This window comes from Nicotiana tomentosiformis, chromosome 8 (genome assembly GCF_000390325.3).
Source record: "Nicotiana tomentosiformis chromosome 8, ASM39032v3, whole genome shotgun sequence".
Classification (NCBI taxonomy): Eukaryota; Viridiplantae; Streptophyta; class Magnoliopsida; order Solanales; family Solanaceae; genus Nicotiana; species Nicotiana tomentosiformis.
Window position 1 is genome coordinate 111,842,249 of NC_090819.1, and position 124,645 is coordinate 111,966,893.

At 39.1% G+C, this 124,645-nt stretch overlaps 2 protein-coding genes, 1 long non-coding RNA gene and 1 pseudogene across 3 annotated transcripts; 2 read left to right on the plus strand and 2 right to left on the minus strand.

Annotated features, from left to right (window-relative positions):
- Positions 1-9,260: 9,260 nt before the first annotated feature.
- Positions 9,261-22,555, minus strand: LOC138896710 (uncharacterized). Its single transcript, XR_011410108.1, has 3 exons — positions 22,116-22,555; positions 10,179-10,548; positions 9,261-9,452 (listed from the first exon to the last, which is right to left on the minus strand). It is a non-coding gene; the product is annotated as an uncharacterized lncRNA (long non-coding RNA).
- An 8,003-nt stretch (positions 22,556-30,558) lies between these two features.
- On the minus strand, positions 30,559-106,536 carry LOC138897997 (phosphatidylglycerophosphate phosphatase PTPMT2-like; annotated as a pseudogene).
- An 11,511-nt stretch (positions 106,537-118,047) lies between these two features.
- LOC138897998 (uncharacterized) lies at positions 118,048-118,911 on the plus strand. The gene has a single exon (XM_070184029.1). The coding sequence runs from the start codon at positions 118,048-118,050 to the stop codon at positions 118,909-118,911; it is 864 nt and encodes a 287-aa protein (XP_070040130.1).
- A 1,489-nt stretch (positions 118,912-120,400) lies between these two features.
- LOC138897999 (uncharacterized) lies at positions 120,401-120,991 on the plus strand. The gene has a single exon (XM_070184030.1). The coding sequence runs from the start codon at positions 120,401-120,403 to the stop codon at positions 120,989-120,991; it is 591 nt and encodes a 196-aa protein (XP_070040131.1).
- The last annotated feature ends 3,654 nt before the right edge of the window (positions 120,992-124,645 follow it).

Here is a 124,645-nt window from a genome sequence, read left to right on the forward strand (position 1 = left end):
TCAAGAAGGCCATCCTGTTGCCTTCTTTAGTCAGAATTTATCCCCGAGAATGCAATTGGCTTCCACCTACAATAGAGAAATGTTTGCTATAACTCAAGCTGTCCAAAAATGGCGCCAATACCTTTTGGGACGCAGATTCATTATCATAACGGATCAACAACCGTTGAAGTCTCTTACCAGTCAAGTCATTCAAACTCCGGAACAACAAAGATGGCTTAGCAAATTGATCGGATATGATTTTGACATTTGCTATAGTCCAGGAAAGCTTAATGCCGCTGCTGATGCATTATCTCGAGCATCTACAATGTAGGCTTTGACGTTGGCAGTTACAGAGTTAGCTTTAATTGATCAATTGTGCAAACTAAACAAATCCGACTCTGAATTAGTTGCATTGCAAAAACAGTTACATGAGAATCCGAATCATTACCACAGTTTTCTTTCCAAGGGGGTCTTCTCTTATTCCGAAATCGTTTAGTGATTCCTCAGAATAGTCAACTTCACACTTTATTACTTGATGAATTTTACTCTTCTAAGCTCGGGGTCATGCTGGCATATCCCGTACATTTCATCGCCTTTCCTCCAATTTTTATTGGGCGGATATGCGTACTGATGTTAAGAAACATGTTATGGAGTGTCATATTTGTCAACAAATGAAAGACTCTTAACTTGAAACCTGCTGGTTTGCTTTCTCAATTGCCAATTCCTAATACCATATTTGAAGACATTTCCATGGATTTTATCACAGGTCTTCCTTCTTCTCATGGTAAAACTGTCATTTGGGTTATTGTGGACCGTCTATCCAAATACGGCCACTTTATTGCTTTGCCCACCCATTTCACCAGTCACAAGATTGCTGAAATATTTGTTAAGGAGTTCATTCGGCTTCATGGATTTCCTCTGACAATTGTTTCTGACCGTGACCCTCTCTTCTTATCTGAATTTTGGCATGAAATTCATCAACTTCAAGGTACACAATTGGCCTTAAGCTCTGCTTATCATCCTCAATCTGATGGTCAAACGGAGACCTTAAACAAATGCTTGGAGATGTACCTTCGTTGTTTTGCAACTGATACACTAGCGACTTGGTTTCCTCTTTTGCCATGGGCCGAATTTTGGTACAATACTTCATATCAGCACAACTCTAAAGTGACACTATTTGAAGTTGTGTATGGGCATCCCCCTCCAACGGTTGTTAGGTATGTCAGGGATAGTTCTACTAATCCTTGTGTGGCTGCATCTCTCATTCAGCGTGATGATACTTTAGTTGTTTTAAAGGCCAATCTGTTACAAGCTCAAACTCGTATGAAAGCTTCAGCGGACAAGCATCGGCGTGAAGTAACCTTTGAGGTGGGAGACTGGGTGTATGTTCGTCTCCGTCCATATGGCCAACTCTCACTGCTCTTACAACGCCACACCAAACTCAGTCGATGATTTTTTGGACTCTTTCGGATTGTTCAGCGCATTGGCGAGGTAGCTTACAAGCTGGAACTTCCTCCATCCTCTAAGATCCATCCGGTCTTTCATGTATCTGTGCTTCGCAAATGCTTGGGGGACCCTTCCCATCAGATCACTCCCATTGATCTTTTAGATAATTCCTCATCTATGAACCTACAACCAGAGGGCGTGTTACAGACACGAACAATTACTAGAGGTAGCCATCAAGTGCATCAGTGCCTTATCAAATGTACATGACTTCCTCATTCTGATGCAGCATGGGAACCTTGAGGACAAGGTTCGTCTTCACGGGGGCGGCATTGTAACAAAACAACTGCACACATACTGATGGCCTGAGGCGCAGTACCAGGGATAAGAATATGCCAAGACACCTGAACCAATACGTGGTCCCAAACTCCAAGACAAATACCATCTGCCAAGTTGTTAGAGAAAACGACACCAGCCCAGCTACACAAAAGGCATAAATAGACAGAAGGCTCACTTAGAAGAGCAGGAATGAACTTGTTATTTTTCTTTCATTAGCTATTTCAATAGCAATCTGGAACCTCCCTCTCCTTGTTTTTCATTTTTTGGCTTTGGTTTCCTTTTTTTTTTTTTGCCAAGGTTGAGAACTATCAGTTGTAAATTTGGAGCTTACTTGAATATCAGAACTATCATCTTTACAGGTTCTGATTTTCTTTATTTTCTTATAATAAGTGCACAGAATTAGTGATCAACGAGGAGATTTAGAAGATTGCGATAGGATATCATCAATTATTCTGACAAGATAATGTTAATCATTGATTCTACAGTTAAGAGATCCTGAAACAAAGATCCCAAGCTTTTTATATTAAACTAGTGAAATTTTTCGCGTTTCGCGCGGTTATAGCAAATAAATGGAATTGGATGCTATGTCAATCCCATATATGGAATTGATATTCACATATATCAAGATAATATTGTAGATTGATCTATAGATCCATATCAAATGCAGCCTCTATCTTTATTTTATTCCAGGGGGCGCAGCTTTATAACTACAATCTAACTAATAAATAGTATGGTAGAAAGAAATAGATGAATCTTTCTTTCTACCATACTATCTATCTATTAGAATACTGCCGATTCTAGTCCACTCATTTCATTTAAGACATGAAATTAGAATCTTTTTCATTTTATTTCGTCAATTTTGGCTAAGAACTCAGAAGTCAAGTTTCATTCAAATTAGTTAATAATTAATCGTTTTATATATATATATATAAAAAGATAATTCTACATATTTTGCGCGTTGTATCGAATTAAATCAAATGCTCCATCGCTTGTGCAGGCCCCCAATCACATATTTAGCATTTTAATTAGAATTGGATTTTAGGTAATTGCATTTTTTCCCCATTTTCTTTTAAAAACGAAATAAAAGAGAAAGGATTTTTTGAAAAAAGTGGGTCCTTTCTATCCCCCCCTGAGAGGGGATAGTCAGTGGTTCGTATTGGAATCAAAAGATGGTTGCTGAAACAGCAAACAAGGAATGGCCAGCCGCATCAATGGAAGGTTGCCTAACGGCTTTCTTTTTAGGTCTTGGGGGACAAGGATCGGCAAATATGTTTTGGTCCCTTCTTCGAGATCCAGTATGCTGGAAATTTACCTGCGTAGGATATTTTTTCCTGATTTCAATGGATTTTAGTTTCCTTCTCATATTCTTTATTCTAAGGGAAGGTGAGCGTTGGCGTAACTGGTAAAGTTGTTGCCATGTGACCAGGAGGTCACAGGTTCGAGCCGTGGAAACAGCCTCTTGCAGAAATGTAGGGTAAAGTCGCGTACAATAGACCCTTATGGTCCGGCCCTTCCCCGAACCCTTATGGTCCGGCCCTTCCCCGAACCCCGCGCATATTGAGAGCTTAGTGCACCAGAGTGTTCTTTATTCTTTATTCTTTATTCCAAGGAGAAGAGCGTACTTCACTTCACAATACTTGCTCCAATTATTTGTATTCTATCAACAAAACCAAAAACTTTATATATATATATATACACACACACTTACTTTCATCTTACAAATAATAAGCAATTCAATTCAAAGAAGAAAATCAAAACACAAATTTCGAAAAGAAATTATTACAATTTGAGAAGAATCAAACATATCCACTTTAGGGTACTTGTTATGATTATTTGTATCCTATTAGCAAAAGAGGTATTTTATTTTGTTGTACATATAATATACAATCCAATCCTACGAATAAAATGAAACACAAATTCACTACTTACATTATAAAAATCACAAATAGTAATGAAGCAGAAAATAATTTGTATTATAGAAGAAACAAACATGCAGAAGGCTCAACAGAGAAGAACCTGCGCCTGCTTCGTGACTCTTTGCTCCAACACTTTTTATTGACTACAATAAGAAGTGTTTCCAAAATATTCAATGATGCATTTTAATGTTTAAAATTTATTCCTTTTACGCAATGAGTTATTATTGGTTAGTAATTAGCAAACTTCCAACAAAGTTTAACTCATAAGTGACTAATTTGAGCCTAAACAAAAAAACAGACTTGTGACAATCGAAAATTCATATAAAACGAAAGAGAACACACGAGAAAGTAAATAGAGAAGAAAAAGATACACCTTAGGACAAGCCATAAGAAAATAACGGAAAAAGAAATGCAATCAATGCATAATTTTTCGAGCTCTTGCTGACACCCTCTCCCGCAAATGTAGAGCCTTCTTCCTCGGTGCAAACTAAAACATGAATCCAATACTGCAGTAAATATGATGACATTACTATTTTAGATAAAGAAATAAAAGGATAACCTTGGGTGGGGGTCTCATGAAACAAAGTTAAAAATTTATATAGGGAAAAATAAATAAATACCATAAGGTATCTTAATTTTTAAATTAAATGTTTGGGGGTTACGAATATGAAAAGCATGGGAGTTATGGATATTATTAAGAGTAGAAGTTAAGGTGGTATGAGTTATGAAAGTAATATTTTAAATTTTAAAGCAAACAAAGGACAACAATGACAAATGAAAATGGTATTCAAGTGCTAAAGCTAAGTGTGCTATGTTCTAGAAAACGGTTACATTATGTCCTTTATTACTCCATTATGTTAAATAGATTAAATGAGATGAAAGAAAAAATAATTAAAAAAAGATAAATTATCATAGAGTTACACATTAAACATTTGGGGGTTATGGATATGAAAGGGATGGGAGTTATCGAGATTATTAGAAAACCAAAACATTTCAAAATTTTTAGAAATATTTTTTCCCCATTCACAAAACTATAATATTTTTTCAAGTGAAAGGCATGTCCAAACATGATTCCAAATTTCAAAATAGTTTATTTTTCACCTCAACTCTAAGTACTATTTTTTAATAAAAAAGTTACAATTTTTATGTCCAAACGCCTACAACTTATATGTACAAACACGTTGCTGATCAGTGTGCATTATAGCAGGCACGTGCCTCCGTCAACTGCCTGGTAACAGGTCCATAACCACCTGATACTTTCAAGGTCGCCAAGAGGCAGGATAATCTCGCTATCATCGGCGTTGTCCTTGCTATTCGGGGCACACCGCACAATGACTAACTTGTATGGGTCAAAATCAGTCCTTATAATATTTGGAACAAGATAATTCTAAAAAAGAAATTCTTGAGTCGTCGTTAGTCGAGATGGGTCAAGAAGCAGCAAGATTCATAGTCGAAGAGTCGACGAGAGCCGTGGTCGAGATGCCAATAAGAGTCGAGGTCGAGCATTGTTGATACAACTGTAACGACTAGTTTATAAGATAGAATGTTAAAAGGGAATATTTTACTGGATATTTTATTGGATATTTCCTACGCTTGTACTGTTAGGGTTTCATAGGAACATGCCCCATATAAATAGAAAAGAAAGATAATGATAAGGGCATGTAATATTCATTTGTAAGAACACACTTTGACAAAAAGATTCTCTTTCTCTCTCTTGCTAAGATACAAATACCGCTTTTTTATTGAGATTCTTATCTATATTATTCCATATTTTTTCATCAAATCCGAGAATAACTCGAATATTCAAGGATTTGTCTGTCACTCATCATTGATGGGAGGAACAACCATCTAGTTTATCCTTTATTGGGTGAATCATTTCTCATATTTACTTAGTGCCATTTATTGTTATTCATTTTTATTAAATGCTACATTATTGCTCGTGCTTTTTGGAACAGTTATTGCATATTATTATCACTATTTGACCAAATCCATCTAAAGTTTATTGCACTCTTGAAAGCTACATCTATAAATATTATTGTTAACTATGTTTAATCCATAATTACATAAATTTAATTATTTTAACCAAGAGCCATAGTTTTGGTCAAACAATTTGGCGCCGTCTGTGGAGATTTCTTAGTTAAATTTTTAGTTTCCTCTAGATCTACGACTATCACGAGTCACTAACATTACAAAACCCAAGATCTCCTTTCTTTGTGCATACAAAACCCTACATGGCAGGTAACCGAGAAGAAAGGACGAGAATAGCAAGTGACCTCCCAACCAACCTCATGAACGTCATCAATGAAAGTTGTGAAACGGCGGGTGAGGACACGACACCCAGTGCATCCCCTAGGCGAGACGGGTCACCACCCCATACTGTAGCATAACGAAACCCCGTGGTAAAGGAGCCTCCATGTCTGTAGAGGAAGTGGTACCCCCAACTGTACAAAAACTCCTCGAGGCATGTCTGATCAACACGCTAACGAGCATCCTCAGCAAGCCTGCTCCAGGCACGACTGCAGAAACTGTAAGGACTTGCACGATATAACAAATAGATTAACAATGCAATCCACCTCTCCCTTCGACTACATGTATTACTCATAATGTCATTGACAATGCAGGTGAAAACGCCCTCACGACCATCCTAAAAAGGATGGAAGGCGCTCCGAGGTCAAATGAAAGAACACCAAGAAAGGGCCGACAAGTTACCAGGCACTCCTAAGCTGTTGCAGAAGAGGGATGTCGGCCGGTTCGCCGAGCAGCCCTACAGTGATGATGCAGCACCGTATGCTATACCAAAAACCTTCAAAATGCTGCCCTACCTCAGAGTATACGACAACTCACCGACCCCGAGGATCATGTGACTCATTACGTCACCGTCGTAAAAGGCAACGACCTTGCCAAAGAATAAGTCCCTTCCATTTTGTTGAAGAAGTTCGGCGAAACCCTCACTGGAGGGGCACTAACCTAGTATTCACAGCTACCGGCATGCTCCGTAGAACTTTTGAAGAAATGGAAGAGAATGTTCGTGATAGCTCATGACGAAGCCAAGAAGGCCGATGCGAGAGTGAACGACATATTTGCTATTAAACAGTCTCTGGGGGAGGCACTGAGGGATTTCCTTGCTCGGTTCAACCGAGTAAGGATGACATTGCCAAATGTATCCTAAGGGATGACGGTCGCGGCTTTTTAGAACCGTCTGAGTAGATATGGTTCAAGAGCAACTAGGAAACTATTGAGTCGGTTGATGAAGTACCCCCGACCACTTGGGACGAAATCCATAATGCTTATTGTGTCGAGGTCTGTGCAGATGAGGACTACCTCAACGGGTCGACTCACCGATTAACCTCGGTACAAGCCGAATCAAGAGAGGATCGAAAAGATAATGCCAGAAGAGATCATCCAGTTCTGCGACCTAATAGGGAACAACATCAACCATATATCAGGGCGGCCGCTGCCCCCTCCCCCCGCTATGAAGAAGGTCCATCCAGACCAAGGATGGGAACTCATCGGAGCGACAGAGGTATGCTCCCTATTATCTACTCACAATTTTTGTGTGTAACCTACAGAGATAGTCTATGCCCTGGAGAAGCTCGGGCCAAAAGTGAAGTGGACTCCAAAGATGAGATCGGATCCTAACACCAGAAAATTCGACGCTTTCTATGAGTTCCACCAGGAACGAGGGCACAAGACTGAAGATTGCATCGCCTTGAGGCAGGAAGTCGTGAATATGTTACGACAAGGACCACTTAAAGAGCTGCTAAGTGATAGGGGAGAAACCAATTTCTCCAGAGGACGCGAACATCAAGGGCCGCCTAAGCCACCCTCACCAGCTCGTATCGGCGGCGGCAATGATGCCTCTATCAACAATGTGAATTTCACCACTACCCACAAACTCATGTGATCTATCACCCGTGAATGATACGATGAACTCGAAGAAAGTATCATCTTCGACAGTCGGATGCCGACGGTTTGGCTTTTTCGCATAATGACTCACTCGTTATTACTCTGCGAATTTTAGATACTGATGTTAAACGCATTATGATAGATGACGGGAGCGGCGCGTGCATTATCTATCCCCGAGTACTTACCAAATGAAACTCGAGGATAAGATAGTACCACGCTACATCACGCTAACTGGTTTTAACAATGAAGTTGAACGGACATCCGGGGAAATCACACTCCCTGTTCTGGCCGGTGGCATGACTCTTCAAACCACATTCCACATCATGGACTAAGACACCGTGTACAACGCCATAGTGGAGCGACCATGGATACACCCCATGAAGGCCGTTCCCTCCAGCTTATACTAAGTCGTCAAATTCTACTACTAGAAAACAGACCTATTGTGACGGTTGCAAAATCGTTGCTATAGACAGCAAAACCATTGCGATAGACCTTTTGCAACGATTTAAGGACCATTTCACCAGATCGCGTGCCAATAGGTCTATTGCAACGGTTTATTGTAATGGTTCTACAACCATTGCGGTAGGATTTCTATTGCAAGGGTTTTGGACCGTTACAATAGGCTCATCTATTATAATGGTTATTTAGTCTAATAGGTCGGTTGAGTCACTACTAGAAATTTGGTAAAAACCGACAAAAAAATGGACCAACGTTGGTCGGTAAGGGCCAAAAACCGACCAAAACACAACCATTTATGTGTGGACGGTATTTTTGTGGTCGGAAAGGAATACCGACCAAAGTTGGTTGGAAATTACTGACCAACTTTGGTCGGTCAATTAAATTCAAAAAAAAAATATTGCAAAAAAAAAACCCGACCAAAGTTGGTCGGTATTTTAATTATGTAATAAAAATATTCACCATCTGGGAATCGAACCGGGGTCTGTACTGTGGCAGGATACTATTCTACCACTAGACCATTGGTACATTTTGTTTTAAGACTGTCTTTTATTTGATTTATACTCTTTAATTATATTTTCGCATGAAAATAACCGACCAAAGTTGGTCGGTTTTATTAAAAAGTAAAATTACCGATCAAAGTTGATTTGTTTTTTTAAATGATCTGCCGAATTAACCGACTAATTTTTGTCATTTTTTTTAATATTAATTTTTATTTATTTTAATTGAAAAACAGACCAAAGTTGGTCGATTTCTTGAAATATAAATTTCGCGGGACTCAAAAATAGTTTCCCGCATTTTTGCGCCAAAGAAAACCGGCCAAAGTTGGTCGGTTTCGTAAAAAAAAAAATTGAGGATATTGAAAATTTGACCAAAGTTGGTCGGTCGACCTTGGTCGATTTTTCCCGAATTTCTAGTAGTGGGTACCTGTTGCAATATCACTTCATACAACGGTTGTTGAGGATATTGCAACGGTTATTATGCATATAAAGCAACGGTTATTACGAGCTATTGCGACTGTTTGTTAAGACTATTGCAACAATTTGTAAGGCTATTGCAACGGTTTCCTAGTGTATTGCAACACTTTATTAAGTCCTTTACAACGGTTTTGGAACCTATTGCAACAACTTAATAATGTGAGAATTTACCTTTTTATTTGGCTGTGATAAGTAATTAACCTATGTAATAAAATATAATGCTCTGAGATTTGCATAAATCACAAAAGAAAACTATTGATCAATAAAATCATAATCCAAAATATTCAACTTGTGTATCAAAATATATAATGGCATACTTAAGTTTTCAAAAAGTTCAAAAATAAATAATTCCTAGAACATCTGAAACTCTATCAACGATCACTAATACATCCAAGTTCTTCTCTGCTATTGTCTATCATTCATTCATTTGCTTCGCCTACAAAAAATTATAAATAAATAATTAGTAGATATTTCATAAAAGAATATATTCACAAGCAGTATTACCCCAAAAATATTTTAATTTTTTGAGATCTCAATATCAAAGGAAATCTTTTCTTCTTATAGATGTAAATATTACATCCAATCATTTCTAGGAGCCATCAATTAATTGATGTTGTAAGCACTCCAAATAATAAAGTATAAAATCACTAAACACTATGTCAGTATAAATTCTATAGAAAATTGAAACTATAATTTATAAGTGAGGAAGATTTTACCACCCTATCTTTGGTTTTTCATGTTGGACAATAATCATAGACACTTACTCGAGGTTTTCCTTGGCTTCAATAGCTACAGGTTGCTCTTTTCCTACTGCAAAGGCAGCCTTAGCTACATCTTGAGCAGCTAAAGCTTTTAAATAAAGTTTAGTCATTTAATCTTACTAATAGACTGCATTTTCCTGTTATACTTTTAAATGAAGATTAATTACACCCTTTTAGTGCAACATATATATATTTTTGTTTAGTTCAGAGAGTATCTACCCGTTAATTTTATAGCATGACCTCGTCTGTTGGATCCATTTTCAGGTGACCAGAAAAGTTGACCAACTATGAAGCGTCTAAAATAAAAGATAAATTTTTTTTGCACTTGTAGAATTGATCTATATCAATTGCAGAAAGTTTGCACACACTACTAAAGGATAATAGTCTTTTAAGATATGTACCTTGTTAGAAAAACCAATCTGACCAGTAACTGCTATTCCTTAATGCTTAATTCCAAATCTATTGCCTCTTGACATAAGCTTCTAGCAGCTCTGTTAATCCCAAGACAAGTCATGACGCACAAATAATCAGGAACTCACAATAACGTAACCAAATAATAATTGACATAGAGCTTGAACAGTAGTCTAAAACCAAGAATTACAAATAATTAACTTATCTTTTCTTCAGAAAGTCAATAGTGACTTATAGCCTATACTCCAAAAACAAACCTCCATTTGCTTCAAACTTTCATCGCTTGATACGAAATTCAAGCAGGCTACTGGGGTATCTGACACAACAACTTATGGACTGGTTACTATTGCAGCTATGGTCCTGCAGCTCATACACAAGCTACAATAATAATTGGGCTAGCCATCCTAACTTTATCAGTAAATCCATTAAAGAAAAAAAATATGAATCTTAAATTTCTAAAATATCAATTTTCATATGAATCAGTAAATCCCTCTAACAAAAATCTCACATGAAATAAAAAACATAGAAAACCAAAGAGGCAGGTATCGCGAAAGATTTTTATCTCACGGTTTTCTATCTAAAAGAATTCACCCCGGATAGTTAAGCTAGTATTATTTTACTTTTTTATGATTGAATACCAATATATAACATAAAAGAAATAGTACTGAAGTGAATGATAGTAGGTGTTAGGATTAGTTACTCAATAATGCAGCAGGATAACAAGTGTTAGGATTAGTTACTCAATAAGAAAGTCACTTGGATCTCTCTTATTTTTCTCTCTCTCACACAAGTTTTTATATAGCTATATTGTTTCTCTCTTGCTTTTCTCCATCACACAAGGTTTATATATTCATTCTCTTTTCTTTTTCTCCAATTTCTCAACTCAAGGCTCAAAGGAAAAAAAATCATCAGAACAATAAAAATTACTACCATGAAGAAACTAGCTTCCACTAATAAGTTAATACATTCTCATCAAGCTCTCATCATACAAGTAGACTATTCTCGTTAGTAAATTAAATATTACTAGTAAGTTTCGGTAACAACAAACTCAAAATACAAAATGCTTATGATGGTAGGCATATTTCGAACTGGAAAAGAAAGTTAACCCTATACAAAACACAATGACCAAAGTTCTTTCATGGATGCTTTAATAATAATTAAAAATCACCAACTCGTAAAGATATAACTATTACTTAATCTGGAGCTAAAATCACTTTGACACTCTATAATTGTTCACATAGTTCAGCTCCTTCACTCCATTCCTGTATTGTCAATTATAGATACCTTTGCAAGTGTAAAAAATTGAGAAACTACCTTCCAAAAACAAGCAAAACCACTGAAAAATTTCACAAAATCTTAAAGAAACTCATCTAAATCTACTTTAGAGGCTCAAGACAAAAATGCTTGAGAAAAATCTATGTTCAAACCAGAGAAGAGTGAACATAGACAACCATATAAATTGTAAGAAACTCCAGGTAGTAGGAATAATTAAAACCTGACATAAATTCCCAATTTCATTCATTGAACATCATATTAACTTGATTAAGGTCATACCCATAACAACCAAACACTTTCATTAAATCCAAAATCTAGGAGCATTATAACTGTAAAATCACATGCAATATCACATATAAAAACAGAAAGGGAAGAGAAAACGTGTTACACCCTATATTTTCGTACGTAAAAACTGCGTCGTGAGCAAACTAATGTAGGACAAAAAATGAGATCATCTTTGAAAATATATAAAGTAAGTTAATCATGTTACCTCGGAGGTTACAAATATTGAAGATCATGAACAACAAGTGCAAAAAAGGTTGGAAGGTTCAGAAGCTAAAGGAATTGAAGAAAATAATGTTTCGTCGAAAGTCGACAAGTTGGGAATGTTATAACATGTACTTTTGGAGTGAGACTAGGATGCTTAACATGCTAAGTAGGTTATTTTATGAGTTATGATAGTCGTATGATAGTCGGATGTTATGTTTTGAATTCAATCTAGTGGTGGAACAAAAGTCGATGAAAGTCATCACAAGTTACGTTCATAAGTTTTACTGCAACTTTGTGTCGAATGTAACTGCGATTTTCTCCCAATATACTTAGAGTTATGGGGTGTTACACCCATAAAATTGAATATCTATGAGTCTAGTTTCTAACGCATTAAACCGTTTGTCAATACGATATTGGAGTAGAGAGATATGGGCATTTTTGCGAGACTGCATAGTCTGTCACCAACTTGCTTAAATGAGAGTCCAAAAATGGGCCAGTTCGGGTCGTCCAAAGATGCCTGTTTAAAGGCCTATCTCCTTCATATATTAAACTGATAATAGCGCATAATAACCAGACATAAGCTCCGCAAAAATCCTCCCAAAAATTTTTCACAAACCCCACTTGATTTTCTCTCCCTTTCAAGTTCTAATTGGAGGTAAAACATAGAGTTTGAAGAACCAATATAGGAGTTGAGTTATACAAAAAATAAGGTAAGTTTAATTATCTCTTTCATCCATTTTTTATGCTGTAAATACATAGTAAGTCGTTCTATATTTGTAAGAACTCACGGGACGGTGATCGGAAGTCGTGAGTTCGAGTTATTCACTTATAGCAGACTGTTTTGTGGACTGTTTTTTGTTACTATTGGGATGCGTGTTTTACTACTATTTTGTGGAGTTTTGGAGGAGTAAGGGTGTGGAGAAACACCACATAAATGCAGGATGGTGGGCTGGTAGTTCGTCGTAATATTTTCGGGTTGTTTGATACTACTACGGTGGTCGTTTTGTGTATGAAGAGAGGGGTGTGTTGGGATGCTTTGTAGTATTTTGTGGTGTATATAAGGTTGGAAAATAATGTATATATATATTGTTATTGTTTTTTTTTGGTGTTGTTGGTGTTATCTTAAATTTGGAGGAAGTAGGGATTATAGGGGAGATGCTGCCCATTTTAATACAAAATAAGCTTGTCGTTCATTGTGCCATAGTTGTACCTTTCGTAACTTAATGATAGTATTATTATTATTGTTGTAGATTAAGGTGCGAAGAGGCGAGTTAAACTTGATGATTGGATAGATTGTGGTAAGGTATGTTAAGGCTAAACCTTTCCTTCATTTTGGCATGATCCCGTAACTACATATGTTTGACAATGAGACATAAAGAGAATTTTGTATTCATAGATTTATTCACATTATCCTAGTATCAGAAGTTACAATATTCTCCCTTATCGGGACTTTATATTCAGTTAAGTATTATTTTCTTCCAGTCAAGAGAGTAGAGGGTCTATATATATATATATATATATATATATATATATATATATATATATATACAGTATTACAGTATTTTCACCACCATCGAGCTATAATCGATGGGCAGGCCCCTATTGGGTAACCTCTGATCAGATGGTAAGTTATATACCGAGCCTATTATGGCCGAGCGCCTATGAGCAAGCCCAAGATAACCGAGATAGAGAGCCTAGTATGGTCGAGCGCCTATGAGCGAGCTTACTACGACCGAGCAGTTACACGTACCGAGCCTTATAGGGTCGAACATTTATTTTACTTACTATATTGAATGAGTTGAGTTAGTATCAATAGGTAAGTATATCTCCAGATTATTTTTGACTCCCAGTTACTTTCATTTATTATATTATCAGTTCAGTTTCAACTTTCAATTATGTTATTGCCTTACATACTCGGTACATTATTTCGTACCGACGTCCTTTTTCTGGGGATGCTGCATTTCATGCGTGCAGGTTCAGATAGACATACATGTAGACCTTCTCAGTAGGTGTTTTCCGAGTTCAGCCTGATCGATAAACTCCACGTACTTTGGAGTTTTCGGGTCTAGGGTTTTGTGTACATCTTCTGTATATATGTATGTATGTTATGGGTAGGTCAGGGCCCTGTTCCGATCACAATACATCCATCAGTAGAGGCTTATAGACATATCCTGTTAGCTTTGTCAGTTGTAGAAGTTATGACGGCCTTGTTGGCCCAGCTTTATATTGATGTTTAGTCAGCGCTAGTTTCTGTTCAATTTTATAATTTGCTTCGTAAAGTGCTTTGCAATGTGGCCCCATGGACAAATTATGACATTATATGTTCAGAGTCCCTTAGTCGCAAGTTGGTACGCTAGGTTAGGTGAGGCACCGGGTGCCAGTTTTTGCCCCCAGGTTCGAGGCGTGACAAACTTGGTATCAAAGCAGTTCTCTCCTAGGGAGTCTACAAGCCATGTCTAGTAGGGTCTTTTTTATAGATGTGTTGTGTACCACATTATATAAGCTGGGAACTACAGGGCATTTAGGAGTTGGTTACCCTTCTTTCAAATCTAAATCGTGATGTAGAACTGAGTTATAGGAAATTTGAGTTGAACTTACGTATTGGTGTTGCATACACAAATGATGGTGACTAGGAAGACTACGGCTAGCTAGAGGGGAGATACAACAATAGGTGAAAGGACCAGCAGCGTACCCTCTGTAGATGGGTCCTAGTCTGAGGCCCAGGGAAAAACCCCTACTCAGCCATTACCGGCTCCTCCACCACCTAAGGAGATTCCTAGGGATATCGCACACCCAGTTCCCCCTCCACTTCCATCAGATCAAGACTTGAGGAGTGAGGTGCATTTGTTGACACAGTTGGTAGCTACCCAGCAACAAGCTAGGGCATCGGCTAGTGCAGGATCTTCTAAGGGGTCTGGAAGTTCAAGGGTCTGAGAGTTTATTGCTTTGAGTCCCCCAGAGTTCATGGGATAGATCAGAGGGAGGACCCGCAGGATTTCATAGATAAGCTTCATAGGATCTTTTGGGTTATGCATGCCACAAAGAAAGAGGCAGTTGAGCTAGTAACTTTTTGGCTCCGAGATATAGCCATTCTTTGGTACGAGGGATGGGAGTGGTCCATGGCACGTGATGCACCTCCAGCTAGTTGGGAGAATTTTTCAGATGCCTTCCTTGACCAGTACTTACCGCGGGAGATCCGACAGGCTCGGGTCCATCAGTTTCTAGCCCTCAAGTAGGGCAATATGAGTGTTCGAGAGTATAGTCTCCGTTTTGACTAATTGGCCAGATATGCACCATCTATAGTTGCCACTATGCGGGACATGATCCACAGGTTTATAGTAGGGTTAGCGCCAGAGTTGACCGAGATATGTGCCACCACTACATTACAGGATAGTATGGATATCTCCTGGATTCAGGCATTCGCTCAAAATATAGAAAGGGGTAGGCGTCGCCATCAGGGTACAGAGAGGATTGAGCAAGGGCAACGTAAGAAGATGAGATTTTCCAGGTCTCAGGAGCAGTCTCAAGGTACTTATAGGCCCCAGTACTTCGGACGGCCACCTAGGCCTCCGCCACCTCAGTTATAGGGTTAAGGTATGACCTCTATACTCAGTCAGGACCAGGTAAGAGCTCACGGGCATCGGATTTGCAATGACAGCGAGGTTCAAGGCAGACATGGTCATTTCTGCCGCGGTGTGACATTTGTGGTAAAGGACACTTGCGCCAATGCTAAGCAGGTTCTGATGCTTGTTATACATGTGGGCGTCCGGGGCATATGATGCGAGATTTCCCAAATAGAGATTCTGGGGGTATGGCATAACCAACGAGTTCAGCAACAGGATCATCTATGTATGTGCATCCTTCAAGGCGTGAGTCTCAGTCTTCGGCTGGTAGAGGTTGAGGTCGAGGTAGAGGTTCCAGTTCAGGTGGTAATCAGAACCGTATCTATGCTTTAGCGGGTTGACAGGACCAGGAGTCTTCACCAGACGTTGTGACAGGTATATTGACCATTTGCTCTCATGATGCTTATGCCTTGATAGACCCATGATCTACTTTATCGTATATTACCCCATTTGTCACAGGAAAGTTTGGTATAGTGCCTGAAATACTAAGTGATCCTTTTGCAGTATCTACACCTGGTGGAGAACCGATTATTGCTAGACGGGTTTACCGAGGTTGTACGGTGATAGTTTGTAATCGTCAGACCTCAGCCGACCTATTTGAGCTAGAGATGATGGATTTTGATGCTATCATGGGCATGGACTGGTTGGCATCTTGCTATGCTACAGTTGATTGCCGAGAAAACGCAGCCAGATTTTATTTTCCGGGTGAGCCAGTCCTTGAATGGGTAGGTAATACAGAGACACCTAGAGGTAGGTTTATTTCCTATCTGAAGGCAAGGAAAATAATCGCAAAAGGGTGCATTTATCATATTGTGCGAGTTAGAGATGTAGATGCTGAGATACCTAAACTTCAGTCTATTCCCGCAGCAAAGAGTATGCATATGTATTTCCAAATGAGCTTCCAGGTATTCTTTTAACATCGATTTGCTTCCAGGAACTCAACCAATATCCATCCCTCCGTATAGAATGGCACCTACCGAATTGAAGGAGTTGAAGCAGCAGTTAAAAGATTTGCTGGAGAAAGGTTTCATCAGGCCTAGTACCTCACCTTGGGGGTGAACCGGTACTGTTTGTGCGGAAGAAAGACAGCTCGCTGAGGATGTGTATCGATTATAGGTAGCTGAACAAGGTAACTATTAAGAATAAATATCCACTTCCAAGGATCGATGACTTGTTTGATCAGTTGTAGGGTGCTAGATTCTTTTCACAGATAGATTTGAGGTCGAGATACCACCAAGTCAGAGTCCGGGAGAAAGATATTCTGAAGATAGCCTTTAGAACCCGATATGGCCACTTCGAGTTCCTTGTCATGCCCTTCGGGTTGACAAATCCACCCGCCGTATTTGTGGACTTGATGAATAGCCAATTCCGACCATTTTTAGATCTGTTCGTGATGGTATTTATTGATGATATTCTAGTTTATTCAAGTTCAGAGGATGATCATGCAGACCACCCACGAGCGGTACTCCAAACCCTCCGTGATCGTAAGTTGTATGCTAAATTTTCTAAATATGAGTTATGGTTGAAGTCTGTAGCATTCTTGGGGCATATTGTATCCGATGAAGGTATAAAGGTAGACACTCAGAAGATTGAGGCCGTGAAATATTGGCTTAGACCTACCACTCCGACAGAGGTTCGTAGCTTTCTAGGCTTAGTAGGATATTACTGGAGGTTCGTAGAGAGTTTTTCTTCCCTTTTGGCACCATTAACGAAGTTGACATAGAAAGCAACTAAGTTTCAGTGGACGGAGGCTTGCAAGTGGAGTTTCCAAGAGCTTAAGAATAAGTTGACGTCAGCGCCAGTTCTAACACTTCCAGAGGGTCCAGAGGGTTATGCCGTGTATTGTGATGCCTCAGGTGATGGGTTAGGATGTGTCTTGATACAACATGGGAAGGTAATTGCGTATGCTTCAAGGAAGTTAAGAAAGCACGAGAAGAATTATCCAACCCACGACCTCGAGTTAGCTGCGGTTGTCCATGCACTTAAGATATGGAGACATTATTTATATGGTGTTCATGTTGATGTATTTACAGATTATAAAAGCCTGCAATATATCTTCAAGTAAAAAGAGTTGAGTTTGCGACAGAGGCGATGACTTGAGTTATTGGAAGATTACGATGTTAGCATTATCTACCACCCTGGGAAAGTTAATGTTGTAGCAGATGACTTAAGTCAATGATCTATGGGTAGCTTAGCACATGTAGAGGCCGAGTGAAGACAATTAACTAGAGAGATTCATCAGTTGGTTTGTTTGGGGGTTCAGTTAGTAGATTCCGACGATGGTGGAGTTGTACTCCAAAACACTGCAAAATCATCTCACATAGCTGAAGTCAAGGAAAGGCAGTACGAGGACCCAGAGTTGGTCGAGTTGAGAGAGCAAGTTCCACAGAAGAAGAAGCCGTTGTTAGAGCTCAAGGGAGATGGGGTTCTCAGATATAAGGGTCGTCTGTGTGTTCCAAATATAGCAGGGCTACGAGACAGGATTATGTCAGAGGCGTATTATTTGTGGTACTCCATTCATCCTGGGTCGACGAAGATGTATCATGACATTAAGGATGTGTACTGGTTGAACGATATGAAGAAGAACATTGCTGAGTTTGTCGTCCAGTGTCCTAGTTGCCAGCAGGTGAAGGTAGAGCATCAGAAGCCCGGAGGGCTAATGCAGACTATAGAGATCCCGACATGGAAATGAGAGGCGGTAAACATGGACTTTGTCACGGGTTTGCCTCGTTCTCATCGTAAGTTCAATTCTATATGGATGATAGTGTATAGGCTCACACAATCAGCTCATTTCCTATTGGTCAGATCTACATCTGCAACAGAAGATTATGCAAAGTTATATATTAAGGAGATAATGCATCTACACGGAGTACCCGTATCTATTATATCTGACCGTGAGGCCCAGTTTACAACACATTTTTGGAGGTCATTTCAGAGTGGTATAGGGACTCAGGTGAATCTCAGCACAAAGTTTCATCCACAGACTGATGGACTAGCCGAGCGCATAATTCAGACGCTCAAGGATATGTTACGAGCATGTGTGTTGGATTTTAAAAGAAGTTGGGATGAACATCTACCTCTTATCGAGTTTGCATATAATAACAATTACCACTCCAGTATCCAGATGGCTCTGTACGAGGCTTTGTATGGGCGTAAGTGTAGATCTCCTATAGGGTGTTTTGATGTTGGAGAATCTGGGTTACATGGGCCAGAACTGGTTCAGTAGGCCGTAGAGAAAGTGAAACTTATCCGGGAGCGACTGTTGTCAGCTCAGAGTTGTGAGAAGTCATATTCTGATGTGCGACGACGAGACTTAGAGTTCGAGGTTAATGACTGGGTATTCTTAAAGGTATCCCATATGAAGGGCATGATGAGGTTTGGCAGGAAAGGAAAGCTTATCCCATGGTATATTGGGCCTTATAGGATGATTCGGAGAGTGGTCCAAGTAGCTTATGAGTTAGAATTGCCCTTAGAATTGGAGTCAGTCCATCCGGGTTTTCACGTATCTATGCTACGGAAGTGCATTGGTGATCCTACCAGAGTGGTGCCCACGGATGATGTACAGATTATGGAGGTCTTGTCATACGAGGAAATTCCAGTCGTCATCCTAGACCGACAAATCCGCAAGCTATAAAATATAGAGGTAGCCTCCGTGAAGGTTTTATGGAGAAGCAAGAATGTGGAAGAGATGACATGGGAAGCATAGGAAGAAATGAAGTCTAAATACCCCCACCTATTTCAAACTGAAGATATGGCTCGAGATGGGATGCTAAAACACAACTCTATTCAGGCTAGTAGGTCATCAGGTAAGCTCTTATTTCCTGACTTTCAGTATTTATGATTTACGACTGTGTGAGGCAATATGTTTCTATTTATAGACATCGGCCATGTGTGGTATGCATAGTATGTTTTCTAGCTGCGTGCAGGTTGGTTTTAGTCTAGTGTACGGAGGAGACTCTGGCAAAAACTTTTCCAAAGTCTCTAAGAGTAAACATTTGAGGACAAATGTTCCCAAGGGGGGAATGATGTTACACCTTATATTTTCGTACGTAAAACTACGTCGTGAGCAAACTAATGTAGGACCAAAAATGAGATCATCTTTGAAAATATATAAAGTAAGTTAATAATGTTACCTTGGAGGTTACAAATATTGAAGATCATGAACAACAAGTACAAAGAGGGTTGGAAGGTTCAGAAGCTAAAGGAATTGAAGAAAATAATGTTTCGTCGAAGGTCGACAAGTTGGGAATTTTATAACATGTACTTTTGGGGTGAGACTAGGGTGCTTAACATTATACGGTGGTTATGTTATGAGTTATGATAGTCGTATAATAGTCAGGTGTTATGTTTTGAATTCAAGCGAGTGATGGAACAAAAGTCGATAAAAGTCATCACAAGTTACGTTCATAAGTTTTATTGAAACTTTGGGTCGAATGTAACTGAGATTTTCTCTTAATATACTTAGAGTTATGGGATTTTACAACCATAAAATTGAATATTTATGAGTCTAGTTTCTAACTTAAACCGTTTGTCAATACGATATCAGAGTAGAGAGATATGGGCAGTTTTGCGAGACTGCGCAGATTGTCACCTACTTGCTTAAATGAGAGTCCAAATATGGCCAGTTCGGGACGTCCAAAGAAGCATGTTTAAAGGCCCATCTCCTCCTTATATTAGACTGATAATAGGGCATAATAACCAGACATAAGTTCTGCAAAACGCCTCCCAATTATTTTCCACAAACCCCAATTGATTTTCTCTCCCTTTCAAGTTCTAATTGGAGGTAAAACTTAGAGTTTGAAGTCCCAATATAGGAGCTGAGCTATCCAGAAAATAAGGTAAGTTTACTGCTCTCTTTCATCCATTTTTTTCTGCTGTAAATGCATAGTAAGCCGTTCTATATTTGTAAGAACTCACAGGACGGTGATCGGAAGCCGTGAGTTTGAGTTATTCACTTGTAGCGGACTATTTTGTGTTACTGTTGGGCTGTGTATTTTACTACTGTTTTGTGGAGTTTTGGAGTAGGAAGGGTGTGGAGAAATACCACATAAATTCAGGGTGGTGGGCTGGTCGTTCGTCGTATGATTTTCGGGTTGTTTGACACTACTATAGTGGTCGTTTTGTATATGAAGAGATTGGGTATGTTGGGATATTTTGTAGTATTTTGTGGTATATATAAGGTTGGAAAATAATGTATGTATGTTTTTATTGTTGTTTTTTTGGTGTTGTTGGTGTTATCTTGAATTTGGAGAAGTAGGGATTATACTGCCCGTTTTAATACAAAATAAGCTTGTCGTTCGTTGTGCCATAGTTGTACATTTCGTAACTTAATGATAGTATTATTATCGTTGTTGTAGATTAAGGTGCGAAGAGGTGAGTTAAACTTGGTGATTGGAAAGATTGTTATAAGGTATGTTAAGGCTAAACCTTTCCTTCATTTTGGCATGATCCCGTAACTACATATGTTTGACAATGAGACATAATGAGAAATTCGTATTCATGAATTTATTCACATTATCCTAGTCTCATAAGTTACAGTATTCTCCCTTATCGGGACTTTATATCCAGTTAAGTATTATTTTCTTCCAGTCAAGAGATCAGATTGTCTATATATACATATACACACAGAGTATTACAATATTTTCACCACCATCAAGCTATAATCTATGGGCAAGCCCCTATTGGGCAACCTCTTATCAGATGATAAGTTATATACCGAGCCTACTATGGACGAGCGCCTATGAGCGAGCCCAAGATGGACGAGATACATAGCCTAGTGTGGTGGAGCGCCTATGAGGGAGCCTACTACGGCCGAGCAGTTATATGTACCGAGCCTTATAGGGCCGAACATTTATTTTACTTACTATATTGAAGGAGTTGAATTAGTATCAATAGGTAAGTATATCTCCAGATCATCTTTGACTCCTAGTTACTTTCAGTTATTATATTATCAGTTCAGTTTCAGCTTTCAATTATGTTATTGCCTTACATACTCGGTACATTATTTCGTACGACGTCCTTTTTCTGGGGACGCTGCATTTCATGCGTGCAGGTTCAGATAGACATACATGTAGACCTCCTCAGTAGGTGTTTCCCGTGTTCAGCCTGATCGATAAGCTCTACGTCCTTCGGAGTTGTCGGGTCTAGGGTTTTGTGTACATCTTCTGTATGTATGTATATATGTTATGGGTAGGTCGAGACCCTGTTCCGATCATAATACATCCATCAGTAGAGGCTTGTAGACATATCCTGTCAGCTAGTGCAGTATGTTGGGCTTGTAGGCCTGGTATGTATAATTTGTAGGTTTGTTAGCTGTAGTAGTTATGACGGCCTTGTCAGCCCAACTTTTTATTGATGTTTAGTCAGTGCTAGTTTTCGTTCAGTTTTATATTTTGCTTCGTAAAGTGTCTTGCAATGTGGCCCGTGGACAAGTTATGACATTATATATTTAGAGTCCCTTAGTCGCAAGTTGGTATGCTAGGTTAGGTGAGGCACCGGGTGCCGGTCTCGCCCCTAGGTTCGGGGCGTGACAAAACGGACCTTGAATTGAGTAAAATTTACCAAATACTTTGACCTACCAGGGATCTCGATAAATCTGCAAACCCTAGTTTTGATAACACGTCTCTAAATCTCCATGACTTCAAACTACAATTGCTGAAGAGTTGGTTTAAGATGAATTTGGGGATTCTACAATTGATTTTATATGATGATTGTTGGTGTAAAGGACTGATTACAAGTTATAGATTCTCGTTTTGGACCAAAAATAGGAGATGAAGTCTAGGCCAAAGAATCTTGAAAATGAAATATAATCGACGTTCTGGATTTAATCGATGAAATATGGATCTGCGATCTCCCTTTGCTAAATCTAGATACGAGATCTCCCTTTGCTCAATAAGAACTGGGTCGGCATTGTGCCTTTACTCGATGGGAGGGTTTCTAGAAGTTGTTTGATGTGTTTTTTTAGAAGGATTCGATGGGTTATATTGAGAAATGTTATATGTGTGTTTAAGTATATTTGGAAAATCATACAAAGTGAAATAAAAAACTGGAAAAAGAGACGCTTAAAATAAGTTCTGTTTTGGGGAAAATTAGAAGGGAATTGAAAAACATTGCAATAGGGAAAAAACACGGAATAGTTGCCCTAGATATATCTATTGCAGCGGTTATAAAACATCATTGCAATAGATTTCTCTACAGCAACGGTTATTATAGTAATGCAATGGTTTATATGAAAAGTATCTTAATATCTTAAAGATTCTTATGCAACGGTTAAAAACGTTGCTATAGACATTCTATTGCAACAGTTATGGAACCGTTGCAAAACAAATCGTTGCCACATGCCCAAATTCAGTCAATTCTTAAAAGCTAACACGGATTTGTTTGCTTTCAGCCATGCAGATATGCCGGGCATCCCAAAGGAAATCGCCATACACAAATTAAACGTCGACCCCATCCACCATTCGGTGAGGCAGGTCAGGCGCAAATTCAATCCTACAATCAATGACGTAGTGCACGAGGAGGTGAAAAAACTATTAGAAAATGGTTCCATCAGGAAGTCGAAGTACCCCAAGTGGTTCGCCAACGTAGTAATGGTTAAAAAGAATAATGGGAAATGGCAGATGTGCATGGACTTAACAGACTTAAACAAAGCACGCACAAAGGATTTGTTCCCACTGCCTCATATCGACCAACTCATTGATGCAATAGCCAGGCATGAGCTACTAAGCTTCTTGGACGCTTACTCGGGCTATAACTAGATCTTCATGGAAGAGGAAGATCAGGAAAAAACCACGTTTATCACCCACCAAGGAACGTATTGCTACAGGATCATGCCCTTTGGACTAAAGAACGCGAGGGCGACTTATCAAAGGTTGGTGACAAGGATGTTCAAGGACCATCTCGGTAAAACAATGGAAGTATATATAGCTGACATGCTGGTCAAGTCCAAAAGGGGAGAAGATCACGTCGACCATATGAAAGAACTCGACATACTTAGACTGTACAAAATGAAACTGAACCCGGAAAAGTTGCATTCAGCGTATCCTCAGGAAAGTTCCTAGGTTTCCTGGTATCACAACGAGGGGTCGAGGTCAACCCTGACCAAATCAAAGCCATCGAGGGGATACCCGAACTCTTGACTACCAAAAAATAGGTCCAAAGGTTGACTGGTCGCATCGCTGCCCTATCAAGGTTCATATCACGATCGTCAGATAGGTTCCATAAATTCTTTGGCGTACTTAAGAAAGATAACAGTCTCTAGTGGACTTCAGAGTGCGTCTAGGCTCAGAGGGAACTAAAGGTATACTTGTCATCGTTGCCCATGCTTTCAAAACCAGATTAGGGGGAGCGTCTCCTCGTTTATCTAGTTGTGTCCGAGGTAACTGTAGGCGCAGTCCTAATTTGAGAAAACAAAGGTACGTAATCTCCTATCTAATATATTAGCAAAACACTACTCGATGCCGAGACAAGGTACCCATACCTCGAGAAACTAGCTTTGGCCTTAGTCGTAGCTTCACGAAAGCTTAGACCATATTTCCAATGTCACCCCATCTCGGTCGTCACCACTTTCCCCCTAAGAAGAATTTTACATAAACCCAAGCTATCGGGAAGGATGGCCAAATGGGTTATCAATCTAAGCGAGCAAAATATCATGTACCAGTTATGAACGGTGATAAAGTCACAAGTGCTCTCTGACTTTGTCGTCGACTTCAGCACAAAAGTAATACCTGAAGTCGAAAGGGAAGCTGTCCAAACTTCCCCCCAAACACAAGACCTTTTGGTCCTATACACCGATGGTGCATCCAACGCATCGAGGTCCGGGCTGGGACTCGTACTCAAAGTCCCAACAGGCAAAGTAATTTGCCAGTCCATAAGGTGCCCAGATATGACTAACAACAAGGCCGAGTATAAGGCCATCATTGCATGATTGAGACTAGCGATCAAGTATGGGGCAAAATGGTTAAAATTACACTGTGATTCCCAGCTCGTAGTCAACCAAGTCACAAGGACTTTCCAAACCAAGGAATAAAGATTGCAAAAGTACCTGACCGAAATCTGCAAGCTGCTGCCAGAGTTTGACGAATGTCAGCTCGACCAAATTCCACGAGCATAGAACGCCGCAGATGACCTCGCTAAACTAGCCACAGCCACCAAAAGCATCACAACCGGAGACAAAAATGTGGTCCATCTCCTCAACTCCTCGCTAGTCAAATCGATGTAAGAACCATTAACTTAACTTGGGACTAGCGCAATCGTATTATCACATACTTGCAGGACGACATACTCCCATGCGATAAAAAGAGGCTAAGAAACTGAGAATGCAAGCATCCAAATACAATATCCTCCACAACGACTTGTATAAGAGAACTTACGGCGGCCTTTTAATGAAGTGCCTGGGACCAAACCAAACTCGGCATGTCCTTGAAGAAATCCACGAAGGCCATTGCAGGGCTCATTCCGGCAACCGAACACTGGTCAGATGCCTCATACGGGCGGGATATTACTGGCCCACCATGAAAAATGAGGACACAGATTTTGTGAAGAGATGCGAGCAAAGCCAGAAGTACGCCCCAATGATTCACCAAGAGGGCGAACACCTCCACTCGGTCACCTCACCTTGGCCATTTATCAAATGGGGAATGAACATCGTGGACCCCCTCCCGGCAGGGCAAGGTAACGTACGATTCCTTTTGGTTTTAACTGACTATTTCTCTAAGTGGGTAGAAGCAGGAGTATTCACCTAAATATGGGAACATAAATTAATCACTTTTTTATGGAGAAATATCATATGCCGATTCGGCCTCCCTAAAGAAATCAGTTGTGACAACGTACCCAGTTCACGAGAAAGAGAACCGCCAAATTTTTCGAGATATGGAATATCAAAAGAATACTCTCAACCCCGTACCACCCTGCTGGCAATGGGAAAGTAGAGTCTTCCAACAAATCAATACTAAACATCATGAAGAAGAAGCTTGAGATCGCCAAGGGACTGTGGCCGAAAGTACTACCAAAAGTATTGTGGGCCTACCGAACAACTCCGAAAATGAGCATAGGAGAGATGCCCTACTCTTTGGTATACGGGACCGAGGCAGTAATACCAGTCAAGGTCGGAGAACCAAGCCTAAGGTACTCCTATGAGATCGACGCAAGTAATGACGAGAGCAGAAGGCAGGAACTCGACGAAGTCGACGAACGAAGAGATATGGCTTAAATAAGAATGGTCACCCAAAAGCAACAAGCAGAACGTTATTACAACAAGAAAGCAAAGGCCAGGAAACTCAAAGTCGGGGACTGCGTACTGAAAGCTAAAACTCAAGCGAGCAAAGATCCCAGATAAGGCAAGCTAGGAACAAATTGGGAGGGCCCATATAAAATCATAGCTGAAGCAACCAAGGGTTCGTTCCAACTAGAAACAATGAAAGGAAAGCTACTACCAAACAATTGGAATATTAGCTACCTCAAATACTTCAACTTCTGAGAGAAGAAGCGTCCCCCAAGCCGTACTCTTTTTTTTTCCCTCACTTGAGTTTTGTTCCATTTGGGTTTTCTCAAGGAGTTTTTTAATGAGGCGACGAAGGGAATATTTCGAGTCGAAGTACACAAAGGAAGGGCCGTGGTTACTATTTCATTGATCTCCCTCTCACTATTCTCCAGATCAACCAATGAAAGGACTAAATAGACTAGGACTAGGACTCGAATACCAGCCAACACCCAAAAATTTGTAAATTTCTCCAAGTATGTAACAAAAGCAATAATGTCAAAGCAATAAACGTTACATTTATCAGAACATCTTTCTTAAGTTCATGTTATGTTCGACCTTGTTCGAACTAACACCTACCGGCCCTCAGCCATGATTAAATTCAGGTTATGTTCGACCTTGTTCGAAATTTACTACCGGCCCTCGACCATAATTAAATTCAGGTTATGTTCGACCTCGCTCGACCTAACACCCACTGGCCCTCGACCATAGTTAAATTCAAGTTATGTTTGACCTCACTCGAACTAACACCTACCGGCCCTCGGCCATAATTAAACTCAGGTTATGTTCGACTTTTCTCGAACAAACAACTATCGGTTTTCGGCAGCTTAATGAAGGGTCACGACTAAACAAGTCGACGACCTCGGCTATTTTTCAACGCAAAAAAAAAGAGTGCAAAGGCAGCCAAACAACGAAAGCAAAAAACATACAAGTACAGAAAGTAAACCACATGAAAGAAGCATATGCAGAGAGAAACTTTGGCATGACATACTTAAAATATTTTTTACAAAGGCTCATGAAGATGTCGCCAAACATACACAATAGTTTACAAAAAAGAGAAGAAAAACTACTGATCACCAGCATCATGATCTTCTGCTCCCCACCGCCTCGGCCACTGACACCCTCGCCATCTTGATCTCCCTCACCACCATCGCCTTCGCCCTCTGGATATATGCGGTATCATACCAGGCAGCCTCCTCAAGTTGATCTACACCTTCGTCATCACATTCGCCGACCTCAGGCGTAGCATGATCATACCCACAAGCAAGTCAAGCCTCGCGAGCCTTCACACGAACACCTTCAAGGGCAGGATCAGAGATGGACCCCGCCACATGCAAATCTATACATAAATCCATTACTCATATAAATCCCGAGAAACATTGGGAAAATCCGAAGTACGGGAAGAGGACGGCTGTGCCAGTAATTGGGCCTTCTCAGCCTCCAAAGCAACCACTAGATCATGGAGAACATAGGTCTCTCTTTCCAACTCCCCCATCCTTTCATCAAGTCGTTCTTCCTTGAGCTTGGCTGTCATTAAGTCATTCTCCCATTCAGAACTGAGAGCTCGAATCACCACCTCAATGGACTCAGCCTTATTCAGAGCCTCCAACCGCGCCGCCTCAGCCTTCTCCAGCTCTTCCATCGTAATTGTTCTCGATTCCCCCCTCCAACCTCACCTCGACCTGAGTAAGACCTTCGTCAATTATCCTTAGCTCTTCTGCGTCCATATCAGAATCAGATCCGACATCCTCCTCAGCGACGGCCTTGCCTTCATTGCTCGCCGAAGGAGGTGCATCCGCTGTAACACCAGAAGATGAGCCCTCATCGCGTCCTGGAAGAATAGGGCCACTTTCTCCCACCACGTCGTCGACCACATGCTCAATGGGACGTATATCCATATCCTCTAAGCCAACGGCCTTAGGACTAGACTTTGGGCTCTCCCTGATAATCACTGTGACTGTCTCCCGAAGGCTAAAGCCACAATCTCCTACATTAACAGCCACCAACCTATCGCCCACGACCCTCCTCTTACAAGGCATCAAGTCCCCATCGCCCAGCAACAACTCCTCTTCTTCATCTACGAGAGGGTACAAGGGAGAAGTCGAAGGCTCTACGACTGAAGTCTCCGTGGCTAAAGAAGAAACACCGGCACAACAACAGGAGAGACCGAGGAGTGGGCAGAATTGGCCGCAGTCATAGAAGGTGTGAGCGCCGAAGACACAACAACCTTTATCTTACGGAAGGCAGGTGCGGAAGCTTTAGACCTCCTTGAAGACCCCCTGGTCGAAGCTGATAAATATACGAGGAGAGAGGAAAGTTGGCAAAGTTGAACGAAAGAGAAAGAAACCCATGATGCCAATAATAAGAGGAACTTACTAGTCGAGAGGGGAGCAAGTCAAAAGTTCTTCAAAAAACTCGACCACTCACAAATCCCTGCAATATGAGGAAGAAGTCGACCAACCCAATCGGAATTGTCGGCGACCGAAGGAACATGCGTAGTCTTGGCTACACAAATAAGGGACGTGAAGTTGAAACCCGTGGTCGGGCACAAGGAAAAAATCAAGTATCTACAAGGAGGTCGAATATTTATGAGTATAATTCCAAGTCTCGGGAAAACCGTTGACATTGGCCACTACGTCTTCGGCCTTGACAAAGAAGAAATTGAACCAGAATTGGCGTTTGGCCTTGTCATTTGTCTTCACCACCAAATATTTACCCCTTGATGGTGAATATTTACCATCGCCCCTATAAAAGCTAGGGGCGAAGAGATGTATCAAATATCGAAGCGTTAGTTTGACCCTGACCAGCTCGACAAATTTGGTGAGCTTCCGGATAAGTTTGTAAACATACGGCGCGAGATGAGATAGGAAAACACCGTAATAACGGTAGAATTCCTCCGCCAATGGAAGAAGAGGAAGAATGTAGCCAACTTGGAACGGGCAGGCGTAGAAGGCGCATTACCTAGGATGGTGAGTCATCACAGCGTCCCACACCTACCGGAATCAACTCAACATGATTAGGAATATTGAATTTAGCCCTGAGCTCTTCTAATTCTTTCATCGTCATCACTAATCGAAAAGCCCTAGGTTCGGCGTCAGGGGACTTGGTGAAATTAGATCGCGAATCGGGGTTGCGTGGAATTATCTCTTCCACCAATGGGAAGGCTTCGTTGTCAGCAGTGGCAGGAACACCCTACTCATAGGGTTTCGAAAGAAGAAGAAGAATGAAGAACATGATAAGCCTCAGAAATTGAAGAAAAGGAGTGCTCTGCAAAGTAAGTAAGGCAAGTTGGTGATAGCGGAAAAGAAAGAGTTTGAAAAGTTCCAAAATCGGAAAAGCTTCCCCTATTTATAAGTTTAGGAGGTACCATTATCGAAATAATATGGGACATAATTAGCACGAAAATCAAACCGACAAAGCCAATCAAGAGCTTCACCTGAATCGATGCAATGCATCGGGAAATGGCATCATTATTAGGGTTGCTTATCGGGCGAATCGGGCGGTTATTTACTCTTAACGGCTTGGCTTATCGATTATCGACTTTTAAATGTATTAATTCGCTAGCCACCAGATAAGATATCAGGTAGATTGGTATCGGTTTAGCAATTATCGGGCGGTTATCGAGCCACCCGATAATAAAAAACCTGTTTGGACTGACTACTTTTATTATGAGACCGAACTAAAATTAAATAAAAGGGCTACTGAAAACACCAAGTATACCGTTCAACTAGCTAGTTTGTTGGTCTTGTTCACAGAATGACAGAATTATAATTCATAAAAGTTGTGTAGAACCTTGTGAATGTTCTAAGAAGATAATTACAGTAAAATCATATTAGTTTTGTGTCTTAAGTCAGAATACAACAAAGTGTTAATTAGCATAAAGCATTTGAGTGGCTTTAACTAAGCACTGTCCAAAGTAGTCATAAAGCAAATCACAGAGACACCATAAGTATAAAGCAAATCTCGGTTACAATATCCTTTCACATGCATAATGCATTAATGCTCAGATTTTTATTTTTCCGGTGATCCCTTCAATAACAGAGGAAGAAACTTGAAATCACTTGTAAGAAACTTAACTAATTTCCTTGTCAAACAACTTCACAAAGCTCTAAACTGAAAGGCCACCCTTGTACCTGCAAGGCACTATCTTGCTTTTTCAATTTCTTTTGCAGTATATTGGGTCAAAGAAAAGGAATCATATACTATTCTGTATTTTGCCTAAATACTAGTAGTATATTGTATGAAATTTGAGAAGAATTACCATAGGGAAGGAAGATGACTGATCACTTTGTGAGGACATAAACAACATAGACAATAACAGGTAGCCATCCAAAGAGAGTCAGCAAAACACAAATCCAGTGCTACAGACCGGGGCATGGGAAATGATCAAAAATCAAAATTTCTATAATGAAACAGAACCGATGCACATCCATAATTTGAATTCTTACCAGATATATAACACTACATGTCAATTGCTGAAGGGTCTTTTCCATCGCTAGCTAAATCTGAAGAAAAAAAATTAAAATAATGAGTTGTGCGATAAATATAAGCATATCCACAACACTTATATGCAACAAATAAAGTAACAATATTATTACCTTGTTCAAGATGCTCGATTTTATCAAGATCTTCCTCAACACTAACAGGTTATTTTAATTTTTTATTTCGAAGCCAATCTTGAAGACACACTAGAGCTTGCACCAACTTAGGAGTTAATGATACAGATTAAGGAACTATCTGCAGAAAGACACAAGATCAAATTAAGACAAAAACATTAGTTAGTTTGAGGAAATTCAGTTAAAGATCTTGCTTATATCAACTAAATAAATGAAAGTTAAGTTATTGAACAAAACGATTGGCAATGAGCTAAAAGAGATAAAATCCTCAACTAAAAGACTCAAACCAAGCTTTGTTCAAATAGGAAAAACATAAATATTCAGGAATACAGAAAAAAATCACTAATAAGTAATGGAAAAGTCAAAAATCAAATATGCAATTCTAATGTAATAAAACTAATACGCAAATTAAGTAACAAGTAAGATGGGAAAAGGTATATTCTTTGCAGTCAAGAATCGGCTAATGATTAACATAGATCTACAAAAAGCACGATAATTAACATAAATCTACAAAAAGCACAAACTAATGGAAGTAAGCTAAATTTATAAGAAACAAGGAAGGAGTAGTCACATCGGCCATCCAAATATCAATAGCAGGGTCTTCCCCCATACACATAAGCTTCCACTTATGGTTGAGCTGCCTGTAAGAAATATCGGTCATCGGTCCACATAAGTGCTTTATTCATTGTTATGAGCATCAAACCTATTCAAATAGCCTTAATGGAAACTTACATCTACTGCTCTGGCTATGGCGAGAGGGAGAGGCTTGACGACGAGAGGGAGATACGAGACAGCGAGAGGGAGAGGCGAGAGGGCTGGCATATGGGTTTCTAAGAGATATTAAGAATAAGGTTTCCGGTCTAATAGAGTAAATAGTAATACGATGGCAATGGTCAGTGGAAGTGAAAGTGTGAAAGGTATTTTTATTACTTTAATATACATAGTAACATATGGATACATATAAATTATATATATATATATATATATATATATATATATATATATATATATATATATATATATATATATATATTCTTAACGGGTTAACGGATTATCCTTAAGAAAATTAAATAATCCGCCCCCAAACCGATAAGCCGTTAATAAAATAAATTCAATCCGTTCCCCATCCGTTAAACCATTAACCCGATACCAATAAGTCATTAAGCCACTTTTGCGGTTCGGTTTTCGGTTTCGGTTCGGTTTTGAATACCCCTAGTCATTAGGACGCACGAGGCCATGGTGTCACCTCTATTCATGGTCCAGATAACTCCAAATAATTTATCGAGCAATTCGATAAATTCAAAATATGCGGACCACAAAAAGCCACGTAGTCCCATCTCCACAACCACGATCCCTGTCAACTATGCACGACATTGTCCACTCACCGACCTCGTACGGGGGCACGACCTCAATGAGCGGATGGACTAACTGTATGGGTCAAAATTCGCCCTTATAATATTTGGGACAAGATAATACTAAAAAAGGAATTTTCGAGTCGTCGTTAGTCAAAATGGGCTAGGAAGAAACAAGATCCATAGTCGAAGAGTCGGCGAGAGCCGTGGTCGAGATGTCAATAAGGATCGAGGTAGAGTATCATTGATAGAAATGTAACGACTAGTTTATAAGATAGAATATTGAAAGGTAATATTCTATTGGATATTCCCTACGCTTGTACTGTTAGGGTTTCATAGGAACATGTCCCATATAAATAGAAAAGAGAGACAATGATAAGGGCTTGCGATATTCATTTGTAAGAACACACTTTGACAAAAAGATTCTCTCTCTCTCTTGCTAATATACAAGCAACACATTTTCATTGAGATTCTTGTCAATATTATTCCATACTTTTTTATTAGATCCGAGAATAGCTCGAATATTTTTCATTAGATCTGAGAATAACTCGAATATTCAAGGATTTGTCTGTCACTCATTATTGACTGGAGGAACAACCATCTAATTTATCCTTTATTGAGTGAATCAATCCTCCTATTTACTTAAATGCCATTTATTGTTATTCATTGTTATTAAATATTATATTATTGCTTATGCTTTTTGGAACAATTATTGCATATTGTTATCACTATTTGACCAAATCCATCTAAAGTTTATTGCACCCTTGAAAGCTACATCTAGAAATATTATTGTTAACTAAGTTTAACACATAATTACATAAATTTAATTATTTGAACCAAGAGCCATATTTTTGGTCAAACATAACTCTTTACCAACACTTTCATCAGAACAACTACGATACCCTTCAAGTTAAAGATTAGCCTTGGTGATCAGTACAACAATACCAGAGAGTGCAAGAGATGCTATCTGCTGCTGCTTATATTCTTGAACAACCTGCTTAATAAAGGTATATCATCTAGCAGTAGGTAGTATGTTGTTGCACAAAACTGTAGGAAAAATCTAAACTTGGAAGCTAAACAGAACTGCATTTGTTATCTCATACATTTTTGTTTACCTTCCACTGGGAAGGAGCCAAGAACACTCGAGATCTTCTGGAGCGAACATAATCCAGTGCAGCAGCAGGAGTCAAGTGTTTATATTCCACCTGGAATTATAAGAGCATCATCATAGTTTTCAATCAATTCTCTTTTAGCCAAAGGAAGCTACCACGTAACAAATCACAACGGTTGTGCTCCTCCCCTTCCCGCTTTACAATACACGTAAGTAATCTGTCCATTACATCCATTCTCTACAATAGAGAAGCAAATCAGGAAGTGATGAAAGGACAAATATTGTATCATGGAGACACCTAAATGAGAGTAACTAAGTCATCAAAAGAACAATCTTCTATCAATAGGCCATCAGAAAAAGGAAACAAAAAGAAAAATTAATAATAGATGGTAATCACACTTCGGTTGATATACACAAATGAAGGAGCAAAAAGATAATCTCTAGTCAGAATAACAAGATAGTCTATTCCATGGACCTGAAATCACCAGTGAAAGAGATGTGAAACTACAACAAGAATCTAAAGGTAAGACCTTGTTTCCTATAGTTAATGAACTGCACATGCTAAAAGACTGTTACTCCAAAGCAGCGGCAAAAGAATAATTACTATATACTCAATCAAATTAGTAACCACAAATATTAGTGAACAAATATTAGTGAATATCAGGAAGACACCCGCTAGGGGTAAAGAGAAAAGCATGGGAGTAATAAAAATGAGCAGTAGCACAATCTCTAGAGGAATAATAGAGCAAGAAGATTTTAGCTATGGTTTCCAGAAAATAAATACAGTTTTGAGAATAAACACGGTTATTTCAGATTTCAGTGAACTTTTTCCAAAAACTTTTTAAATCCGGATAGAGCCTTACCCTATATATTAACCATGGATGTCTCTAGCAACACCCTGGAGAATTTAGAAATGTGTCATTTGTAGTAAAAAATATTATTAATAATATTAAGCCTAAGACTGAAAACTTCCTTATACTTGTAGAGACTTAGCACCAGCTTTGTGCTAGCTAATTTCTCCTTTTCAATTAACAATCTTGTTACATATGCTGGAGTAAAATCATTAGGGGAGTTCACACCGGGATTTTCTTATTAGAGAAAGAAACCATACCATGAACCGGGGAAATGCGATAACGACCCAGGAAATGATGAAGTACGTGAATCGACTCCCTCTTTGAGTCCAGACCTTTTAACATAAGATAAAGAATAAGTGACTGACTTTTTTATTGACAAGGATCCTGTAATCGCACATGCTCCAAGGACTTTACAAAATTAGGAGGCACACAAGTGGGTATACCAAGAAAAATACAGGTAAGCGACGAGGGAAATTGCCTCAACAAAATAAGTTTTTATTTCCAGAAAGATCTCCACGCTGAGGGATGAACCTCGCCAAATGATCTTGTGGATCATCCATCCCATCTAAAGTCTGAGACTGAAAACTTAAATTAATAACTTGAAATATGCATATAGAAAGTGTCTATAACAAAAGATTCATAGAAATTAATAACTTACTCATAAAAGATACATACATTGATCATACTCTTAAAGCTTCGAAGGACGAAATAAATTAATAATACTCTAATGGTCTAGTGGTCAATGAAGTGGAAGTAGAACTATAAAGTATCAATTCAAATCCCCACGGAGGCAAAAAATACTAGGTGATTTCTTTCCATTTGCTTAAGCCTCGATAGGTAGAGTTATTCGATAAATTTGTTGGCGATATGTAGCTGGTATTCTAATAGAACAGTCAGGTGCGCAAACCGGGTCTAGACATTACCATTATAAAGAAACAAGCGAATAAAAAGATGATAGTTTGAAAAAGAAGTAACTCGCTTAGTATAATGAAGATGGTGTTTGGCTAAAAAGTATAGATCTTGGTTCAAATAATTAAATTAATATGAATAAGGATTAATCTTAGCTAACAATAATATCCCTAGATGAAGTTCTTAAAGAAGCAACAAATATTACGTAGATCTGGTCGAACAGTGGTAGTGGCATACAATAAATATTCCAGAAATCGGAAGTAATAATGTAGCATTCAATGATAATGAACAACAATAAATGACATCTAAGTATATAAAAGGAATGAGTCACCCAAGAAAGGATGAAATAAGTGGATGTTCTTTCTAACAATGATGAATGATAGACAATCCGTTGAATATTTTAGTTATTCTCAGATCTAGTGAAAAAATAAAGACAAAAATTTCAGTGAAAATGTGATATTTGTATTTTAGCAAGTGAGATCCGATTCTTAAGTCAAAGTGTGTTATTTACAAATGAATATCACATGTCCCCTATCATTATCTCTTTTTCTATTTATAGGGAACATGTTCCTAAGAAACCATAATAGTACAAGTGTAGAGAATATCTACTAGAATATTCTCTTTAATATCCTATCTTGAAAACTAGCCGTTATAACTCTGTCAACGGACCTCGGCCTCGACCCTTGTTGACACCTCGACTACGGCTCTCGTTGACTCTTCGACCACATACTTCGCTGCTCCTCGGACCATTTTGCTAAATGAAGACTTGGGAACTCTTCCCTTAGTACTATTTTGGCTTGAATATTCTAAACACGAATTTTGACCCATACAGTTAGTCCTTTCGCTTATTGAGGCCAGCTTCAGGTGGGTTCGATGAGCGGATCTGGTTCTATGTGGTCGACACAATCGAGCGAGCTATACATGTAGTGGTGGTTGGGGTGAACTGGCAGCGTGGCCCATCGCGGGCCGCATATTTCAAATGCTTCGATTTTCCCGGGCAATTCGCTGAAACTATGTTATCCACGAGTTAGGATGATGTCATTATGTCATGCGTCATTATGATGCGTATTCCCGATGCATTGCTTTGTTTCGCGTGTGACCCCTAATTGAACTTGTCGCTTTGATTCCTGTGCCAGTAATGCTGAGCTATTTTCGGTCCTAGTGCCAAGACCTTTATAAATAGAGGTATTGAGATGCGATGTTGAAGTTTAGGTTTTCTGTTGTTTCGAAATCCCATATTTTTATCTTGCTCTCTTCTTCCTTCGAACTTATCTTCTCTATTCAAGTGATTCGTATTGTTCTTAGCTTTTCCTTGTTTGATACCTCTCTTTCTTATACTTCTGAGTCTGGTGAGGGGAGTCATGTGCCCCCCTTGGCAGTGGTGTATCCCCCTCATGAGGAGAGTGTTCTTGCCGCTGTTGAGGATAAAACCTTCCCAACGGTGGAGGAGATAATTCCTCGTAGCCCTGATTCCAGATTCGATTTCACCAAATTACCTGAAGCTGACCCCGGGACCTTTCGATCAGTGATGACGATGAAGGAATTGGAAGAGCATAATGCTAAGTTCGGCCTTCCCAATCATGTTGAATTAATCCCGGCTGGCTTGGATATGGTACAGGTCCACCGTTCTTGGAACTGCGCCTTCTACGCCTATCCCTTCCAAGTCGGCTACACTATCGCTCTCCTTCCGTTGGCGGAGGAATTTTGTCGTTATTACGGCGTTTGCCCAGCTCAGCTCGCGCCGTACATTTATAAACTTATAAGGATGCTCACCAAATTTGCCGATGTCACGACCCAAAAATTCTACCACAGGCGTCGTGATGGAACCTAAGCTCTAAGGCTAGGTAAGCCGATTTCAGTTACGTTTTTAAAGCCATTTTTTTTGAATTAAATAAGTAATCAAAACTAACAACGGAACAAATATAAAAAAAAATACAACCTCCCAAGACTGGTAGTACCGAGTCACGAACTCTAACTGAATATATGGAATGATCACGAGGACCGAATATGCAATGTTGTTTGATCAAAAATTAACAGTACAATGAAATGAAAAGACCCCAAGGGACTGCGACGACCAAACAGCTCTACCTTGAATTCTTACGATCCCGCTTTAACTCTGCTCAAGTCCGATATCTCCAATACCTGACTCTGCACAAAAATATGCAAAAGTGTAGTATGAGTACACCACGGTCGGTACCCAGTAAGTATCAAGACTAACCTCAATGGAGTAGAGACGAGGTACAGTCAAGATACTCACTAGTCTAATAACCTGTGCAATATAATATACAAAATAATATGAAACAAATAACATCAAGGCAACATAAAACAACCACTGATATGCACAATAAGACAATAAAATCACCATTTAATATCGCTCAACAATTAATAAATACAATTACACCCAGTTAAATCAAGTTTTTCAATTAAATATCTTTCACATATAATTCTTACGAATAAAACTCTTTTTCAAATATAATTTCGTCGAATAAATACCTTTCAAATACAATTCTTCTTGAATAAAAATCCTTTCAAATAAATATTTTGAATATAATTCTTTCGATTAAAGAGTCACCATATGACACCTCATTTCAAAATCATAAAAATACGGGTCTCAGCCCCTTTTCATATTTTTCGTAAACACTGGTCTCAACCCATTTTTCATATTTTCACGGCACCTCGTGCCCATATTTAAATCATCATATTTCCCCGGCACCTCGTGCCCTCATTTCATATCTCAACTGCATGGACAATTCACGTGCCAAATATCATTATCATTTCATCACAGCACCTCGTGCCCACATTTCATATCACAACTGCACGGACAATTCACGTGCCAAATATCCTCATTATTTACTCACGGCACCTCGTGCCCACATTTTATTTTACAATCCGCCTGGCAATAACCACAGGCTCTCAAATTCAACATAAATCAGATTGTTATCAATTTGCCAACAACAAGACAAATTGCACAAGGTATAAAAATAAACACAAAAAAATCACAACATCACATGAAAATCATCAACACCACAACCCCACATCATCACATATCGTCCCTAACAATAGCCACCCTTATCGCTCCTATTGCCACCCTTATCACTCCTATAGCCACCCTTATCGCTCCGCCCAGACAATATCAATAGCCACTCTTATCGCTCCTATAGCCACCCTTATCGCTCCGCCCAGACGATATTCCAACAAACACAACAACAGTGAAATGCCACCCTTATACACACATAATATCAACGGTGAAATGCCACCCTTATCTCCCCAAAATAATAACTCACACAACACAATAATTTATACGAAAAATTATCACGGCAACATAATAAAATCAATTCATATCACAATTTGCCCAATGGCCACAACCAAATTCCAAAGATATAACAAAATTAATTAATTTCACAACAAATATCCCAAGGCTCCAGACAATGTATATAACACCCAAAAACAATCAATAGAGATAGAAATTACTCAGCATAAAGCAAGGCCTTCATTAATGCAAATTTAGATAATTATATTAACACTTCTTCTTAACCTTGCTTAATTAATTATTTACAGAGGGAAAATCCATAATGAAATAAAATTCCAAGAAATATTAACCATCAAACTCACGAAATTCACCTAAATATACAAGTAATAATTTCATCAAATTGTCATATAAAAACAAATTCAACAACAAGGATTTAGGCATGGCAAACAGATGATTTAATAATTATCCACGGTTACCCAATTTACTACACAATAATGCCTAAGACTTCAATCCAATAAAAATTTACACATATAAGCCCGAGTACGTACTCGTCACCTTGCGTACACAGCTTTTCACATTTCACAAATGGTACATAAGACTCGATGCCTAAGCGGTAATTCCCTCATTCGAGGTTAAGCAAGACACTTACTTTTTTGAAGTTATGCCGATATTCCAAAATCGTCTTCTTGCTTGAATTGACCTCCGAAATGCTCAAATCTAACCAAATTAATTGTATAACTTCATTAAAATTCATCAAAAATAATTCCGGATAATAATACGTCGACTTAAAAATTTATTCCAAAAAATCAATAAAAGTCAACGCGGGGCCCGCTCCTCGAAACCTGACAAAATTTTCATGAAATCCGAACACCCATTCTGATACGAGTTCAACCATACAAATTTTATCAAATTCCAATAACAACTCGACCTCCAAATCTTAAATTTTCATTTTCAAATTCCTAAGTTCAAACCCCCGATTTGCACCTCAAAAACATGTAATCTAATCGGATTATTCGATGATAATTCAATATTATGGAGTAGAAATGATCACAAGGGACTTACCTCATGTTTTCCCGTAAAAACCTTGCTCAAACCTCGCCCAACCCGCGCTTGAAATGCCCAAAAATGGCAAAAGCTCGGAACCCCTCTCTGTTTGTATTGCCCAAGGGTTTCGCACCCGCGGTGATTTCTTCGCACCTGCAGCTTCGCACCCGCGGTAACATTCTTCGCACCCGTGGCTTCGCACCCACGGTAAAATTCTTCGCACCCGTGGCTTCGAACCTGCGGTAAAATTCTTCGCACCCGCAGAATTTGTTTTAGCACCCGCGGTCATGCATTTTCCGCTTCCGCGACTAATTTCTCACATCCGCGAGCTCGCACCTGCGACCCTTTTTCTCGCAGGTGCGATCATACAAGATGCCCAGCTGCTTCAGCTCCTCCTCCAAATCCAAATTCGATCCGTTAGGCATCCGAACTCACTCGAGGCCCCCCGGGACCTCAACCAAATATACCATCAAGTCTTAAAACATCATACGAACTTAGTCAAATTCTTAAATCACATCAGACAACATCAAAATGATGAATCGCACCTCAAATCAAAATCTGTGAAGGGTATGCCAGTTCACATGTTATCAGTCCTTGATCCACCAAACAACATCCTGGAGCATCTACATAAGACTTTTGATAGGTTATTTTGGAGCACAAAGGAAGAAGGGAGAAGCAGACACTGGGCTTCATGGAAAAATCTTTGCCTTCCTAAAGAGGAAGGGGGCCTAGGTTTTAGGTCCTTACATGATGTCTCAAGCGCACTGTTTGCTAAACTATGGTGGAGGTTTAGGACCACAAAATCTTTGTGGTCTAATTTCATGTGGAATAAGTATTGCAAGAAGGAGCTACCAACAGTGGTGCATTTTAGGGGAGGGTCTCATGTTTGGAGACAAATACTGAATGCTAGGGAAGAAGTAGAACATGAGATCTTATGGGAATTGAAGAGTGGAACCACTAATATTTGGCATGAAAATTGGACTGGATTGGGTGCACTTTATCACGTATTACCTGAAGACTTTCCAATCAATGAAGATCTTCAAGAGGTGGCAGAACTGCGGCAAGGGGAAGCATGGGGTGATCAGCTGCTAGATCAAACTTTCAATGAGGAAATTGCAGAACATATAAGGCTAAATGTGTATTATGAAGGCAGTGAGGGATATCGGGATAGGCCATATTGGATGCCAACTCCTTCAGGCAAGTTCAGTGTTAGCAGGGCTTGGCAAATATTAAGGCATATGGCTGATCCTAATCAGGAATTCAAGTTAATGTGGATTAAAGGTTTGGCATTCAAGATATCCTTCTTCTTGTGGAGATTGTGGAGGCAGAACATAGCCACTGATGACATGTAGAGGAGGCAAGGGAAAATGGTGATGTCGAGGTGTTGGTGTTGTCAGCAGCCCCAAGAGGAATCCATTGAGCATATATTTGTCACAAGTCATACTGCCTCTAAGGTATAGAACTTGTTCATGGGGGCTGCTGGAATTACTGTGCAATTGATTCAATTGAAGCAGATTATAAGGCATTGGTGGTATGCTCAGTGTTGTCCAAAATTAAAGCCACTATTTCAAGAAGTACCAGCTATCATTACTTGGGATCTTTAAAAGAGAAGAAATGCAGGTAAACATGGGGGTTCAGTGTCCATAAATATGGTGATTCATGAGATAAATAGGACATTGCATCAACTGGCAAGGGTAAGGTATGCTTGGATGACTAATATTCCATTGTTATGCCCAGATATGATTCAATACTATGAAGGATATAAACCTATATTGATCACTACAAGAGTAACATGGCAGCTTCCTTGTCATGGTTGGTACAAATGTAATACTGATGGAGCCTCAAAGGGCAATCCTGGACCGAGCTCCCTAGGCTTTTGTGTGAGGGATGTTGAAGGTGATGTGGTGTATGCTAGGGCAGTTGACTTGGGAGTGACAACTAATGTGGTAGCTGAAGCTAAGGCTATTCTTCAAGGGTTGGAATACTATGTGGAGCATGATCTTCACCCTCTCATATTGGAGACTGATTCATTGGTGATGAAGAAGGTGATAAAAGGGGAATGGGATCCTCCTTGGGTAATTGCACAGGATGTGAAGAAAATTATAGAGATGAAGGACAACTTCAATGTGATCTTTCAACATGTGTTCAGAGAAGGCAACTCAGTGGCGGATTTTATAGCTAACATTGTGTTTTCTTTTGCAGGTACATCTGAGTTTCATTCATTCTCTGAACTTCCTAGTGCATGGAGGAGGTTGATCAATCTAGACAAATCTCAATCACCTAACTTTAGGGTTAGGATAGCAAAGAGAAGAACCCCAGACTGATGGCTTCACAGGATTGGACTCTGCACAATTCTGCATGTTTCTTTGTCTCATTCAGTATGCTATTAAGGTACTTTCCAATGGTATTAGCATGGTCTCATGCTCATTATGGGGGGTTCTTTGATAGTGTATAGAAAAAATGCGATAAGTAGGTGTGGGATGGTACAATTTATCCTACTTCTGATATGTCCAAATGCTAAGGAAAATGATGAATCCATCATATGGTATTTCTGGAGATTGTTGAATCATTTCTTAGTGGTATTAGCATGCTTTCATGCTCAATCTGAGGATGGTTTAGCAATGTTTAGAATGATGTCTACATTAAAGGTTCTAGTAGGGAAGGATCCGAGCCTACAAGATCACAAAAAGGCACAGTTTCAAAGCCTGGCCTTTGCCTTGCAAAGCCTGCTTAAAGCCAGCTCATTTCTGGCTATTGCCTTGCAAAGCCGGCCTAAAGCCAGCTCATGTCGGGCTTTTGCCTTGAAAAGCCTGCCTAAAGCCAGCTCAAGCCTGGCTTTTGCCTTGCAAAGCCTGCTTAAAGCCAGCCCAAGCCTGGCTTTTACCTTGCAAAGGCTGCTTAAAGCCAGCTCATTTCTGGCTATTGCCTTGCAAAGCCGGCCTAAAGCCAGCTCACGCCTGGCTTTTGCCTTGCAAAGCTTGCCTAAAGCCAGCTCAAGCATGTCTTTTTCCTTGCAAAGCTTGCTTAAAGCCAGCCCAAGCCTGGCTTTTGCCTTGCAAAGCCTGCCTAAAGCCAGGCTCCTCTTCTACACATTAATTTTGATGAGTGAGCACATGATTAATCCTCGGACAAAATCAGTTCACTAGATATGGAGATCATATAGTAGCTACAATTGGAAGACTATGCTGGCTTCAACTCTGTGGTGGAGATGTTTGGAATTCATTTTAGCCTATGGATAGTATACCCTGGTGCCTGGTGAGAGCTTGATAAGTGCTTCTTGGTATTTGCTAATGGCAATTGGATTCACATACACTGACAGGAGAAGGAAGCATTCAACTTATTATGTTGTAATAGCTAGTTCATTAGATTTTAGCTTGTCTATCTTTTTAATAGCTAGTAGCTTCATGCAACTTCTATTTTGGTTTGGACATCTTGTAAGCTTTGGACCCATTTTGGGATTTTATTTATATATTAACCACTAGGCAAGTACTGCCTAGTGGTATAGTTGCTTTAAAAAAGAAAAGAAAAAGCAGGACCCGCTCCTCGGAACCCGACAAAATTTTCATGAAATCGGAACACCCATTCCGATACGAGTTCAACCATACCAATTTTATCGAATTCCAATAACAACTCGACCTCCAAATCTTAAATTTTCGTTTTCAAATCCCTAAGTTCAAACCCCCGATTTACACCTCAAAAATATGTAATCTAATCGGATTATTCGATGATAATTTAATATTATAGAGTAGAAATGATCACAAGGGACTTACCTCAAGTTTTCCCGTGAAAACCTTGCTCAAACATCACCCAACCCGAGCTTGAAATGCCCAAAAATGGCAAAAGCTCGGAACCCCTCTATTTTTGTGTTGCACAGGGGTTTTCGCACCCGCGATAATTTCTTCGCACCTGCGGCTTCGCACCCACGGTAAAATTCTTCGCACCCGCGACTTCACACCCGCAGAAAGATTTTTCGCACCCGCGGTGCCTGGCCATCCCATGCATTTTCTGCTTTCGCGACTAATTCCTCGCATCTGCGAGCTCGGACCTGCGGCCCTTTTTCGTGCAGGTGCGATCATACCAGATGCCCAGCTGCTTCAGCTCCTCCTCCAAATCCAAACTCGATCTGTTAGGCATCTGAACTCACCCGAGACCTCAATCAAATATACCATCAAGTCCTAAAATATCATACGAACTTAGTTAAATTCTTAAATCACATCAGACAACATCAAAATGACGAATCGCACCTCAAATCAAAATCTATGAACTTTGAATTTTCAAATTATATATCTTGTGCTGAAACACATCAAATCAATTCGGAATGACTTCAAATTTTGCACACAAGTCATAAATGACATAACAGACCTATTCAAATTTCCAGAATCGGATTCCGACCTCGATATCAAAAAGTCAACCTCCGGTCAAACTTCCCAAAAATTCAACTTTCGGCATTTCAAGCTTAATTCCACTACGGACCTCCAAAAAATTTTCCGGACACGCTCCTAAGTCCAAAATCACCATAAGAAGCTATTGACATCATCAAAATTCCATTCCTGTGTCGTTTTCTCAAAAGTCAACTCTTTGGTCAACTCTTTCCATTTAAGCTTCAAATTAAGGATTGTTCTTTTAATTTAATTCTGAATCTTCAGTAAATCAAACTCAACCACACCCACGGGTCATAATATATATTGCGAAGCTGCTCGAGACCTTAAGTCACTAAACAAGGCGTAAAATTTTAAAACGACAAGTCGGGCTGTGACAGCCGAGCTAGCCGAAGTCGAACTCACACTTCGACATTTAATACATCTGTTCGCCCCTAGCTTTATATGGGGATGATGTTGAATCTTCACCATCGAGGAGGTAAGTTCTTGGTTGTGAATATGGATGACAAAGCCAACCGCCAATTTTGGTTCAACTTCTTCTTCATCAGAACCAAGGACGTGGTGGCCAATGTTGACGGTTTTACTGAGGCTTGGAATTGTACTCGTAAGTACCTAATTTCCTTGTTTGTAGGTATCTAATTTATCTCCCATGCTCGGTTATGGTCTTTGACCTCTTATCATTTTCTCGTGCAGCTAAAACCTCGCCTCATCCTTTGGTCGAACATATTTCTGATTGGGTTGGTCGGCACCTCCCTCACATCGTAGGGATTCGTGAGTGGTCAGGTTTCTTCAAGAAGTTTGGTCCTTCTCTCCCTTCAACTGGTAAGTTATTTCTATCATGGTGTTTTCATTCTCTCTTCTTTTCTTATTTTACCTTTGCGGACTTTCCCCTTTCCTTGTGTTTTCGTAGCTTCGGCCAGGGGATCTTCGAGGAGGTCAAAAGCTCCCACACCGTCATTCCCAAAAAGAAAAGCTACTACTTCCTTGGCTCCCGCCCCTTCTTTGAATACGGTTGATTCTGTTCGTGTCCCAGTCCCTCCAGTGGCTACGTCTGAATCTATCCCTTCTTGTATCGTGTAGACTTTGGCTGCGGAAACCTCTACTTCTTCCTTGTACCGTCTTATTGATGAGGATGATGAGACTTTTCCTGGTGATAGGGATTTGATGCCTCGTAAGAGGAGGGTCGTGGATGTCGGCGACACCGATGTGGGAGACTGAGGCTTTGTCCTTCGGGAGACGGCCACAATGCATATCAGGGAGAGCCGAGAGGCTAGTACAAAGACTATTTGTTTTGTGGATACGGACATACGACCTGAGGGAGCTACGGTCGAAGGCGTGATGGACCGTGGCTACCCTGTTCTTCCAAGACACGAAGAGGCCTCATCTTCCGGTGTTGCGGCGGATGTACCTCTTTCGACTGATGATAAGAATAAGGCTGTTGGAGAGGAGGATATTGGATTTGATTCCAACATGGATGTAGATGAGATGAGGATGACCGACGAGGGGCTTACTCAGCTTGAAGTGAGGTTGGAGGGGGGTTCAAGGACTATTACGATCCTGATGGACAGTAATCTTCTTGTGAATATCCAGCAGATTATCCCTTCCCTTATCTCTCTTAGTTTTGAAGTTAAGGGTACGACCCTCAAGGATATGAATGACAACAACCTGTTGAATAACATTGCCGGCCTCACCCTTCAGGTAAGTACATTCAGTGTTAGCTATTTTCTTTTGGTTTTATTCTTTTACAGTCTAACTTTTTGTGTTCATTTTGTATACAGTCGTCTTAGAAATTGAGAGTGCTCATAGGGAGAATAGGCATAAATATATCTATGTGAAGTTGAACGACAAGTACTTCAGAGTCCTTGAGAAGTACTGGGAGCTTCGGTGTCAGCTTCGTGAGGGCGGTGATGTGTGCCGACTGAGGGAGTACTTGAAGGCCAGGGAAGAGGAGCTGGTGCGGATGGTGGGGAAATGCAGCGTCCTGGAGGTGACGTTAAGGATCAAAGAGGAAGAGCTTGAGCTCAACAAGGGGTTGAAGCCCAGTGCAGCGATCTCCAAGCTTAGGAGATTTTGTTGCGTGCCCAGCTTGAGGACTGTCAATTCAGGGCAGAGACTCTAAGTGGCGAGGTCGCCGAGAAGGCAGAGGATCTAGAGAAGGCGGAGTCCGCTCGGTTAGAGGCTTTGAGGAAGGTAGAGTCTCTTGAGGTGGTGATCTGGACTCTCCGTTCCGAGTGGGCAAATGACTTAGAAATGGCAAAGCTTAAAGAAGAGCGACTCGATGAGATGATTGGAGAGCTGGAGAAAGAGACTTCTGGCCGTTACGATCTAGTTGTTGCTCTTGATGCCGAGAAGGCCTGATTACTAGTGCAGCCATCCTCTTCCCATACTTCAGATTTTCCTGATGTTCCTCGGGAGTTGTATGAGGAGTGGATTCATGCCAAGGGTCACTTAGATGTATTTCGAGATTTGCATGTGGCGAGATCCGTTTTTGAGGCTGCCCTAAAAAATGCTCGTGTTAAGGCTCGTGAAGCTCGAGTCACTTGTGGGTATGATCCCGCTACGACTAAGGCCAGTGAGGACGAGGGGGATAAGGGTGTAGACCGGCTCGAGGAGAATGTCTGGTATGAAGCTGCATATCCTGAAGGCGAAGGTAGCGATGACGAGGGCCGATAGGCGTTTGTTCGAGCGAGGTAGAACATGACCTTTCGTTAGATGCGGCCGAGGGCCGGTAGGTGCATTTTCGAGTGAGGTCAAACATAACCTTTCGTTAGATCACAGCCTAGGGCTGAGAGGTGTTTGTTCGATCGGGGTCGAACATAACCTTTCATTAAAATATGCCCGAGGACCGGTGGGTGTTTGTATGAGCGGGATCAAATATAATCTCTTATTAGATCGTGGTCGAGGGCCAGTAGGTATTTGTTCAAGCAGGGTCAAACATAACCTTTTTTTAAATTGCAGCTGAGTGCCGGTAGGTATTTGTTTGAGCAGGATCGAACATAACCTCTTATTCGATCGCGGACGAGGGCCGATAGGTGTTTGTTCGAGCGAGGTCGAATATAACCTTTCTTTAAATTGCAGCAGAGGGCCAGGAGGTGTTTGTTTGAGCAAGGTTTAACATAACCTTTCATTAAATCATGGACGAGGGCCGATAGGTGTTTGTTCGAGCGAGGTCGAACATAACCTCTCATTAGATCGCGCCCGAAAGCCGGTAGGATTTTGTACAAACGGGGTTGAACATAATATTTCGTTAAATCGTGGCCGAGGGATGGTAGGTATTTGTTCGAGCGGGGTCGAACATAACCTTTTATTAAATTGTGGCCGAGGGCCGGTGGGTGTTTGTTCGAGCGTAATCGAACATAACCTTAATGCAAAAAAGGTGTGCTAATAAGCGTAAGAGTTTTTATTACTTTGATATTGTTTCTTTGGTTACATACTTGGAGAAATTTACAGATTCTTCGGTATTGACTGGTGTTCCAGTCCCAGTCCTAGTCTATCTAGTCCTTTCATTGATTGACCTGGAGAGTATTGAGAGGTCGAGCATTGAAATAGTAACCACAACCCTACCTTCGCGAATCCGACTCAAAGCGTTTCCTTAGTCTCCTCGTTAAAACCCTCATTGATAAAACCCAAATGCGACAAAACTCAAGTGAGGAAAAAAAGAGTATGACTTAAGGGATACCCTTTCTCTCAGAAGTTGAAGTATTTCAGGTGGCTGATATTCCATTTGTTTGGTAGTAGTTTTCCTTCCATTATCTCTAGTTGGAATGAACCCTTGTTCGATTTTGCTGTGATTTTGTACGGTCCGTCCCAGTTTGTTCCAGCTTGCCTTCTCGGGGATCTTTGCTCGCTTGAGTTTTGGCTTTCAGTACATAGTCCCCGACTTTAAGCAGCCATACCTTTGCTTTCTTGTTGAAATAACGTTCTGCTTGTTGTTTTTGGGCGACCATTCTTATGTAGGCCATGTCTCTCTATTCATCTATTTCGTCGAGTTCTTGCCTTTTGCTCTCGTCGTTACTCGCGCCGCTTTCATGGGAGTACCTTAGGCCGAATTCTCTGACCTCGACCAGTATTACTGCCTCATTCCCATAGACGAAAGAATAGGGAGTCTCTCATGTGCTCGTCTTTGGAGTTGTTCGATAGGCCTATAGTACTCCTAGTAACATTTCCGGTCATAGTCCCTTAGCGTCTTCGAGCTTTATCTTCATGATGTTTAGTACAGACTTATTGGAGGATCCTGCTTGGCAGTTACTCGCTAGATGGTATGGGGTTGAGAGTATCCTCTTGATATGACATTTTTCGAAGAACTCAACGGTTTTCTTTCTTGTGAGCTGGGTCCGTTGTCATAACTGATTTCCTTGGGTATGCCGAATCGTCATATGATGTTTCTCTATATAAAGTTGATTACCTCCTGTTCCCTTATTTGGGCGAATGCTCCTGCTTCCACCCATTTAGAGAAATAGTCAGTTAAAACCAAAAGGAACCGTACATTACCTATCCCTGCTGGGAGGGGCCCACGATGTCCATTCCCCATTTGATGAACGACCAAAGGGAGGTGACCGAGTGGAGGTGCTCGCCCGCTTGGTGAATCATCGGGGCATACTTTTGGCATTGTTCGCATTTCCTCACAAAGTCTGCGACATCCTTTTTCATTGTGGGCCAGTAGTATCCCGCCCGTATGAGGCATCTGACCAGTGCTCGATTGCCGAAGTGAGCTCTGCAATGGCCTTCGTGGACTTCTTTGAGGACGCGATGGGTTTGGTTCGGGCCCAAGCACTTCGTCAGAGGGCCGTCATAAGTCCTCTTGTACAGGTCGCTATGAAGGAGATTGTATCTGGCCGCTTTCATTCTTAGTTTTTTGGCCTTCTTTTGTCGCTTAGGAGTGTGTCGTCCTACAAATATGTGATAATACGATTGTGCCAATCCCAAGTTAAGTTTATGGTTCTTACCTCGACTTGGTCCAGTGATGGGTTGAGGAGGTGGACTACGTTTTTATCTCCGTTCGTGATGCTTTTGGTAGATGCAGTTAGTTTTGCGAGGCCATCTACTTCGGCATTCTGTGCTCGTAGGATTTGATCGAGTTGGATTTCGTCGAACTGAGGCAATAGCTTGCGGATTTCGGTCTGGTATTTTTGCAATCTTTGTTCCTTGATTTGAAAAGTCCCTATGACTTAGTTGACTATGGAGTCACAACGGAGTTTCAACCATTTCACCCCATATTTGACTGATAACCTTAGTCCTGCAATTACGGCCTCATACTCGGCCTCATTGTTAGTCATATCAGGGCACCTTATGGACTGGCAAATTACTTCACCTGTTGGGACCTCGAGTACGAGTCCCAGTCCAGACCCTGATGCGTTGGATGTGCCATCAGTGTATAGGACCCAGAGGACTTGTGTTTGGAGAGAAGTTTGGACGGCTTTCCTTTCGACTTCAGGCATTATTTTTGCACTGAAGTCGGCGAGCGCTTGTGACTTTATCGTTGTTCGCAACTGGTATGTGATATCGTGCTCACTTAGCTCAATGGCCCATTTGGCCAGCCTTCCCGATAGCTCGGGTTTATGCAAAATGCTCCTTAGGGGAAAAGTTGTGACGACCGAGATGGAGTGACATTGGAAATAGGGTCTAAGCTTCCATGAAGCTACAACCAAGACCAGAGCCAATCTTTTGAGGTGTGGGAACCTCGCCTTGGCATCGATGAGTGTTTTGCTAATGTAATAGATGGGGGATTACGTACCTTTGTTTTTGAGGATTAAGACTGCGCTTACTGCTACCTCAGATACGGCTAGATAAATGAGGAGTTGCTCCCCTGGTTCGGGTTTTGAAAGCAAGGGTGATAATGATAGGAGTGCCTTTAGTTCTCGCAGAGCCTAAAAGCACTCAGAAGTACATTCGAGGTCGTTATCTTTCTTAAGAACGCCAAAGAATTTATGGCACCTATTCGACGACCGCGAGATGAAACTTGATAGGGCGACGATATGACCAGTCAAGCTTTGGACTTATTTTTTTGTGGTTAAGAGTTCTGGTATCCCCCAATGGCTTTGATTTGGTCTGGTTTGACCTCGATCCCTCGTTGCGATACCAAAAAACCCAAGAACTTTCTCGAGGCTACATTGAACGTGCATTTCTCTGGGTTCAGCTTCATTTCGTACCGTCTGAGTATGTCAAAAGTTTCTTTAAAATGATCGATGTGATATTCACCCCTTTTGGACTTGACCAACATGTCTTCTATGTATACCTCTATTATTTTTTCGAGCTAGTCTTTGAACATCCTTGTTACCAATCTTTGATAAGTAGCCCCTACATTTTTTAGTCCAAAAGGCATGACCCTGTAGTAATACGTTCCTTGGTTAGTGATGAACGTGGTCTTTTCTTGATCTTCTTCTTCCATGAGGATCTGATTATAACCCGAGTAAGCGTCCAAGAAACTTAGTAGCTCATGCCCGGTCGTTGCGTCAATGAGTTGGTCGATGTGAGGTAATGGGAATGAATCCTTCGGACATGCTTTGTTCAAATCTATGAAATCCACGCACATCCGCCGTTTCCCAGTTTTCTTTTTGACCATCACTACGTTGGAGACCCACTTGGGATACTTCGACTCCCTGATGGAATCATTTTCTAATAGTTTTCCACCTCCTCACGGACTACATCGTTGATAGCGGGGTTGAATTTACGCCTGACATGTCTCACTGAGGGGTGGAATAGGTTGACGTTTAATTTGTGCGTGGCAATTTCCTTTGGGATACCCGACATATATGCATGTCTAAAAGCAAATAAATCTGCATTAGCTGTTAAGAATTTATGGAATTTACTTGGTTCCCAAAGTTTGTAGTCGATATCAGCCTTCTTGCTATGATCATTGAGGTTGAGGTCTAATTGAATGAGGTTGAGGTCTTCTATGGTCGATCCTGCGTCTTAGACTGTGTCGGGATCCTTGATGACGCCCTCTGTCTCATCTTGCTCTGACCTCAACCCTGTTGATTGCTATTCCTCTTTTTCTTTATCTTTTCTCTATTAGGTGGTCGTGCTGTCTAAGGCAATGTGGTAGCATTCCTGGATGTGCGTTGTTCTCCATGTATTCTGAATATTCTTCATGGTGTTGGAATTTAATCACTTGGTATAAGCTTGAAGGGACGACTCTCATGGGATGTATCCATGGTCGACCCATGGCACGACCCCAGTTTCCCCCTTTAGGATGTCGTGATGGCACCTAGTCTCTACGACTAGGTAAGCCTGACACTTACTGAATAAATTGATGGAAATTAACCAATAGAAATATTGAGCAGAAATCGAATATATCTAAATGAACTCAACATTTACAACATGAAATAACATCCCAAAACCGTAGTATAAGTCATAAGCTCTACTGAGTTTATTAGAAAAATCCCTAAATACAAATGTTCAGAATAGAAATTAAATAGTACAAGTACGATATCAGAAGGTGACTTCGAGGCCTGCGAACGCGTCGACAGGTTTACCTTGAGTCTCCACAGCAATGCTCGACCAGCTAGCTAATAACCAACAATATCCGAGGCACCTGGATCTGCACAAAAAATATACAAAAGCATAGTATGAGTACACCACAACGGTACCCAGTAAGTATCAAGACTAACCTCGGTGGAGTAGTGATGAGGAACAATCAAGACACCCACTAGACTAAATAACCTGAACAAGTATAAATGTAGAACTAACATGGATCAATGTATCTATAAAGCTAGGCATAATGACAATAATAATTCAATACTTGTAATAGGAAGCTAAAAGCAACAATCAACAACAGGGAACAAACAGGAAATAACAATGTAAAGTGAGCTGAACACAATTCAAATCATGTGAAACCAAATAAAGGAAAATAAGTGACAACTCAATAGGAACGACTGCTTTCACACCAGGTTTATCCAAGAATTTCCACGAGGTACTAAACCTCAAAATCACAAATCACGGGTCCCAACTCGTGAACCCTAATTAGTTGGCATCTTGTACCCACATTACAATTCATAACATCACGGACGACTCGCGTGCCAAATGATGACAATATCTTATATCCAATAATAATAATAATAATGACTAATGACTACACAGACAGCTCACGTGCCAACAGGATAACTCTCACACACAAGGCAAGTACACGGGAGTACATGTAAATGGTCAAAACAACAAGATTGATCTTCTTAGACCGATATAGGTGATTTATTTACGTGTATTCTTGTGCAAGTGTTCTACCAAAATTCAAGTCAACAAGTAATAGTAGAGACAATGAATGGCACATAAGAAATGATCATCACAAAATATACAGTGTAATAAAGACAACAATGAAGTGAAACAATGAATAGTACAACAAGATTAACTACACGAGGTACCGCCTATGCTTATTTACATGTATGCTTGTGCAAGTGTTCTACCAAAATTCAAGTCAACAAGTAAGAGTAGAGACAATGAATGGCACATAAGAAACGATCACCACAAAATATACAGTTTAATAAAAAAAAACAATAAAATTGAAACAACGAATAGTACAACAACATTAACTACACAGAACTAAGCAACAATGCAACACGGAGAAATACAATTAATAGTATGCTAAGGGAAACAACAATTAAAGACAAGTACAAAAGAATGTGGAAATGTCAAGAAGAGTCACTACCAAGGTACCCGCCTCGTAGTCTCAAATCATAAAATGAATCATAATCTTTCCTTATATCACCACGGGAGCCTTTACATTTAGTTTTGAAAATTATTTTCCTGAAATAGCATCCCGCATTTTAGCCCACCTTATCACACCGCATGGCTTCTAGTAGTTCCCCTACTAGCCACGTGTATCAAGCCCACCTTATCTCACCGCATGCGTTTCAACACCCAGACCTTATACCACTACATGCGTATCAATAATAATAACAACACGTCATAAACCTCGTGCAAACACCATAACAACAACACGACAGAAACCTCGTGCAAACACCCGAACAATCCTCTCAGCAATAACATGTGTGCCAAAACATAACAACTCAACAAAATGACTTTTACAATATGTGCCCATATGCCATAAAATTTCCTCAAAAAAGTTTCAATATCACAACCACGTATAGCCCTCGGCTCAACAACACTGAATACAACAGTAACAACAATAAAAACACATGAGGATACGACAAGTAAATCAAATTAGGAACTTCAAAATACGAAGAAACGGTAGAACGAGCTCACAAAGAAAAGCACAATAGGGAATAATGGTCTCCATAAGAATAGCTCAACAAGGTAGAGATAATGTGTGTCAATAATTCCATAAAAGTACAATTTTACGATAAGAGAGATAACATGAATCAATGATTCAAAATAAGGATAAGTCAATAATGAAAAGGGTTAAGAAAACTACATTTAAGGTTGAGCAATTACGGAAGAGATACAACAAATTCAATTAACGAAAAGCAATTAGGAAAAAGATAATAATAACTTCAATTAAGGATAAGCAATTACGGAAAGGATAACATGGCAATGAAAAGTTAATGCACATAAGAGCTTAATCGACAATAAGGGTAGAAAATGTAGCAGTTAATTCCAAATAATACATGTAAGTGTGAATTCAGTAAATGGGGGATTTAACATGACAAAAAAACTTCATATAACTTGTCACGACCCAAAATTCACCTAGTCGTGATGGCACCTAACCCAACCCGTCAGGTAAGACAATTAACCCCTGTCCAACTTAATGAGATTTATTAAGATAAGAAATGATAATACACCGCTTTTATACAAAAAAATTCCAAGGACTGGTAGTACAAATCATGAGCTTCTACGATTAGAATTTACAAAGCTGATATGAAATAAATACATCATCTGTTCGAAACGTACATAAACATATTTTTATAAATTTAAGGCTACCATGAACAAGAGGCAACTACGACCAAAACGCAGGTACGTCTTCAAATCCATCTCCTGTTGATCATAACAACATCAATATTCAATATCTGCATGCAAGGTGAAAAAGTGTAGTATGAGTACAACCGACCCCATGTACTCAATAAGTAACAAACATAATCTTAGGTTGAAAGTAGTGACGAGCTGGAACAAAGGTCGGGTCCAATACCAATAGCCAACAACAGTCCATAACAACATAAAGCAAATAATAAAAGAAGTAACTCAGAGATAAAATGCTCAGATTAATCATGATTTCTGAAAATAGCTTTGCCTTTCAAGTGTATCAGTGAAAACTCAAGTCTTTTACCGAAGTTGCCAAAAATATGAGTAAGTTTGAAAACAGTAATTTTCCCAAAATTTCTTTCAACAATAAATAAGATGTTTCATTTTATTTCCACTATGCCCATATGCCAATACGTGTGAGAATTCATGAATGATATGATACCGTACAATATGAGGAAAATACATCTCTATGCCTGTATGTCAAGTGTGCATGTCAATGCAATGCAACTCAGTGATAAAACCATATGCATACTCTTAGAGTATAATTTCACTCAGTCCTCCCAGTCACTCAATCCTCCCAATCGCTCGGCACTCAGCACTCGCACTCGCACTCAGTAGGTACCTGCGGGGTGTGTACAGACTTCGGAGGGGCTCCTTCAGCCCAAGCGCTATAATCCACATAGACAACTCACGTACTGCATGGATAACTCAAGTGCTATAGCATCAATATCTGGATCCGCACGGACAACTCACGTGCTGCACAGATAACTCACATGCTATAATATAATATCTGGATCCGCACGGATAACTCACATGCTGCACGGACAACTCACATGATACAAGGACAACTCACGTGGTATAATATAATATCTCACAATCAGGCAATCGGCCTCGCTCAGTCATAAATCTCTCCAGTCTCTCGGGCTCTCAATAATCATGAAAAATCAGCCCAAACAACAATGATATGATCCATCAATAATGAATAATAGAGACTGAGATAAAATAACAAGTAAATTGTGTATGAGTACAAAATAATAATTTAGCAGAAAATTCAACATGTACACGACCTCTGTAGGTCCCTACAGTACTAACACATAATCTAAACATGATTTGTGGTTCAATTTCTCTACTACATGGAGAATGTACAGATAACAACAAATTATTCGATTACACAGTTCCATGGAATTTGACCAAGTCACAATTCCAACGGTGCACGCCCACACGCCTGTCACCTACCATGTGCGTCACCTCAAAACCAAACACATAACACGTATGGGTTTATACCCTCAGCTCCAAGATTAGAAGAGTTAGTTACCTCAATCCGAGAAAATTCTTTATTCAAATAAACCTTTTCCTCGTGAATCGGCCTTCGAACGCCTCAAATCTTAGTCAAAATAATTCGATACAATCAACACGAGGTATAGGAATCAATTCCATATGAAAATGCTAAATTTCACAATAAAAATCCAAAATTAATTCAAAATTCAATAGTGGGACCCACATCTCGAATCCTAGAAAAACTCACAAAATCCGAACACTCGTACCGATACGAGTCCAACCATATAAAAGTTATCAAATTCCGACATCGGATTGACCTTCACATCTTCATTTTATATTTTTGAAAGATTTTATAAAAATCTGATTTTTCTTCCATAAACTCACGTATTCATGATGTAAATGAATATATAATCATGAAATATAATCAATATAGGATAAGGAATACTTACCCCAATGTTTTCCTCTGAAAATCGCCCAAACATCGCATAAATTGAGCTCCCCAAACTCAAAAATGAGTAAAAATGGCAAAACTCCCCGTTTTATGGGGTGTTTACGTCTGTGGCGCCACAGGTAATATGGGGTGCTACCCGTGGCGCCCTTTCCAGTACCTCCAGCAGTACCAGCACCAGGGATAGTGCCCTACGCTACCTTGGGCGCTGACGGAGATAGAAAATCGTTCCCGACACGGAAATGGGCATAACTCTCTCATACGATGTCCGAATTTGACGATCGTTTTTGCTATGGGTCCATAATTTCAATACGGATCTAATGCTCCAATAAAAACTGAATTTGGAGCTCATTTTTGTAATTGTATACCACGTATTCTTGAAGAATCGATGTCGAACATTCTAGGAATATCCAGCTTAAATTCCGTTAACCATCCGAAATCCACCCGAGGCCCTCGGGACCTCAACCAAATATACCAACAAGATCTAAATCATCATACGAACTTATTAGATGCTTCAAATCACATCAAATAATGCTAAAACCATGAATCATACCCCAATTCAAGCTTAATGAACTTTAAATCTTTCAACTTTCAAACCTCGCACCGAAACATATCAAATCAATCCGGAGTGAACTCAAATTTTGCGTACAAGTCATAAATGACATAAAAAATCTATTAAAATTTGCAGAATATGAGTTCGACCTCGATAGCAGAAAGTCAACTCCCCGGTCAAACTTCCAAATTTTAAATTTCCTTTTTCGTCATTTCAAGCCAAATTTAACTACGGATTTCCAAATAATTATCCGGACATACTCCTAAGTCAAAAATCACCATACGGAGCTATTGGAACCATTAAAACTCCATTCCGGAGTCGTTTGCACAAAATTCAAACTCTAGTCAACCCTTTTTATTTAAGCTTCCAATATGAAATTCATTCTTCCGAACTAATTCCGAAACACCTTAAAATCAAAACCAATGATTCACACACGTCATAATATATCATATGAAGCTATTCAAGACTTCAAATAGTAGAAAGGAGAGTAATTACTCAAAATGACAAGTCGAGTCGTTACATTTAGAGTTATGCCCATTTTCGGGGAAGATAGAAATGATTTCCCATCGCCAACGCCTAGGGTAGCGTGGGGCACTATCCATGGCACTGGGATTTATTTCAAGTACTAGAACCAGTACCACAGGAAGCACCCCCACGCCACTTATGGCGCAGAAATGCTATATACTCATTCGGGGTTCATTTTACCCCATTTTTCTTGGGCGAACTTTGGGGTTTTTGTTACACCCCATGTTTTCGTACGTGAAAGTACGCCATAAATAAATTGATGGAAGCTCGAAAAATGAGATATTATGTCCCGCATTTTCGTACGTTAAAGTTTCGCCGTAAGCTAATCAACGTAAGGTCGGGAATGAGATTATTTAGAGATTATAAGCATTATCTTAATTCAAACAAGTGATGAGTAAATTACTGAAGTTGAGAGGGTAAGCAAATCGAAGAAAATGAATTTTCGCCGACGTTTGACATTTTGAGATAAAATACGGTCCAAGCTACAATACCCCGTATTTATGGACTAGTGTCATACAAGGTACCACATGACTATAATAGAAAGGTGTGCAAAGTGTGTTAAAAGTGAGTAGTATTTTAAGTAATTTGAGATAATTTCTAATTATGTGGATAATTAATTAATTATTAAATTAGTGAGGGATTAATAAATTAATTAAGGAGAAGGGGTGAAAATTTGGATAAGTTTAAAGTGTAGTAACATGGCAGCTAAAGAATCAAAGAATTATGACTCAAAAGTGACTACGTTATGTGGCAATTCTTAAAGAAAGTGAGTCATTTCCATTTAATAATGGATAGACACATAAAATGTGAGTCATGCCCATTATTAAAAGACACAAGTCGCAATTCCATTATGATATGCATTCAAAATAGAAATGTTTGTATGTTACAAAACCTAAGTTTCAAATGCAAGTCATATAGCAAATGCTAAGTACGGATCTTCAATTGTTCATACAAGATTTCACAGCATCTCCAAGGAATCAAACGAGAATTCTTAGTATTTTAAGCAACGAACTTTTCCCTACTCCGATCTCGTCGTCACGAGTTTTGTCGAAGTTAACGTGTGTTAGAGGAATTGTCAAGAGAATCGACTCAGGTATGTTAACGCTATCACTTCTTTCTTTTTGGCATGATCTATACGACACGAACGAAACGAGCAAATGTACAACTTCCATAAATGACTCTATTCATAGAAATATTAGAGATGCTTATGTTCTTAATTCCCCATGTGTCATATTATTTTATCATCTGTTCATGGGTCTCAAAAATATGTAAGTTGGTAAAGTTTATTTCATGATATTAATCAGAGGCATAATGGTCTTATGACGTACCAAGAGATTTTATTAACGTATTTCATATGCATTTCATGCATTTATACATGCACATTGGCCCATGACCAGATGGCGTTATATACGCGTATATATATATATATATATATATATATATATATATATATATATATATATATATATATATATATGTATGTATGTATATGGGATATGGGAAAGGTTATGGCGTTATATACGCACCACCACCTGATCAACTGGTATACATTGATGATTTGCCCACAGTGGCTGAAATGATATGATGGGATGCCCTTAGAGGCTTGATGATGTTATGAACGCATATACCTATGCATGGTATGACATTTATATGCATATGCATGGCATTATAAATATTAATGATTCACAGAGTTATTCAGACTTACATGTTGAGTCTTTTACTCCATGTTTCTCTCATGTCTATTATTTACTGATTTTTATTCCTTACGTACTCGGTACATTATTTGTACTGACATCCCTTTGCTTGGAGACGCTGCGTTTCATGCCCGCAGGTCTTGATAGACAGGTCGAGAGTCCTCCAAGTAGGCGATTAGCTCAGCGGAAGATGTTGGTGCACTCCATTTTCTCCAGAGTTGCTTGTTTGGTCAGTATGATTTAGATGTGTATTGTTTGGTATCGCGGGGCTCTGTCCCGACCTTTATGACAATTATGTATTCTTAGAGGCTTGTAGACAGATGTCATGTACGTAAAAGATTGTATGGCCTTGTCGGCCTATGTTCAGTGTACGAGTGGTTATTCTGGTCTTAAAGGCCAATATGTCTTATGTATAAGTTTGTATTACATATTGTATTCTACCTATCTCATGGCATCCTCTCCGGCTCAGTTATCTATGATAGTGTGATACGAAAAGATACGTTATGTTGGTACTCGGTTGAGTAAGGTCCTAGGTTCCCATCGCGGCCCATCGGTTTGGGTCGTGATAAAAGTGGTATCAGAGCAATTCTGTCCTAGGGAGTCTACAAGCCGTGTCTAGTAGAGTCTTGTTTATGGGTGTGTTGTGCACCACACATATAAGCAGGAGGCTACATGGCATTTAGGACAGTCACTCTTTCTTCTTACTCTAGATCGTGTGGTAGAGCTCAGTTGTAAGAACTCGATTTCCTAAACCCTATCTTATTCATAATACGACGATGCCTACATCCAGAAAGACGGTTTGTAAGAGATATAGTTGTGGAAGATTTGAGTCAGAGGAACTCAATTTTTTCATCATGCTTATGATGGATAAATATGAGGTATTCAATAGATCATGTGTGTACTAAGATGTGTAAACTTTTTGATAAGGATCCCTAAGGCAAGAATGTCTATCCACTCTTGCGGTAAAAAGGAATAAGAGTATCAGAAAGTAGATACAAGTTTCAGCAAGTAAAAGAAGCAAGATGAAAAAGGGTACAAGGTACCCAGCTAGTGAAGATTTTCATTATTTACCATTCAGGAAGGGAGATATATGCAATTTGAGTTACCTTCAACAATAACAAAGGTATGTATAATTGGCCACACCCATCTTAGTTATACCTTATTGGGGCTAACAGGTGTAGTTTAAGAAAAGGATGGGATATCGGGATCTGACTGGGATTAGAGTAACCCAAAATGGTAAATGGATTGTTTGTGTTAGTTGACATGTTCGAAGGATATTACAAAGATTCTAATATATCTCCTTGTGAGGTACCCAGATGGTGCACTCTAGAATATTACAATTAGATGTGAATACTAGCATGATCAAAAAAATTTAAAAGATAGGCACTGAAAGCCTGGAAGGGATAAATATTACCTTAGTGTGACTCGCGTCCCTAGTAGAGCGAGAATGTTAAGCAACCCGAAGAGCCATTGGATGCAGAGCAAAGGGGAGCTAAAAGCAAAAGGGTGTCTTGTTGAAGTTTTCTGAATAATGTAATAGACATAAATGTTAGCGGGAAATAAGAAGAGAGTTAATGAAACATTATGAGTAAGATGTGATACATGGATGGCAACGGTAGATCAAAAAGATGACAGTATTACAGAGTCTATACTTAAGTGAAGGAAAAGACGAGAGGCGACAGTCCTTGAGACAACAAAATAGTATTGTCCATAAAGTCATATCCTCATTTTGAGAAATAAGTTCGTGACTCCAATGTAATTACCAAAAGGAAAAATTAGACCCTAGAGTAATAAGAAATCAGCATGGACTGATGAATAAGATAAACTAAAAATGAACTAGGGACTGAGTAATAATCGACATCATGAGAATTTCAGAGACTGCGTCCCGGCGATAATAGAATAGAGGACAAAAGAATACCCTTTAAAGGTCATTCAGGAAGATGCTTCCCTAAAGCAAGCAAGGTGATCAAAGTTAAGCTTAAGGGACTGTATGTTCCAGTTACACTAAGTGTCACCCTCGCGGGTGAGGAATTTAGTTATCCTTGGTACAGAAGGATTACCAGGGCAGAGTAAGGATCATCGATAATGTGAAAAGATGCCAAAGATGAAAAGGTAAAATATCTATACGTAGATCGTCGTAGCTCCAATTCTTAGTACTCCCCTAAAGGGGGGAATATGGAGTGATGTGGCATTAAGTCAGAATTAAGTGGTTTTAGTAACTATCGAATGGTAAAGGAAGAATGTAATAAAAATGAGAAAGGGATGAGATTGCACTTATTCAAATCCTACAGATATGCTACGATTCCAGAACATTATACAGACACGACGTCAAAGAGAGGAAGTAAGGGTTCCTACCCGAGATGTTATTGATAGATAAGGAGCCAGTGCGAGACATAAGTTAAGACAAAGGGAATAACCCAAGAGGGATTACGCGGAATACAGATAAGAGAATGGACCAATGAGCAGTTAGTAATTGATCCAGGAAGAGCCTAGTTATGGCTAGACAAGAGGATACAGACAAATCAGCAGATCGTACAAGATAAATGTAGTGAACCCCAACATGGGGAATTCAGTCTCACAGATATAACATCATGATCCTTGAGAAATATTCAGATAAGAGTTGGGATAGTTAAAGGTACCATATGGGTATTACAAAAATAAAAGGGAGTCCCACTAGGAAGACAGTCAAAATATCAGTTAAGAAGCAACCCTACAAGCACAAGGGCATGGAAGTAAGTAACTACGGATAATTATATATGAGTACGAACATCAAAAATCCCATCGGAGTATACAATGTAATAAGCTCGTATCCTTGCAAGAATCAGAGGGTCTTCCCTAGGTACTACAACGAAAGACTAGTTAAGGAAATAAAGAAGAAGGCTTCAACCTAAGCACAGTGACCTAAAGAGGAAATGGTCATGTAAAATCAGTCTCACTACAACATTGTATGCACTCCATGAGAAAGTGGCACCTATCGTGGTTAATGAATGGGAAGAAAAATCAAAAGTAATATTCGAGACCATGTGAGTTGCACCAAAATTCCGGCATACGTGGGAACTAAGATAAGATAAGTATACACGTAACAGAGGGGCAGAAAGACCAGGAAAAGTAATAGCTTACGTTTAAAGGAAGCTCAGAGGGAACAAAAGGGATTATGCACTTAAGACTTCAGAGTGATATCCATGCACCATATATGTTGATATTCATACAGCCGTAGAATACTAAGTTATAAGTTAAAAGAAAGAATTGAGCCTAGGGCATAGACAAAGGATTGAATTATCAGAAGATTGTATCATGGAAATTCCATAGCGCCCATGAAAGGCTAAAGTAATAATTTATGCCATGAGCCACAGATCAGAAGATAGCTTAAGCCTACATAAATGCTGATCAGAAAGAAGAGGAAACTAAAGAGTTACAACAACAAAGTAAATCAGGAGTCTGATTATTAGACCCAGAAAATTATAGACCTCACGATTGAGAACATTACAGGATCACTCTTAAATATCAGAGGTATAAGAGAGAAAGTACAACAACCATGTTCTATAACGGTCCTACGATAAAGCTAGTTGGAAAATATCAGCCTCATAAGAAGTCAGTACGAAGCTCCCACCGGATTGTGTAGGCACCAGAGGTGCAAGTATTATAATAGAGCTTCAAGTTATGGACGTGAATTATACCTATATGGGAGGAACGTTATGAAAAGATAGAAGATACGATGCAAGATTTTAAGGTAAGGAAAGTAAAGGTGAACAACGTACGAGATACTCAAAAGTAGAAGGTTGAGAATAGTCCATACTTGGATAAAAGGCTAGAAGCGCGGGGATTCAGTATCCAGGAATGATAACGCCATCATCAATGACATATCTTTTAGCCTATGGTTTCTAGGTATTGATGTCACGCCCTAAACCTGGGGAGGCATGGCTGGCACCCGGTGCCGTGCTGGCCCGAGCGAATCATTCTGTAACTCACGATCATTCGACCAAAACTAGAACATACATAAGTCGAGTTGGCTGAACGCATTCCTTTTGTAACTATCATGGGCCAACATGGCCACAACTCATAATGTACAAGCGTAAGTGGGAAAACACTGTATCAGTGAATCATTTTTCTTAAAACATAAATACATATGGGCCGTCAAGGCCTCTGACATACTGTACAAATTGAACCTCTGTCTACAAAGCCTCTAAGATTATGCGACATCAAATGGGATAGGGTACCGGCCTACCCATAAGTCTGTGGTAAAACTTTGACACGATGACGCATAGACTCGACTGCACTCCGAATGAGGTGGAATCTTACCGATCCTTCACTGAATGCCAATCTCGTCTACTACTATGAGGGCTCGTCAAATTGATTATCTATACCTGCAGGTATGAATGCAGCGTCCCCAACAAAAGGACGTCAGTACGAATAATGTACTGAGTATGTAAGGCGGAACTAAAACATAACAGTAAGTCAACATTAATTAAAGACGTATAAGAATCAACCTGAATCTCTGAAGTGCCATCGTATATGCATACCTATTATACTTACATATATACAATGCTTCTGTTTGAGACTATTATCCATATCGTATGATACATGATTGCCTAACTGATCAGTGGTAACTGCCCGACCGTCCATAGCACATTGGTAAATGCATAACTGCCCAACCGGTGGTAAATAATAATACATAACTGCCCAACCGGCCATAGCTCGGTGGTAAATGCGTAACTGCCCTACCGGCCGTAGCTCGGTGGTAAATTCATAACTGCCCAACCGGTGGTAAATAATAATACATAACTGCCTAACCGGTGGTAACTGCCTGACCGGCCGTAGCTTGGTGGTAGATGTATAACTGCCCAACTGACCGTAGCTCGGTGGTAAATGAAGATGCGTATATCACAATACTATTAATATTAACATCTTTATCAAATACCCCAATAGGGAACTAGATACATATTTAGACATGCTTGAATATCACTTTACGGGAATGAATAACATAGACATCCTTAACTGCTAAGAGTAGAACCACTTATGGAATAGCATTACGTTTACATATCGTTACATGGATCATGCCAAAAGAAAGAAGGGATAGCCTTAACATACATGAGTCGATTCTCTTGATAAAGATTATACCGTACTCCCTTAGAATCACAAAATTCCATTGCTATTACGCAGTATAATTTCGTATGAAATTGTTTGACAAGCAAAATCACGTCAATCTATCTTACTTTGTAGAAGAGTCATATGAAACAAGATATATGAAACAAGAGCCACTTTGTAAAATCGTGTTTGAGACTTTCCACCGTAAGTGTCTTACTTAAAAAAAAAATGGAAATCCCTTGCAACAAATAAATTTGATAACCTTGATAGACCAAAATCATTTCACTTTTCACGTGTAAATGTCTTAAGGTTGATATCCAATAATAATACTAATTGATTTGTCTAAAGGTAAGAGTCACCTATGTCTTACTCCACTTGGTACCACGTGGGGGTGGGGTGGGGATTTTAATCTTATCCTATAATCAATTAATTAATTAGGTAATATCCTGCTACCCGGTAATTAACCAATTACCCGCATAATTAAGAATTATCTCAAATTACTTAAAATTCTACTTATTTTTAATTCACTTTATTCATCATACTATCATGGTCATGTGGTACCACCTAAAATAAATACCTACACTATTAGTTTTATCAAAACATCCATGTAAAAATACATATATGTTTTCAACTTATAATTTTCCTAATCTCATATAAAGACTAAAGATTCTCGTACACTTAATTCTTAAAATGGTAAAAAGATAATCTTCTTTTCTTGTGAGAAAATAATTTCTATCTTTACAATAAAGAAAATATCATAAACTTTCTTATATTATGTGTATAATTTGCCATATTCAAAAACAGTAATAATGGTAACTATCCAAAATTATACTTATAAAACTTTTACTAAAATACTCCACTTAAAAGAAAATACCACATTAACATAATATCTAACAGTATCAATGTTGATAAACTACAGAGTCTTACAATAACATAGTCACAAATTCTCTATAATCTCATGAATGGTCTTAATCCCTTCTAGCTCATATGGATTACTACGACTAATTCTAATATTAAATTACGGGATGTAACATCCTTCTCCCTTTAAAACATTCGTCCTCGAATGTTAATTCTTAGAGATTTACAAAAACTTTTCTCTAGGGTCTCCTCTGTAAACTAAACTAAAACCCAACATCTATCTGAAGTTTCGACTATTCACAATCTCTTATACTTGAATTCATATCTTCTTCACCTTTACCTTACTTACCTTTTAATCTCGCATCGTATCTTCTGTTTCTTTCATAAACTCCCTTCCATATTACGCCTTAAAGCTCTACTGTAATACTTGCACCTCCGGTGCATACAAAATCTGGCGAAAGCTTCATACTGACTTCTTACGACTCAGCTCTATGGCATGATCTGGAAATAAAAGAAAGATAACATTTCCTAAATGCCCTATAGCCTCTCAATTATAAATGTGGCGCGCAACACACCCATAAGTGAGACTCTACTAGGAACGGCTTTGTAGACTCCCTAGGACACGACCCGCTCTGATACCACTTTGTCACGCCATAAACCTGGGGAGGTGTGGCTGGCACCCGGTGCCGTGCTGGCCCGAACGAATCATTTTGTAACTCATGATCATTTGACCAAAACTAGAACATACATAGGTCGAGTTGGCTGAACTCATTCTTTTTGTAACTATCATGGGCCAACATGGCTACAACTAATAATGTACAAGCGTAAGTGGGAAAACACTGTATCACTGAATTATTTGTCTTAAAACATGAATACATATGGGCCGTCAAGGCCTCTGACATACTATACAAAATGAACCTCTGTCTACAAAGCCTATAAGATTATGCGACTTCAAATGGGACGGGGTACCGGCCTACCCATAAATCTGTGGTAAAACTTTGACACGATGACTCATAGACTCGACTGCACTCCGAATGAGGTGGAATCTTACCGATCCTTCGCTGAATGCCAATCTCATCTACTATGAGGGCTCGTCAAACTGATTATCTATACCTACAGGCATGAATGCAGTGTCCCCAACAAAAGGACGTCAGTACGAATAATGTACTGAGTATGTAAGGCAAAACAGAAACATAACAGTAAGTCTTCATTAATTAAAGACGTATAAGAATCAACCTGAATCTCTGAAGTGCCACCGTATATGCATACCTATTGTCGCGCCCCCTTTTTTTCTTGCAAAATCATGTTTCGACATTGACAACTCTTTTAAAAAGGGAGGAAGGGTTATTAAAAGAGAGTTGCCACCTAACGGATTATGGTGCGTTAGGGCACCTATTGCAAATGACTCGGGTTTACTAGTTTGCGTCACCAAAGATCAGGTAAGGGCTCAAATTACCTCGAGGAGAAGGCGTTAGGCACTTCTCAAGGTCCACAACGGTGGGTCCCGGCCGAACTTAAATCATGTGAATTAGTCTAAGAGAGAAGAGAAACATAAAGAAAGAATTATTTTAATAGGAGTGGGGGGTCCTAAGTTTTTTAGCCTAAAGGATTACCTCGTGCAACATAAATAATACTTGGTAACTCCCCCAAGATGGGGGTGTTACTCATATTATTCAGCGGACACAGACTATCATCTCCTACTACCTGATTATTATCTTTAAGTTATTTACCTAAAGCCCTCTAATCAATTCTAAATCGTACCCTATGCGTGCACTACCCGTCACTTGCCTATGGCCCAGGAGGCGTTTGGACCTCTATTTTTGGCTGGTTCTAGACTTAACTTAGGTTGCTCAAAAATGATAAAAACTAGGTAACATACAAAACAAATTGGACTCTCATGTAAAAGCAAATAAGGGCTCAGGTTAGCCTCCACACTTAGGCAGCAAATGCACGCAAACAAATTAGGCGTTTTGACAGTTTCAACAATTGAAGTCGTTAGGCCCTATAGACATGATTTCTAAATGATTCTGAATTTTAATCATGCGAGCAGTTATGCAAAGTAATTTCTAAGCGACTGCACAACTGTCTACTGATTATAAGTATAAGCGGTTGAAACCTATAAACATGCTATCTAGGTGATTTACTCAGTATTTGGTAGTAATAAACACGAGAGATATTCAGAATTACTCAGTTGTTCCTATAGGCATGCTTTCTACTGGCGTTCAACGAGGCAGTATTTTAAAGCCTAATTTTAGTGCTTAACACAGATAGTGATTATCCTATAGACATGATTCCTACCCTTGATGATTGAAACTGGTTTTAGTTCTTATATACTAAATGAACAATTATGACAATAGCATAGCAATCAATTAAGAACCCTATGGGCATGACTTCTAAAAGTGCAGATTTATAAATGACCCTATGATCATGATGCCTAATGAATATGATGCAATACAAATTGAACTTTGGTTATTTTATTCCCTATAGGCATGGTATCTAAAAAGCAGAATAGGCAGGTTATCCACAGAGCTTATTCGAGCAAGTAAACACCTATAGGCAGGTTATCTACAGAGCATATTCGAGCAAAATAAACACCTATAGGCAGGTTATCTAACATACAATAGCAGAATGTATTTGAATAAAGTAAACATGTATAGGTAGGTTATCTAACATACAATAGCAGAATGAGCAAAGTAAACACCTATAGGCAGATTATCTAACACAATAGCAGAATGAGCAAAGTAAACACCTATAGGCAGGATTTCTACCCATTCTCATGCAAATGTTAAAATAAACCCAATTTCCCAATTTACTAATATCCCAATTGTTATTATAAATAATTATTATAGACCAGAATTAAATGAATGAATTACAAAGTATAAAAACTATAGTAAGCCTGCAGCAGGCCCAAATACACCTGGACATGCCATGCCTTCAACTCATAGTAGCTCCAAAAGCCCATGTTCATAGGGACACAATAACCAGTGGTGAATGATTCACCCATATATCAAGGATAAGCATACATAACCCAAATCTCTAGTGTGTCAAAGTTCCCAAGGGCTTCAAGAACCCAAGGCAGTGCTCACACTAGAGAAGAATGATCAGAACAGTTCAAAGAAGACTAGGGACCAATTCCTAGTGTGTCAGAGTTCACGAGGGTCTCATATGAACCCTGAGCAGTGCTCACACTAGGGAGGACAAGGGATATAACCTAAATTTCTTTGGCTTTCAGCCGACTAAGAATAAGAATTCAGAAGGACCAGATAGTAAAGGAATAGAATAGAGTCAAGGTATTTCACTGAAGGACAGAATCCAAATTGAGCATATACACACAAATAACAGGCATGCTTGAACCTAGGCAGACTTTGTCAAGTTTCAGGAAATAAACTCAATCACATGCTAATAAGACAAGTCATAAGACAAATTTATAATGATAAAGGGGGATCCATATTAAGTTAAGTGCAGAAACTAGTGTCATTAGAAGAAATCAATTAGCAACAGATCAGGACATGTTAGGAACTAATTAGGGCAGTTACTAGGGGTGTCAAAATATAATAAAGACAAAGTAAAATAGGACACATTATGATGCACTCAAAAACAGACTTGTTATCCTATTAAGGAAGACATCTATACCTAGTTAACTATTCTATAACAGGAGATATGAGAACATGTTCAAAGATCAAGATAATAACAAACTTAAACTTTAAGAGATTGCTATCAGTGACATATAGGTTAAGCAGAATCAAACTAACAAACTCAAAGTAGATTTAAGCATGTCTCAAACTACAAATGTAATAGCATTTAAGATAACATAGTCTAATTGAAGTAGCACATTAAACAAATAATCATAATGAAATGACAGATATATGATAACTCACTAGTTAAGATAAAGCAAGGAAGAAGGAAATCCAACAGTATTGTGAGTATCACCAAATAAAGCAAGAACTTAGCAATTTCTGGCCTTGGCTTTCAGCCGGCCAGGAATAAAAAAATACAAAACAAGTTTATTCAAGAATGAAGAACGTACAACCTTAGTTTTATAGCTTTTTAATGATTTTTGAACTGTTTCAAAGGGGAGTGGGGAGGGGTTTATATAGTGTAGGAACTGAACACATAAATACGGAAATATAATTAATTCAAACAATCAATAAAGAAGAAAAATTTTGACACCCTAATTTTTAGGTAAACTCCACAAAATCGGCAGAAAATAAAGGCAAAGAATCACATATTGTATAAAATGAACATAGACATGAATATTATTCACAAAACACAGAACCAAACCAAATTTGGTTCAAATAAAAAGGATCTGAAACCCTAATTTAGGGCAAGTAAAACAAACCAGTAGAAATAGACAAATTCATACATAATAAGGCGAATATAGACGAGATAGTACTTAATATTAAAGTTTGAACCAATTTTGGTTAGAATCAAAGGGAATCTGTAAACCCTAACCTTAGGGTTAAGTATGAATCAGCAAGATACGAACAAATCGGACTCACACGGTGCAAAATAACATGTTTGGACTTAATATCGTCCAGATTCAAGAGATGAAGATCGATTAGGGCAGAATCAGAGTAGGGTACTTGCCATGTTTAGGCAAGTACTAAGTAATACCATAAAGAATCAATCAATAAAAGAAATATGTCGAAATGGTAAGTAAATGAGAAGAAAATCCCATTAGGAACGGGATTAGGGAGGATTTGGAGAGGCGGCGGGCTAGGGTTCATGAGAGATGAGAGACGAGAGGGTTACAGGGTGGCGGGGTGGTGTAGAATGATTAGGGTTAGGGGTTTAGGTATAGTTAATGGGGAAGGTGTAACGTGGGCCGTTGATCTCAGAGATCAACGGCCACGATTAGTCGGGGGTTCTGGGTCGGGTTAGTGAAACGGGTCACGACCGGGCATGGGGTTGGGTTAATTGGTTTGGGATCAAGGGTTATTGGTCTGGGATTGGGTAGTTAGGTGCGAAATTAAAAGGAATTTAGGGCTAGATGTTAAATACCCAATGTTTAATAAATAAATAATTTATAAAAGTAATTAATAAATATAAAAATTATCATTTGTGCATGAAAATGGTTAAAAATAATTATTTAACATTATAAAAATATAAAAAGTTATTTTCTACATAAATAATGTAATTATACATGCATGTGGGCTATTATTGCAAAATATGCAATTTGGCCCTAGAAAAATGCAAATATAATTATAAGAAATGCCCTGAAAATATTTAAACCTCATATTGATATAAATGATAAGTTTAGATAATTAAAGCATCATAAAATAATTTGGAGGATAATTATTGGATATTTATACAATAAAAATGCAGAAATAAATTGGTTTAAAGTCTTTAAAAATTATGAAAAATTATAAAAATACCTGTGTATGCTTGTAAATCAAATGATGATGCATATGTGCTATTGGATATTCTAAATAAATAAATAAATAATATATATATATATATATATATATATATATATATATATATATATATATATATATATATATATATATATATATATATATATATATATATTAAAAATATGAGGGAAAAATCGGGTATCAACAGTTGCCCCTCTTTACCCGGGAAGGATGAAAGAGTTGTCGGGTAAAGAAATGATGATCGATTTTGACCGAACGGGGTGATTTTGAAAAATATAGGCCAGACCCTAGTTTCTGAGCTACCTACATATCCCTATTTTTACAGGAATCCGGCCATGTGTAGTTCTGGATCCAACGGCAGAAGAAACCGATAGAGTTATTGTAAGAACAGATAAGATATTCCGTATATGATGATATCGGGATTGTAAACGGATGTATTTGGGAATGGTTATGGATATTTGAATGGTTATCAGATGGAAATGGGTAGCAGCCGGTGGTTGGTTACGTTTGAAATAATTGCTGGACATGAACGTTGAATGGAAACCGGAGCGAAGATTGCTCCAGTTAAGAGAGCGGTTATTTCTTGGATCACCTGAAAACTCAAAACACAATGTATGCTATATATATATATATGCAAACTCAAAACACAATGTATGCACAATATATATATGTTGATTATTGCATAAATTTAAGCATGATGCAAATTCCCTTTGGACCATGGAGATCGTCCTTGGACGGTGAGGATGACGTCCTTAGACCATGATGTCTCGGGCCATGAATTGTGCGGTAAAGGATTCACACGCTATGAAATGATGTTCTCGGGCTATGAAGATGGTGCCTCTGAACCATGATGCCTTTGAATAATGATGTGCAAGATTAAGAGATCCTCAGGCCATGGCATGGTGTCTCCCAACTATGAGGATGATGCCTTCGGACTATGACGCCTTCAGACAAATTGGCTATGTATCAGCCCATGAGATGCAGAGATATGATGTTTGAGATAAAACAAGACAGATCTTTGTTCTGTGTAGAGTCGGGAGTAGAGCTTAGTCCCGAGAAAAGAGAATAATGCAAGGTTTGGAGCAGAGCAACATTTGTGGTTATGCAAGGAGAGGCAATGCTTAGTCTCATGCAATGAGAAGGCAATGCTTAGCCTTGTGCAGTTGAGGAGGCAGGGCTTAGCCTTATGCAAGATGGAGACAGTGCTTGGTCTCATGCAAGGGGAAGGAAATGCTTAGCCTTATGCAGTTGAGGAGGCAGGGCTTAACCTCATGTAAGATGTGAGACAATGCTTAGTCTCATGCAATGGAAAGGCAGAGCTTAATCTTATGCAATTGAGGAGGCAGGGCTTAGCCTCATGCAAGATTTGAGACAATGCTTAGTCTTATACAAGGAAAGGCAGAGCTTAGCCTTATGCAGTTAAGGAGGCAGGGCTTAGCCTCATGCAAGATTTGAGACAATGCTTAGTCTCATACAATGGGAAGGCAGAGCTTAGCCTTATGCAATTGAGGAGGCAGGGCTTAACCTCATGCAAGATTTGAGACAATGCTTAGTCTTATGCAAGAGGAAAGGCAGAGCTTAGCCTTATGAACAGAAAGGCAATGCTTAGCCTAAGCAGGAAAAGAAAATGAGTGATAGCAGAGTATTTCTTAGCTGGAGATATGTTTGCATTTGGCAGCTTTGTCGTTATGAAGATAGTGATTCCGAGATGTGCCCGAATTTGAGAATATTTCTTGTTCCTGCATCCAAAGGACAATCGTGAGTTTTACGGGGGAAGGTTGGTTCGTGCATCCGCCTGCCTACTTCGCTTTGCTCTGTATCGAAGTCCTGCTTGAGTTACAATGGGTAGCATCTGGCTGTTTCATAAAAATAAAGTTTTCGAAAAATGTGCTTGCATATGATATTACTATGCAATATCAGATAAATTAGATGAACCAATAACTATGACATTATCAAAGACATTGTGACCTTCTTGCCATAGAATTTTGAGGGTCCTCAAAATTCTGCCCCAGTTATCTAGACGAATTTCTGGCTATTCCACATACGGTGCCGTTGGCTGAGCTTGCCCCGGAATTTTGAGGGTCCTCCTCAAAATTCTGCCCCAGTTTCCGATTATGGGAAAAATGGTAATTTTATTGTATTGTGACCGAACCCACAGAGCTGTCTACGTATCCCCTCTTAAACGGGAATCAGGTCAAGCATAGTTCAGTTACGTCATAAGAAGAAATGCAAATAGTTTAAACATAGTATCTTTTGACTGCATCTGAGTTGATAGGCTTTGGAAAAATTTCTCCATCCATTTCTACGAGTATGAGTGCTCCTCCTATTAGTACCCTGTGAACCATATAAGGCCCTTGCCAGGCTCATACCCTGTCCATGCCAATATGCCTTTTGTCTTACTGCTCCACCATTTGCCCAACCTGTGGTAAATAATAATACATAACTGCCCAACCGGTGGTAACTGCCCGACCGGCCGTAGCTCGGTAGTAGATGTATAACTGCCCAACCGGCCATAGCTCAGTGGTAAATGAAGATGCGTATATCACAATACTATTAATATTAACATATTTATCAAATACCTCAATAGAGAACTAGATACATATTTAGACATGCTTGAATATCAATTTACGGGAATGAATAACATAGACATCCTTAACTGCTAAGAGTAGAACCACTTATGGAATAGCATTACGTTTACGTATCATTACATGGATCATGCCAAAAGAAAGAAGGGATAGCCTTAACATACCTGAGCCGATTCTCTTGAGAAAGATTATACGTACTCCCTTAGAATCGTAAAATTCTGTTACTATTACGCAGTATAATTTCGTATGAAATTGTTTGACAAGCAAAATCACGTCAATCTATCTCACTTTGTAGAAGAGTCATATGAAACAAGATATATGAAACAAGAGCCACTTTGTAAAATCATGTTTGAGACTTTCCACCGTAAGTGTCTTACTTACAAAAAGAATATGGAAATCCCTTGCAACAAATGAATTTGATAACCTTGAAGATAAGTTAGAGATAAACCAAAATCATTTCACTTTTCACGTGTAAATGTCTTAAGGTTGATATCCAGGTGCCTACTAATTGATTTGTCTAAAGGTAAGAGTCACCTATGTCTTACTCCACTTGCTTCCACGTGGGGGTGGGGTGGGGATTCTAATCTTATCCTATAATCAATTAATTAATTAGGTAATATCCCGCTACCCGGTAATTAATCAATTACTCGCACAATTAAAAATTATCTCAAATTATTTAAAATTCTACTTATTTTTAATACACTTTATTCATCATACTATCATAGGCATGTGGTACCACATAAAATAAATACCTACACTTTTATTTTTATCAAAACATCCATGTAAAAATACATATATTTTCTCAACTTATAATTTTCCTAATCTCATATAAAGACTAAAAATTCTCGTAAACTTAATTCTTAAAATGGTAAAAAGATAACCTTCTTTTCTTGTGAGAAAATAATTTCTATATTTACAATAAAAAAAATCTCATAAAATTTCTTATATTATGTGTATAATTTACCATATTCAAAAACAGTAATAATGGTAACTATCCAAAATTATATTTATAAAACTTTTACTAAAATACTCCACTTAAAAGAAAATACCACATTAACATAATATCTAACGGTTTCAATGTTGTTAAACTTACGGAGTCTTACAATAACATAGTCACAATTCCTCTATAATCTCATGAATGGTCTTAATCCCTTCTAACTCATATGGATTACTACGACTAATTCTAATATTAAATTACGGGATGTAACAATCGAGAGGTCTAGTTAAGAGAGTAAAAGAAGAGTTTGAGACGATGTGATGTCTCGCTTGATGTTCCAGAATAACATAAGAAAATCTATGGTGCAAGCAATTTGAAGAAAATTTGCGAGTAGTATAAATGAATATGTGTAGGTCACAAGCTGAAGTATGGTAAAGCGACAAGGTTTTAGGAAAATAGGAGTAAGGATAAGAAAGGGCGAGTGAGAAGGTGATGAGAATGGATAAGTCCTCAGGATTAAGCCCATGAAAATAAGAGAGCTGATGGTTTCTCTAAGTTATTAAAATCTCAGTATTGCCTGAATGAACTCAAATGAGTCTAAGACTAGTAGCATTTAGAGGAGGAATGCTACCCTGGTAGTAGGATGAAGGTGTAATTAAGATAGATGAAGGATGATATTTGGGCCTTCGATGGAGTAATGATTTCATGAATTGTACATGATTAAAATACCCACATAAGTGAATCACATTGGGATGCTATAAAATACGGTTATGGAAGTATAGTATCTCCCCTAGGTGGATCAGTCTAATTACTTCAGATGTCCCCGATGAGATTTGAGTCCTAGCGGCAGTGTTACATAAGAGGTCAAGTTATTAGTGATATATTATGGATCAACGTTAAGGTGAATCGACAATATATGGATAAAGCTCCAACGTATGAGAGGAGATAAGGATTCAATCCTTTAGATGAACAATAATAAGGAAGCATTGAAGGACTTGGATTTATACATCTATGATAAGAAGCGAGAGAGTAAACTGGAATTGGGTAGCAGACCTCGATAATAATAAAACCAAGGTAAGAGTTATGGTATATTATGACCTACCTAGATGTAGTAAAATCAAGTGGATAGATAGCCAGGTCTATGAAATAAGATAAAGCAATATTCGTATGTTCGATAAAGCACCGAGCAAAAAACTTCAGTACACCTATAGATGCCCAAAGGGACATCTTATCAAGTTCTGTATATGTTCCCAAAGTGAGGCCTAAAGATTGGCTAAAAGCTGAAGGGAAGAGTCGCATAGGCTCACATATAAGGACAAAGTCGTATAGGCTGCATGACAGAAGGTAGCAAGAGTTACGAGATTGAAAGGATTCCAACCACAAGTCATGCTGTGAGAAAGAGACCTAAATGGGGGAATGCCTTGGCCTTTGGAATTTCCATAGGTTATGAAAAGGATAAGTACATCAGTCAACATTCGAGGACTAATGTTCCAAAGGGGGGAATGATGTTACATCCCATGTTTTCGTACATGAAAGTACGCCATAAGTAAATTGATGGAAGCTCGAAAAATAAGATATTACATCCCGTATTTTCGTACGTTAAAGTTTCATCGCAAGCTAATCAACGTAAGGTCGAGAATGAGATTATTTGGAGATTATAAGCATTATGCTACTTCAAACAAATGATGAGTAAATTTGTGAAGGTGAGAGGGTAAGCAAATCGAAAAAAATAAATTTTCGTCGAAGTTTGACATTTTGAGATAAAATACGGTCCAAGCTACAATACCCTGTATTTATGGACTAGTGTCATACAAGGTATCACATGGCCATAATAGAAAGGTGTGGAAAGTGTGTTAAAAGTGAGTAGTATTTTAAGTAATTTGAGATAATTCCTAATTATGTGGATAATTAGTTAATTATTGAATTAGTGGGGGATTAATAAATTGATTAAGGAGAAGGGGTGCAAATTTGGATAAGTTGAAAGTGTAGTAACGTGGCAGCTAAAGAATCAAAGAATTATGACTCAAAAGTGACTAAGTTATGTGGCAATTCTTAAAGAAAGTGAGTCATTTCCATTTAATAATGGATAGACACATAAAGCGTGAGTCATGTCCATTATTAAAAGACACAAGTCACAATTCCATTATGATATGCATTCAAAGCAGAAATATTTGTATGTTACAAAACCTAAGCTTCAAATGCAAGTCATATAGCAAATTCTAAAGACGGATCTTCAACTGTTCATACAAGATTTCACAGCACTTCCAAGGAATCAAACGAGAATTTTTAGTATTTTAAGCAACGGATTTTTCCCTACTCCGATCTTGCCGGCACGTGTTTTGTCGAAGTTAACATGTGTTAGAGGGATTGTCAAGAGAATTGACTCAGGTATGTTAAGGCTATCCCTTCTTTCTTTTGGCATGATCTATACGACACGAACGAAATGAGCAAATGCACAACTTCCATAAATGACTCTATTCATTGAAACACTAGAGATGCTTATGTTCTTGATTCCCCTTGTGTCATATTATTTTATCATCTGTTCATGGGTCTCAAAAATACGTAAGTTGGTAAAGTTTATTTCATGATATTAATCAGAGGCATAATGGTCTTATGACGTACCGAGAGATTTTATTAACGTATTTCATATGCATTTCATGCATTTATACATGCACATTGACCCGTGACCAGATGGCGTTATATACGCAAATATATATGTATATATATGTATATGGGATATAGAAAATGTTATGGCGTTATATACGCACCACCACCAGATCAGATGGTATACGTTGATGATTTGCCCACAATGGCCGAAATGATATGATGGGATGCCCTCAGAGGTGTCACGACCCAAAATCCAACTAGTCGTGATGGCACCTAACCCAACCCGTTAGGTAAGTCAATTACCAACTGTCCAATTCCAATAATAATTATTAAAGCAATTTAAGTGAATAAAGATCTTAATCTTATACATCTCCCAAGAACTGGTAGTACAAATCATGAGCTTCTAAGAATAGAGTATACAAAGAGGAAATGAAATAAATACATAGTCTGTTTGAATAATACATAAACAAAGCTTTTATAAATCTAAGGCTACCATGAACAAGAGGCAGCTACAACAGGAACGCAGGTACATCTTCAAATCCCGCAACCTTCGAGCACAGCAACAACATCAGCCAACATCTGCACGCAATGTGCAGAAGTGTAGTATCAGTACAACCGACCCCATGTACTGAGTAAGTAACAAACCTAGCCTTAGGTTGAAAGTAGTGACGAGCTTCCACCAAGGTCGGGTCCAAAACCAATAGTCCACAACAATCCATAACAACATAAAGCAAATAATACCAGAAGTAACTCAGGTATAAAATACTCAGCCAAATCACGATTTCAAAAATAGTAGTTCTTTCTTTCAAATACATCACTGAAAACCCAAATCGTTTGCAGAAGTTGCCTATAATATGAATAGTTTGAAAATAATAAATTTCTCCCAAACTATTTTCAATAATAAATAAGATGTTGTATTTTTCTTTCGGATAACCCGTGTAAAACAAATGCATCACTATGCCCATCTGTCAAAATGTGTGAGAAATCATGAATGATGTGATGTTGTACAGCATGAGGAAAAATACATCTCTATGCCTGTATGTCATGTGTGCATGCCAATGCGATGCAACTCAGTGATAAAATCATAAACAGCCCCTCGGGCAGAATATCACTCATATACAGCCCCTCGGGCAAACCTCACAGTCACTCGTGCCACTCGGGCATACCTCACAATCACTCTTGCCACTCGGGCATACCTCACAATCACTCTTGACACTCGGGCATATCTCACAATCACTCATGCCTCCCAGTACCTCAGCACTCGGCACTCGGCACTCGCACTCAGTAGGTACCTGTACTCACTGGGGGTGTGTACAGACTCCGAAGGGGCTCCTTCAGCCCAAGTGCTATATCAAGCCAAATCATGGCATACATCACGTAGGCCCTCGGCCTATATCAAACATGCTGCGGCGTGCAGCCCAATCCCATAAATAGTAATAATATATATAAAGCCAACATGGCCTGCTGTGGCGTGCAGCCCGATCCCATAATAATCCTCACAATCAGGCCCTCGGCCTCACTCAGTCATCAATCTCTCCAATCTCTTGGGCTCACAATGTCATGAAAATAGCCCAAAAATGATGATATGATGTATCAATGAATAACAACAGAGACTGAGATATGATATGTAATGAAATAAATATGACTGAGTATGAATTTTCAATTTAAAATAAATAATTCACAATAATATGACCTCTCCGGGTCCCAAAATACTGGTACATAGCCTCAACATAATTTTTAATATGTTTTTCAGCTCAATTTCTTTAACCCATAAAACGCATGGAAAATGCCAAGATCATTTAACTATAAAATTCCACATAAACAATTATGTCACAATTTCTATAGTGCATGCCCACACGCCCGTCACCTAGCATGTGCCTCACCTCCCAACAATTCACATAATACATATATTCAGGGTTCATACCCTCAGCTCCAAGATTAGAAGAGTTACTTACCTCGAACAAGCCGAATTCAATGTCGAGCAAGCTAAACAATGCTCCAGAAATCCCATTATGCGCGTATCAACTCCCGAACGGCTCGAATCTACCACAATTAATTTGTTCAGTCCACACAATTTATAGGAATTAATTCCACATCAAAATGCTAATATTTTCTACAAAATCCGAAATTCCGGCCCAAAAATACCCGTGGGGCCCACGTCTTGAAATCCTACGAAACTTACAAAATACGACAACCCATCCAATTACAAGTTCAACCATACTAATTTCACTCAAATCCCACTCCAAATCGGTATTCAAACTTGAAAAATTTATTTTGTGACATTATAGAATTTTCCTTCTATTTCTCTTGAAGATTCAACAATCTTACACCAAAATTGAAGATTAATTCATGGAATATAATCACAAGGGAGTTAAGAACACTAACCCCAAGTTGTGTGGAAAATTTCCTCTCCAAAATCGCCCAAACCGAGCTCCAAAATGTCCAAAATGAGAAACAAATCTCGGAACCCTCATTTTTAACACTGCCCAGGCATTTCCGCACCTGTGGTGCCTGGGCTCACACCTGCGCATCCTCTTTTGCTGACGAAAATGCGCGCTTGCGGAGACAGCCAGCCTTCCAAAACCTCGTATCTGTGGCCCTTTCTCGAATCTACGGGCTCGCAGATGCACATTCCCCTTTGCACCTGCGGTCGCCTCACGCCAGCCCTAGTCCGCATCTGCGCCAACACCTCCGCACCCGCGGCCTCGCAGATGCGGCAAATTCCTCGCATCTGCGAGCACTGCCCAGTTCCACACTTGGCCGCTTCTGCGACTGATCTCGCGTACATGCGGCTTCGCACCTGCGATCAAAAGCTTCGCAGGTGAGATCACACCAGTAGACAGCAGCCCCAGCATTTCCTTAAGTCCAAATTTGATCTGTTAACCATCCGAAACTCATCCGAGCCCCTCGGGACCCCGTCTGAAAATACCAACAAGTCCCATAACATAACACAGACCTACTCGAGGCCTCAAATCATATCAAACAACATCAAAATGATGAATCGCACCTCAAATCAAAATCTATGAACTTTGAACTTGCAAATTCTATATCTTGTGCCGAAACATATCAAATAAATCCGGAATGACTTCAAATTTTGCACACAAGTCATAAATGACATAACAAAGCTATTCAAATTTCCAGAATCAAATTTCGACCTCGATATCAAAAAGTCAACCCCCGGTCAAACTTCCTATAAATTACATTTTCGGCATTTCAAGCCTAATTCCACTATGGACTTCCAAATATTTTTTCGGACACGCTCCTAAGTTCGAAATTACCATACAAAGCTATTGGAATCATCAAAATTAAATTTCGAGGTCGTTTACTCATAAGTCAATATCCGGTCAACTATTTCAACTTAAGCTTCCAACATGAAAATTCATCCTTCCAAGCTAACTCTGAAATACCTTAAAACCAAAACCGACAATTTACACAAGTCATAATACCTCGTAGAAAGTTATTCAAGACTTCAAATAGTTGAAAGAAGCATAAATGCTCAAAATGACCGGTCGGGTCGTTACAATTTCCCCCACTTAAATATACGTTCATCTTTGAACGTGCCATGAGTTGTTTAAAGCCACCAAATCACTATTCTATCTTATCACGCACGTACCCGGGGGTGAACCCACGTCACCCTATTCCATATGAGCTTGACAACACATTACAACCGAAATCATTGATTTAACTTTAGCCCATAAATCTTGGAATTTAATTTCCAACCTTTAGAATTTCTTTCAAGACACGAATCTTACATTTACACCCTGTATGAGTTTGAACAAGCTGTATCAAGCCATAACCATAACCATAACCACGTACAAAATCACCTAACATATTACAGAACTCGCATGCTAATACCACCATTCCTGACCATTGTGACTACTCCAAAACCAACCAAATACTAGTATTAAACCCATATCGAACCAAACCTCATCCCAAAACCTTCGTACACTGTTGATAATAAAATATACATGCAAAATTTCATGACCACTTACCAGATCAACAAGTCATGGAGCTCTCTCGCCCTAACCTGAACCATAATCGCTTTCTGAGCCGACTTTCAATATTATACTCCCGAATATACTGTAGAACCATCACCCGATTCTAATACAAGGTCCATACCTTAATATGACTCCGCTGTAATGCGTGACCCCATCCAACCGCTGGTCCATAACATATACCTCGGGTCATCCTGCTCAAAATTCAATAACGACAGAACGGCAAATGACAAAAATGTCACACAAAAACCTGAAAGAACCTAACCATTACGCAATCGATCATACAATACCTAAATACGCTCAAATTTCGCTATAAAGCTTAAATAGAACCGTAACATATGTGCATATAACCAATGAATCACAACTACTCGCACCATAAAGGAGTAATCACAGATCATTTCAGAACATGAATAAGTTCAACATCAACCGGATGACACATCCCTCAACAATAGCAGTATGGAACTAACCATTCCGGCTTGGTGTAGAATACACATCTTAATTGGGCCTACCAATGGACCGCCAAATCAACTTGGGTTACCCAAAAATAGATAAAAATTCTTCCAAAAATCCATAATGACTGAATCATAACACATTCTATCATCTGGCTAGCTCCGGCCACAACTTCACAGTCCACAACTATGAAACAATCCGCTCCTGAGAACTCCAAATCTCCAAATCCATAGAGCACGCGAATCACCATATTTGATTCCATCTCCACCGCCCGAATGCCTAACACCTCTCTCATACACGATCATCCCACGAGAAATACTTTAACAATTCTTCCGCTCCACTCGGCAAAATTTGAATATCAGCATTTTATCAACTGTGTGAATGCCGCAATACTAATTTATACATCCATAAGTCAAAATACAATGCGCCTTCTGAAGTTCGCCCCCTTCTCATATAACACCAAGTAGTAATAGTATTCATCTAGACATCGAAAACTATTCATGCCTCTAAGAATTTATGAACTCCCTTTCAAGGCTAAACCGTGACTTTGCACATGCCAACCTTAATCCCACAAAACATACCGCATCTATCATGCCATTATTTGAAAAATACGAGAACCTCATAATCATTCTGAGTCACAAGTAAAATACATATCTGATCAACCAGAAGCATTCCATTTGATCCCATCTGGTATAAAATCACAATACTCAATATGCTCCTCAGGCCGGTAGGAAAATACCCATCTCAAACCGTGGTAGAAAACCTCGAGAATGCTTTGGAATCTATTTGCACAAAATCAGGCCATTAGAGTTGAATCTCTCTAAATCAACCAAGCCACGCAGGTCGCCAAGCCCAGGTGTATTTCCACAAAGCACCTGTAGAAAACCTCCATATCATAAGCATCCAAAGAACCGATCATATCCATTACCATATTGATCCAATCTACTACCCGTTTGTCTTATGTTCTCCGAGTTTCTTCTGAATATGTCTTTAGATTAATACTTCTCCTTGCTAAATGCCACGATCTTTAGCCACGGCTCACCCCACAAACCTAGCATAGAACCACAATGCCCTACGACCCATAAGCAACTGTATTCTTCTTAAGCACATTCAAAAATACCACAACTACAACACTCATTCTGAGAATACCTTGTGTGAATTTGAAATTGTTCTTCTTACCTTCCTTATACAAAGATGTAGAATCCATAGTCATATAGAATTTCCTCAAGTCAAGGCACCATCAAACGCAAATCTCGGATTTTATCCATACACAAGTCCGGAAACATTCTCAATTACTATATATAATTCTCAAACCCACTGGAATTGTTTTTTTCTTGGGGGTCATCCACTTTGCTCAAATCTAATTGCACCGTCCAAATGGGCCAAAAGACACGTGCCCCATTAGCACCACAACACTCAAAGAAGTAACTCTACTTTAACACCACATATCAAAATTCATACTATGTGCGCACTACATCATTCACCAATAACAACTCACTCATCCCGCGAATTTCATTTACTCATACGTGCAATATAATCCTTAACCAGGAATTTCCTTATTCGAGTCATCCTTGATCTCGACCTCTGCAAGTCATAACTGATTCACCAGTATACCCCAAACCGAAACCAATACGACACATAACCGTGCAATCCATTTGTCGATAGTAGACTCCCCCACTTAGCCTTAAGCTGCAATTATATAAAATTAGAACTCGCAAGGATTTCTCCTTCTCAACTACCAAGATCTTGCACTGTTAACCCGCCAGACTTCTCGAAGTCTTTTATTAGGCTTTTCATGAACATTCTGAATCGCCATCCACAATCACACACGCGACCTCCTACCGGGTAGCAAGTAATACTCCTCGCAAAAGCTTCATCAACATCATGCCACTGCTAGCTGCACACAGGAGAAAACCCACCTGTGGAATTCCTTACCGACATCTCCCAATGACATTGTACTGAGTGCAACGACCACGAAATCCTTAAATTCTCCTGAGTTCATGCTCGCCCACCATTTGTATAAGTCTGCACTTTCTCTATTGACATCAACTGTATGTTCAACAATATCTTCCTAACTCAAGTCATATTGCACCTGACACGATAATCAGATCTTCACGCCTCTCTTCATTTCAAACACACTCATTTCTGCCATATTCAATCTTCCTTTGTATAGTAACCATCACTCCAAATAGAGTCTGCAGGCCAAATCACATACTAACACGATTCCAAACCATTCTACACTTTCTCAAGGCGCACGACTACCCTAACAGTGAATTCATATGCTAATCTGCCGCCCTTACTTCGGTTAAATCATCTCCTACTTGACCCGCTAGTACAACCACCGCGAAACGCTTCCCGTCATGTCTTCCCTCATACTTTGCTGCCCAATTGCTGCATCAACTCGAAATGCATCTCTATCGTACCAGAACCAGTAGAAGGTTACTGACTCTAAGTCTCTTCAAAGATTATCTTTCTCAAGCCATAAACCTCAAAATACCCATTCGTAACCACCATTACTGTACAACCACTTACTCTTTTGGAGTCCAAACTCATTGACAGACATGAGAATTTAATTTGCCCCAAAATTTAACAACATGAAATATCCTTCAAAACATCCACATCGTCTTAACACCTCCCACAGTTACGCCATACTCACCACAAAGCCATTCCATCGCTCATCGAGCCACAAATTACACTCGTAGGGACATTATCGGACATATGGGTCCAAATGTACAAGTTACAACCGAAGCTACCGAGCTCAAGCTACAGTCTAACCATGGCCTCAAGTCCTCCAGACTGGACCATCACCAAAACACAGAATACTCACCTCGAACCTCATTCATAGAATCAAAAACCGGCGATGCACAGCTCATACCGAGCACTCATGTACGCATATGAATACGTGGAAGGAATTCAAAGAGTTTATATCTCAAGCTAAATCAATCTCTCACGATAAGGAAAGAAATATGGAAAGTATATATCCTAAATGCCCCTGTAGCCTCTCGAAGATAAGTATGGACGTTATCATACCGATCCGCAAGACTCTACTAGACACTTGCTCATGACTTGTAGAACCTATGAACCTAGAGCTCTGATACCACCTTGTCACGACCCAAAATCCAACTAGCCGTGATGGTACCTAACCCAACCCGTTAGGTCAGCCAATTACCAACTGTCCAATTCCAATAATAATTATTAAAGCAATTTAAGTGAATAAAGATCTTAATCTTATACATCACCCAAGAACTGGTAGTACAAATCATGAGCTTCTAAGAATAGAGTATACAAAGCGGAAATGAAATAAATACATAGTCTATTTGAATAATACATAAACAGAGCCTTTAGAAATCTAAGGCTACCATGAACAAGAGGCAGCTACAACAGGAACACAGGTACATCTTCAAATCCCGCAACCTTCGAGCACAGCAACAACATCAGCCAACATCTGCACGCAATGTGCAGAAGTGTAGTATCAGTACAACCGACCACATGTACTGAGTAAGTAATAAACATAGCCTTAGGTTGAAAGTAGTGACGAGCTTCCACCAAGGTCGGGTCCAAAACCAATAGTCCACAACAATCCATAACAACATAAAGCAAATAATACCAGAAGTAACTCAGGGATAAAATACTCAGCCAAATCATGATTTCAAAAATAGTAGTTCTTTCTTTCAAATACATCAGTGAAAACCCAAATCGTTTGCAGAAGTTGCCTATAATATGAATAGTTTGAAAATAATAAATTTCTCACAAACTCTTTTCAATAATAAATAAGATGTTTTATTTTCCTTTCGGATAACCCGTGTAAAACAAATGCATCACTATGCCCATCTGTCAAAATGTGTGAGAAATCATGAATGATGTGATGTTGTACAGCATGAGGAAAAATACATCTATATGCCTGTATGTCATGTGTGCATGCCAATGCGATTCAAATCAGTGATAAAATCATAAACAGCCCCTCGGGCAGAACATCACTTACATACAACCCCTCGGGCAAACCCAACAATCACTCGTGCCACTCGGGCATACCTCACAATCACTCTTGCCACTCAGACATACCTCATAATCACTCTTGCCACTCGGGCATATCTCATAATCACTTATGCCTCTCAGTCACTCAGCACTCGGCACTCGCACTCAGTAGGTACCTGCGCTCACTGGGGGTGTGTACAAATTCCAGAGGGGCTCCTTCAGCCCAAGCACTATATCAAGCCAAATCATGGCATAAATCACTCAGGCCCTCGGCCTATATCAAATATGTTGCGGCGTGCAGCCCGATCCCATAAATAGTAATAATTTATATAAAGCCAACATGGCCTGCTGCGGTGTGCAACCCGATCCCATAATAATTCTCACAATCAGGCCCTCGGCCTCACTCAGTTATCAATCTCTCCAGTCTCTCGGGCTCACAATGTCATGAAAATAGCCCAAAAATGATGATATGATGTATCAATGAATAACAATAGAGACTGAGATATGATATGTAATGAAATAAATATGACTGAGTATGAATTTTCAATTTAAAATAAATAGTTCACAACAATATGACCTTTGCGTGTCCCAAAATACTGGCACATAGCCTCAACCTAATTTTTAATATGTTTTTCAGCTCAATTTCTTTAACCCATAAAACGCATGGAAAATGCCAAGATCATTTAACTATAAAATTCCACATAAACAATTATGTCACAATTTCTATAGTGCACGCCCACACGCCCGTCACCTAGCATGTGCGTCACTTCCCAATAATTCACATAATACATATATTTAGGGTTCATACCCTCAGCTCCAAGATTAGAAGTGTTACTTACCTCGAACAAGCCGAATCCAATGTCGAGCAAGCTAAACAATGCTCCAGAAATCCCATTATGCGCGTATCAACTCCCGAATGGCTCGAATCTACCACAATTAATTTGATTCAGTCCACACAATTTATAGGAATTAATTTCACATCAAAATGCTAATATTTTCCATAAAATCCGAAATTACGACCCAAATATCACCCGTGGGGCCCACGTCTCGAAATCCGATGAAACTTACAAAATATGATAACCCATCCAATTACAAGTTCAACCATACTAATTTCACTCAAATCCGACTCCAAATTAGTATTCAAACTTGAAAAATTCATTTTGTGACATTATAGAAATTTCCTTCTATTTCTCTTGTAGATTCAACAATCTTACACCAAAATTGAAGATTATATCATGGAATATAATCATAAGGGAGTTAAGAACACTTATCACAAGTTGTGTGAAAAATTTCCTCTCCAAAATTGCCCAAACGTAGCTCCAGAATGTCCAAAATGAGAAAAACATCTTTGAACCCTTGTTTTTAACATTGCCCAGGCATTTTCGCACCTGCGGTGCCTGGGCTCGCACCTGCGCATATGCTTTTGCGGACGAAAATGCGCGCCTACGGAAATAACCAGCCTTTTAAAACCTCGCATCTGCGGGCCTTTCTCGCATCTGCAGGCTCGGAGATGCGCATTCCCCATCGCACCTGCGGTCGCCTCACGCCAGCCCCAGTCTGCATCTGCGCCAATACCTCCGCACCTGCGGTCTCGCATCTGCGAGCACTGCCCAGTTCCATACTTGGCCGCTTTTGAAACTGATTTCGCACACATGTGGCTTCGCACTTGCGATCAAAAGCTTCGCAGCTGCAATCACACCAGTAGGCAGCAGCCCCAGTATTTCCTTACGTCCAAATTTGATCCGTTAACCATCCGAAACTCATCTGAGCCCCTTGGGATCCCGTCCGAACATACCAACAAGTCCCATAACATAATACGAACCTACTCGAGGCCTCAAATCATGTCAAACAACATCAAAACGATGAACCGCACCTCAAATCAAAATCTATGGACTTTGAACTTTAAAATTCTATATCTTGTGCCGAAACATATCAAATCAATCCGGAATGACTTCAAATTTTGCACACAAGTCATAAATGACATAACGAAGCTATTCAAATTTCCAGAATCAGATTTTGACCTCGATATCAAAAAGTCAACCCCCCAATTAAACTTTCCAAAAATTAAATTTTCGACATTTCAAGCCTAATTCCACTACGGACTTCCAAATAATTTTCCGGACATGCTCCTAAGTTCGAAATCACCATACAGAGCTACTGGAATCATCAAAATTAAATTCCTAGGTCGTTTACTCATAAGTCAATATCCGTCAACTATTTCAACCTAAGCTTCCAACATGAAAATTCATCCTTCCAAGCTAACTCCGAAATACCTTAAAACCAAATCCGACAATTCACACAAGTCATAATACCTCGTAGAAAGTTATTCAAGACTTCAAATAGTTGAAAGGAGCGTAAATGCTCAAAACGACTGGTCGGGTCGTTACAAGAGGCTTGATGATGTTATGAACGCATATACCTATGCATGGTATGACATTTATACGCATATGCATGGAATTATAAATATTAATGATTCACAGAGTTATTTAGACTTACATGTTGAGTCTTTTACTCCATGTTTCTCTCATGTCTATTATTTACTGATTTTCATTCCTTACGTACTCGATACATTATTTGTACTAACGTCCCTTTGCCTGGGGATGCTGTATTTTATGCCCGCAGGTCTCGATAGACAGGTCAAGAGTCCTCTAAGTAGGCGATCAGCTCAGCGGAAGATATTGGTGCATTCCATTTGCTCCAGATTTGCTTGTTTAGTCAGTATGATTTAGATGTGTATTGTTTGGTATGGCAGGGCTCTGTCCCGACCTTTATGACAATTATGTATTTTCAGATGTCATGTACGTAACAGATGTCATGTACGTAAAAGATTGTATGGCCTTGTCAGCCTATGTTCAGTGTACGAATGGTTATTCTGGTCTTAGAGGCCTGTATGTCTTATGTATAAGTTAGTATTACATGTTGTATTATACCTATCTCACGTCAGCCTCTCCGGCTCAGTTATCTAGGATAGTGTGATACTAAAAGATACGTTATATTGGTACTCGGTTAAGTAAGGTACCGGGTACCCGTCGCGGCCCATCGGTTTGGGTCGTGATAGTTTTCCTCCACTATATCAATACCTCCAACTCCCCCATATTCAAGGTGAGTAATCCCTACTAATTTGGTATTTTATTCCATTAATTCCACCCTAAAACTAACTCAATCCTCCATCAGTTTTGTAAGATTTCTTCCAAAAGGTAATCCTACACCCTTAGACTTACATGTATGGATATATTATGGGAATATGTGTATGAATTAATTATTGTAACTTATGTTATGGTGATTGGAAGCCATAAATTCCCAATTTAAATACATAACCATTGTAGAGATTGAAAGGTGATTATTTGATGGAATTTTGTTGGTTGGGTGTGAATGGATGGTCATGTATGTGATGTTGGAAGTTATGAATTGTTTAAGAATGACGGTGGGATAAATTATTGGTAAATGGTAGTAGTTGGATGAACTAATTCTATGGGTAAGAGATGTAAAGATTCATGCGTACTAGGTGTTTGATAAAATGCCTAAAGGGCCTAAACTGTGGAAGTTATTACTAATATTGGTTGCATTGGATGTTGTTATTGTAGATTGAAGTTTCTTTGTGTGGTGGATCGTAGTAGTATCATTAAGGGATGAATTTGAGGTATGTTGGCTAAACTTTCTCTTTTAGAAATGAATTACATCATGTTCCCGTAAGTCTCAAGTATGGTTGGCGCAAGTTCCTTATTCTCATGTTTCGAGTTGTTCCCTATAAATTTGATTGTCCCAAATAAGCAAGGTATCGGGCATTATGAATTCTAAACGTGTTCCGAATGTTCCTATCACATTATGTTATCCTTTGGGAATACGTTCAAGAATGATATGTGTATTAAAATGTTATGTCTTTGAGTAGTGTTTCAAATGAAGGTTATGATGCCAAATTGTGTGAGAAAATCTCAATATGCTTAAAACTCTTAATAGCTCATATGTGTACCTAAAGTCTTAATTGAAAATGTCTTATTGTTGATAATCTATAAAGATGGCTGGAAGTGAAATAAGTGAATTTGGAGTATAAAGTGTGGCCAACGTGCCAAGAGTGAAAGTTATACTTGTGGCCAATGGTGCCATGGAAACAAGATTATGTGAGAAAGATTATGAAATGAGATTTGATACAACTGTTCCAAAATCGACTTTGAAAATAGAATTGCCTAAAAGCTTATGAACTCAAGTGATGCCCATATGTGGTTGTTTTTACTAATGCTATGCTTTGTAAGTATTTCCAATATGTTTTGAGCTCTTATATATTCATGAGTTGAAATGGTGTATTGCCCCTTTTGGGGTAGAGTATATCAAGAATAAATTGTGTGTTACATGTTTATGATTTGAACTTGTGCTTCGATTGCCAATTATTTTACTCCATTTCTTGGAAGGAAATCCATTGTGTTTAAAGTCTTCATTACTAATGAGCCTAAAGTTGTGATTTACAGAATATTCTATTTGTTAATATTTATGATGATGATCTATGAAAGGAAAGAAATGAAAGTGTGGAATATAAAATACGGCCATTGTGCCATGAATGAAAAATCATATGTATGGCCAAGAGAGAAAATGAAATAATGACGCTGTAAGTGGATGAAAATTCCAATGAGGCTATATATGGTGTGAAAGGTTATGAGGTAAATGCATTTGTATTGTTGTCTCATTTGTATGCAAATCAAAAATGCTCTTGGGAGTAACGATAGTCACCGAGGTAGGGTAGGTTGAAATAACCTAACCTCGAAACTACACGTGCTGGTGTAGGAGTGGATTGTGATTATTCCCCTTCTTTGGTATGAGATTGATGTGATAAAATTATTCCCCTTAATTGGGATAAGATGATTGATAGAAAAGGATGATGTTGATCCATACGGCATTGTGGTGAGATGGCCTAGCTGATCGGGTTGTGATTGGACACCATGCCGCACACATGGTGGTGATTGTGCTAGAAATTATAATTGAAATTGTTATTGTGGTTGATGTCTCAGATGAGATGGCCTAGTCGATCGGGCCGTGATCCGACTCCATGCTAAAAGTGTGGTGGTATTGGTATTGTGAACGATTGTATTATGAACAGCGGTATATCGGTGCTAAAGATCTCCCAACCAAAAATATATATTATTTTCGTATTTTAAAAATTGTTATGTTTTAACTGGACATTTGGATATGTTTGATTGTGACTTGCTGTTTTTATGGTTTTCCCTTTCTTATATTGGCATTCTATTTTGAAAGTGGACAGTTAGCTTTGCATACTAGTACTATTACATATGTACTAACGTCCCTTTTGCCGGGGCGCTGCATCTTCAATGGATGAAGGTGATTCAGCAGCGGGCAACTTTGGCCCTCGTTAGCAGTTACTCCTTATTCAGCAGGTTTTGGTGAGCCCTACTCTATTCCGGGCCCGATGTCACTTGCTGTTACACTTTATATTTTAAGGTATAGCCGGGGCCTTGTTGCCGGCACTTCCATACTACTCTTCTGCTGTACTTAGAGGCTCCGTAGACAGGTTTTGGGTGGTGTATGATATTGGGAATTGAACTAGAAATGTTGCTATTTGGCAAACACGTTTTTCATTATATCTATAAACTTATAATATTTTGGAAATTATGAATGAAGCTACTAATGGAAATGAAATGGGAGTTGTTAATGAAATATTTTCAGTGTTTGATTAATGGAGTGCATCTCCTCTTTTTTCATGGATAAGTTTGGGTAGAAGGATATCTAACAGGCTTTCTCGGTCGGTTTCACTCGGTTGAGTGTCGGTACCGCTCCCCGAGTTTGGGGCGTGACAAACTTGGTATCAGAGCCTAAGGTTTTAAAGGGTCCAAGGATTTCTCGGAGCCGTGTCTAGTAGAGTACTTCTTATCGGTGTGTTGTCGACCACATCTATAATGAGGAGGCTACTTGGACCTTTAGGAAATTCACACTTCTTTGATACTCTAGATCGTGTGATAGAACTCAAGATAGGAAGCTAATTCCCTCGTCATATCTCATTTTTCATATGAGTGACCCACGGGTTCAAGGCAACAAGGAGGAAATGAAAGAACCAGTTACTAGGGGAAGTGTCCCTGTTCCTATTAATGTCACCACACTACTAGATCATGTGGTGAGAAAACCTAAGAAATGAAATAGGGTTGTTGGTACCAATAAACCGGAATGTTTGATATGAAATAATAGCCACTCAGGTTTATGTTGGATGATTCTTGAAATATGTTATGGTTGTGGAAAGAGGGGGCAAAAGAAGAACAAATTCCCTAGGTTGGATACACCCATCCCGATCTGCCCGATATGCGGGAATAAACATTTGGCGTCATGTTGTGAGTATGCTCAGAAGCGTGTTTGGGGTGGTAGATTTGGGCAATTCCAAAGATCCATGCAACGAGCTGTTGTAGAGATTGTTACTCCCGCCATGAAAGCATGGAGAAAGACTAAGGGGAATGCTTATGATGTATGCAAAAGGGTAAATATTAGGTAAGTGGGGCGAGTCAGTTTAGCGGACCCCATCCTCGTTGTGTGATGTGTATGAGATGTTATTCGGGGGTATGTCACTATGGCACTAATGTATGTTTTGGATGTGGAATAGAGGGGCCTCAATTAAGGTACTGCCCTGTCAATCTAAAGTCATCAAGTAAGTCACTCCTTAGTACATCCTTATAAACACCGCATTATTTTCCTTGTTGTATATGTAAATCCATATTGAATAGGCCTATATAAATATGGTCTTAACCAAAACGTTGAATCACAAAACATTGCATGTACTTAATTTCTGAATGAGACACATTATTCGTGAAGCCACTCTATCACAAATTCTCTTATTTACAACCTCCTGTGGACTTATGATCTATAATTATGTCCTTGAAATTGAGTTATAACTCTAGGATTAATACTTCCCACTTGCTTCCCTAAATTCTCAACAAGGGACTATACCTGATGAATTTCTTACAGAACGTTTTGATTCAAATAGATAGTATCTGCTCACTTGTGCTAATGCATGCACAATCATAAAGTTTATCTATGTGGTATCAAATCCAATGTAAAGCAACCTAGTGTTGAGTTCCTTCTTGAGTCACTCTTTCTCTCTCCGGTGTATATGGCTCCTATGGTTGGAATAGTCACTTTACTCCTTTGTGAAAATTATCATGAATCCTTTTTCACTGTCTAGTAACATGAGAGCATATCTCAGCACCAATCATATGTGTACCTGTCAATTGTAAGGGCTCACTTGTCCGCATAAAGTTTCTGGGAAATTTGAGATTTTCTTAAATTCATCACAGGAAGATCTATATGTTCACCCATATTAGTATGACTTTCATGTCCACCTAGATCATGCCTCAGTGACTAACTCACTTTGTTCCTAATATTGTAGTTGCCCATGATGTGGCCTGATATTGCAGCTTGAGAGTTATTATGGTAGAAACATGTCTAGCTCATAGCAAAGTGTTCATTCTCTCTAATCAATACATGATTTCACCCCAATATTAGGATGTCCTAGCTATGTGGTTTCACTCGTGAAGGGTTGAAATTAGATACTTTCAGAGTTTGGGACATATCATGAGCATATTGATTTAAAGGACAAATTTGTTGTATCTCTAGTCCTATCATATAGGATTAACTATCAGAAAAGGTTAAGCTGTCAGAATGATAATAATCTCACAAGTGCTCAACATGTTTTTCATCCACATGGGCTTGTGACATGGATTCCTTGTGTTAGTTAATGTTAAGAGCGAAAAGGAATTTCATGCATTTTGAAACCCATATCATATTCGCGGTTCCAAAGTATTCTCATTTCAAGTTAAACTGGTTTTCCCTACACTCTAGGAGACGACTGGTGTCACATACTTGGCTATTTCTCTTTGAGGCCTACTATTGCCAAACAAGGCACATATGGAATGAACCAATTGTTGCTGTCCTTTTCATTACTCATAGCCTTCCAAGAATAAATGACGCTAATGTCTTTATCCTTCCGATTATGCCCCCCATATGTCACATATCTAAAATGACTCACTTCTGTTACATCTCAGAATCATGAACATGGCCCCTACATTATCAATGCCTACTAGGCAACTTTATGCATCATTTGTCGAATCAATGATGTTATCACAATGATTAGGCATATCAGAAATATTGGTAGTAATCTTCATGTAACTTAGGATATAACCTCCTGAAATGCCCTGCTCAGCACATTGATGGATTCTTGAAACAATTCCAGCACAATCTCGGACCTCGTTGTTCCTATTTATAGTAACCTATGCGTGTTAAAGGTTCAAACATGTCAAAGAAGAATCATAATCCCGTGATCAAATATATTGGATAGGAAGTTTTATGGTCATATTCAAGATAGCACACCTTAGAGTAATTGTTGGACGTCGCCAAAAGTTTAGTTTGGGTGTTCGGCATAGGGATTTAGAGTTGAAGAAAGTGAATGGGTTATTTCCAAGATTTTTTCTATGAATATATTGGGTGAATTGTTAAGGAATATAAAGTATGTGTAGTCACATTAGGCCTTACGAAATCTTGAACGGAATAGGCTATACTATGACTATGATTTTTCCCTATTATTGTCCTCCGTGTACCCGGTGTTTCATGTGTCTATGTCTAAGGAGGTAGTTGTAAATCCTCTGTCTATCATTCCGGTGAAAGCTAGTGAAGATCAAGTTAATGGATAATTGGATTATGAGGGGTATCTATTTGCCATCCTTGTTAGATAAGTCCGGAAGTTGAGATTGCCTCCGTCATGTATTATGGCAAAGTCTTTGAATCGAAGAGGCCAACTCGAAGGCCGAAATTATTGTGAAAAGAAAATATTTTTGCTTGATTGTATAGAAATTGGTTTTGATTTGAAAGGTACTTTCTAGGTGTTATGATTTAAAATTTGCAGTTCATGTCCAAATATCATTTTGATAATGTAGTGTAAGTAATGCTGAGATTAGTGTTATTGATATATATATTGTGAAACTTTGTCGAGTTGGGGATGTGTTGTTAGGAGTGGTTTTGGTGATTCTCTGGCAGGTGGATAGGCCCAGTTACAGGAAAAACTCGGCCAAAATTTTTGGAAATTTATGGAGTTAGTAGAATTGGGAACTATTGCTGTGTGGATGAGGATTTAAGTCACACTGGGTATCTATGGAGTATTTTAACCCTCATTCGAGGACGAATGATCTTAAGCGGAGGAGAATGCAAGGCCCCGTTAAAATTTTCTAATGATTTAATATTTTAATGTTCGACAACGGTATTCGGGAATAATGTATTCGAGTATCAAAGGAGACATATGGGGTGGAACCGCATTATTTTGACATCAAAAGTGTTTCAACGACATCATTTTTTCGAGTATAATTGGTATCATATTAAGACAATGAGTTCCAAATTCAGTGTTGATTGAAGCATTAGATCCGTATTGAAATTACAGAGCCATAGCAAAAAGAATCATCGAATTCGGACATTCTATGAGAGAGTTATGCCCATTTTTGGGCAAGATAGAAACGATTTCCCATCGCCACCGCCCAGGTAGCGCGGGGCGCTATCCTTGGTGCTGGGATTTATTTCAGGTACTAGAACCAGTGCCACAGGCAGCGCCCTCACGCTAACTGTGGCGCCAAAAACGCTATATACTCATTCTGGGGTTCATTTTACCCCATTTTTCTTGGCCGAACTTTGGGGTTTTCCTCCACTCTCTCAAGACCTCCAACTTCCCCCATCTTCAAGGTGAGTAATCCCCACTAATTTGGTGTTTCATTCCATCAATTCCACCCTAAAACTAACTCAATCCTCTATAAGATACATATATCTTCCAGAAATATTTTCAAGAACTCAAAGGAGGGTTTTGCAAGATTTCTTCCAAAAGGTAATCCTACACCCTTAGACTTACATGTATGGATATATTATGGGAATATGAGTATGAATTAAGTATTTGAACTTATGGTATGGTGATTGGAAGCCATAAGTTCCTATTTTAAATACATAACCATTGTAGAGATTGAAAGGTGATTATTTGATGAAATTTTGTTGGTTAGGTGTGGATGGATGGTCATGTATGTGATGTTGGAAGTTATGAATTATTTAAGAATGATGATGGGATAAATTTTTGGTAAATGGTAGTAGTTGGATGAACTAATTCTATGGTTAAGAGATATAAAGATGCATGCCTACTAGGTGTTTGATAAAATGCCTAAATGGCCTAAACTATGGAAGTTGCTATTAATATTGGTTCCATTGAATGTTGTTATTATAGATTGAAGTTGCTTAATGTAGTGGATCGTTGTAGTATCATTAAGGGATGAATTTGAGATATGTTGGCTAAACTTTCTCTTTTAGAAATGAATTCCATCATGTTCACGTATGTCTCAAGTATGGTTGGCTCAAGTTCCTTATTCTCATGTTTCGAGTTGTTCCCTATAAATTCGATTGTCCGGAATAAACAAGGTGTCGAGAATTATGTATTCAAAATGTGTTCCAAATGTTCCTATCACATTATGTTATCCATTGAGAATGTGTTCAAGAATGATATGTATATTAAAATGATATGTCTTTGAGTAGTGTTTCAAATAAAGGTTATGATGCCAAATGTGCGATAAAATTTCAATGTGCTTAAGACTCTTAATTGCTCATATGTGTACCTAATGTCATAATTGGAAATGTCTTATTGTTGATAATTTATAAAGATGGTTGGAAGTGAAATAAGTGAATTGGGAGTATAAAGTGCGGCCAACGGGCCAAGAGTGAAAGTTATACTTGTGGCCAATGGTGCCATGGAAATAAGATGATGTGAGAAAGATTATGAAATGAGATTTGATTCAACTTTTCCAAAATCGACTTCAAAAATATGTGGTTGTTTTAACTAATTCTATGCTTTGTAAGTATTTCCAATGTGTTTTGTGCTCTTATATATTCATGAGTTGAAATGGTGTATTGCCCTTTTTGGGAAAAAGTATTTCAAGAATAAATGGTGTGTTACTTATTTATGATTTGAACTTGTGCTTCGAATGCCCATCACTTTACTCCATTTCTTGGTAGGAAATCCATTGTGTTTAAAGTCTTCATTACTAATAAACCTAAAGTTGTGATTTCCGGAATATTCTATGTATTGATATTTATGATGATGATCCATGAAAGTGTTGAATATGAAATATGGCCATTGTGCCATGAATGAAAAATCATATGTATGGCCAAGAGAGCCAATGAAATAATGACGTTGAAAGTTGTTGAAAGTACTAATGAAGCTATATACGGTATGAAAGGTCATGAGGTAAATGAAATATGTATTTATGTTTTCTTTGTATGCAAATAAAAAAAATGCTTTCCCCCTTATTGGGGATGATATTGATATCATAAAGTTATTCCCCTTATTTGGGATGAGATTGATGATAGAAAAGGATGATGTCTCAAATAAGACAGCCTAGCCGATCGGGTCTTGATCGGACACCATATCGCACACATGGTGGTGATTGTGCTGGAAATTGTAATTGATTGTGATTTTGGTTGATGTCTTCAAATAAGACAGCCTAACCGATCGGGTCATGATCAGACTCCATGCTAGATTCACGGTGGTATATTTTCACAAAGATTGTGATTGTGGTTGATGTCTCAAATAAGATGGCCTAGACGATCGGGTCATGATCGGACTCCGTGTTAAAAGTACGGTGGTATTGGTATTGATAGTGATTGTGTTTGATGTCTCTAATGTGATAGCCTAGACGATCGGGTCGTGATCGGACTCCATGCTAAATGTACGGTGGTATTGCTATTGTGAATATTGGTACTATAAATGGTGGTATTGTTATTGTGAATATTAGTATTGTAAAATGTGGTGTTGTGAACATATATCGATGCTAAATATCTCTCAACCAAAAATAATATTATCATCATATTTTGATTATCACTTCACAATGTTATCTTCATATTTTGGAAATTATTATGTTTTAAATTGGCATTTGAATATCATTGATTATTGATTGTTGTTTCCACGATTTTTCCTTTCTTAAATTGACATTCTATTTTGAAAAAGGACAATTAGCTTTACATACTAGTACTATTCCATATGTACTAACGTCCCTTTTGCCTGGGGCGCTGCATCTTCAATGGATGCAGGTGATTCAGCAGCGGGTAGCTTTGGTCCTCGTTAGCAGTTACTCCCTATTCAGCAGGTTTTGGTGAGCCCTACTCTATTCCGGATCCGATGTCACCTGATGTTACACTTTGTGTCTTGAGGTGTAGCCGGGGCCTTGTTTCCAGCACTTCCATACTACTCTTCTGTTGTACTTAGAGGCTCCATAGACAGGTTGTGGGTGGTGTTTGATGTGGAGAATTGAACTAGAAATGTTGGTAATTGGCAAACATATTTTTTAATATATCTATAAACTTGTAATATTTACCCAAAATCCCGCTATAGGCGTCGTGATGGAACTTAGTCTCTAAGACTAGGTAAGCCGATTACAATTACATTTCGAGCCATTTGTTTTACATATAATGTAATACAAGTGTCGAAATTAGAAATGGAAACAAATATAACAACCTCCCAAGACTGATAATACTGAGTCACGAATGATCCTAAGTGGGGGGAAATATAACACCCCGGAAAAATTTCGAAGTACTTCAGCACTATCAAGAAAGTTGATGTGTGCGTAGGCACGAGTTGCTATAGCCAGTTGAGACTAATACTGTGTGTTGGTGTGAAAATCAGGCCTTGTGAAAATGTTTGGAATGTAAGAAATTGGTTTTAAAGTTTATAAGTATGGATGAAAGAAGTAATCTTCAACTGAGATGGCGTTGTCGGATCAATGGTAAATTTGCGGTGATGTAGAATTACCCGCAAATTATGTGTGTAAGAATCCACTCAGTAATTTAATATCCTCAGAATAATTCTTGGCACGTTCGAGGACGAACATATATTTAAGAGGGGAGAATGTAACGACCCGACTTGTCGTTTTAAGAATTTACGCCCCGTACAATGACTTAAGGTCCCGAACAACTTCGTAATAGGTATTATGACTTGCGTGTATGGTTGAGTTTGGTTTTCGGACGATTTGGGATCAAATTAGGAGAACAATTCTTATTTAAGAAGCTTAAAAGAAAAGAGTTGACCAGAGAGTCGACTTTTGAGCAAACGACTCCGGAATAGAATTTTTATGAATCCAATATCTCCGTATGGTGATTTTGGACTTAGGAGTGTGTCCGGATATTTATTTGGAAGTCTGTAGTTGATTTTGGCTTGAAATGGCAAAATTTGGAAATGGCGAAAGTTGGAAGCTTTGGAAGTTTGATCGGGAGTCGACTTTATTGATATCGGGGTCAGAATCCAGTTATGGAAATTTTGATAGGTCTGTTATGTCATTTATGACTTGTGTGTAAAATGTTTGGTCAATCGGACTTGATTTGCTATGTTTCGGCATCAAACCTAGAATATTTCGACATCGATTCTCCAAGAATACGTGGTATCATATTAATAAAATGAGCTCCAAATTCAATTTTGATTAAAGCATTAGATCCGTATTGCAATTTTGGAGCCATAGCAAAAAGAATCGTCGAATTCGGACATCATATGAGAGAGTTATGCCCATTTCCGTGTCGAAAACGATTTTCTATCGCCGTTAGCGCCCAGGGTAGCGTGGGGCGCTAGCCCTGGCGCTGGGATGTTTAAAGGTTCTGGGAACAACGCCACAGGCTGCGCCCCACGCCACCTGTGGCGCCTGAACAGTAAAAACCCCATAAAACGGGGAGTTTTGCCATTTTTATTCATTTTTGAGTTTGGGGAGCTCGGTTTAAGCGATGTTTGGGCAATTTTCACGGAAAAACATTGGGGTAAGTGTTCCTTATCCTATATTGATTATATTTGATTTCATACTCATTTAAATCATGAATCTGTGAATTTATGGAAGAAAAATCAGTTTTTTTATAAAGTCTTCCAAAAATATAAAATGAAGATTTGAAGGTCAATCCGATGTCGGAATTTGATAATTTTTGTATAGTTGGACTCGTGGTTGAATGGGCGTTGATATTTTATAACTTTTGTCGAGTTCCGATACGTGGGCCCCACTGTTGATTTTTGAGTTAATTTCAGATTTATATTGTGAAATTTAGCAAATTCATATGGAATTAATTCCTATGATTCGTGTTGAGTATATTGAATTGTTTGTGACTTGATTTGAAACTTTCGGACACGAATTCGAGAGGCAAAGGTTTATTGGAATGTTGAAGTTGGTTGCGAAACGAGGTAAGTATCTTGCCTAACCTTGAGTGGGGGAATTACCCCTTAGGCATTGAGTCTTATGTGAAAATTGTGTAATTGAAAACTATGTACATGAGGTGATGAGTACGTACTTGGTTTATATGTTCAAATTATATCGGTTGAAATTCGTAGACGCCCTTATGTATTAAATTAGAAAATTGTTGGAACTTAGTAAATCCTTGATTTGTCATGCCTCATTCCTTATTTGTCGAATTTGTATTTTATATGATAATTTAGTGTTATTGTCACTTGGATTTTTATGTGAATTCCATGTGTTGTTGATTTGATATTTCTTGGAAATAATCACATTATTGTTTTTTCATCGGCAAATAATTAATTAAATAAGTTTAAATTGAGGCGTTTATATATTTATCAAAAAGCTGGATTAAAGAAGGTGTTGTCCTGTGATGAGATATTTTCCCATCCTTGTGGTTATTTTTGAGATTTTATATACATTGTGTTGAGCCGTGGACTATCTGTTGTGAAATTAATTGACTTTATTATACCCTTGGAATGGTTGTGGCCTATGGGCAATTTGTAAATTCGAGTTGATGATGTTGTTTTATTGTGATACTATTTTGTGTGAATTGTTGTGTGATTTGGGTTACTGTTATGCAGCGTACAAGGGTGACATTCCATTGTTGACATTATGCGGGCATAAAACTATTGTTATGTGTGTTGGAATATTGTCTGGGCGGAGTGATAAGGGAGGCTATTAAACAGAGCGATAAAGGAGGCTATTATAGGAGCGATAAGGGTGGCTATAGGAGCGATAAGGGTGGCTATTGATATTGTCAGGGCGGAGGGATACAGGAGGCTATTATAGGAGTGATAAGGGTGGTTATAGGAGAGATAAGGGTGCCTATTGGAAGGGATGATATGTGACGATGTGGAATTATTGTGTTGGTAATTTTTATGTGATGATTTGGGGTTATTGCGTTGGAAACTTTCATGTGATGTTGTGATTTTCCTTGTGTTTATTTTATATCTTGTGCAACTTCTCTTGTTGTTTTGGTAAACTTGATAATAGTCTGATCTATGTTGAGATTGTGAGCCTGTGGCTATTTCCGGGCGGATTATGTTATTGGCATGTGAACTGTCCATGCAGATGTGATATGAAATATGGGCATGAGGTGCCAGGTAAATATAATGATTATGTTATTGGCACGTGAACTGTCCGTGCAAATGTGAAATGAAATATGGGCACGAGGTGCTGGGAAAATATGATGATTATATTATTGGCACGTGAGTTGTCCGTGCGGTTATGATAGAAATATGGGCATGAGGTGCCATGGAAATATGAAAGTGGGCTGAGACCCGTGTTACGACAATATGAAAGTGGGCCGAGACTCGTGTCTTATGATTATGAAATGAGGTGTCACAAAGTGACTTTTATTTGAAAGATATTTACTTGAAAGAATTTTATATTCGAAAGATATTTATTTGAAAGAAATATATTCAAAAAGTATTCATTCGAAATAATTATATGTGAAAGATTTATATATGAAGGACTTGTTTAATTGGTTGTACTTGTGTTCCTTATTCGTTTGAGCAATAATTATGGTATTCTTGTTGCCTTGTTGTTTATATCACTAGTTGATTTTTGTTGCTATCACTACTAGTTGTTTTCCAGTACTATTATATAATGCTATTTTGCACAGGTTATTTGACTAGTGAGTGTCTTGACTGAACCTCGTCACTACTCTATCGAGGTTAGTTTTGATACTTACTGGGTACCGACTGTGGTGTACTCATACTACACTTCTGTACATTTTTATGCAGAGCCAGGTATTGGAGATACCGGACTCGGGAAGAGTTAGTGTGTTGATCGCAAGGATTCAAGGTAGAGCTGCTTGGTCGTCGTAGTCTCTTGAAGTCTTATCATTTTATTGTACTGTTAACTATTAACCAAACAGTATAGAGTATTCAGTTAGAGTTTGTGACTCGGTATTACCAGTCTTGGGATGTTGTTATATTTGTTTCCGTTTCTGATTTTGACACTTGTATTACATTATATGTAAAAAAACAAAAATGGCTCGAAATGTAATTGTAATCGGCTTACCTAGTCTTAGAGACTAAGTGCCATCACGACACCTATGGTGGAATTTTGGTTCGTGACAAGAGTCCTAAACAATCAAATTCCCATAAATAAGACCGAGCACGTACTCGTCACACCACGTACACGGCCTTCACATGACACAATTAACACAAATGACTCAATCTTAAGGGGTAGTCCCTCCCCCCCCACAAAGTTAGATAAGATACTTACCTCAAAGAAGCTAGACTGATACTTTAAAATTACCTCCTCGTGTGAAACAAATCTCCGGACGGCTCAAATCTAGCCAAAACAACTTAATATCATAAATAAAAACCATAGGAAAAAATCCGGATAATAAAGTTTTGATCTTTAATTAATACTAAAAAGTTAACTCAAAGAGTCAACCCCGGGCTCGTGCCTCAGAACCCGACCAAAATTACAAAAATCCGAACACCCATTCGATAACTGCCACGACCCAAATTAACCCTCCGTAAGGTGTCATGACGGCACCTAATCTTTACGACTAGGTAAGCCTAATATTACGAAAAATGTAAAGAAAACACAACATTTTAAAGATAAATAGCATATTGTGAATAACCAAAAGTAGTACCACTCGACATATACAAAATAATTTCCCAAGACCCGAAATATCACTAAGTCACAAGCTGCTATAATCTATGTAGCTCTATACAATAGTTTGAAGATAATAAAAAAAGTCTCTAGGCGAGGGAGTAGAAGGGGACTCCGAGGATCTACGGACGCAAGCAAAAGCACCTTGAAGTCTCCTAGAATCAGCAGCACGTACTAACCCCGAGGCTGATAGCTCGTACCTGAATCTGCACACGAAAACATGTGCAGGAAAGGATATGAGTACACCACAATGGTACCCAGTAAGTGCCAAGCCTAATCTCGATCGAGTAGTGACGAGGTCAGATCAAGGCCCTATCGGAGTAAATATAATAAATTAAACAGTAAAAGATATAAGTAAAATTTACGGTAACAAGTTAAAGCAATTCTCGAAAATTTAACAGTTAAGGGAGCCCTCAGCTCAGAACAAGGTAAACACAATGAGGAATCTCCCGGGATACCGTCCCGAAGTTCCGAATAATTATACAGTACAGAGGGATCTCCCGGAATATGTCCGTAATCCCAGAAGTAAAGATGCAGTGCTGGGGGATCTCCCGGAATACGTCCATAGTCCCAAAATAAATATGCAAGGCAACTTTCGGAAATCCATTCCTAACTCGATATCAAAAATTCCACTATCGGCCGAAATCGCCGAAAATCTAACTTTCACCAATTCAAGCCTAAATCTACTACAGACCTCCAAAACACATTCCGGACGCGCTCCTAAACTCAAAATCACTCAACGGAGCTAACGGAGTCAACGAAATTCTATTTCGTATCCGTCTTCACACAGTTCGACTACGGTCCAATTTCTAAGGCTTAAACTCACAACTAGGGACTAAGTGTCCCAAAACTCCCCGAATTCCATAACCAATCACTCCGGAAAATCCCAAAAGCAGAAAAAAATGTGGGAAAACATATATTAGGGGATCGTGGCTCTAATTATCAAAACGACCGGCCGGGTCGTTACAATAACGAGTCCAACCATACAAGAATTACTCAAATTCGACCTCAAATCGCTTTTCAAATCCGCAAAATTTAGTCTAAGAAGTTTTCACAATTTTCCCCCAAATTTCCAACTCAAATCACTAATTAAATGATGAAAGTAACAATGGATTCATGTAATATAGCCAAAATCGAGTTAGAATCACTTACCCGGATGATTTTCTTGAAAACCCCACGAAACATCGCCACAAACCGAGCTCTCTAGGTCCAAAAATAAAAATGAGATGAAACCCTCATTTATATGGTATCACATCTGATCTCCCAAAGTGATGACCGCACATTTTTTGTGAGGTCCGCACTTCCAAGTTCCGCGGCCGCGATCCAAATTGTGCGGCCGCACTCTTCCAAACTTCAGTAAATTGACCATAACTTTATGTACAAATGTCCAAATGATGAATGATTTTATTTTCTGAAAACTAGACTCAAAGGGCTACAACTTTTAGTTTTGGATCATCTCCAAATTCTTTATAGATTAAATAATATAAGATTTTGAAGTCAGACTATCAAACCTGCAGGTTTCCCCTGCTGCGGTCCGCACCTTTCTCCACTGCGGCGGCATATGGGCTTTGACTCAACACTCCAAAAATGTGCCCTCCGCACTTCAATTGCTCCAGAACATCATGAAAGTGCCAAAATGCCCAAACTTGTTCAAAACTCACCTGGGACCCCACCCCAGCATACCAACAAGTCCTAAAATATAATACAAACTTACTCGAAGACTCAAATCATATCAAACAACGTCGAAACTACGAATCGCACCTCGAATCAAACTTATGAACTTTCAAATCCTCCAACTTCCAAAACTTGTGCCGAACATATCAAATCAACCCGGAATGACGTCGAATTTTGCATGCAAGTCCCAAATGACATAACAGATCTAATACAATTCTCGAAATCACAATCCGAGCCCGATATCAACAAAGTCAACTCCCGGTCACTTGACCTTTCAAAACTTCAACTTTTCAATTTTCGCCAAAATACATCAAATTATCCTATAGACCTCCAAATCCAAATCCGGATGCACGCCTAAGTCCAAAATCACCATAAAAAGTTATTGGAATCATCAAAATATCATTTTAGAGTTGTCTATACAAAAGCCAAATTCCGGTCAACTCTTACCGCTTAAGCTTCTAAAACAAGAATCCTTCTTCCAAATTGATCCCGAATTATCCAAAATCCGAACTTGACCACACACGCAAGTCATAACACATAATACGATTCTTCTCGAAACCTTAAGCCGCCAAACGGGACACAAATTCTTAAAATGATAGGTCGGGTCGTTACAACTTACTATGGCATTGTACACGGTGGCCAGGTCCATGATGTGGAATGTTGTCTCTAGAGTTACGCCGCCGGCCAAAACAGGGAGTGTAACTTTCTTGGATGTTCATTCAACTGCATTATTAAAACCAGTTAGTGTGATGCAGTGCGACACTATCTTATACTCGAGCCTCATTTGGGTAAGGACTCGGGGATGGATAATACATGCACCGCTTCCATCGTCTACCATGATGCGTTTGACATCAGTATCTAAGATGCGTTTGACATCAATATCTAAAATTAGGGAAAGTCAAACCGTCAGCATCTGACTCGTCGAAGATGATACTCTCTTTGAATCTGTCATACCGTTCGCGGGTGATCGATCTCTTGAGTTTGTGAGTGGTGGTAAACTTCACGCCATTGAAAGAGGCATTGTCACCGTCACCGATGATCCTATTGATGGTACTAGCTGGTGATGGTGGCTTTAGCGGGCCATGATGTTCACGTCTTTTGGCAAAGTTGGTCCTCCCCTTGTCGCTTAACAGTTCATTGAGGTGCCCTTGCCGTAACATATTTATGTCTTCCTGTATGAGGGCAGTGCAATCTTCTATTTTGTGGTGTTCGGGTTTGATCTCATCTTTGGCGGCAACTTCAGTTTCTCAAGGGCATATACTATTTCTGTAGGCGATACACAAAAATTGTGAGCAGATAATAAAAGAGGCATACCAACTTCACCTTGGTCTGGACGGGCCTTCTTCATAGCGGTTGGAGGGTGCAACGGCCGCCCAACATATGGTTGGTGCTGTTATCCGGTAGGTCATGGAATCGGGTGCTCTTTTCTGCTACTGTCTCTTCGTTATTTTCTGGATTCGACTTGTGCCGAGGTTAGCCGGTGAGTTGGTCCTTTGAGATCGTCCTCGTCTGCTCGGACCTCGGCACAGTAAGCATTGTGAATTTCATCCCAAGTGGTTGGAGGATACTTCATCAATTGACTCAACAGTTTTCTAGTTGCTCTTGAACCCTCTCGATTCAACCTGTTCTAATAAGTTGCGACCTCCATCTCTTCGGATACGTTTGGCAGAGTCATCCTTACTCTGTTGAACCGAGCGAGGAAGTCCCTTAGTCCCTCTCCTAGGGATTTCTTAATAGCAAATATGTCGTTTACTCTCGCCACAGCCTTCTTGGCTACGGTATGGGCGGTTACGAACTTATCAGCCATTTCTTCGAAAGTTTCTATGGAGTGTGATGGTAGTTGCGATCACCATATTAATGTCCCTCATGTGAGGGTCTTGCTAAACTTCTTTAGAAAAATAGAGGACACTTGTTCATTAGCGAGATCGTTGCCTTTCACGGCGAGGACGTAGTAGGTCCCATGATCTTCAGGATCGGTCGTGTCGTCGTATATGCTGAGGTAGGACGTCATTTTGAAGGTCTTTGGTATGGCATGTGGGGCTGAATCATCGCTTTATCCCTTTTAGGCAGCAACTTGGGAGCGCCCGGTATCTTGTCAACCCGTTCTTGGTGTTATTTTATCTGATCTCGGAGCACCTTATTTCATTCTCCCTTTCTTCCATCATTTTTAGAATGGCAGCGAGGGCATTTTTACCTGCACTATCAATGACATTGTGACTTATACCTGTCATTGGTGGGAAGGGTTGGTTGCACTGCTCGTCTGTTTGTTGTATCATGCAAGCCCTTGCGGTTTTTGCAGCCACACCTGGGGTGGGTTTGTTGAGGAAGCTTGCTAGCTTGTCGGTTAGCCATGCCTCGAGGAGTTTCTTCACAGCTGGGGGCGTCCCTTCCTCTGTAGACGTGGAGGCCCCTTTACCGCTGGGTTTTGTTATGCTGCAGTGTAGGGGAAGTGATCTCTCTCGCCTAGAGGATGCGCTGGGGGTCGTGTCCTCACCTACCGTTTCATAACTTTCATTGATGAAATTTAAGAGGTTGGTTGGGAAGCCACCTTTTATTCCCGTCTGTTCCTCTTGGTTACTTGCCATGTAGGGTTTTGTAAATACAAAGAAAGGAGATCTTGAGATTTTTGTGACGTTAGTGACCTACGTTACTTGTAGATCTAGAGAAAATTAAAATTTTAACTAAGAATTCCCCACAGACAACGCCAAAGTGTTTGACCAAAAAGTATAGATCTTTGTTCAAATAATTAAATTAGTATGAATAAGGATTAATCTTAGCTAACAATAATATCCCTAAATGGAGTTCTTAAAGAAGCAACAAATATTACATAGATCTGGTCGGACAATGGCAATAGCATACAATAAATATTCTAGAAATCGAAAGTAATAATGTAGCATTCAATGATAATGAACATCAATAAATGACATTTAAGTAAATAGAAGGAATGGTCCACCCAAGAAAGGATGGAATAAGTGGATGTTCTTTCTGACAATGATGAATGATAGACAATCCCTTGAATATTTGAGTTATTCTCGGATAAATATAGACAAGAATCTCAGTGAAAAGATGATATTTGTATCTTAGCAAGTGAGATCCGATTCTTAAGTCAAAGTGTGTTATTTACAAATGAATATCACATGTCCCCTATCATTCTCTCTTTTTCTATTTATAGGGAACATGTTCCTAAGAAACCCTAATAGTACAAGTGCAGAGAATATCTACTAGAATATTCTCTTTAATATCCTATCTTGAAAACTAGCCGTTACAACTCTGTCAACGGTACTCGACCTCGGCCTCAACCCTTGTTGACACCTCGATTACGACTCTCGTTGACTCTTCGACCACAAATTTCGCTGCTCCTTGAGCCATTTCGACAAACGACGACTTGTGAACTTTCCCTTAATACTATCTTGGATTGAATATTTTAAAAACGGATTCTGACCCATATAGATGGTACCAAAGTTTCATAAGGCTCATTCAGCGTAAATACTCCACCAACTCCAAGCTGCTTTAATCGAGGAACAACATATGGAAATGGAACCTCTCCCAGCAGAAGAAACTGATGAATCAAAAACCAAAATCACGAAGGAACTACACTCTTGTACAACAAAGCAGAAAGTGTTGGAATTGCCAAAGTTTATAAAAAGTCAACCAACAAAAATAAGAATAATTTTTACCAAGGGTTACAAAGCACACCTGATCAATTTGATCCCACCATCTGAACTCAGATTGAATTTTGTTCCTGAAAACGTTTTAAATAAGGTCGGGTAAAATAGGATCCGAGCACCCGCTCTAACTAGTGCTCTCTTGGTATCCGACCCGCCAATCAGCTGTTTCTCAGAGTTACTACACTTTTCCACCGACAATTCATCCGCCTCCATTATTTTCATTTCCAACAACTTACTATTCTCAATTCAACTTGATTTATTATTTGCAGCTGCATAAAATCCTAAACTTCGGATGAAAACCAAACAGAGGAGGTTTAAGATTAATCTCGAAATGATTGAAGATCAGATCATTCCACGGCATACTAAGCGATGACTATTAGGAGGGAATGAGAGTGGATTCGAATCAATAAAGGATGAACGGTTGCGCATAGTCAAACATGTGGAGAAAGGTAAATATTAGTCTTGGGATTAGCGTTATTTACAGAATAGCCAAGTAAATATTCGGACTGGGAATATATGATTTTGATCTTGTCCTGGGAGCAGCTGGTGATTAGATTTAAAAGGATTGAAAAAAAAAAGATTCATATAGGCAAATGTGTATTAACCAATTGAGATGAATCAAGGTTTCAGTCAGGTTACCAATCTTATTGAGTCATGTTTATAGCTATTAATTTAAATTATTTATGGTTGCTAATTGATCATTTTGTATATATTACTAACATGCTCCAATCCCACCGTATATAGACAAAATTATATCAGATATCACTTGGGCCTACAACCTATCGGAAAATGACCCATATTTGAACCCTAACCTGGTCTGGCCCAGGTTGTACATATTTTGAAATTTTCTTTACACCCATTAGCCCATAGTAAATTAGTAACGATAATTTAGTTTTTTGTTTTTAATTTTATTTGGCTTTCTCTCTCTCTTCTTCTCACATCTTCTACATATGCTTCAAGGGGTCGTCCGCCATTACTGCTTCTCCCTCTGTGTCACATGGTTGCAATGTAAGAAAATTGAAGAGTAGAAGTGTACCATTGAAGGCCATTCAAAGCTTCGCTTCGAAAATAAGATTTTTTGAGTTTATTAGTTTTTTGGATTGGGTGTTGTTCCAATTGATTACAAATATCAAAATGATTTCAAAATTTAAATTTGAAGTGATTTGAGCAAGGTTTGAGTTAAATTTCAAAAAAGACGCAAGCAAGAAGACGAAATCAGTTTTTTGTATAATTATGTATAATCTTGTATAATAGTGTATATGAGTGTATAAACACATCTTATATACTTTTATACACCTTTATACAAGCGTCTATAGACGAACTTTTTCCATGATTTTCAGTTGCAATTCTTGTTCAAAACCAATCCAAATCTCTATTAAATGACTTCAAATTTTATATACAACCTCCTTATACTATTTCTAACAAGTTCAAATAATACTCACTCCAAGTTTCTCACAAAATCAAATTCAAAATTTAAACCCACATATTTAAGCTTGTTCATCAATGGTGGATCGGTCCAAATCTTGATTAAATGACTTCAAATTTTGTATACAACCTCATTATACTATTTTTAATAAGTTTGAACAATATCCACTCCAAATTTTTAAAAAAAAAAACATACTCAAAATTTAAACCCAATTATTTAAGCGTATTCAACAATGATGGATTATCTTAAAAATCTAATTTTCACCACCCAAATGGATTTGGTTTGTTGAACTAATATTTGAGTCACAGTTACTGATTCGAAAATTAAATTAAAAGTTTGAGCAATCTTTTTGAAAAATTAAATAGTAATTTTGAGAATCTATTGGAGTTGGATGTTGAATCTTAGCCTATCATTTTTGGGCTAGTTGGTTGTAAATTAAAATTTGGGCTATAAAATTAAAAAGTAGGGAGCCTAGTTATTTTTATGTGAAATTTTTCCCAGTAAATATCACTCTAACCTAAACACCGCAGTGTTAATCCGGTTTATATTACTAATTGATCGGTATGTATATATTACTACTCACCTATTTAAGATATATCAATGCCTCTCCGAGATACGAATTTAAAAAAAATCTCTCTTTAATTCTACTCTAGCCTAAACACAATCTTTCCAAGCATAATTAACAGTAGGTAAATTGGTAGCGAAACAATTCATAAATTAAGCACAAATTTAAAGAAACAACCGCAAATTAAACGACAATTCATATAATGTGATAATAATCAATAAACGTCAATATTGATGTTCAACCACAACCCAAAACTAAAGAACATAGCCATTCATAACGTTCATCTCAAACAATAGTTAAAATCCATAAAGGAACATGAAAGAAAGAAAAAAGTGAACTCGTCGTCGGATTCCATTATCTTCTGCTCCTCGTGTGTTTCTTCCCCATAAAGTTGCATAATCCCATCCAAAAGATGTTTCCTAGCTATTGGTTGGGTAGGAAGCCGTCCAATGCAATCCAAATTCAAACAGAAAAATCGTGAAGCTCGTCTATGCGAGCGATGGTGGACGTCTGCCATTCAGTTCATTTTCTAGAGCACGTGACGGTCATCGCTTTCCCCATAATTCACTGTTTTGCACAACTTCTAGAGTACCCCTTGGCAGGTGAGGCAGGGACGCAATGCGATCTCCTGGAGACGTCTGTCCTTCAGCTTTTGTTCTTTGTGGTTTTTTCAGCTCCAACTTGCACCAATTTCTTTTACTTTCATCCAAATCACTCCTATACATTAACAACCACGTATTTAGCTAAAAATACTTCCAGAACAATGCAATCTACCTCAAAATATACACAAGATATGAGGCGTAATTATACTTAAAACATGTATTTTTAACCGAATATCACTATAAAACAATTTATTATGTCGAAGAAGAGGCAAACCTGAAAATAAAGAAGATAAAGAACGCCAAATTTTAACGTGGAAAATCCTTTGAATCGAAGGTAAAAACCGCGGGATCACAAAGATCCAAAAAATTCCACTATAACAATAATAGGGTTACAAAAGTTCTCCTAATTGGCTACATAACAAGTGCCAAACACGGAGCAATAATAGCAACAAGAGCAATAACAAATCAATTGAAAAAAGAGGAGAAGCCACAAAAATGGAGCTGCTATTCGGGGCTAAATTTGATGCTATGAGCCTTAAATCCGATCTCCACTATTCAAATCAAATACTAAGATGTCAAACACTCAGTCAAAATTGCAGCCCTATCCAACGGTTAACGAATCGAAAAATGTGATTTGAAGTTGGATGGTCGGAACAACAATCTGTAACAAAACAAAGACTTTTTCTTCTCTCTTCTCTCTTGATGAAAACTCTCTCAAAAACCACTCTTATGTGATAAAGTCCTTCAAAGACTTATACCAATGAGCATAGAACAATTCTCCAAGGTTGTCCTATTTATTGATAATGAGTGGTACTTTCTCTTAAAGCCAAAACCAACTCTAAATAGGAATAAGAACAGAATCCAATTTCGAATAAAAATAAAAACCAAAAGAGAATAGGATTAGACCATTGGATCTTTGGCTGGATAACATGGGATGGGCCCAACAAACTCCCCCTCCAGCCAAAGGGGCAAATATGTCTTCAAGTATAGGAACTATTGACAGGCTTCATGCCTGCCAATTTTATGCAAAACGCATGCTTATCTGCAACCACCGCTTTTGTCAACATATCTTAAGGATTTTCATTACTGTGGATCTTCTCAACCTCAAATAATTTCTCTTCCACGACCATTCTTATCCAATGCTACTTTTTATTTGTATATTTTGTCTTAGAATGAAAAGTAGAGTGTTTGGTGAGACAGATAGCACTCTGATTATCACAAAATAAGAAGTACCTTAGTTGCTCAAAGCCAATATCATTAATAAACTCCTTCATCCATAATAGTTCTTTGGCTTCTTTTGTGACAGCAATATATTCGGCTTTTGTGGTGGATAGAGCTATGCACTTCTGTAGTTTAGATTGCCAAGAAACATCCCCTCCTACAAAAGTGATCAAATAACTCGAACTGGATCTTGTATCAAGATTGCCTCCTAAATTAGAGTTTGTGTAACAAACAAGTTCAGGCTTGCCACTGCCAAAGCACAGCTTCAAATCTGCAGTACCTTTCAGATACCTTAATATCCATTTTACCGCATCCTAATATTCCTTTCCAGGATTAGAAAAGAATCGACTAACAATACCAATGGTATGTGCAATATCTGGTCTAGTGCAAACCATAGCATACATCAAGTTACCAAATAATTAGAGTGTTTTCTATTTGAGCATACATCAAGCTCAAATAATTCCTCTTCCACGGCCATTCTTATCCAATGCTACTTTCTATTTGTATATTTTGTCTTAAAATGAAAAGTAGAGTGCTTGGTAAGATAGATAGCACTCTGATTATCACAAAATAAGAAGTACCTTAGTTGCTCAAAGCCAAGATCATTAATAAACTCCTTCATCCATAATAGTTCTTTGGCTTCTTTTGTGACAGCAATATATTCGGCTTTTGTGGTGGATAGAGCTATGCACTTCTGTAGTTTAGATTGCTAAGAAACAACCCCTCCTACAAAAGTGATCAAATAACTCAAAGTGGATCTTGAATTATCAAGATTGCCTCCTAAATTAGAGTCTGTGTAACAAACAAGTTCAGGCTTGCCACTGCCAAAACACAACTTCAAATCTATAGTACCTTTCAGATACCTTAATATCTATTTTACCGCATCTTAATGTTCCTTTCCAGGATTAGAAAAGAATCGACTAACAATACCAATGATATGTGCAGTATCTGGTCTAGTGCAAACCATAGAATACATCAAGCTACCAAATAATTAGAGTGCTTTCTATTTGAGCATACATCAAGCTCAAATAATTTCTCTTCCACGGCCATTCTTATCCAATGCTACTTTTTATTTGTATATTTTTTCTTAAAATAAAAAGTAGAGTGCTTGGAAAGACAGATAGTACTCTGATTATCACAAAAAAAGAAGTACCTTAGTTGCTCAAAGCCAAGATCATTAATAAACTCCTTCATCCATAATAGTTCTTTGGTTCCTTTTGTGACAGCAATATATTTGGCTTTTGTGGTGGATAGAGCTATGCACTTCTATAGTTTAGATTACCAAGAAACAGCCCCTCCTACAAAAGTGATCAAATAACTCGAAGTGGATCTTGAATTATCAAGATTGCCTCCTAAATTAGAGTCTGTGTAACAAACAAGTTCAGGCTTGGCACTGCCAAAGCACAACTTCAAATCTGCAGTACCTTTCAGATACCTTAATATTTATTTTACCGCATCCTAATAGTCCTTTCCAGGATTAGAAAAGAATCGACTAATAATACCAATGGTATGTGCAATATCTGGTCTAGTGCAAACCATAGCATACATCAAGCTACCAACGGCAGAAGAGTAAGGAATACAAGACATCTCCTTTTTCTCTTCATCAGTACATGTACTCTAACTAATACTCAGTTTAAAGTGTTTAGCAAGAGGAGTACTAACCACTTTTACATCTATCATATTGAACATCTTGAGTACCTTCTCAATGTATTGCTTTTGGGGCAAAAATAACTCATTTCTATCTCTGTGTTGGTAGATTTGAATGTCCAAGATTTTCTTTGCTGACCCAAGTCCTTCATGGCAAACGATTTGATCAACTGCTTGTTAAGGACTGCAATTCTAGATTTATTCTTGCCAATAATAAGCATATCATCTATATAAAGCAATAAGATAATAAAATCATCAGAAAACTTCTGGAAGAATACAAAGTGGTATGAAGACGTTTTCTTGTACCCTTGTTTTTCTATGACAGATTCAAACTTCAAATACCATTGCCTTGGAGTTTGTTTCAATCCATATAGGCTCTTTTTAAATTTACAGACATAGTTTTCGTTTTCCTTAATTACAGAACCCTTAGGTTGCTTCATATAAATATCCTCATCTAAATCAACATGAAGAAAAGCAGTCTTGACATCCGTCTGTTCAACCTCTAAATCTAGACTCGCGGCTAAGCCTAGAACCACACGAATAGAAGACATCTTCACAACAGGGGAGAAAATTTCATCAAAGTCAACTCTCTTTTTCTGGCCAAAACCTTTAACAGCTAACCTCGCTTTGTACCTAGGCGCAGAGGTATGTTGATCTTGCTTTACTTTGAATATCCATTTGTTTGATAAAGCTATGTTACCTTTCGACAATTTCACTAACTCATATTTGTCATTCTCATGGAGTGACTTCATATCATCTTCCATAGCTTCTATCCACTGATTTTTGTGAGTATCTTGCATGGTTTCATCATAATTCTCAGGTTCTCCCATGTTAGTCAAAAGTACATACTCACTAGGAGGATAGCTCATGGATATTTGATTCTCCCTTGTAGATCTTCTAAGAGAGGTTTCAGAAGCATTCGAAGTAGTTACCTGAGCATGAATTGGTTGTTGATCAAACACAACTTCATCAACTAGAGCATCCATAACATCTACACCATGGTGATCATTTTGATCTTGATCACTATCTTCAATATTGTCTTGGGTTCTTTCATGTGCAATAGGTGCCTTAGCAATAGAAACTAGATCAATATCAACTAAGCTCTCATTATTATGAGAATCTATCTTCTCAACTTTGTCAATATCTTCAATAGTCTGGTATTCAAAGAATATTGCATCATAATTTCTAATAAGTTTATTGTCAACTGGATCATAAAAATGATACCCAAACTCATCTTGACCATAACCGATAAAGATGCATTGCTTAGTTTTGACATCCAATTTCGATTCTCATCTTTAGGAACATGCACACAAGCTTTACGCCCAAAAACTCTCAGGTGATCATAAAAAATATCTTTGGAAAACCAAAATCTGTTTAGGACATCACTATCCAAAGCAACAACAAGAGATAAACTAATAACATAAGCAACAGTATTAAGTTCTTCCACCTAAAATGTATTTGAAAGTTTATCCTATTAAAGCAAGCATCTAACTCTCTCTACTAGAGTTCTATTCATCTTATCTGCCAAACCATTTAATTGAGGCATCTTGGGCAGAGTTTTCTGATGACGAATTCCTTGTTCCATGCAATAGTTAACAAAGGGACCACAATATTCACCATCATTGTCACTTCGAATACATTTTAATTTCTTCCCTGTCGATCTCTCAACTAAGGCCTAAAATTCTTTAAACACGCCAAATGCTTGATCTTTAGATTGTAAAGGATACACCCAGAGCTTACGAGAATGATCACCAATGAAGATCACAAAGTAAAGTGCACCACCTTTTAACTTTACTTTAAAGGGACCACACAAATCAGAGTGTACTAGCTCCAATAATTCGGGCTTTCTTGAAGGAGGATGGCTATGAAAGGAGACTCGTTTCTATTTTCCAGCTAAACAATGGATATACTTTTTCAGTTTGCTTGTTTCACTCCAAAAGGCAAACTTTTCTTAGCCAAACACGTAATCCTCCTCTCACTCATATGACTCACTCTTCTGTGCCACAATTCTGATAAAGTATCACTTTCCACTAGATTTATGGAGTCCTTAAGAATAGAGCCACGTGTCACATATAATTGAGAAGACTTGACTCCTCGAGCCACTACTAATGAACCCTTGGTGATCTTTTATTGGCCATTAAAAAGGGCATTATGGTAACCTTCATCGTCTAATCTTCCTGCGGAGATCAAATTGAAAGGCAAATCTGGAGCATGCTCGACATTTTGAAGAACTAACGTTGAACCATTATTAGTTTTCAAACAAACTGTGCCAATACCAAACACCTTAACTTCATTGGCATTACCCATCTTTAACACTCCAGAATCAACAGGAGCATAAGATGAGAAAAAAGTCTTTTCTTGGTGTGACATGTGAAGTAGCTCGAGAATCTACTATCCAGCTCGTCTCATGGGATACCAAATTGATGACGTTTTCATCATAAGCAAAAAGAAGGCCATTTCAAACAATAGCAACAACATTGTTCTCGTTATTTTTAACTTTCTTCCCTTCTTAATGTCTTGCTTCAACTTGTGGTAGAATCTTTTGATATGCCCTTTCTTGCCACAGGGGTTGCACGTAATATTATAGTATTTGGACCTTGACTTTCTTCTACTTTTACATATGCTCCTCGAACCTCTTGTAATATCTTTCCCCCGGTCTTCTGTAATCAAAACATCTGCTTGTGAGGAAGAACCCTGAGATGTTCCCCTTACTTCCTCCTTTAACACACCACTCTTAGCATATTCCATGGTCACCTTACCACCAAGAGCTGAATTTGTCAAAGAAATACGAAGAGTTTTCCAAGAATCAGGTAGAGTATTAAGAAGCCAAAGTCCATGTATCTCATCGTCAAAAGTAACTCCCATTCCAGGCAGATGATCAAGGACGCCCTGAAAATTATTTATGTGATCAAGTATAGGGTTGCCCTCCTTGTATTTAAAGGTCATCAATTGCTTTAGCAGGAACAACTTGTTGTTTCCAGTCTTTGAAGCATAAAGAGTCTCTAACTTTTTCCATAATGACCTCGCATGTGTATCATTCACAATATTGTTGCGAATATTATCTTCAACCCATTGTCGTATATATCCACCTACTTGCTGGTGGTCGAAATCCCAATCTTCATCCGATATACTCTCGGGTTTATGAGCTGCAAAGATGGGTAGATGTATCTTCTTCACGAACAACAAGTCTTTCATTTTACTTCTTCAAACATTATAATTACTTCCACTTAAATATACCATCTTTCTCATATTCACCTCTATTCCGTAAAACCCGCTTGTTAGGTTCGAAAAGATCAAGTGTCATGCGAAAGTTAATAAAGCAAACCTTCAACGACGATAAATCAGAAAACATAAGAGAAATATACCAAAAGATCACACAAATATTTAACATGGTTCGGTAAATTGATCTATGTCTACAGGTGGAGATGAGCAATCCACTATATAAAAAAGAGTACAAAATATTGAGAGAACAATCTCACGAAGAGGCAAACACAAGTGACACACTAACATTTGTCCCGTAAAGTTCTTCCCCTAAACAAGACTCTCAAATCCCTTATGGCTGCAATGTGGATGATACTGAATGGGAAAGGAATGATCCTAGATTTATAGAAGTCCAAACCTTTTCCTACAAGAAAAGGGACTAGCCAAATATGGAAGATTTTTAATTTTCTTTTATAAGAAGAAAAACTCAATTATGATAAATATGTTGCCCTTTCAATTTGAGTTTTCCTTCTTGTAAAAGAAAATGATAAATTTCTCATATTTGGCTAGTCCCTTTTCTTGTAGGAAAATATTCGGACTTCTATAAATTGAGGATCCTTCCTTCTCATTCAGTAGCATCCACAATGGAGCCATAAGGGGTTTGAGAGTCTTGTTTAGGAGGGAGAAATTTACAGGACAAGTGTTAATGTGTCACTTGTGCATGCCTCTTCATGAGTTTGTTCTTTTGATATTTTGTACTCTCTTTTATATAGTGGATTGCTCATCTCCGCCTGTGGACATAGGTCAATTGACCGAACCACGTTAAATGTTTGTGTCTCTTTTGGTATATTTATTTTATGTTTTCTGAATTATCATCGTTGAATGTTTGCTTTACTAGCTTTCGCATGACACTTGATTTTTTCGAACCTAACACAATTGTGTCCTATTCTAAATATTGGGTCCTGCTCTAACTCTTACGATAGTGTGCGGGTTGCACATGCCTAATTTGCCCAGTAGACTATGAAATTCTTAAACTCCATTGACTTTGTTAAAAAGCAGCCAACTGATGATGTTTACTAAAAACACAAGTGACTAAATCTTCTGAGGTTATGCGTTCACCTAAAAAAAAATTGATTTTAATACATGTAGGTGCATACCATGTGTGAGGCAACTTGATTGTCACAAAACAATCTAATAGCTGTCACCTGTAGTACATGTAAGGCTTGTAAGCTAAGAGAGCTATCAACAATAAGATTCACTTATATTACATTCTTTTAATCTAATATTTAGTTTGTATTGAAAAATCCAAACCCACTAATTAATTAATAGTTGGACGCCCATAATAGTTTCGTTGATAAAATCAAGGTTCTTATACATAGTCTCACATAACAATGCTATATCGGAGATGATCCCCCCTTGAGACTTGAAACAAAAAATTTTATGTTCGGGATATTGCTTATGGGTATTGTATAGGATGAAATATGATATGACACGTGGTCATCTAAAGGAAAGACACGTGACACCCTAGACGGGAATGGCCGCAGACCGAACACATCCATTCTGCTTGTCACCGGAAGGGATAACGTTCATAAAGGTGTATTAAATGCTCTGCGCCTGGTAGTATTTAATAAGGAATATTCTGCAGCATTAAGAGCGACAGTCCGTTACAGAGAATTTGGCATTTATATTCACCGTTACATCTTCATCAATGATCCTCATAATCGACATTAAAGGAGGGCACGATCCTAGGACCTCCTTCCCTAGACACAGCTATAAATAGTGAGCCCAATTATCATTGTAGAGGATACGGGTTTTCTGGCTAAACTTACACTGCATTCTATACAAAGCTTAATATAATTTTACTTTTTCGCTTTTTGATCTCATCATTGTTGTACCCGAAAACCTTGTTTTCGGAACTATCATCTCTGCTCTTTCATCTATATTTTAAGGCTAAGTATTGTACATTTCTTCAATTATCGCATTATTTCAGGATCAAATTAGTTTACTTGTCTAAAAATCACGTATAAATTCAACTGTACCATTTTACGGGTAACAGTTTGGCGCCCACCGTGGGGCCTTGACAGCCATTCAATTAAATTGATCCTTACTTTTTTTGCTAACGTGATTTGATTATTTTGTCTTAGAAAAAATCACAAAAAATGGAGATAACACTGTTAACAACACGTACAACCCCGAAATTCGAGGGGATCAGACTCATTTCGAGGATTCAATCAGTGACACCCGCAATGGGGGAAATGATGTCACGTCGGTGCATGACAGGCAGAAAACTCGACAGGTTCGGAAGATAACTCCCGATGATGCTGATGAGGAGCATGTCGTGAATGCAGTGAGGGTCCTGCAAGAGCAACAGACGATCATTCTAGGCCATCTCACGCGGTAAGATAAGGTTGTGACAGAGCTGAAACATGCACTATTGGGGGCTTCGAATAATGAAAACAGACAAGATCCAATTCCTCCTGGTGTTCCAGCAAACCAAACAACACAGAGAGTCGACAACAAAACTCCCGTGGGTAAAGTTGGCTCCGACGGGGCTGGGGGGAACGGACCCGGTCTCAACAACGAGATCGACCCATTCAAGAATGAACTTTTACGATTTTTGAGGGAAGTAAACGCCCACATGGACTAGATCCCAAGTGCACCACCAGTATTGAAAGGCCCGGACTCGAAAAAGTATACTCAATTGCCGTATAAGCCGAGTGCGGTGCCAGAACTAATCACAAAGCGGTTCAAAATGCCTGAAATGCCATAGTATGATGGACTTCAGACCCGCATGAGCATATTACCACCTACACAACGACGGTAAAAGGAAATAATTTAGCTCCTCACGAAATTGAATATGTGTTGTTAAAGAAATTTGGAGAAACTCGAGCATTCCATAGATTCCTTTGATATGCTAGCGGATTCTGTCATGAAGGTTCATGTCGAGGCCAGAAAAGTACAAGCTCGGAAGGCCGACATATTCAGGATCGCACAAGGAAAATCCAAATTATTATGAGACTTTGTTATCCGATTCCATAAAAAATGAATGTTGCTCCCGGCTGTTCCAGATGAATGGGTAGCTAAATCATTCACCAAAGGATTGAATCCAAGAAGCTCAGACACTTCCCGGAAGCTGAAGGAGAGTCTGCTTGAGTTTTAATCAACAACTAGGGCAGATGTCCACAACCGGTACGAGTCAAAGATAAGGATCAAAGATGACCAGGTCGGTTCTACATCATCGGCCAAGGGACGGGAGAAGAGCAGAGAAAAATTAAAGGAACACTATGACGCGAACATACAGACTTTGAGGGGCCGGTTTTTGCCTTACGAGCAGCCCGAAGGCTATGGCAGAAACGTTCGGGCAGCAAACAAGTTCATCGTTAATAGAGGGACCGTTCGTGGTTGAAACTATAGATCGCTTCAAGATAAAGAGAAGTCGGGGTATCGGGATCCTTCTTACCCCAAGTTATCGGAATATAACTTCAACGTCAGTATAGTGTATTTGGTGCCAGCCATGAGAAATATTAAAGAAGCACGATTCCCGAGACCTATGAGATCTGATTCCAGCCAGAGGGATCACAACTTATGGTGTGAATACCATGGGATGAACGGACACCGAACAGGGGACTGCCGACACCTCCGGAAAGAGGTGGCAACACTATTGAAGAATGGTCACCTCAAAGGATTCTTGAGTGACCGAGCTAAGAATAATTATGGTCTTAACAGAGACAACGCGGAATCTTCAAAAGCAGGAGAAGAACCCCCACGCCAAATGATCAATATGATCTTCGGAGGGAATGAGATTAACGGGGTCACCTTTTCGGGAGCGAAGAAAACGAAAGTATCAATAACTCATAGTAAAAGACTCCGGGAAGACGATATCACTTTCACGGAGGAGGACACAGACGGATTGCTGTTACCACACAAAAATGCACTGGTAATTTCTTTAAATGTGTTGGATTTTAAGATTAAGTGTGTTCTAGTGGATCCAGAAGGTTCGGCTAATATCATACAATGGAGAGTATTGGAGCAAGCTAAACTCACCGGAAGCATTATTCCGGTAACAAAGCTTCTCGTTGGATTCAACCTTGCGAGCGTGACGACCCCGGGAGAGATTTTGCTGCTCACGAACGCTGAAGGAGTAATAAAAACAACTCTCTTTGAAGTAGTAGATGTTGACATGAGATACAATATCATCCTGGGAAGTCCATGGTTACACGGGATGGAAGTTGTACCCTCAACATATCACCAATTGTTGAAGTTTCCAATGCCCGAAGGAATCAAGCAGATAAAAGGTGATCAACCGGCAGCAAGAGAGATGAATGCAATTTCGGTTTCCAGTAGCAAAGGGAAGGAGCGCACGACAGAGCAATTATAGGAACCGGCACCTATTCCCGAGCTAGAAGAAGTTAGCCCGGGAGCAGAGTCATCAGAACATTATCTGGTACCAAGATATTTCCAAGTTCTAGAAGAGACGAACGCAACGCAGTCCACAGCGGAGGAACTGGAGCAAGTTGCATTGTTCGAAGAATTCCTAGAAAGAAAATTCCATTTGGGGATAGGACTGCACCCGAAGCTCAGGTCTAGTTTTATTGAATTCTTTATATTTAATGTCGATTGTTTTGCATGGTCGCACAAGGATATGACATGTATCCCGACGGAAGTAGCCGTGCACAAGTTGAGTTTTGATCCCAACGTACCTCCGGTAAGACAAAAGAAATGCCCTATTGCCGAGGCCAAGAATAAATTCGTCAAAGAAGAGGTAACCCGCTTGCTTAATATCGGTTCGATCCGAGAGGTAAGATATCCGGACTGGCTAGCCAATGTAGTAGTAGTTCCGAAGAAGAACAATAAATTTTGCATTATAAAGACCTTAATAAGGAATTCCCGAGAGACTCGTTCCCACTACCAAATATCGATCAAATGATTGATGCCACGGCAGTGCACGAGTTAATGAGTTTCCTCGATGCTTATTCCGGGTACAACCAAATCAAGACGAACCCGGAAGATCAAGAAAAGACTTCGTTTATAACGAATTTTGGTACATATTGTTACAATGTGATGCCCTCCGGGTTGAAAAACGCCGGAGCCACTTATGAACGGCTGGTAAAAAAGATGTTTGAAAAGCAAATAGGAAAGACTATAGAAGTTTATATACACGATATGCTCGTTAAGTCTTTGAATGCAGGTGACCACCTTAAGCATTTGCAAGAAACATTCGACATCCTGAGGAAGCATAACATGAAACTTAATCCCGAGAAGTGCGCCTTTGGGGTCAGTTCTGGTAAGTTTCTGGGATTTCTGGTCTCATAAAGGGGAATTGAGGTAATCCCCGACAAAATCAAGGCCATAAAGGATATCCCGGATCAATTGTCGACTGTAAAAGAAGTCCAAAGGCTCATAGGAAGATTAGCAGCTTTGAGCAGGTTCATTTCCCGGTCGTCAGAAAAATGTCATCGCTTCTTCACATTGCTCAAAAAGAAAAATAATTTCGAATGGACACCGGAGTGCCAGCAAGCTCTGAGGGACCTGAAGAAGTACTTATCAAGCCCTCCATTGCTCTCAAAACCAAAAGAAGGTAAAATATTGCTAGTCTACCTCGCGGTTTTAGAAGTTGCGGTAAGTGTAGTTTTAGTCCGAGAGGACAAAGGTACGCAATTTCCCATTCATTACACTAGCAAAATTTTAACGGGAGCAGAAACTTGCTACCCACATTTGGAAAAACTGGTGTTAGCTCTCGTAGTCTCCGCTCGAAAGCTGAGGCCCTACTTCCAAGGCCACTCGATAGCTGTGGTGACTAATTTTCCTTTGCAAAACATCTTCCATAAACCCGAGCTCTCGGTAGATTGGCCAAATGGGCCGTCGAAATGAGTGAGTTCGACATAGAATATAAATCAAGTACTGCAATTAAGTCACATGTCTTGGCTGACTTCGTGGCCGATTTCAGTCCTGCACTACTTCCTCTGGCGACCAAAGAGGCAGTAATAGTATTAGAATCGACATCGGGGCTTTGGACTTTATTTACGGATGAAGCTTCTAAAGTAAAAGGGTCTGGACTCGGAATAGCCTTAATCACTCCTTTGGGGGAAACCTTAAGGCAAGCCATCAGAACGATCCTTTTAACTAACAATGAAGTAGAGTACAAAGCTTTGATTGCAAGGCTCGAATTTGCCCGGGGACTTGATTCCAAGGTTATTGAAATCAAATGTGACTCACAGCTGGTGGTAAATCAGGTCTACGGGATCTTTGATACCAAAGAAGAACGTATGCAACAATACGTGGTAAAGGTCCAAGTTCTTTTGGCACGATTATGGGAATGGTCAATTACTCATATCCCGAGTGAGGATAACGCAAAAGGGGATGCATTAGCTAACTTAGGATCGTCGACAGAAGGGATCGGAGTCCGGGACGGTAGTGAAACTGATGAACTCAGTCCTGGATACGAATGGTTACTATAAGGTAAATTCGACTAGTCTGGTCTGGGACTGGAGAAATGAAATAATCGACTATCTCGAGCACGGGAAGTTTCCCAAATACCCCAAAGCATCACGGGCGTTACCCGCCAAAGCTGCATGTTATAACTTCAAGAGAGGCCAATTGTATAGAAAATCCTTCCAAGGCCCGCTGGCCCGGTGCTTAGGAGCGTCAGAAGCTAATTATGTCATGAGAGAAGTCCACGAAGAGAGATGCGGCAATCACTCGGGCGCATATATTTTTGTGCTAAAGTTGGTATGGGCAGGATATTACTGGCCTCGCATGGAACAACATGCCAAAGTCTTCGTACGAATATGTGATAAGTGCCAACGCTACGCACCACTAGTACACCAACCTTAAGAACCCTTAGATTCGATTCTGTCCCCATGGTCGTTCATGAAATTGGGGATAGACATCGTCGGACCACTGCCACCAGCTCCCGAAAAGGTAAGGTTTCTTTTAATTCTGATTGACTATTTTTCTAAATAGGTGGAAGCAGGTCCTTATCAGAAGATCGGAGAACGCGAAGTGGTGGATTTCCTGTGGGAAAATATAATTTGTAGGATCGTAATACCAAAAGAGATAACATGTGACAATGGGCCATAGTTTATCGGTACAAAAGTTACAAAGTTCCTCGAAGATTTAAAGATAAAGAGGATCACATCTTCTCCTTATCATCCGAGCGCAAACGATCAAGCTGAGTTAACAAACATAGTGATTATTCAAAACCTCAAGAAAAAGTTGGAAGTAGCAAAAGGCAAATGGCCCGAAGAATTGCCCGGATTCTATGGGCCTATCGAACAATGGCCAAATCGAGCACAGGAGAAACTCCTTTTTCCCTTGTGTACGGTGCTGAATCCCTAATCCCGATGGAAGTGGGCGAACCTACTTTGAGATATTTTCGGGAAGATGAAGAATCGAACAACGAAGCAATGTTAATCAACTTGGAACTGCTCGAAGAATGCAGGGACTTAACGCGTGTAAGAATGGAAGTTCAAAAGTAGAGAATGGAGCAATATTATAATCGAAGAACCAACCTCCGTTATTTCAAAGTATGTGATTTGGTTAGCAGGAAAGTAACCCAAAATACTCGGGAGCTTAACGCGGAAAGGCTAGGTCCAATGTAGGAAGGTCCCTACCGGATTCCAGCTATCACTAGGAAAGGTTCAAATGAGTTGGAGAACCACAATGGAGACAAGTTGCCTAGCAACTGGAATGTGGTACACCTCAAAAGATATTATTGCTGATGAACATTACTCAAACAGAAAGTATGTGCTGCACTCTTTTTCCCTTCGTTTAGTTTTTGTCCCAATTGGATATTTCTGGCAAGGTTTTTAATAAGGCAGCGATAGAAAGCATACTGTGAAGACAACAGTAATAAGACCTTTGATAGCAAGGAAAACAAACAAGCTTCAACTCGGGGACAATTAGATAATCTTTGGTTCGATAGCAAATTCCCACTGGGAAGTTAAGTTTGCTATCGAACAGAGGTTACCCGATCATTCACGAGCACAAACCACTAGAGGATTGTTAGATATTCTTGTTCGATAACATGGATTCCTAAGGGGAAGTAAGGTATGTTACCGAGTTAAGGATTATCTAACAATTCATTGGTGGGATCTTTGAAGACACAAGACTTCCAGTGTTCCAATTCGCATTCTTCGCATTTGAACACTGGGGGGGATGATATGAGGATACGACAACTTTGACTGCCACGTCAACCGGGAAACAAAAATCCGGAAACAAATGCATCATCGAGACGGGTGACTGCGTAGCCAGCCCCGTAGAAGCAAGTTGTACAAGATAGCCACAAGTAATGACAATTTCTTTTTAGCATAATAAATGCTAGCCATAAGTAATGGGAATATCTTAGCATGATAAATGATTGTGTACTTTTGAAAATATAAGGAATTATATGAAAAGAAATCCTTTTATTTTTATCTTGTTTCTTGTCTGAACGATGAACTAACTTTGTCATTTGAAAGTTAAACAAGTACTTTAAATGTTAGTGTCGTAATGAATAGGAGACGTCCTCTTAGAGAGCACCGTAAACATAAGAGGGCCCTCTCATATGAAAACCCTCACGTTAAAAGGGTTGGTTTCGGAAGAATTTATGTCCGAAATCAAAATGCCTTTGAGGAAAAATGCACCCGAAGACATACACGAAACCAAAGTGCTTCAAGGAAAATGCATCCGAGACTACACATAGTAAAGCGCGAACAGAAAAACGTGCGTAGAATTCTTAAGCAAATGCAAAGGTTAAAGACTTACATGGATATTCAAATGAAAGTAAGACTCAAACAATACTTGAGCAAAATTATATCTTTATTTACAAGAACATGCCAAAACGGTAAAAGTACAAAATGGGAAAAAGAAAAGAAAAGCTAAACTGCAGTGCCTCTGGAACCAGGAGGAAGAGAAATGTCCGCATCCCCGGAAGAAGTAGGTGGGTCCACCGGTGGCTCAACATTTTCATCAGTTTGGCCTTCGGCATCATCATCTTCTGATTCTTCTTCAGTTCCCGAAAACTCGGAACAATAACCAGAAGGGCCAGGTATATCAGACCTCGATAGGAGTCCACTTTTAGCAGCTAACTCAAGCTCGCGTTCCTTAGAAATTTCAGCATCAAAGTCAATGACACCAGCTTTAGCCTCTTCCAAGGTTTTTCTCCTTATGTTGTACATGGCATAATTTTTTTAAACAACTAGGGAAGCCTCTCGGCGCTTGAGTTCTTCTTTGAGTTTGGTTGCCTCGGCATAAAGGTTTTCCTGGGTAGACCTAGCTGATTTAAGGCTGACATCAAGGTTGCAGACAGTTGAACTAGAGAGCCTATTATGCTTGATAATTTTCCTGTACTTCTCTTCTTGCTGGGCGTGTTTTGCCCCTACAGCAGCAAGCTCTTCAATTTTGGAGTTCAAGGCTGCCTCTAAGTTAATCACTCATTCAGTGGAGGCAGCCTCGCGCTCGGTTGCAGCAAGAATGGTGTCCTGGACTTCAGCCCATTTGGCCTTGGCTTCATCAAATCTAACCCTCAACGGGCCAATTTCTTGGCTAAGGGTTATCACTTCTTGCTCGCTTTGCTGCAAATGAGCCTCCAAAACAAGGACCTCAGTAGCTTTGGTTTCCATTTCTAGAGGCGGAGAACAGTTCGGTCCCATTCCACCAAAAGCTGATTTCATTCATAAGTAAGTTCCTCCTTCTCACGAATCAACCTCTGAAGGCCCTCAGAAGCAAGAAAGTTGGCCTACAAAACAAGAAGAAGTAAAACTTAGAATACATTCATACAAAAGTAGAAGAAATAACGACGGAAGAAAGGAATGTACCGCTGCAGTATTGTGCATAGCGTTGTTCAAGAAACACTCTCTCGAGAGTGCCTAAATCTTTTCCCAGTCTTTCTCTGTAGCCAAAGGCTTCAGATAATTAGAAAGCTCCACCGGCCGGGATAGCAAGTTGCATCCGGTAGAGACTGAAAGAGTAACGTTCCTCCTTCTTTGTGGATCTTCAAAATGGGCAGCATAATTTTGCCCCAAATTCCCATGAACTGGGGACTGTGGGAGAGGAACACCCTCTTCATGGTCAGGTACGGCCGGTGGAGGTAATGTAGAAACTGCTGGTGGAAGAGTGGATGAAGATGGAAG

What these genes read in the sequence shown, in the direction of transcription:
- LOC138897998 (XM_070184029.1), top strand. Translation starts at nt 118,048, where the DNA reads ATGAGAAATATTAAAGAAGCACGATTCCCGAGACCTATGAGATCTGAT.
- LOC138897999 (XM_070184030.1), top strand. Translation starts at nt 120,401, where the DNA reads ATGAGTGAGTTCGACATAGAATATAAATCAAGTACTGCAATTAAGTCA.